Source organism: Dendrobates tinctorius, unplaced genomic scaffold (genome assembly GCF_039654945.1).
Source record: "Dendrobates tinctorius isolate UK_male_01 unplaced genomic scaffold, ASM3965494v1 ptg000173l, whole genome shotgun sequence".
In the NCBI taxonomy this organism is placed as follows: Eukaryota; Metazoa; Chordata; class Amphibia; order Anura; family Dendrobatidae; genus Dendrobates; species Dendrobates tinctorius.
Genome location: NW_027361840.1, coordinates 7,922,245 through 8,066,423, shown reverse-complemented (window position 1 = coordinate 8,066,423; position 144,179 = coordinate 7,922,245). Strand labels below are relative to the sequence as shown.

The 144,179-nt window shown below is 46.8% G+C and overlaps 1 protein-coding gene across 2 annotated transcripts; it reads right to left on the bottom strand.

Moving 5' to 3' along the window:
* Window positions 1-27,589: 27,589 nt before the first annotated feature.
* On the bottom strand, window positions 27,590-102,794 carry LOC141054009 (cathelicidin-related antimicrobial peptide Bf-CRAMP-like). Of its 2 annotated transcripts, none has more exons than XR_012221328.1 (4): window positions 102,727-102,794; window positions 74,888-74,974; window positions 51,983-52,054; window positions 27,590-27,815 (listed from the first exon to the last, which is right to left on the bottom strand). XR_012221328.1 is itself a non-coding variant. In XM_073551151.1 (4 exons), the coding sequence occupies exons 1-4, from the start codon at window positions 75,935-75,937 to the stop codon at window positions 27,723-27,725; spliced, it is 453 nt and encodes a 150-aa protein (XP_073407252.1). In that variant the 5' UTR covers window positions 75,938-75,997; the 3' UTR covers window positions 27,590-27,722. The 2 variants fall into 2 exon arrangements, 1 of the variants encoding a protein (XP_073407252.1); XM_073551151.1 differs by lacking the exon at window positions 102,727-102,794 and adding an exon at window positions 75,737-75,997.
* Window positions 102,795-144,179: the final 41,385 nt, after the last annotated feature.

Sequence of the window (144,179 nt, the reverse complement as noted above, 5' to 3'; positions counted from 1 at the left end):
TCCGGTCTGGGGTCTGTATGTTATAAATGGGTCCAGTCCGGGGTCTGTATTTTATAAATGGGTCCCGTCCGGGGTCTGTATTTTATAAATGGGTCCCGTCCGGGGCCTGTATTTTATAAATGGGTCCGGTCCGGGGTCTGTATTTTATAAATGGGTCCGGTCCGGGGTCTGTATTTTATAAATGGGTCCGGTCCGGGGTCTGTATTTTATAAATGGGTCCGGTCCGGGGTCTGTATTTTATAAATGGGTCCCGTCCGGGGTCTGTATTTTATAAATGGGTCCCGTCCGGGGTCTGTATTTTATAAATGGGTCCGGTCCGGGGTCTGTATTTTATAAATGGGTCCCATCTGGGGTCTGTATTTTATAAATGGGTCCGGTCTGGGGTCTGTATTTTATAAATGGGTCCGGTCTGGGGTCTGTATTTTATAAATGGGTCTGGTCCGGGGTCTGTATATTATAAATGGGTCCGGTCTGGGGTCTGTATTTTATAAATGGGTCCGGTCTGGGGTCTGTATTTTATAAATGGGTCCGGTCTGGGGTCTGTATTTTATAAATGGGTCCGGTCTGGGGTCTGTATTTTATAAATGGGTCTGGTCCGGGGTCTGTATATTATAAATGGATCCGGTCTGGGGTCTGTATTCTATAAATGGGTCTGGTCTGGGGTCTGTATTTTATAAATGGGTCCGGTCTGGGGTCTGTATTTTATAAATGGGTCCGGTCCGGGGTCTGTATTTTATAAATGGGTCCGGTCCGGGGTCTGTATTTTATAAATGGGTCCCGTCCGGGGTCTGTATTTTATAAATGGGTCCGGTCCGGGGTCTGTATTTTATAAATGGATCCCATCTGGGGTCTGTATTTTATAAATGGGTCCGGTCTGGGGTCTGTATTTTATAAATGGGTCCGGTCTGGGGTCTGTATTTTATAAATGGGTCTGGTCCGGGGTCTGTATATTATAAATGGGTCCGGTCTGGGGTCTGTATTTTATAAATGGGTCCGGTCTGGGGTCTGTATTTTATAAATGGGTCCGGTCTGGGGTCTGTATTTTATAAATGGGTCCGGTCTGGGGTCTGTATTTTATAAATGGGTCTGGTCCGGGGTCTGTATATTATAAATGAATCCGGTCTGGGGTCTGTATTCTATAAATGGGTCTGGTCTGGGGTCTGTATTTTATAAATGGGTCCGGTCTGGGGTCTGTATTTTATAAATGGGTCCGGTCCGGGGTCTGTATTTTATAAATGGTTTTGATTTGAAGTCTCAATATATTAAAGGGGTCTGAGTTTATTAAGGGGTCTAATTTGGGCTTCAATTATTTATGTTTCTGTTGTGTTTTTTCCTTCATCCACCCAGATTGCATATCCACGTCAGCCCCTAGGGGCAGGGTTGGACTGGGGTGTCTGGGGCCCACAGGGGAATAGACTCTAGGGGCCTCACTACATCTATTTGCAAATACCTGTTACCCCCACTATAGTGGTGCGTCGGCTGTAAGACACAGGCGACTCCTGCACATGTACTGCGCGCCCCCTTAACTAGGATGTATGATTACGGTAGTTTGTATTAAAGAAGTTCTATGGTGGAAAAATGTTATCACCGACCCATAGAATCCACAGGATCCACAGGATCGGTGATACCTTATTGACTGGTGGAATCCGACCATTGGTAATCGCACTGATTGGAGCAATGGGGAACTTTTATTCCCATTTTATAATGCAGTGGTAGGTGCGATGTCTGACCACTGCACCAATCATCATCAAAGGGTTTCAAGAAAAAGCCAAGAGCAGCTCTCGGCAGTCACTTAGGAAATGACTGGATCAGTGATCGAGTCACACATGCATCTCCAGACTAATGGGGATAAAAACTCCAGATTCTGCCAATCATCTGAGCCCCCGGAGTCGGACCCCCACCATCAATAAGATATCAGTTATCCTTTGGAGAGGTGATTAGTATTACTTGTTTTCATTGGTCACTTCCTGGAAGTGCATCTCTGCATTGCTGAATGCCTGTGACCGCCCGCCACCTTCCTCCGGCCGCAGGCATGCAGCATTCTGATGGCTCAGGTGCAAACACAGATGAGCATTGTCAGTCACACCGCTCACCCCTCTCTCTACCTGCACCTCAGACATCGTACTCATCCTGCACTCAATTACAGTATATTTATGTCTATAAGACACAAATACAATTGAGGTGAGCGCTGCCCAGAACAGCCCCTGCTCCGCCGGGATCTCCAACAGAATGCTGTCCTCTTCTGGCCTGTGCCTTATTGGAAACAACGTGCACAGGAGACATCTGACGGCACCATGACATCACTGCATTGCTCTGTCCAGCATCCACTGCAAACCAGGATAGAAATGATGTATCCGCTGAATTTAGCTATTCCCCCATATCACTTCTCCCCTAAACCTCAAAACCACTGGAACAGCATGTCCATTTCAAGCTGTCCTCCCACTTTTCCTCCTGCTCCCTCTTCGATCGTTTACAATCTGGCGTCCAACCGCGTCACTCCACTGAAACTGCTCTAATAGAAGTTACCAATGACCTACTGACTGCCAAAGCCAAGCGATACTACTCTGTCCTCCTCCTCCTGGACCTGTCCTGTGCCTTCTACATTACTCTGTCCTCCTCCTCCTGGCCCTGTCCTGCGCCTTCTACATTACTCTGTCCTCCTCCTCCTGGCCCTGTCCTGCGCCTTCTACATTACTCTGTCCTCCTCCTCCTGGCCATGTCCTCTGCATTCTATATTAATCTGTCCTTCCCCTCCTCGTCTTTTCTGGACAAGATATCACCTCCCTACTAACCAGAATCCCACAATGTCTGTCTATTTCATCCTTCTTCTCTGCTAGATTTCTAAAACTTAATATGGACAAAACAGAATTCATCCTCTTTCCCCCATCTCACATGACCCCCCAACAGACCTATCCATAGTAAACGGCTGCCCACTCTCTCCAGTCCCACAAACTCGCTGCCTCAGGGTTATCCTTGACACTGATCTCTCCTATAAACCACATATCCATGCCCTTTCCACATCCTGCCGACATCAACTCAAAAATATTTCCTGGTTCCGTACATTCCTCAACCAAGAATCTGCAAAAACCCTAGTCCATGCCCTCATCATCTTCTGCCTTGACTACTGCAACCTCCTGCTCTGTGGCCTCCCCTCTGTCAATCCCTGCAATGGCATTACCCAGAGACTCCAGTTCAAAACCCTAACCATGACATACAAAGCCATCCACAACCTGAGTCCTCCGTCCATCTGTGACCTAGTCTCCCGGTACTTTCCTGCACGCAACCTCCGATCCTCATATGATCTCCTCCTCTACTCCCCTCTTATCTCTTCTTCTAACAATCGCATACAAGATTTCTCCCGCGCATCCCCCCTACTCTGGAACTCTCTACCCCAACATATCAGACTCTCGCCTACCATGGAAACCTTCATAAAGAACCTCAAGACCGACCTCTTCCGACAAGTCTACAACCTGCAGTAACCACCGATCCACCAAACCGCTGCACGACCAGCTCTGCCCTCGCCTACTGTATCATCACCCATCCCTTGTAGACTGTGAGCCCTCGCAGGCAGGGTCCTCTCTCCTCCTGGACCAGTCGTGACATGCATTAAGATTACTGTACTTGTATTTATTATGTATACCCCCTCACATGTAAAGCGCCATGGAATAAATGGCGCATAATAATAAATAATAATAATAATAATAAAAAGGAGACAGCAGCTGCACTGGACACTGACAGTGATTAGGTGAGTATAACTTTTTTATTATTATTATTATTATTATTATTATTATTATTATTATTATTATTATTATTATTATATTATTATTTGGCCATTAAATGAGAGGCTGTAGAGATATCACATGAAGGGCTGTGTGGAGACATCATAGTATATGAGGGGCTGTGTGGGGTCATCAAATGAGCTGTGTGAGAACATCCCATGAGGGGCTGTAGAGACATCACATGAGGGGATGTGTGGAGACATCACATGAGGGGCAGTGGGGGCTGTGTTGAGACATCATAGTATATGAAGGGCTGTGAGGGGACATCAAATGAGCTGTGTGGAGACATTACATGAGGGGCTGTGTAGGGACACCACATAAGGAGCTGGGGGGGTCATCACATGATGGCCTGTCCGGGGACACAACATGAGGAGCTGGGGGGGTCATCACTTGATGGCCTGTCCGGGGACACCACATGAGGAGCTACGGGGGGCATCACATGATGGCCTGTCCAGGGACACAACATGAGGAGCTGGGGGGGTCATCACATGATGGCCTGTCCGGGGACAACACATGAGGAGCTAGGGGGGCATCACATGATGGCCTGTCCAGGGACACAACATGAGGAGCTGAGGGGGTCATCACATGATGGCCTGTCTGGGGACACAACATGAGGAGCTAGGGGGGTCATCACATGATGGCCTGTCCGGGGACACCACATAAGGAGCTGGGGGGGTCATCACATGATGGCCTGTCCGGGGACACAACATGAGGAGCTGGGGGGGTCATCACATGATGGCCTGTCCGGGGACACTGTTATGAATGAGTCACCGTAGGAGGCAAAAGCAGAAATACAAACTAAGTCCAGAAAACCAGAGAAGTTGGCAACTATCAGATTGCAGACCCCTGAACCTATCAACACAACTAGCAGGAGCCGTGGGGGGTTCCTACGATGCCCTAGACCCCTCGATCACAGCCGGAGAAATACATAGGCCTAAAGAAAGAAAGGGGAAATCTAAACTGCCCCAGAGCAGACCCCAAAGCAATAGGCAGCCCCCAACATATAATGACGGTGAAGCAAGATGAAAATACTAACACAGACAGAAAGATAGACTGAGCAAAGACGGGGCCCCAAAACTACCTAGAGAGGAAAGGACAGGAAGGCTGCTGTCTGCAATCTGCCAAAACCCTATCAAAGACATAAGCCAACCAGCTGATATGAAAAAGGCCCTGAAGCAGCTAGGCTTCAAAAACTGAATCAGCACTCAGGTATTTTCAGAAGACAGAGCTAAATGAATTCAGCACACCCCAGCAGGGAATGGCAGAAATCCAGAAAAACAAAGCAAAAACAAAATCAAAGCACAAAAGCAAAAGGCCGAGAAGCAAACTTCGCTTTGGAGGAGCAGGAATTCAGACTGGTCTCCAAGGATCCCACAGAGAAATCACCCGCAGGGCAGAAGGGCGTCGGCAGCATTATATCCAGTCCGTAACTCCACTCAGCCAGTCACAATCATCAGCCTCAGGTGTTTGACAATCAGGCTCACTACCTTTCTTTACCAGAAGAGGGAGTTCCTCGGGCCTCAGTAATGAAGGGGAAAATGAACTCACAACAGGACACCACATGAGGAGCTAGGGGGGCATCACATGATGGCCTGTCCAGGGACACCACATGAGGAGCTGGGGGTCATCACATGATGGCCTGTCCAGGGACACAACATGAGGAGCTAGGGGGGTCATCACATGATGGCCTGTCCAGGGACACAACATGAGGAGCTGAGGGGGTCATCACATGATGGCCTGTTTGGGGACACCACATGAGGAGCTGGGGATCATCACATGATGGCCTGTCCGGGGACACCACATGAGGAGCTGGGGGGGTCATCACATGATGGCCTGTCCAGGGACACAACATGAGGAGCTGGGGGGGTCATCACATGATAGTCTGTCCGAGGACACCACATGAGGAGCTGGGGGGCATCACATGATGGCCTGTCCGGGGACACAACATGAGGAGCTGGGGGTCATCACATGATGGCCTGTCCGGGGACACAACATGAGGAGCTGGGGGGTCATCACATGATGGCCTATCCGGGGACACAACATGAGGAGCTGGGGGGGCATCACATGATGGCCTGTCCGGGGACACAAAATGAGGAGCTGGGGGGGTTATCACATGATGGCCTGTTTGGGGACACAACATGAGGGGCTGTGAGGGGCCATATATCATAAGAGGCTTATATAGGGCATATTATGGATATACATTTTTGTGCTGCAGAAGAGCTTGCAAAAGAAAAGTCTGCAGAGATGGGCTGTGGATGTGAAAAGTCATCAAGGCATCTGGACAAGATGAAGATGAAAAGAAACAACTCCTATCAAGAAGATGTCACCTATAAGGTACTTAGATTTAAAAGTTTATTTGTGATACTAACTGCACCTCATCAGTACTGTGGCTCCTGTATGGTCGCAGTCTGATAATGACTGATAACAACAACTCTCATCATCTCCTTACCATTGTTAGGGACATACTGGGAGTTGTAGTTCACACAGCACAATTGTACATGGGGCTGACTTTACATCACAAATGATCATTGTACTAAACTCAGTTCTTGTATTCAAGTACTTAGAGTGGTTCTGGTGATATATCCATGTACTGATGATGGTTGAAGTGATGCAGTCAAGTACTGATGGGGTTCTGATAATGTTTTAAGGTACTTATGATGGTTCTAGTGATGCATTCATGTACTAATAGTTGTTCTGGAGATATATTAATGGTGGTTTTGATGATGTAGTCATGTTCTCATTGTGGTTTTGGTGACGTAGTTGTGTACTGATAATGGTTAAGGTAATGTATTCATGTACTAATGGTGATTGTGGCGCTGTACTTATTTACCTATGATGGTTCTGGGCCATATTCATGCACTACTGATGGCTCTGGTGTTCTTTTTATGAACTGATGATGTACTGATGATGGTTCTGGTGATGAAGATATCCTCTTTCTTAAAGGGGCCACGTGCGTTCCTCTAAAGTGTCCCCAACCAATAGCTATAGGTCACTTACTATTTAAGCAGTGCCTGTGCAATGTTGTGAGTTTGTTCCTAACACGCTTGTCAGTTCTCAGGTCTCTGTACTTGTATCTAAGTCTGCTGCACCTGCCAGTGCTTCCTTCAATGGTAGCCAAGTCTGCTGCGCCCGTCAGTGCTTTCCTCAACAGCAGCCGAGCCAGTTGCACCTGCCAGTACTTTCCTCAACAGCAGCCAAGCCTGCTGCATCCACCAGTGCTTTCCTCAATGGCAGCTGAGCCAGCTGCACTCACGAGTGCTCACCTCAACAGCTGCTGAGCCTGCTCCACCTGCCAAGGCTCACCTCAACGGCAGCCGAACCAGATGCACCTGCCAGTGCTCACCTCAATGGCAGCCGAGCCTGCTGCACCTGCCAGTGCTCTCCTCAATGGCAGCTGATTTTTCTGTACCTGCCAGTGCGCACCTCTCCATCTGACTGACCTGTCTGTACCTCCGGTTCCTGTCATCTCCGCCTGCCTGCATCTCTTGGACATTCCCCTGGGTCATTCCAGCTACCTGTTTCTAGGGGTCAGCCGCCATCTACCCAAGGTCAGTCCTGGAGTAGCACCTGGATCACCTCCCTTGTCTGTCCAAGGACTTCAGTGCCATTAGCTGCTGCGTGTCTGTGGTCAGATTGGGTGAGGCTCCTAGTCACGCCCCTCCAGGTCTTCCTTGGGCTTTGGCACAGTGGTTCCACCACCCAACCCGTTACACCATTATAGGGGGAGAAGGAGGGGGGTGTGTTAGGGGTCCTATTATTTAAATGTCTGATCCATTCCTTTGCTGCGGACTGGAGATGTGGGTGAGGGGGCACTATTGCCTTCATTTGATTAGGGCACCTAAATTCCTTGCTCCAGCCCTGGTAGAAGGGAATGGATCAATATTTTCAGATCTGTAACAAACGATTGGAATCTGTGAATTTGTGATTGAGATCTGTGAAGTTAAGGGACACCAAATTTGCTTCTGATCGAGAGGATCATTAAATATGAGTAACTGTATGAACCCTATACACTGTCAGATGAGTGTGGCCCCTCTGTTTTCCGGGCCCCTGCAGTGCATTGTACAGGCACAAGAACTGGTGTGAAGGTTCAGGCAAAAATGTATCAATTTTACAATGAATGATACAAATATTACAAATATATTTTATTTAAGGCTTTCAGCAGGATTAATATTGATAATATACTAAATATATAAAATATATGTGGGATTTCTAGTGTCCCATCCATGTCTAGAATGAAGGGGCCACAGGTACTAACACCAATCCCGTTCAGCTCAGGAGAAAGACCTGTGCTTTCCGATCTTCACTTCTTCGGCTCCCACAGATCATGCTTTCAGGATTTCTTTATTATTACACGGGTGATGAAATTGCTATTAAAGCATCAGACATTGCCACAGGTTCCTCCACCTGTGCATTACTGTGGAAATCCAGAAAAAGTGATCTGTGCAAAACTGGAGTTAAGGAAACATTGAAGAAGAATACGGAAATCCTGATGAGTCACCGAGGCATCTGGGGATATAGAAAGCACAAGTTGTAAAAATGAAATAAATGGGCAATTTACCTTTAAATATAGGTTGTTTACTGTAACGTTATTTCTGTGTTGTAATAAACAGAGCAGGAAACAATCAATAAAACAGGAAGCGACATCTTCATGTTCACCGCAGCTCACATCTAACTTTCGGAATCCGAGCTCCGGAGAATTGCATGCGACTTCCTCATCGCTCCCGGTGCTCTTGACATGAAGAAATACCGAGCTCTCCGCTGTATCTGGGGTGAGAGACGCTGTGGACTTGGGAGGAGACGCTGAGCCTTAGGCCTCATGCTCACTTCAGATCAAATCGGACAAATTCAATCCGATAAAAAATCGGATTGAATTCGGACCAATGTTAATCTTTGATGTCTTCATCTGCGTTTTTTTTTCCAGCTCGGATCGGATCAAGATCGGGTTGGAAAAAAAGTGCAGCATGCTGCGATTGTCAGCAAAAATCGGATCATATCTCGCAATAGAAGTAAATGGGTGTGATAAAACAATCGCACAGCAATTGTACCATGCGAGTGCTGTCTGATTTTTACTCACCGGTGTCCTTTGAAAATCCAGCAATTCATATGCGGCTACTGTAAAATCACACAGACAGGTTATAAAAGAATAGATAGAATACATATATACACATAGAATAGGTCTGTGTGTGTGTACACAGTTATGGCCAAAAGTATTGACACCCCTGCAATTCTGTCAGATAATACTCAGTTTCTTCCTGAAAATGATTGCAAACACAAATTCTTTGGTATTATTATCTTCATTTAATTTGTCTTAAATGAAAAAACACAAAAGAGAATGAAGCAAAAAGCAAAACATTGATCATTTCACACAAAACTCCAAAAATGGGCCAGACAAAAGTATTGGCACCCTCAGCCTAATACTTGGTTGCACAACCTTAAGCCAAAATAACTGCGACCAACCGCTTCCGGTAACCATCAATGAGTTTCTTACAATGCTCTGCTGGAATTTTAGACCATTCTTCTTTGGCAAACTGCTCCAGGTCCCTGATATTTGAAGGGTGCCTTCTCCAAACTGCCATTTTTAGATCTCTCCACAGGTGTTCTATGGGATTCAGGTCTGGACTCATTGCTGGCCACCTTAGAAGTCTCCAGTGCTTTCTCTCAAACCATTTTCTAGTGTTTTTTGAAGTGTGTTTTGGGTCTTTGTCCTGCTGGAAGACCCATGACCTCTGAGGGAGACCCAGCTTTCTCACACTGGGCCCTACATTATGCTGCAAAATTTGTTGGTAGTCTTCAGACTTCATAATGCCATGCACACGGTCAATCAGTCCAGTGCCAGAGGCAGCAAAGCAACCCCAAAACATCAGGGAACCTCTGCCATATTTGACTGTAGGGACCTTGTTTTTTCTTTGAATGCCTCTTTTTTTCTCCTGTAAACTCTATGTTGATGCCTTTGCCCAAAAAGCTCTACTTTTGTCTTATCTGACCACAGAACATTCTTCCAAAACGTTTTAGGCTTTTTCAGGTACGTTTTGGCAAACTCCAGCCTGGCTTTTTTATGTCTCGGGGTAAGAAGTGGGGTCTTCCTGGGTCTCCTACCATATAGCCCCTTTTCATTCAGACCCCGACGGATAGTACGGGTTGACCCTGTTGTACCCTCGGACTGCAGGGCAGCTTGTACTTGTTTGGATGTTAGTCGAGGTTCTTTATCCAACATCCACACAATCTTGCGTTGAAATCTCTTGTCAATTTTTCTTTTCCGTCCACATCTAGGGAGGTTATCCACAGTGCCATGGGCTTTACACTTCTTGATGACGCTGCGCACGGTAGACACAGGAACATTCAGGTCTTTTGGAGATGGACTTGTAGCCTTGCGATTGCTCATGCTTCCTCACAATTTGGTTTCTCAAGTCCTCAGACAGTTCTTTGGTCTTCTTTCTTTTCTCCATGCTCAATGTGGTACACACAAGGACACAGGACAGAGGTTGAGTCAACTTTAATCCATGTCAACTGGCTGCAAGTGTGATTTAGTTATAGCCAACACCTGTTAGGTGCCACAGGTAAGTTACAGGTGCTGTTAATTGCACAAATTAGAGAAGCATCACATGATTTTTCGAACAGTGCCAATACTTTTGTCCACCCTCTTTTTTATGTTTGGTGTGGAATTATATCCAATTTGGCTTTAGGACAATTCTTTTTGTGTTTTTTCATTTAAGACAAATTAAATGACGATAATAATAACAAAGAATTTGTGTCTGCAATCATTTTCAGGAAGAAACTAAGTATTATCTGACAAAATTGCAGGGGTGTCAATACTTTTGGCCACAACTGCATATATAAATATATTTATTTATATATTGTAAGGTAGCGTTTATTGTTCGTGTTGGGGGACACTCACTTGGCATAAATAGCCCATCCATACGGTTTATTATACAGCATAAACCATAAAAGGCAACAGTCATATCAGACAGATGAATGTTCACTGTAGAGCTCCGCTCTTTTAGCCCTGTGGTCACACAGGCTGTGCTATGTCCAGCAAACAGGCTCCATAGCCTAAACACAGTTATTTCCCCCTGTCCGGGGTTACCCCTTAGTTGCTTCTTATTTAGGACGTCCGTCCCCTCCTTGGGACCGTCCAAGACACACAGGCCTCACCAGGTCCAAACTCTCGCCATGTGCTCCAGGGATCCAATCCTCCTTCCAGGATCTCCAAGCACAGACCTTAGAGAACCTTGCTGTCTGCACCATTCAGGTACACACACTCTCTCCATGTGACCTACCCTGGTCACATTATATGGTTCATAACCACACCCACAGGTGAGGTATGGATCACATTGTCATGACCTCACTAAAGGTCCTATTCCACACAGTCACACACACATAGGTTTTTCTTTGGGCGATCAGACACACGCCCCTTGGTGGTTTTGTAGGTGACTGGTTCCACCCATCTCACCAAGTCACCTGGAAGCTTCCCTAATACACAGTAGCAAACCCTCAGCAGTAGATCTGCTGATCAATACATGTTCCAGCTTCCATCACAGGGCCACCCACCCTGTGATACATATCAGTCATTAACCATGTGACCACCAGTCACACCACAATATATTGTGGTGTGACTGGTGGTCACGTAGTTAATAGGAGGTATGTATCACGGGGATGGCAGCTCTCTGTGATGTAGCCCGGAGTGTTTTTCTTAAGTGTACGTACATTTTTAAGTAGTTGTTGCTCACATTTGGGTCCGGACTACGGGTAGCTATGACAGTTGCGAGGGTCTGGCTACCCATGCGCCTCGCGCGGGTTCATTGTACCCCGTTTTGCCTGAAGGTATGTGTGTGGTTGTGAATTTGGAGGACCTGTGATGAGGTCATGATCATGTGACTAGCCATGTGACAGGTAACTGGGAGTGGTTACAGCTATCTAAGGAAGGTGTGTTGCACATGTGGGAGAGTGTGTTAGGAGTCTGTCAGCACGGACAGAGCTCCCATGTTCCAGGCTCGGACGCCACATAGCCTGGGGAAGCCATGCTGGCGAGTCTGAGCCAAAAGGAGCGGATGGTCTTGAAAACCGTGTGATACTGACCGGGATCAGTAAGAAGGATTTACAGGATACCTCTGCCAATAAGAGGGATCTGAGAACCTGCGTGGCCAACAGGTAACGGTCTTGAAAACCGTGTGATACTGACCGGGGTCAGAAAGAGACTTTGCTTGAACTGACACTTATTGGATACCTCTGCGGATAAGAGGGATCCAAGAACCTGTGTGGCGATCCAACAGGTAACGGTCTTGACCACCGTGTGTTATACTGACCGGGGTCAGTGAGAAGTATTTCTCAGTGAGAGTCTGTATCTGTATTCATGTGTTAAAGCTGAATGTTTAATAGACAGTGTAATGGCTGCTGGAACTGTCTAAATCAGGGTTCCCCAACTCCGGTCCTCAAGGCCCACTATTCTGACTCATGGATATGTAGAACGTATGGTGCCTGGATAGACCTCTCTTTCTGGGCCCCTTCCGTATCGACCTGTACTCACGTTCATACCGATTAATCAGACAGCTTAACTCAGCCACGATCTCATGTAAGAAGACTCCAGGAAAAGAGGGATGCTTTAACTGAAATTCTTGTATTATGATGAAAGCAGCAGGTAAAAAGGAATATTCTTCAGAGGACATGTAAGAAGATGCATACAGATGGAGGGACGATCACAAAATGGAGAATGAAGGAGGGAATAAACATACATCACAGGACTACAGGGAGAGAGTTGGAAAAAAATACAGGGAAAGGCAAACTTCTGCCTAGCAACAGATGATGCAACACAAACAATGCAAATATTAAATGATTTCCCAAGTCGTGGGACATGACACTCCCCGTCTGAAATCCTTGGATTTCACGATGTCCGTAATTCTTCGAAGTCGTTCGAACCTGAAAAACAAGAGAAAAGAAAAACATGCATGCAATAATAAACATTTTTAAAGTCCAACTCGTTGTTGTTGACCCGTAGATCACACCGGAAGATAAGTCCAAGTCTATTAAACCCATCTTCGGATTGGGGAAGCCGCAAACATGCCAACTCTTCCACCAACCCAGCAATCCAATGGCAATGTTCAAAGTTCAATCCAATGAAAAATGTCAATGTTCAATAAAACTGGGGAATGAGGAGGAATGCTCCCCGCCGTGAGCAACGTCCAGGAGCAATGTTCAGTTCATGTGACGTCCTCCTTTGGCAGTAGCAGCACGAGATCGGTGACCGGACGGAGGAAGGTTCGGGTAGAGCCCCCTTTTGTCACCTTAACTTCTGTCTTACGCGTCTTTCCGTCCTCGCTGGGCATGACCTTGGTGATAAGACCCAATTGGCCAGTCGTTACGATGAGCCTCTTTGTCTTTTAAGAGAACAAGGTCTCCATAGAAGGTAAAGGAATCAATTGCAATGTCCATTTTGTCTCTTACAACTTCAGCAATTTCTACTGCCAGTACTGCAGCGCAAAGTTCGAGTCTGGGTACAGAGTGTGCAGGCTTCGGGGTTAATTTGGCCTTACCCAGAATGAAACCACAATGCACCTTATTAGCTTCTAAGGTCTTCAGATAAGCTACTGCGGCTATGGCTTCTGTAGATGCATCACAGAAAATATGAACTTCTCTTCTGATTGCAGCCAAAGATGATCTTGGAGAATAACAACGTGGGACTTGGAGTTGCTCTAAGAACTTCAATGACTTCTTCCATGTCTCCCACCTTTGCTGTTTCTGAGTCGTCAGCGGGGTGTCCCAATCGGTGTTCTCGGCAGTGAGCTGTCTTGACAGTATCTTGCCTTGAATAGTGATGGGTGCTACAAACCCGAGAGGATCGTAGATGCTGTTTATGACAGATAGGACTCCTTGTTTGGTAAAGGGTTTGTCACAGGGCGACACTTGGAAGGTGAAGGTGTCCTGTTTGATATCCCACAGTAGACCAAGGCTGCGCTGTGTGGGAGGAACATCAGAACCTAGGTTGAGGTCCTTTAGGTTCGTGGCATGGTCCTCAGATGGAAACGCGCTCATTACTTCTTGACTGTTAGAGATGATCTTGTGGAGTCTGAGGTTTGATGTGGATAGCATTTCCTGTGTCCTGGAGAGTAAGTCAATTGCCTCTTCACTTGTGGGCAAGGACTTGAGCCCGTCGTCTACGTAGAAGTTCTTCTCTACGAATTGACAAGCATCGGATCCATACTCTCTCTCACCTTCCTGGGCTGTCCGTCTCAGTCCGTAGATCGCCACAGCAGGTGAAGGACTGTTGCCGAAGACATGGACCTTCATCCGGTAGTCTATGACTTGATTGTTGACATTGTTGTCTTTGTGCCATAGGAACCTAAGATAGTTTCTGCTGTCTTCCTTCATGATGAAGCAATGAAACATCTGCTGAATGTCGGCCATTATAGCAACAGGTTCTTGTCTGAAGCGGATCAATACTCCAAGGAGGCTGTTGTTCAGGTTGGGTCCAGTTAGTAGCAGGTTGTTGAGAGAGAGGCCTTCATACTGAGCACTGGAGTCAAACACCACTGATCTGGTTAGGCTTGCGAGGATGATAGACACCAAAGGATGGAAGGTACCAACATTCTTCTCCTTCCTTCAGTGGTGGCGCAGGTTTAGCATGATCATTGTCAAAGATGTTCTGCATAAAGTCAATGAAATGCTTCTCCATTTCTGGTTTCCTCTTTAGGGTATGCTTTAAGGATGAGAACCTTGCAGTTGCTTGCTGCAGGTTGTTCGGCAACCTCGCTCTTGGGAAACGAAAGGGTAAAGGAGCTACCCAACTGTTGGAGTCATCTTGAACAAATTCTTTGTCCATAACCTTTAAGAATTCTTTATCTTCCCTTGTGGGTGCTAACTTGTTGTCTTCACTTGTGGAATCGAACACTGTTGACCCGAGGTTTTCGTCCCAGGGCTGGAGCATGTTCATGTTGTTGAAGGATTCCTGTTGCCTCTTGGTGTTGCTCACTTTCTCTTTCACCCAGTAATGATGTGGGCATGGCTGAAAATGAGTACTGCGACCATTTGGCAAGATGTGTGTTTTGTAAGAGGAGATGTTATTAGGTCTCTTCATCTTGTGTATGCAAACATCGCCTATAATTACCCAGCCTAGATCAAAGCGTTGGGCAAATGGTGCGTCGTGTGGTCCGTTAATTTGCTGACGTACCTTGTGCAGCCGGAGAATGTCTCTGCCAAGCAGAATCAGGATATCTGCGCTGTTGTTGAGGGCTGGTATCTTGTTTGCTATCCCCTTGAGATGTGGGTGATGAAGAGCAGCCTCTGGCATTGGGATCTCTTCTCGATTGGATGGAATCTGGTTACACTCGACAAGTGTGGGTAAGGGTATCTCCACGGTGTTGTCGAGGGATGTCGCTATAAGACCACTGGCCCTTCTCCCAGAGACCTCTGTAACACCGCTGCAGGTACCTAAGGTGTAAGGGTAAGCATTTCCCTTTAAGTTAAACATATCAAAGAGTTCTGACCTTGCAAGTGATCGGTTGCTCTGATCATCCAAGAGGACGTACACCTTCGCGGCTTTCTCTGGATGACCGTTGGGATATACGTTCACCAGGCAAATCTTCGCACAGGACTTGTCCCAGAGACCTTCTCCGCAGACTTCTGTGCATGAAGAAGATATTGTGGTATGACTTGCAGTTTGAGCTGCGTCCTCCCCGCCATGGCTCGTGGTGGGGGAAGGAGTACGTGTAGAGTCAGGACGGTATGGGTGGAGTGCTTGTACGTGATCCTCACTGTCACACTCCATACACTTAATTGTAGTTTTACAGTCTTTAGCAAGGTGTTCAGTAGAAGCACAACATCTGTAGCATACCCCGAACTTCTTTAGAAGTTCCTTGCGTTCTTGGAGCGGTTTCTTCCTGAAGCCGATGCACTTTTTTAAGGGATGTGGCTTCTTGTGGATGGGACACTCACGATTTGGGTTCTCTATCTTTTCACCCTTGTTGCTCTTGCCTGGGGCTGATGTTGGTAAGGGAAGAATATCCGTCTTCTTCACTGAAACTGGACTCCTGCGGTTTCTGTCATTCGAGCGTGTGCTCATGTATTTAGAATTAGGTGAAGCTGGGCCACTGGATTCTCCGTAGGAAAAGCTTGGGTCGTTCTTACGCTCTGCAATGTCTTTTATAAACTCACAGAAGTAGGAGAACGGAGGAAATGACACTTGATGGTCTTTCTTGTATTTTGACCCTATTGTAGTCCACTTCTCTTGTACATTGTATGGTAGCTTGGAGATAATGGGGTTTACTCCACGAGCAGTGTCCAGGTAGCTAAGGCCAGGTAGGTGGGTGTCTGCCTTGGCCAGCTGGAGCTCTAACAGCAGGTCACTGAGCTCTAGGAACTTTGAACTGTCCTTGCTTGATATCTTTGGAAAACTCTGTAGTCGCTTGAACAGTGCATCCTCTATGGCTTCTGGACTGCCAAAGTTTCTCTCTAGTCTTTCCCATGCAGCCATGAGACCAGCCGTTGGATTACTGATATGTACAGACCTGAGTCTCTTGACACGCTCTGTGGATTGTGGTCCTAACCATCTGATCAGCAGGTCCAGCTCTTCCGCAGCAGTGATGCCGAGGTCACTAGTTACGGTTCTAAAGGCACTTTTCCAACCTCTGTAATTTTCAGGTTGGTCGTCGAACCTTGTGAGACCGGTTTTAGTAAGTTCACGGCGAATCATGTACCTTGCGAAGTCGGACATGTCTGTTCTTTCTGACTTAGGATGCACAATTGTAGGCTGAGCGGTGTTGTACATAGGGGTGGAGACGTCTTGGCCTTGAAACATGGGGAAGTATGGAGTGGCATATGCATTTAGTCCAGCAACTGGTTTGGTGGGTATAGTTTCTGCTACCTGCGGAGGTGGCACTGTGTGGTTGTCGAGGGTATAATGACCTGCCGGCAAATTGGGTTGCATGTAGGTATTAGCCTGTGGAGTTTGGTGAGATGCAGGGTTTTGGCGCATACTGGAATATGAAGGAAGTTCAAGTTTGGGAGCATTGTACTGACCTTGAATGCAGGATTCTGTAAGTGGATCGGCATCCTGGTGCTCTGGAGAAGTGTCAACACCATCAGGAGTGTTAGTGATGATCTGCGGTTCGCCATCTTGGCTTAGCACGTAGTCTCTTGTGCGTTCAATAGGGTCTTCTGCCTCCATTTCACACAAACTGACGCTGTCTCTTTGACTCCCACTGACAGCCTGCTCGAGTACCTTTAATTCTGCCATGGCTGTTGCATACTCACATTCCTTCTCTAGAGCTTCCATGCGTGCCGCTTCAGCATCCATTTCTGCTCTCTTTTGTGCAGCAGCTGCATCCATTTCTGCTCTCTTTTGTGCAAAGGCAGCTTGTACCTTAGTAGTTTCAGCCTTAGCACGTGCTCTTATAAGCCGCTCAGTGAGAGTAGAATATTTTGATGAACTTGACCTAGATGAACGTTTTGAGTGCTTACCCGATTTGGAAGAGCGAGTTGATGCATCTGGTGTCCGTGCGATTCTAGCCTCTATCTTGGCTTTAATGTCTTGTACAGTGAAGTCTCTTTCAGAATTAAGCTGCTGGAAACCTTGCAATTCGTTTAAAGTCTCTGGGAGATTCAGTTTCTTAAGGAGAATAATGTATTGGTCACTCTTCTCCATATACATTTGGTATGCTGTGAATAATTGTTCTAGGGCTCCCTCTGGTGGTATCACATGAGAAGCAGGCCTTGATACAGTGTCTATGTGACTCAGCACTTTCTTCCATACTGAAGACACATCACTATATAATTCACATTTTGCAGTCTCTAAATTCTCCATGACTTTCCATGTGGGTTTGACTGTACGTTTTCCCCTTTCGCTAGATGGTGGATGGGGGTCTGGGTCTCTTTCCTGTGCTTGTAAGTCTGGTAGGGACATTGTATTCCTTGCTTCAGACATGATTAGATTGCAGGCAGGAAGAGTGGATGATGAGGGTTATACTTCTCACTGTTCAGCAACAGGAAATACACAGACTCTGCACAGAGTTGATACTTTGTATCTAATGCTGGAGCAGCTGCAGGGTCCTGTATAATGATGGGAGTTATATTCCTCTCTGTTCAGCTGCAGTGTGTGGCTTCTATGCACGCTGGGGTCTGGCTGGAACTGGGTTACAGACTATCTGGGAAATGTCCTTTTCCACTGAGATTCAGCACAGACCTTGAGTTACTGTCTCTGAAGGCAGGTTATTCCTTTTTACTGTTCTGACTCATGGATATGTAGAACGTATGGTGCCTGGATAGACCTCTCTTTCTGGGCCCCTTCCGTATCGACCTGTACTCACGTTCATACCGATTAATCAGACAGCTTAACTCAGCCACGATCTCATGTAAGAAGACTCCAGGAAAAGATGGATGCTTTAACTGAAATTCTTGTATTATGATGAAAGCAGCAGGTAAAAAGGAATATTCTTCAGAGGACATGTAAGAAGATGCATACAGATGGAGGGACGATCACAAAATGGAGAATGAAGGAGGGAACAAACATACAGTACATCACAGGACTACATGGAGAGAGTTGGAACAAAATACAGGGAAAGGCAAACTTCTGCCTAGCAACAGAGATGCAACACAAACAATGCAAATATTAAATGATTTCCCAAGTCGTGGGACATGACACCCACCAACACATCATGTTTTCAGGATTTCCTTAGCATTGCTCAGGTGATAATTGCTTCACCTGTGCAATACAAAGGAAATCCTGAAAACATGACCTGTTGGTGGGCCTTGAGGACTGAAGTTGGGGAACCCTGGTCTAAATAATAAACCAAATGGACTCATTTGAACCCTGAGCGTGCCAGTGTTTACCTCAAAGACCTGCAAAGTGAGTAATCCCCATCCACTCACATGGTGGAACCTTACAATATACTGTGTATATATATATTTATATATATATATGTATTTATATTGCACGGAAAGATAGATAGCAGAATAGCCGTTAATTCATTTGTTGGCTTCTGTAAAATCATTGCAGAAGCCAACAGGATAGGAGAGATGGTTTACATACAGTAAACCCATGCAGAACAGTTAGAGTTATATATTATTTCATTCACATTTGTTATATATTATAACAATATATTCATTATAACATCACTGCTCTAGAGGAGATCTGCATGGAGGAATGGGCCAACATACCACCAACTGTGTGTGCCAACCCTGTGAAGACTTACAGAAAACGTTTATATATATATATATATATCCCCCATCCAGATATATATATATGTGTATATATACACAGTATGAGGAACCAGAGAAAAAAGGAGCGAGAGATTATAAGAAGGTAAAATGGTATAAATTTTAATTCTATAGATTCACTAAAAAACATCACACACAGAAAAGGTAACAAGGAAAGTACACCAAGATTCATGCCAATAGGACGGGAAAACACCCCTACAAAAATACCACCAATATATATGTAGGGAAATCATAGTCAAGTGACCAGAAAGCATAGCAAGCGCCTTTCTAAGACAAAAAAGTCATTTTAGCTGAGTGGCTAGGGGCTTACCAGACTAGTGGGGGCATCACAGAGGTGATGCCCCCACTAGTCTGGTAAGCCCCTAGCTACTCAGCTAAAATGACTTCTTATCACCTCTCGCTCCTTTTTTCTCTGGTTCCTCATGTGTTTTGGAGTTGGTGAAGTTTATTATAGGGAGGCACATCACTGGGTGTTCCCTTCCCTTGCATTAGTATGCAACTGGGTTTTGTTGCAAACAATATATACTGCTGTATATATATATCTAGTTTGATTCACATCTACTTATTCGGACACACTCCTGTGATGTTTTCACCAATATTTATGTGCGCTCTCTACACACATTATCATGTGGTGTTTTTATCTAATCATGACACTTTATGATGTGACTGACCATATGTCTTTTGGATCATCTGCACTTAGGCAGAAAGTTCAGGCTAGGGTCAGATCATGCGCCCCTGAGGTGGATGAGGGAATGGGAAAGGATGCCTTGGCGACTTATGCATCAAATGGCCAAGTTCTCCAAAAAATATGACATAGTTGTCATGGGAGATTTCAACTATCCAGACATTTGTTGGGAATCTCTCTCAGCCAAAACTAACAGGTCAAGGAAATTCTTATCCTCTCTTGCTGACAACTTTATCTTCCAAAAGGTAGGGGAGAAAACAAGGGGAACTGCTACCTTGGATCTAATCCTTATAAACAGGGAGGAAATGGTTGAGGAGGTAAAAGTGGCTGGAACCCTAGGAGGTAGCGACCATGCTATTTTAGAATTTTGGATAACTAGAGGCGGAAGACCTGTGAAGACTCAGACGTCAAGGTTAGATTTCAGAAAGGCAGATTTTAAGGGATTCAGAAAGAGAATTGGAGGGATCCAATGGCTGGATATCCTTAAAGACAAAAATGTCCAGGAAGGATGGGAAATCTTGAAAAATGAAATTCTCAAAGCACAGTTGTTAACAATTCCGAAAAGAGGGAAGAATAGGAAGCATTTAAGGAAACCAGGATGGGTGAACACAGAACTTAAGCACATGCTAAAAAGGAAGAAAAAAATGTTTATAAAATGGAAAGAGGGAGGCATATCTAAAGAAGAATATAATGCTGTCTGCAGAATCTGCAGGGCACAAATCAGATTATCTAAAGCTGAAAATGAATTGAGGCTTGCAAGAGATGTCAAAAGCAATAATAAAGGATTTTGGGGATATGTCAAAAGTAAAAGAAAAGTCAAAGATGCTATAGGATTTTTACAGGATGAAAATGATGAAATGGTAAGACAGGATGTTGAGAAGGCTGAACTTTTAAATTCCTATTTTGCATCTGTTTTCTCTCAGAAAGGAAATGTAACACCAACTGTTATTCACTGTCCTATTGAGGGAATAGAAGAATCCAGGATATCTATAAACAGAAAGATAGTGAGGAAACACTTAGCTAACCTAAATGAATTCAAGTCTCCAGGTCCAGATGAATTACACCCCAGAGTACTGAAGGAGATAGCAGAAGAAATTTCTGAACCACTCTCCATAATCTTTGAAAATTCTTGGAGAACAGGAGAAGTGCCAGAAGACTGGAGAAGAGCAAATGTTGTTCCTATCTTCAAAAAGGGGAAGAAGGTGGACCCAGGCAACTATAGGCCGGTGAGTCTGACTTCTATACCAGGAAAGATCTTTGAACAAATTATTAAACAACATTTAAGTCAATACCTGGATAAGAATGAAGTGATCAAACAGAGTCAGCATGGGTTTGTAACTAATAAGTCATGTCAGACTAACTTAATTTCCTTCTATGACGGTATCACTGATTGGGTGGATCAAGGAAATGCTGTAGATATAGTATATCTTGACTTCAGCAAAGCATTTGACAAAGTCTCTCATACAATCCTTATTGAAAAAATGACTAAGTATGGAATGGACAAGGCAACTGTTAGGTGGATTCATAGCTGGCTTAGTGATCGGACCCAAAGAGTGGTCGTAAATGGCTGCACATCCAGTTGGAAGAATGTCTCAAGTGGGGTACCACAGGGCTCTGTCCTGGGCCCTGTATTGTTCAACATCTTTATCAACGATTTAGATGAAGGAATTGAGGGTAAACTGATTAAATTTGCTGATGACACAAAGCTAGGAGGGATAGCTAATACTAGAGAAGAGAGAGAGAGGATTCAAAAAGATTTAAATAAACTGGAGAAGTGGGCAGTAACTAACAGAATGGTTTTTAACAGGGAGAAATGCAAAGTACTACATCTGGGCAATAAAAATGAAAAAAGCATATATAGAATGGGAGGAATAGGGCTAAGTGACAGCACATGTGAAAAAGACTTGGGTATACTAATAGATCACAGACTGAATATGAGTCAACAGTGTGATGCAGCAGCAAAAAAGGCAAATGCAATTCTAGGATGTATTAACAGAAGCATACAGTCTAGATCACGTGAAGTCATTATTTCCCTCTACTCCTCTTTGGTCAGACCTCATCTGGAATATTGTGTCCAGTTTTGGGCACCACATTTTAAAAAAGACATCAACAAACTGGAGCAAGTTCAGAAAAGAGCGACCAGAATGGTGACCGGTCTGCAAACCCTGTCTTATGAGGAAAGGTTGCAGGATTTGGGAATGTTTAGTTTGCAAAAGAGAAGACTGAGAGGAGACTTAATTGCTGTCTACAAATATCTAAAGGGCTGTCACATTGTAGAAGGATCAACTTTATTCTCATTTGCACAAGGAAAGACTAGAAGCAATGGGATGAAACTGAATGGGAGGAGACACAGATTAGATATTAGAAAAAACTTTTTGACAGTTAGAGTGATCAATGAGTGGAACAGGCTGCCACGAGAAGTGGTGAGTTCTCCTTCAATGGAAGTCTTCAAACAGAGGCTGGACAGACATCTGACTGGGATGATTTAGCGAATCCTGCTTTGAGCAGGGGGTTGGACCAGATGGCCCAGGAGGTCCCTTCCAACTCTACGATTCTATGATTCTATGACTAGGTGGTTTCTAGCGCTCCTGGACTTTAGATTACGTGTGGAGCATAGGCCCGGAAAGATGCATTGTAACGCAAATGCCCTGTCCAGTCTTCCCTGTTTAGCAAGTGAGGGTGCCAAAAGGTGTCTTTGGGCGGGAGGGCATATGTGACAAAGTCACTGGCAAGGTGATGGAAGGGAGATATGGTTTGGAAAGGTTAATGGCTTCAGTGATGTAAAACTCAGAAGTTTTCCTCCAGCACATTAAGTGTTGCGAGGGGTTAACTAGACAATTTGTTTAAGGGGTGGGGTTTGTTTGGACAACTATAGTGTGGGTGAAAGGTTCTGGACCTTATCTCCACCCCAGGGCATGGTATCGGGCTTAAATAGTTGACCCCCAGAGGCATTCAATGTTCAGTAGGGCTGGAGGGAGGAACTCCAGCATTTTGTGTCCTGAGGAGGAAAAACTGAGCAAAGTGTGTGGGTATTATCCGGAGCGGGCAGACCCAGCAGATGCAGAGACTGTATATCATTGAGTTTTGATTTTACCGCTTTGCCCGATGGGCTGTTTATTTTCACTTCAAGTTGGTCCGACCCCTTGAGCTGAACCTCTAGCTATGCCTCTGTGGAGGCATACATTGTGGATGTAAGGAAAAGTTTGAGAAGGGTTCCAGTACTTTCCCGGTATGACAACTTCCTGTCATGGAATGATTGAGAATCTTGCGACAATTTCTTTCCTCTGTGTATAAATCGGATACCATACGCATGGTTTGTGTGCCGTACGATATTTTCCTTGCACATATAGACCTCCATTGAGGAGTCTCAGACAATTTGTGCATCTACTTGCACCATCAAGATTGTTGATACCTTTTCATCACCTGATTCCATGGATTTTGTCTTCAGGTAAACAGTGTCTGAAGTTGACTTTTCAGTCTTCAGGTTCAATTTGTCGCCTCTACAAGAACTTTTAGCTCGGCTATGTGCACACGCTGAGTATCTGCTTGCAGAAATTTCGGCAAGGTTTCTGTATCTCTTGGCAGGAAAAACGCTGTGGCAAAAACGTATATTTTTGCATGCATCTTTTTGCATGCCTTTTTGCAGCTACATAAATATATCTAAAAAAGTTTTGAGATGTAATTTCTTGGTTCAACACCTTTTTTTTCGTGTTGGTCCAGTGGCATCAGAGTAATGGGATTAGGGCTTGTTGGCAGCAGCTGTCATTGACATCTAGCTCTAGGCTTAGTAATGAAAAGTTGCATAGGCTGTAACCAAACAGCAACTGTTAATTTTAAAGAAAAAAAATGAAAAAAAACTGCGTGGGCTCCCGCGTAACTTTAATAACCAGCAGAGGAAAAGCTGATGGCTGAGAGCTGATGTTAATATTCTGGGAAAGAGCCAGTAGCCATAAATATTCCCAGGCTATTAATATCAGCTCACAGCTTTTTGCTTAGCCTTTACTGGCTAGTTTACAGGGAAACTCCAGAAAAAAATTGACATAAGGTCCCCCTATAAACTCTAACCAGCAAAGGCTATGCAGACAGATGTGGGCTGATATTAATAGCCTAGGAAGGGACCATGGATATTGGCCCCTCCCAGACTAAGAACATCAGTTCTCAGCCACCCCAGAAAAGGCGCATCTATATGATCCTCCAAATCTGACGCTTAGCCTTGCTCTTCCCGCTTGCCCTGTAGCAGTGGCAAGTGGGGCTCATATTTGTGGGGTTGGTGTCACCTTTGTAAAGTCCGGTGATATCAAGCTCACAGGTTAGTAATGGAGAGGTGTCTATAAGACGCACCCATTACTGACCCCATAGTGATATTGTATAAAAACCACAAGCCAGAACAAAGCCCTTTATTTGAAATAGCGACACAGACTCCTTTAGTGATCTTAATTAAACCATACTTACCAAATGCCTAATCCATCAATGCCAACGTCTCCTGCAACAAAAATAAAATAATAATCCACAATATTCCTCACCTGCCCACAGAGAAGATAATCTATAATGTCCTATGATGATCCTGATCACTTTGGGACCATTCACTGATGTGACTGCTCTCAAAGACAGCCAGCAACACAGAGTGTCACTGAGCTGCCGTGAGAATGTTCTCATGCAGCGGTGCCGTGAAGGCACCAGAGCTGATCAGCTGATGAACTCCAGTGAACTCTCACGGCAGCTCAGTGATACACTGTGGGACCGATTACCTACTGTCAGTGTATCGCCAGAGGCCGGGCAGAGCGGTCGAGATGTGACTGTTCTACACATAAGATCGCTGTGGGACACAATTTCCTTTTTTTTTTTTAACTGTGAGCGCAGGCGCCGGCTGATGAGACTACGTCTCCCATCAGTAGCTCCTGCTGTCACTGTTCTCAGTGACAACAGATGTAGCCCGATGGGAGCAGTAATCTCATCAGCCCATGCTTGGAAAGCTTTTTACCGCAGGTCACCACTGTGAGTCACAGGCACAGCTGCGAGGTCACGCTGACTTCTGACAGCGCTACCCCACAGCGCTCTGACCGACAGTCTGCGGTAGCATTACCGCGGGTGACAGTCACAGCTGCGGGAGAACAGAGAAGATACAGCCAACAGCACACAGATCAAATAAGGGGATGCATGCTCCAAAAGTCCCGGGACCCAGCAGGAACCATAACTCACAATGAATAAAAAGAAGGAACAGCATCCAATCCGGGTGAAAATAGTCAGTCCATTTATTCTGCCATCAGTACATCAGTACAACGTTTCGACCATAATCTGGTCTTACCAGTGGTAGCGTTGCCGCCGATAAGAACTACCGTGCTGGACATTCCCACGCTGTCACACAGATAACAGCGTGGGAAAAACTATAGGAAGCCGGTAAAAGAGCAAACAAAAACTCGGCAAATCTGGAAACATTTTTATACCTGCGTTTTTGCTGCGGATTTGACTGACTCAATTGAAGTCAATGGGTGAAAAATGCTGCAGAAACTTACAAAGAATAGACATGCTGCACAAAAAAAATGCACGGCAAATATGCATGGAAATTTACTGATCATGTGCACAACACTTCAGGATTGTCATTGAATTACCTTGCATAAGGATTCCATAGCATTTTTGGCCTATTTCCATGTGAAAATACGCGCAAAAACTTTCATTATCACATTAAATCTATTAATGTACATTACAGGATGACGTGGGGAAAAGGTAAGAGAGAAGTCCAAAATTTGTGCAGCCATAGACTGTGGCACCCAGGATAACTGCCCCATTAGCCACCCCCATACTCCGGCACTGGTAATAGCTGTAGTACTTCCGGGTCATTATTAGTAGCAGCAATGGAGTCTCTGAACTTTACAGCTCAGATAGATGTGAAGTAATGATAAAAAGAGTCAACAGTTGAGTCCATGTAAGATCTGCAGAGACCGGCAGCGCAGAGGTCTGACCGGCACAGCCAGCTACCCCACGTCCCCAAGCAAGTCTGTGGCTGCAGGTGAGATCCCTACAAGTCTGTGGTGTCTTACTAAAAGGTATCGGTGGTCTCCGTCTCTACTGTATGTGGCCCTAACAAAGAGAAGCATAAACCTGGGGACACATTTACTTTTAGCTATAGGACATGTCCACCAGGACCCCCATCTTACACTACAACAGCCTAACGCCTGTCCTGACTGAGGATCGGCTTGGAGTGACCCCCCCATCTGGTCAGCCATCCCCTGCAACCTCTTTGTGGAGAGGACTCTTTCCATGGACTAGAGACCAGGACCTCCAATCACCATCCTTCCTTCAGTTTTCTATTTTCATTATTATTTTCCTTTGTCGAGCAAAGAAATTTGTGATGATCCAAAGAAGTCACTGGTGAAAGTCATCGATGCGCATCTATTGGATGTGTGTGGAAAACCCTATTGATATGTGATTGCGATTGTTGAGTAATGTGCATTAGCGCTCTACTGAAACGGAGGCAAGAAAGGGGTCCTAGCAGTCAGACCCCCACCAATCTGAGATATTATCACTCAACCTGTGGATAAGCTATCACTCGTTACCAAAATCCATATCCCATTAAGGCTAAAATACCAGCACCAACGGGTTATTCTGCATTATCATCCATGTTCATCATTAATCAATGCAATCATCATTCTCCATCATTATCATCGCAATTATCTATCTGCTCCTCATCATCCCCCAATTATATCACTATCATTACTTCTCACAATGGTTATCATCATCATCATGGCGCCTTCTTCTTAGGCATCATTCGCATCATCCTCTGTAAATAATCCTCCCATCATCATCTTCTGTAAATAATCCTCCCATCATCATCCTCTGTAAATAATCCTCCCGTCATCATCCTCTGTAAATAATGCTCCCATCATCATCCTCTGTAAATAATTCTCCCATCATCATCTTCTGTAAATAATCCTCCCTTCATCATCTTCTGTAAATAATCCTCCCATCATCATTCTCTGTAAATAATTCTCCCATCATCATCCTCTGTAATTAATTCTCCCATCATCATCCTCTGTAAATAATCCTCAAATCATCATCTTCTGTAAATAATCCTCCCATCATCATCCTCTGTAAATAATTCTCCCATCATCATCCTCTGTAAATAATTCTCCCATCATCATCTTCTGTAAATAATCCTTCCATCATCATCTTCCTCTGTAAATAATCCTCCCATCATCTTCTGTAAATAATCCTCCCATCATCATTCTCTGTAAATAATTCTCCCATCATCATGCTCTGTAATTAATTCTCCCATCATCATCCTCTGTAAGTAATCCACAAATAATCATCTTCTGTAAATAATCCTCCCATCATCATCTTCTGTAAATAATCCTCAAATCATCATCCTCTGTAAATAATCCTGCCATCATCATCCTCTGTAAATAATCCTGCCATCATCATCCTCTGTAAATAATTCTCCCATCCCCATCCTCTGTAAATAATCCTCCCGTCACGATCCTCTGTAAATAATCCTCAAATCATCATCTTCTGTAAATAATCCTCCCGTCATGATCCTGTGTAAATAATCCACAAATCATCATCTTCTGTAAATAATCCTCCCATCATCATCCTCCTTCTCCTCATCCCCCATATTTCTCACTATCATTCTTCCCTCATAATGGTTGTCATCCTTCTTCTCCTGATCATCATCCTCCCATCATCATACTCCTCCTCCTCACTATTATTCTCCTCATCACCATCTATCACATTGTCATCTTCTTATTTCTCATCCATCGCCGTCATCATTTTGCTTCCATGTTTATCATCATCATCTTCCTCATCTTGGCTGTCATCTTTATCACTTATTCTTCTCTCTCATCACTACCACCCCCTGTTTGTTCTTCATAATCATCATTCATCCTCTTCCTTTCCATCATCATCACTTTCCATAAAAAAACACAAGGAATATTATATGTTGCCGAGTTTATTTGTATCTCTTGACCTTTTGGAACACTCACTTCTACACTGTGTCGCTTCACGTCTCGTAAATAAGCCAAAGTGCAGCGAGTGAAAGCCGCAATCTCAGATCCTGAAACCTAGATGAATCCGATCGGACTATTACTGCCTGGCGGCAGCCGGCAGGGCCTTCTCGGGCATCGTCTTCTACCAGTCCTGTTCGCAGTAACATCCTAAAATGGAACAGGAAAAGCATGAATAGTAACTTTTAAAGGGAACCAGTCACCTGCTTCGTGTGGTCCTCACTGGTCACGTCTCACTTTGGTCCCCGGCTCAGTGCAGGGGGTCTGATGTCTCCAGGATTTCAATGCTCCCTGACTGACAGTGCACGTTACAGGCCCTTCAGATCGTGGACCCTGCTTCTCCTAAACAAGGCCTAATACAACCATTAGAGAAATAGTAAGTCACTTTCCTTCTCCACCCTTATGTCAGTGCATGGGATCCTGTCTGTGATATAGTGCAGGTCATACAGGTAGGACATCGACAGACTCTCATGGTGTCTCAGCCAATTCCAATGCAGTATGGGTTATGTGCCTGCCTCTGGTCCTGCAGATCCCAGATTGTAGGAGAGTTGACAATGAGTCCACCACCCTTTAGCAAAATGACGGACATCTGATACCTAAACCCCACTGTTCTGTCATGGACTGTCCAGGATTGATATGTCCTTTTTCAAAGTTTTCTTCTTGCCATACAAATGTAACATATTATAGTATGTTACATCTTCTGTGAATCAACAGAAAATTGCAGTGAAACATTGCATGTGTGATGTGAATGACTTGATTTGAGATGGGCGAACCAGAACAGTAAAGTGCAGGATCTGCATCAAACACCTAGTGTCTGTGCATTGACCCCGAACACTGACTACTGTTCGGGTTCTGCAGCTCGAACAAAGCTTGTTGAAAGGATGCAGTGCAGCCAATCAACAAGCTTTACTGTGTGGGCACTTTCAGCTTATGTTAAGTATTGGCATGGCTGTGATTGGCTGGTGCACACGGTGTAAAGAAAAAAAATGTTTTTGATAACCAGTGAAGGCAAAACCGACAGCTGTGGGCTCTATCTTGGCTGGTTATCAAAAATAGAGGGGTCCACATGCCGCTTTTCTAAATTATTTAAATAAATAATTTAAAAAAACAGGGTGGGGTTTCCCATTTTTGATAACCAGTCAAGCTAAAGGAGACAGCTGGGGGCTGGTATTCTCAGGCTGGTAAGGGGCTATGGTTGCACCAATTCTGGAGCTTTGCCTGGCTCTTACCACTTGCCCTAGTGCAGTGGATCGTTGTGGGACATAGCCATTAATGCATTATAGGTGGAAAGATGAGCATAACTTTGCTTTTTATTTAAATTTTTGGTGACTAAATGGGTAGAAGAGAGTCATGGAGTTTCTAATTCAATTAAAGGAATTTACTCTCTCTCTGTCTTTATTACATTTGACTATAGGATTAGTAATGGGGGTGTGTGATTGATGCCTCTCCATTACTAACCTGTTGTCTTGATATCAGTGGCCATAAAACAACTGACATAGACCACACAAGTAATACTCCACTTGCCACTGCACAAGGGCAAGTGGGAAGAGCCGGGCAAAGTGTCAGAATTGGCGCATCTGATAGATGTGCCTTTTCTGGGGTGCTGCGGGCTGCTATTTTTAGACTGGGGAGGGCCAATATCCATGGTGCCTTACCAGTCTGAGAATACCAGCCTCCCAGCCCTCTGCTTTAGCTTGGCTGGTTGTCAAAAATGGGGGGACCCCACACCATTTTTTAAAATCATTTATTTAAATTAAAAAAAAAAATGGTGTGGTGACCCCTCTATTTTTGATAACCAGGCGCCGGCTGGTGAATACTTTCATCATCGTACTTCTGCTCTTGCTGCTGTCAGCGGGACCAGGAGTACAATGATAAAAGTAGTACTCTATCATCAGCCGATACCTGTGACCGGCGGTAACCTTTTTCCTGCCGGTCACAGCTACTGGCTTATATGCTGTCATCTGTATGACCGAGTGGGAACCATAGTGCTCTGACCGGCAGTAATGATCTTACTGCAGATCAGAGCTGGTGTTACTCGCACTGTTGTACAGACGACAGCATGGGAAACTCCGATTGTTTGGCCCCCCATTCATTTGAATGGGGTCTGGGTATGGGTCAAGTTCAGGTACCGTTCTGGTACCTGAACTAAACTTTTTTTAAATGTTTGGCCTAACCCAATGGACCCTATCTTCAAGGATCTGCCAATCACTAGACTTGATTCATTTAGCGCCAACGCCTAATATGTCAGAAACTCCCCAGGGTTAATAATGTGCCACTCAATAGCATGGCAGAGGTTTGATTGTGGGGACTATGTGTGGTTAACATTAGCAAGTCCATGTTCCAGGTAGCTTGTAGAAAGCATGTATGGTTCCTGTTTCACACCTGTAGAGGTCAAGCACCTGCAGAAAGTGCAGAAGACTGAGGAAGAAGAAGTCGTGCAACTAGAGATGAGTAAATACTTTGAAATTTAAATTTGTCAGGTTCTTTACATTTGTCAAAAATATTCGATTTTCAGCAAATTGATTTACCACGCAATGCAATATTGCAGTCTCCAACTGTCCTGAAAAGATGTGTGTAACTCTGAGATCTCCTGGGACAGTGTCCAACCCATGTCAAGCTCATTAATACAAATACAGCTTTAGAATTGTCAAATATCAAAGAGTGCTCACAATAGAAACAGATCTTAACCAGTGGTAACTAGTGTTGAGCATTCCGATACCGCAAGTATCGGGTATCGGCCGATATTAGCGGTATCGGAATTCCGATACTTAGTTCCGATACTTTTGTCATATCGGATTCCGGAATCGGAATCGGAATAGGAAGTTCCCATCATGCTATGAGCCTGCTTGCTTTGATTAAGCCAATGGGAATCCTTCGAAGTGTGGGCACATCCTGTTAGGCATGTAGGCATGTTAACTATTGGCATGGCTGTGATTGGCTGCCGAAATGATGTCATGATGCACTATAAAAGCCACCGCAGCCGCCATTTCTGGTCACTCTGCTGTGAATTCAGTTAGGGACAGGCTGCTGTAGAAGACTGTGAGGGACAGTTAGAAATAGCGATTCCACCAAACATCTAGTGCTTTACCCAGGCTACATAAACCACCACTGTAGCCTTCTTTGCCCTAGCAGCAGTGTTCACAGCTGTCTGCAAGGGCTGTGTGAGTGCAGCTCACGCTGTGGAGTGGGTCCTGCAGCCACGTCAGGCTGTAGGCCACCCAGTGTGATCACTGCTGCCTCATACATCTTTTATTTTTTGAGCTGCATTTTTTACATAATTTCAATCTAGTGTGCTTCCATCCGTATCCATATACGTTGGTTGCAAACACTAGTAGTAGACAGCGGAGCCTTTCTGCAGCCTTTCAGTGCTAGTGTCCACTTTGCTGCACTGTTCACGGCTGTCTGAGAGGTCTCTGACTGTGTGTGAGTGCAGCTCATGCTGAGTAGTGTGTCCTGCAGCTACGTCTGGCTGTAGGACGCTCAGCGTGCGTCAGTGCCTCACACATATTTTTATTTGAGTGCAGCTCATTTTTTCTTCTATTAGTGTGCATCCATCCGTCTCCATCTACGGTGGTTGCAAACACTATAAAGGAGTACACAGCGGAGCCTTTCTGCAGCCTGTCAGTGCCAGTGCCCACTTAGCTGCACTGTTGACGGCTGTCTGAGAGGCCTCTGACTGTGTGTGAGTGCAGCTCACGCTGAGTAGTCCTGCAGCTACGTCTGGTTGTAGGACGCTCAACGTGCGTCACTGCCTCACACATATTTGTCTTTGAGTGCAGCTCATTTTTTCTTCTCCTATTAGTGTGCATCCATCCGTATCCATCAACATTGGTTGGTTGCAAACACTATATAGGAGTAGATAGAGGAGCCTTTTTTTCTGGCTTGTGCCCTGCCGGCGCAGCCAGATTAGTATTACCCAATTTTTTTGGAGCCTCATCTTTTGCATTGTAGGTTACCTGCCTGCATTGTAATAGCTCCAAAAAGTTGGTGATACTATCAGTTTCAATTCTTTGTTCACATACTTTGAGTTTGTTTCCAACAAAGAAACCACTAAAAAAGTTCACCAAACACTACATTTTGAACTTGTGTAGGCCACATCAGCTCCTATTAAAGTCTAGTCCACACACACACACACTTCATAAAATTAGTGTTTCTTGTACCTGTAACCAGCTGTTCAGGAATAAGCACACTAAGGCCCCCCTTTGTACTTTTTTGCCTATCTTAATCAGTCTTGCAAGATGAAGAAGGCAGGGAGTAAGGCGCGTGGGCGTGGGCGTGGAGTTTCAGCAGGGAGAGGACGTGGGGATTCTGCAGGGAGAGGACGTGGGGATTCTACAGGTAGAGGACGTGGGGATTCTGGGCCTGCTGCGGGCACCAGTGGATCAGCATCCCCCAGTTTTAGCAGGCAACAGTCCTTTATGCGCAGCTTTGTAGGACCTCAACGTACCCCACTGCTGCGGGAGGAACAAATTGAAGCCGTTGTCGGATGGATGGCAGCTAACGCATCGACTTCAATTACTTCCGCATCCTCTCAGGGTCAGAGCACCGAAGAGCAACCATCTGTCTCTTCACCACCTGCCAAAGTGCCCAGGCAGTCAGAGAGACATGGACAGGAGCCATCACAGTCTCTACTTCTGTTCTCGGAATCTGTTGGCTTGGAAAGAGGGGGCCAGCCAAGCAGCATTCCTGAATGTGAAGAAGAGGGATTATGCAGTGATGCGCAACTTCTTTGTCCCTCTGAATCTGAAGAGGCGAGTGGGCCAGTGCCTATGGTCAGCACACCTCAGTACGCATCAGATGATGACGAGACTCAGTTGCCACTTTCTGGTGCGTACGGTGCTGGCGAGACAACCCCGGAGAAGCAGCTGTTTGAAGAGGGGAGGGAAGATGATGAGGTCCTTGACCCATCATGGCGTGAGCAACAGGAAGGTGGTGGGAGCAGCTCGGAGGAAGAGATTCCCCTACCGGCCAAAACAGGAGGCAGAGGGAGGGGGAAGACTTGGTTGCCTGTACCCTCCACTTCGGCACCCGTTAGGAGCATTCCTCCTTCCAAAGGCAAACCGGGCGCTCACAAGAGTTGCAGTGCGTGGTCCTTTTTTGACACAGTTGCAGATGACATTTGCTTTGTCAAATGCAAGCTGTGTCATCAGAGAGTCAAAAGAGGGAGAAATGTCAGCAACCTCAATACCACAAATATGTGGAAACATGTGCGCACCAAGCACGAGTTGGAGTTGCAGAGACACCCTGAAGACGTAGGCCAACGTACAGCACCACCTACCACCTCTTCAGTTCGTGTTGGGCCCTCTTCCTCCAGCTCACACACTGCTGGTTCGGCTTCCTCACAGGATCGCCAAGGAAGAACCTCTGCCACTGTTGTCCGGAGACCCTGTCAGATTACACCCATAGCAGCACGTTCCCATCCATCACAGCCATCGGTAGCACAGGCATGGGATAAAAGGCGCCCTTACTCGGCAAACCATCCCCGAGCACAGTCTCTGAATGCTGGCATTGCCAAACTTCTGGCAGTTGAAATGCTGTCATTCAGGCTGGTGGACACTGACACCTTCCGGGACTTAATGGCATTGGCAGTCCCCCAATACAATGTGCCCAGCCGCTTTTATTTCAGCAGGCGAGCCGTCCCTGCCCTGCAGAAACATGTTGAGGGCAAAATAAAACATGCGCTACTAAACGCCGTTAGTAGCAAGGTCCACCTGACCACCGATGCGTGGACCAGTAACCATGGACAGGGACGATACCTTTCCCTCACTGCCCACTGGGTCAATGTTGTGGAGCCGGGTACGGATCTGGAGAGTGGCGCTGTACGTGTTCTTCCAACGCCACGGATTGCAGGACTCCAGTCTGTACACATAGACTCCTCCTCCTACTCAAGTTCCTCAGAAACAGCAGAGCAGGAGCCTGTTACGACCGATATGAGCACAGCCGTGGCCAAACGTCAACAGGCTGTACTCAAATTAATTTCTTTGGGGAATCGAAGCCACACAGCGCAGGAGCTCTGGAATGCTATCAAGCTGGAGAGCGATGTGTGGTTTGGGCCAGCGAATCTCCAGCCGGGCTTGGTAGTGTGTGACAATGGCCGAAATCTGGTGGCAGCTCTTGGCCTAGGCAACCTCACACACATCCCATGTCTGGCACATGTTCTTAACTTGGTCGTGCAGAGCTTTCTGAGGGACTATCCGGATCTTGCTGCACTGTTGCACAAGGTCCGCATAGAGTGCGCTCACTTGCGACGTTCCAGCACGGCAAGATCGCGCCTCGCTGCTCTGCAGCGACGATTTGGCCTTCCGGAACATCGCATCATATGTGACCTACCCACCCGGTGGAATTCAACGTTACATATGTTGGAGCGGTTGTGTGAGCAGCAGGCAGCAGTCATGGAGTACCAGCTGCATCAGGCGCAAACAAGTCGCACTGTGCGCCGTTCACACTTCAGCACCATTGAGTGGGCCTCTATGAAGGACATCTGCCTCGTTTTGCGTGCCTTCGATGAATCCACGCGGATGGCGAGTGCAGATGATGCACTAGTCAGCATGACTGTCCCCATTATCTGCCTGCTTCAACAAACACTGCAAGCACTAAGGGATGAGGTTTCAGAAGAGGTGGAGGATGAGGAGTCCCAAATGCCATCTGCTTCTGGACAGTCTGCGCTACGTGTTTCCTCACAAAGGCCTAGGCAGGGGACACTTTGTGAGGAGGATGAGGAGGAGTCGATGGAGGAGGAAGACATCTCTCCAGAGGAGGGAGGTACACAAACCTCTACTCAGTATGTACAGCGAGGGTGGGGTGATGCAGAGCAGGCCGAGGTCACGCCTCAAACAGGGGACAGCGGTTCTTTGGCAGTTGGGAGTCTGCAGCACATGGTTGATTTCATGCTGCAGTGCCTGAGAAACGACCGCCGCATCGCCCACATTCTCGTCTCGGCTGATTATTGGGTGTACACCCTCCTAGATCCTCGCTACCGGGACAGCGTACAAAGGCTCATACCAACGTTGAACCGGGAGCGTAAAATGCGGGAGTACGAAGAGTCACTGGTGCAGTCCATAATGTTTTCCATTCCACCCGACAGCATTGTTGCTAGTGCTTTACAAAGCAGCTCTGTGCGTCGAGGCAGTGGAGGAAACTCTGCACAAAGAGGGAGCAGAGGCAGCGCCGCAGCACAAGGCAAGACCACTATGGCCCAAATGTGGCAAAGTTTTGTGTGTCCACCACAATTGTCTACACCATCAGCGACGCCTCGAGTCAGCAGGAGGCAACGCTTCCGTCAGATGGTGTCAGACTACATGTCTTGCCCTGTCGCTGTACTCCCAGATGGCTCTTCCCCCTTCAAGTTTTGGGTCTCTAAGCTGGATACATGGCCAGAGCTTAGCCAGTATGCATTGGAGGTGCTGGCTTGCCCTGCTGCCAGTGTATTATCGGAACGTGTCTTTAGTGCCGCAGGTGGTGTACTAACAGACCGTCGCACGCGACTATCTTCCGATAATGTTGACCGGCTGACTTTTCTGAAAATGAACAAGGCCTGGATCTCCAAAGACTTTGCCATTCCTCTTACAGACTAAATTAGTGGTTGGCAACTGTATCCAGGTCTGCTGGTGTGTTCATTTTTCTACCACCTGAACTATAATCCCTTTGCTTCAACACAGCCAGTTGTCGCTCAGATGTGTCGTCTGCACAGAGAAACACACTAGCTCCTGTGTTAGTGGGGTTCAGTAATGCCAGCTGATCCCCTGCTGTGTGGACGGCAAAGTCACCAGCTCCATCAACATTCAAACCACTACTGATTTTTAACCGTGCCCAACTTAGGTCTCTGGCTCCACTGTCTCTACTATTTCCCCTGACCTCCAACCCCGCCATCTACATCTCTGAAGTGGCGTCAGCACAATCTACACTTGTTCCTGTGTTCCTGTGGCTCAGTCCCATCAGTTTATCCCCTGATGTGTGTCCGGCAAGGTCTCCTGCTCTGTCCACATTCCCATAACCAGTAGTGGGAATGAGGACAGAGCTGGCGAACTTGCCGGACAAACATCAGGGGATCAACTGACTGGACTGAGCACCAGTAACACAGGAACAAGTGTAGATTGTGCTGACGCCACTTCAGAGATGTAGCTGGCGGGGTTGGAGGCCAGGGTAAATAGTAGAGACAGTGGAGCCAGAGGCCTAAGTGGAGCATGGTTAGAATCAGTAGTAGTCCACAACCTCCATAAAAACCGCTGCCCATTGGCCTCTGCATGCGGCATGCGTAATCCTGGGCTCCAACAGCGTCAGTTGGTGTTCAGAAGTGTCGTCTCCACAGAGCCAAACACATTCGTTCGAGTGTTAGTGGGGTTCAGCACTGCCAGCTGTTCCCCTGCTGTGGAGATGGCAAGTCTCCTGCTGCCTTCACCTGCCAAAATCCAGTAGGCCACAGCCTGCTCCTCGCCTAATCCTGGGCTCCAACAGCGTCAGTTGGTGTTCAGAAGTGTCGTCTCCACAGAGCCAAACACATTCGTTAGAGTGTTAGTGGGGTTCAGCACTGCCAGCTGTTCCCCTGCTGTGGAGATGGCAAGTCTCCTGCTGCCTTCACCTGCCAAAATCCAGTAGGCCCCAGCCTGCTCCTCGCCTAATCCTGGGCTCCAACAGCGTCAGTTGGTGTTCAGAAGTGTCGTCTCCACAGAGCCAAACACCTTCGTTAGAGTGTTAGTGGGGTTCAGCACTGCCAGCTGTTCCCCTGCTGTGGAGATGGCAAGTCTCCTGCTGCCTTCACCTGCCAAAATCCAGTAGGCCCCAGCCTGCTCCTCGCCTAATCCTGGGCTCCAACAGCGTCAGTTGGTGTTCAGAAGTGTCGTCTCCACAGAGCCAAACACATTCGTTCGAGTGTTAGTGGGGTTCAGCACTGCCAGCTGTTCCCCTGCTGTGGAGATGGCAAGTCTCCTGCTGCCTTCACCTGCCAAAATCCAGTAGGCCCCAGCCTGCTCCTCGCCTAATCCTGGGCTCCAACAGCGTCAGTTGGTGTTCAGAAGTGTCGTCTCCACAGAGCCAAACACATTCGTTCGAGTGTTAGTGGGGTTCAGCACTGCCAGCTGTTCCCCTGCTGTGGAGATGGCAAGTCTCCTGCTGCCTTCACCTGCCAAAATCCAGTAGGCCCCAGCCTGCTCCTCGCCTAATCCTTGGCTCCAACAGCGTCAGTTGGTGTTCAGAAGTGTCGTCTCCACAGAGCCAAACACATTCGTTCGAGTGTTAGTGGGGTTCAGCACTGCCAGCTGTTCCCCTGCTGTGGAGATGGCAAGTCTCCTGCTGCCTTCACCTGCCAAAATCCAGTAGGCCCCAGCCTGCTCCTCGCCTAATCCTGGGCTCCAACAGCGTCAGTTGGTGTTCAGAAGTGTCGTCTCCACAGAGCCAAACACATTCGTTCGAGTGTTAGTGGGGTTCAGCACTGCCAGCTGTTCCCCTGCTGTGGAGATGGCAAGTCTCCTGCTGCCTTCACCTGCCAAAATCCAGTAGGCCCCAGCCTGCTCCTCGCCTAATCCTGGGCTCCAACAGCGTCAGTTGGTGTTCAGAAGTGTCGTCTCCACAGAGCCAAACACCTTCGTTAGAGTGTTAGTGGGGTTCAGCACTGCCAGCTGTTCCCCTGCTGTGGAGATGGCAAGTCTCCTGCTGCCTTCACCTGCCAAAATCCAGTAGGCCACAGCCTGCTCCTCGCCTAATCCTGGGCTCCAACAGCGTCAGTTGGTGTTCAGAAGTGTCGTCTCCACAGAGCCAAACACATTCGTTCAAGTGTTAGTGGGGTTCATCATTGCCAGCTGATCCCCTGCTGTGGAGATGGCAGTCTCTCCTGCTGTCTCCGCATTACAAAGACAGTAGGCCTCTGCCTACACCCTCCTATTTCCTGGGCTTCAACACAGCCAGTTGTAGTTCGGAAGTGCCGTCCACACGGAAAGAGATACTTGCTCCCGTGTCTCAGTGGGGTTCAGTAATGTCAGCTGATCCCCTGCTGTGTGGATGGCAGTCTCTCCTGCTGTCACCTCATTCAAAATACAGTAGGCCTCTGCCTACACCCTCCTATTTCCTGGGCTTCAACACAGCCAGTTGTAGTTCGGAAGTGCCGTCCACACGGAAAGAGATACTTGCTCCCGTGTCTCAGTGGGGTTCAGTAACGTCAGCTGATCCCCTGCTGTGTGGATGGCAGTCTCTCCTGCTGTAAACTCATTCAAAATACAGTAGGCCTCTGCCTACACCCTCCTATTTCCTGGGCTTCAACACAGCCAGTTGTAGTTCGGAAGTGCCGTCCACACGGAAAGAGATACTTGCTCCCGTGTCTCAGTGGGGTTCAGTAATGTCAGCTGATCCCCTGCTGTGTGGATGGCAGTCTCTCCTGCTGTCACCTCATTCAAAATACAGTAGGCCTCTGCCTACACCGTCCTATTTCCTGGGCTTCAACACAGCCAGTTGTAGTTCGGAAGTGCCGTCCACACGGAAAGAGATACTTGCTCCCGTGTCTCAGTGGGGTTCAGTAACGTCAGCTGATCCCCTGCTGTGTGGATGGCAGTCTCTCCTGCTGTCACCTCATTCAAAATACAGTAGGCCTCTGCCTACACCCTCCTATTTCCTGGGCTTCAACACAGCCAGTTGTAGTTCGGAAGTGCCGTCCACACGGAAAGAGATACTTGCTCCCGTGTCTCAGTGGGGTTCAGTAACGTCAGCTGATCCCCTGCTGTGTGGATGGCAGTCTCTCCTGCTGTCACCTCATTCAAAATACAGTAGGCCTCTGCCTACACCCTCCTATTTCCTGGGCTTCAACACAGCCAGTTGTAGTTCGGAAGTGCCGTCCACACGGAAAGAGATACTTGCTACCGTGTCTCAGTGGGGTTCAGTAATGTCAGCTGATCCCCTGCTGTGTGGATGGCAGTCTCTCCTGCTGTCACCTCATTCAAAATACAGTAGGCCTCTGCCTACACCGTCCTATTTCCTGGGCTTCAACACAGCCAGTTGTAGTTCGGAAGTGCCGTCCACACGGAAAGAGATACTTGCTCCCGTGTCTCAGTGGGGTTCAGTAACGTCAGCTGATCCCCTGCTGTGTGGATGGCAGTCTCTCCTGCTGTAACCTCATTCAAAATACAGTAGGCCTCTGCCTACACCCTCCTATTTCCTGGGCTTCAACACAGCCAGTTGTAGTTCGGAAGTGCCGTCCACACGGAAAGAGATACTTGCTCCCGTGTCTCAGTGGGGTTCAGTAATGTCAGCTGATCCCCTGCTGTGTGGATGGCAGTCTCTTCTGCTGTCACCTCATTCAAAATACAGTAGGCCTCTGCCTACACCCTCCTATTTCCTGGGCTTCAACACAGCCAGTTGTAGTTCGGAAGTGCCATCCACACGGAAAGAGATACTTGCTCCCGTGTCTCAGTGGGGTTCAGTAATGTCAGCTGATCCCCTGCTGTGTGGATGGCAGTCTCTCCTGCTGTCACCTCATTCAAAATACAGTAGGCCTCTGCCTACACCCTCCTATTTCCTGGGCTTCAACACAGCCAGTTGTAGTTCGGAAGTGCCGTCCACACGGAAAGAGATACTTGCTCCCGTGTCTCAGTGGGGTTCAGTAACGTCAGCTGATCCCCTGCTGTGTGGATGGCAGTCTCTCCTGCTGTAACCTCATTCGAAATACAGTAGGCCTCTGCCTACACCCTCCTATTTCCTGGGCTTCAACACAGCCAGTTGTAGTTCGGAAGTGCCGTCCACACGGAAAGAGATACTTGCTCCCGTGTCTCAGTGGGGTTCAGTAATGTCAGCTGATCCCCTGCTGTGTGGATGGCAGTCTCTTCTGCTGTCACCTCATTCAAAATACAGTAGGCCTCTGCCTACACCCTCCTATTTCCTGGGCTTCAACACAGCCAGTTGTAGTTCGGAAGTGCCGTCCACACGGAAAGAGATACTTGCTCCCGTGTCTCAGTGGGGTTCAGTAATGTCAGCTGATCCCCTGCTGTGTGGATGGCAGTCTCTCCTGCTGTCACCTCATTCAAAATACAGTAGGCCTCTGCCTACACCGTCCTATTTCCTGGGCTTCAACACAGCCAGTTGTAGTTCGGAAGTGCCGTCCACACGGAAAGAGATACTTGCTCCCGTGTCTCAGTGGGGTTCAGTAACGTCAGCTGATCCCCTGCTGTGTGGATGGCAGTCTCTCCTGCTGTAACCTCATTCAAAATACAGTAGGCCTCTGCCTACACCCTCCTATTTCCTGGGCTTCAACACAGCCAGTTGTAGTTCGGAAGTGCCGTCCACACGGAAAGAGACACTTGCTCCCGTGTCTCAGTGGGGTTCAGTAACGTCAGCTGATCCCCTGCTGTGTAGATGGCAAAGTCTCCTGCTGCCTACACAGTCGTACCACTACTGATTTTTAACCGTGCTCCAATTAGGCCTGTGGCTCCACTGTCTCTCGTATTTCCCCTGTCCTCCAACCCTGCCAGTTACAGCTCCGAAGTGGCGTCTGCACAATCCACACTTGTTCCTGTGTTACAGGTGTTCAGTCCGGTCAGTTAATCCCCTGATGTGTGTCCGGCAATGTCGCCTGCATGGGAATGTGGACAGAGCAGGCGACATTGCCGGACACACATCAGGGGATTAACTGACCGGACTGAACACCTGTAACACAGGAACAAGTGTGGATTGTGCAGACGCCACTTCGCAGCTGTAACTGGCGGGGTTGGAGGACAGGGGAAATACGAAAATCAGTGAAGCCACAGGCCTAAGTGGAGCTTGGTTCAAATTAGTAGTCTACAACCGATCTTAAAATTTCTTCAATGCAGCCTCAGCCTGCTCCGTGCTTGTCCCTGGGCTTCAACACAGCCAGTTGTTGCTCGGAAGTGCCGTCTTCACAGAGTAAAACACTAGCTCCTGTGTTTGTGGGGTTCAGTAACGTCAGCTGTTCCCCTGCTGTTTTGATGGCAATCTGTCCTGCTGCCACCCAATTGACAGCACATCAGGCCTCAGCCTGCTAAGTGCTTGTCCTGGGCTCCAACATCGCCAGTTGCTGCTCATAACTGACTTTGGCACGGGTACTCCCTCCTGCCCAGCTTGGTTCCAGCCCTGCCTGCTGTTTCCGGGAAGTGTCAATGTCAGTTTGCCACCCCAAGTTGCCATGTCGTGTTGCGGTTGGGTTAGCCGAGGCTAGGGTGCCAGCAGTTTAGGTGCTTCCTATGTGGACTGCGGGTTCTGGTAAGAAAGGCTTGTTCCATAGTGCCAGTAGGACAAGCACCCCCTGTAGGACTGTGTGATTCGGTAACTGCGGCCAGCTTGCGGCATGCCAACTTTGCTTTTCAGGGGTAACTTCTGATACCCCTCCGGGTTCCAGCACCGTCAGCTGGTTCTCATCAGAGCCTTTGGCCTAGGTGCCTCCATCTCGGTATCCGAGTTCCGGCAACGTCTGCTGGTCCTTGGTAGTGCTTTGTAGCACAGGTACCTCCTGCTTAGTAACCGGGTTCCAGCACCGTCAGCTGGTCCTCGGTTGTGCCATTGGCTCTTATTCCTTCTGCTGCCCCTCCGGGTGCCAGCACTGTCAGCTGGTCCTCGCTATTTCCATTTGCTCTTGCAGCTTATGCTACCCCTCCGGGTTCCAGCACCGTCAGCTGGTTCTCGTCAGAGCCTTTGGCCTAGGTGCCTCCATCTCGGTATCCGAGTTCCGGCAACGTCTGCTGGTCCTTGGTAGTGCTTTGTAGCACAGGTACCTCCTGCTTAGTAACCGGGTTCCAGCACCGTCAGCTGGTCCTCGGTTGTGCCATTGGCTCTTATTCCTTCTGCTGCCCCTCCGGGTGCCAGCACTGTCAGCTGGTCCTCGCTATTTCCATTTGCTCTTGCAGCTTATGCTACCCCTCCGGGTTCCAGCACCGTCAGCTGGTTCTCGTCAGAGCCTTTGGCCTAGGTGCCTCCATCTCGGTATCCGAGTTCCGGCAACGTCTGCTGGTCCTTGGTAGTGCTTTGTAGCACAGGTACCTCCTGCTTAGTAACCGGGTTCCAGCACCGTCAGCTGGTCCTCGGTAGTGCCATTGGCTCTTGTTCCTTCTGCTGCCCCTCCGGGTGCCAGTACCGTCAGCTGGTTCAAGAGGACAAAGAACAGGAAGACAACCACCAAGATGCAGAACAACAAGAGAGAGAAGACAAAGAAGCATAAAAAAAACAAAGCAGAAGAACATTAAGCATAAGACTAATACTCTGAGCAAATGATATTATCTTATTTATAAGCAGAAGAAGACTAAGCAGTGTATGGGGGTGAGTCCGTTCCTCCTCGTGGTGCCCCTGGAAAAGGCCTGCTGCTGCAGGCCAAACTGAACGCGGACAAATCCTGTTGTAAATCTTTTGTGACAGGCAGAACGGAAGGTGTAAACTTCTAACTTTTCTAGATAACAACTACAGGAATGCCTGACACAAACAAGAATATGATGAAGAAGAATAGGAAGAAGATGAAGAAGCTGAATATGTAGAATAATAATTGTTGAATAAGAAGAATATGAAGAATGTAAGAAAAGGAAGAAGAAGAAGAAGAAGAAGAAGAAGAAGAAGAATGTAAAAAAAGGAAGTAGAAGAATTTAAAAAAGGAAGAAGAAGAAGAATGTAAAAAAAGGAATAAGAAGAAGAATGTAAAAAAAGGAAGAAGAAGAAGAATGTAAAAAAAGGAAGTAGAAGAATGTAAAAAAAGGAAGAAGAAGAAGAAGAATGTAAAAAAAGGAATAAGAAGAAGAAGAAGAAGGTAAAAAAAGGAAGAAGAATAAGAAAGAAGAAGAAAGAAGAAAGAAGAAGAAGACATACATGTCTGGCAAAATATAAATGAGGCTAACATAGTCAATATCTTTGTAACTCCTAACATCTTTAAAAAAAAGTTTAATTCCTGCTATTCCATTTGATTGGGCTAAACCTCTATGGCTTTAATGTCTCCTCCACCTCCCACAATACATTCTACATTATTCTTAGTTGTTTTTCTTCATGTAGAATTAACCTACAAGGAAAGAAAGGGTTTTTTTTAATTCCGATATTTTGGCCCCATTGACTTGCATTGGTTCCCGGTATCGGAATCGGCGATACCGATACTTTTTTTTAAGATCGGCCGATCCATTCCGATCCGATATTTTCAAGTATCGGCTGGTATCGCTCAACTCTAGTGGTAACCAAAAGTCCATTTAATAAACAAATATGACTTAGGCTACTTTCACACATCAGTTTTTTGCCGTCAGGCAGGATCCGGCTTTTTTTTAGAAAAAACGGATCCGGCATAAATTTTGGAGAACTGTAGAAACGGATCCGTTTTTTTGCTGGATCCGTCTCTGTTCCTGGCGGCTGGCCAATTGGATCTGAGCATGCGCAGACTTAAAAAACCGGATCCGGTGGCTGGATCCGTCTTTTTCTGGATCCGGCGCATTCCGGCGCCCATAGACTTTCATTGTAGCAAAAAGCTGGAAGCGCCGGATCCGGCGCTTCCGGCTTTTTCGCCGGAGACAAAAAACGTTACAGTAGCCATTTTTTCCAGACGCCGGAATGAGACAAGTTGCCAGATCCGGCAAAAAACGGATGAAACGCAATGCCATCCGGCACGATCCCGCGCTAATGCAAGTCAATGGGGAAAAACCGGATCCGGCATTGCATTTTGCCGGATCCGGTTTTACAAAAAAAAGCCGGATCGCGCCTGAAGGCAAAAAACTGATGTGTGAAAGAGGCCTAACAGATTTTTCATGTTTTTAAAATAAAAAAATTCCAAAAATTATCCCTTTTAGGCCTCTTTCACACATCAGTTTTTTGCCATCAGGCAGGATCCGGCTTTTTTTTGTAAAACCGGATCCGGCGAAATGCAATGCCGGATCCAGTTTTTCCCCATTGACTTGCATTAGCGCCGGATGGCATTGCGTTTCATCTGTTTTTTGCCGGATCCGGCTACTTGTCTCATTCTGGCATCTGGAAAAAACGGCTACTGTAACGTTTTTTGTCTCCGGCAAAAAAGCTGGAAGCGCCGGATCCGACGCTTCCGGCTTTTTGCTACAATGAAAGTCTATGGGCGCCGGAATGCGCCGGATCCAGAAAAAGACGGATCCAGCCACCGGATCCGTTTTTTTAAGTCTGCGCATGCTCAGATCCAATTGGCCAGCCCCCAGGAAACAGATATAACCTGCTAGACGGATCCAGCAGAAAAACGGATCCGTTTCTACAGTTCTCCAAAATTTATGCCGGATCCGTTTTTTCTAAAAATAGCCGGATCCTGCCTGACGGCAAAAAACTGATGTGTGAAAGTAGCCTTAGTCCTTTGCGATCAGGCAGACTGTTACGTGCAGAATACTGACTCAAACTGACGGTGTCGCTGTCAGAGGTAACATCATTCTGCTGTGACAAAGACAATTGAATGTAAACACATGAGCCATGCACACAGAAAAACACAGTATAACAAACGTATAAAAATACTCTGTTGTAAAAAAGTAACAGTAAACAGCAAGTCCTAATAAAAAGATGATAACAAAACAGGGTATTTGGTTGATACTTTTTTTGCAAAAAATGTAAACTAAGCCGCTCTACCAAACGTATACCCATATCAGAGCAGTCCCTAACCGATGTATTTAAAAACCCGATCATGTGTATGAGCAGGATTCAGAAAGGTGATGTCGATTGTGGATACGCTGTTGAAGACCGCTTATATGTGCATGGCCCACAAGGGAGGGGTGGAGATATAAACACATGGGCCATGCACACAGTGTACAAGTCTGTAGGACAGTGTTCACACCACCAAAAGACTGAAACACAGAAAAACACAGTATAACAAATGTTTAAAATACTTTGTTGTAAAAAAGTAACAGTAAACAGCAAGTGCTGGTAAAAAGATGATGAATCCTGCTCATATAGGTTACTATACACATGGTCAGGTTTTTATATACATCAGTTAGGGACTGCTCTGATATGGGTATACCTTGACGTTTGGTAGAGCGGCTTAATTTACATTTTTCGCAAAAAACGTATCAACCAAATACCCTGTTTATTATCATCTTTTTAATAGCACTTGCTGTTTACTGTTCCTTTTTTACAACAGAGTATTGTTATACGTTTCTTATACTGTGTTTTTCTGTGGTTGTGACAGAGACAAGCACTGTGCTATATATTCCATGACTTCGTCAGCTTCCTCTTTGCTAATACTCTTGTTAGAGGTAAATGAGTCCAATTGTGGCCTATATTTGGTAGCACCACTGCACCGAGCACTGATGCCAGTGGTGGCGGTGCTTTTGCAACTCCCTCATTCTTAGCTGTAATATGTTTTTTTCTGTTACACTACCCCAACCATTGCAATTGCCACAATAGACTTTGTACAACACAATATTTAATTTTGGCCATCTTTTCAACCTCAATTAGTCTCCCTTTAACAAAAAAAACATAATAAGAAAGCTCAGTTAGGGAGATGTACAAAAAGCACAGTATAGATGTGACATGTAAGTTGTCAGATTTGACATGCACAGATAAAAGTCTAAATTTTTTTTTTTTACAAATTTCAACCTTCTTGCCAAAAATGACAAAAGAAGAAATGCTAGCTAGGTGAGTACACAACCAAAAAGCCAGGATGTGCGTATGTTGCGTATTTGCTTGTAGAAATTTCTGCAAGGCTTCTGCATCTCTTGGCGGGAAAACGCAGTGGAAAATCCACACTTTTTATACGTTTTTGTTGCCTTTATGATGCGATTTTTTTCATGCGGCTTTGTAAGCTAAATAAGATATATTATTTAAAAAAATAATGATAATTGTGATGTCATTTCGTTGTTCAACCTCTTCTTTTTCATTCTCGATTGAAGACCATAATATCATACCATGTTTAAATTTATAATGTTTATACACACAAAATAAAACAAAAAAAAAACCTTCCTTCTCACCCCCACTGGGGGTGGCCTTTATTGTCCTTCCTCATTCTTGGGTCCTCTACCAGAGGTCTGGGAGTTTGAGGGTTCTGCGCAGGATCTTAGTTGTTCCCAGTATTGCGCTTTTCTGGACAGAGAGCTCAGAAGTTGCTCCTGGGATCTGTTGTAGCCATTTTCCCATCTTAGGGGTCACTGCTCCAAGTGCTCCTATCACCACAGGGATCACTGCTGCCTTCACCTTCCACATCTTCTCCAGTTCTCCTTTGAGGCCCTGGTATTTCTCCAGCTTCTCATATTCCCTCTTTCTGATGTTCACTTGGCACCGCCACATCTATTATCATTGCTGGCTTCTGCTCCTTGTCTATTCTCACAAATATAAGTGAATGCCTTACATGTAGATGTAATACCAAGCCCAAGGTTTAGTAATGAACAGGTGACAGCCAGATACCCTCATTAATAAAAAGACACACATCTATGTAGAAGCATAATTAACCTACATATGCTGTAACTAAATGGCAACTATCAGAAATCTACGTGAAATGCAATATCTGTTTATTTTTCAAAAAATGAAAGAAAAAATGGCGTGGTCTCCCACAAAAACTCTTACTGTTTCTCTTATTCATTCTTATCTGGACTATTGTAACTCTCTTCTAATCGGTCTCCCTCTTACCAAACTCTCCCCCCTCCAATCTGTCTTGAATGCTGCAGCCAGGATCATATTCCTCGCCAATCGTTACACCGATGCCTCTACCTTGTGACAGTCATTACACTGGCTACCCATCCACTCCAGAATTCAGTATAAACTTATTATCCTCACCCACAAAGCCCTCCATGGCTCAGCACCACCTTACATCTCCTCCCTTGTTTCAGTATACCACCCGTTCTGCTGATGACCTGAGGGTAGCATCCTCAATAATCAGAACCTCCTACTCCCGTCTCTAAGACTTTACACATGCTGCGCCAATTCTTTGGAATGCACTTCCCAGGTCAATACGATTAGTCCCCAATCCCCACAATTTTAAGCGTGCCCTAAAAACGCATTTATTCAGACTGGCCTATCGCCTCAACATATTAACCTAATCTATCCCTGTGTGGCACAGCAGGCCCAGATTGGTAATGTACCCAACCGGGCATTTTCCCGCTGGGCCGCTGCCATGTGGGCCACCAGTGGCAGCACCCGCTCATCTGGCCGCTTGCCAGCTGATGCGGCCGCTGGCCTGGCTGTTGTTCCTGTCGCCAGCGCTCTGCGGGCACGGCGGTTATAGTTTCCAACCCTCCCGGGATTTTTCTATCCGCACTGCAGGGAGATAAGCCGCCACCCCCCCAAGCACCCCATCCTTGCCATAGCATGAGACCTCCCCCGCTCCCCCCGCAGCCACTCACAGCATCACTTGCCTGCACTCTTCTCTGTTCACATGACCTGTGATGAGGTCACAGGAGGGGAGGAGTCAGGGGTCACATGTTCAGGAGCCTTTGTCCAGACCCCTGATCATGTGACCCCTGACTCCGCCCCTCCTGTGACCTCATCACAGGTCCTGTGCGCTCAGCCTTGCCTCTTGGTGTCTGTAGGACTCTGCTGTGCTGGTTGCCATGGTGCTGGATGAGGGAAGTATGTGTGGGGTCAGGAGGGGTTTACAGGGTAGATGTAGCAGAGCCGTGTGTGTATGAGGTATACGGAGCGGAGCTGTGTGTGTACAAGGTGTACGGAGCGGAGCCGGATGTGTACAAGGTGTACGGAAAGGAGCAGCGTGTGTACGAGGTGTATGGTGCGGAGTCGGGTGTGTATGAGGTGTACAGAGCGAAGCCACGTGTACGAGGTGTACGGAGCGGAGCTGCCCGTGTACGAGGTGTATGGAGAGGAGCCATGCGTGTATGAGGTGTACAGAGAGGAGCCATGTGTGTACGAGGTGTACGGAGCGGAGCCATGTGTACGAGGTGTATGGAGCGGTGCCGCGCGTGTACGAGGTGTACGGAGCTGAGCCGTGTGTGTACTTGGTGTATGGAGCAGAGCCGCGTGTGTATGGGGTACACGGAGCGGAGCCGTGTGTGTACGGAGTGGAGCCATATGTGTACGGGACGTATGCAGCGGAGCCAAGAGTGTACGAAGCATACAAAGCGGGCTTTTCCCATGGACACAGGAGTATACGGCAGAGCCCCGAGGAGCATTTTAAAACTCGCACATGACGTTCCACCTGAAGTGATGTGCTGGAAGCTGACCGGAAATTAGATAATTTCATGAGGAGATTGTGACAGAGCTAGGAATGCTTCAGATCCATCACCATGTCCTCCTCCGACAGTGCAGACAGCAGGACCGCCTTGGAATTGGTGATGCCGGCCATGTGAGCAGATCGTGATATGTCCTGCACCGGGAGGCTCAGGTGGGAATTACAATGGGAGCCGGGCTGCTATAGTATCTTTATAGAATCTTTCTTTATTTCTTTCTCTCTTTTTCTTTCTTTCTCTGTTCTTTCTTTCTCATTCTCTGTTCTGTCTTTCCCTCATTTTCTTTCTCTCTCTCTGTTCTTTCTTTCTCTCTCTCTGTTCTTTCTTTCCCCTCTTTCTTTCTTTTTCTTTCCTCTCTTTCTTTCTCTCTGTTCTTTTTTCTTTTCTTTACTTCTTTCTTTCTCTCTCTGTTCTTTCTCTGTCTGTCTCTGTTCTTTCTTTCTTCTTTCTCTCTCTGTTCTTTCTTTCTCTCTCGCTCTCCTTTCTTTCTCTGTTTTCTTTTCTCTCTCTCTGTTTTCTCTCTTCCTTAGTGCCAGTCTGTGTGCCCATAATGCCAGCCACTGTGCCCTCAGTACCAGTCAGTGTGATCAGCAGTGCTAAATGGGTGTGGTTGGGCGTGGACATGGGTGTGACTAGTTGAGAAATGGATGTGGCCAGGGCGTGGCCCAAAATTTGCAGCCTTTGTCCCTCTTTCCCTCCTTCAAAAGTTGGGAGGTATGATAGGGGCAGCTATGACCAGGGGGGTCTGGTTGCCCAATGGATAGCAATTCTGCCAGGAATTCTGTCACCATACGTACAAAAGGGGGCAGAGCTTTGGGAGGAGTACTGTACCTAAAAGCAATAAATAGGACTGAGCTGAAATACTGGGCACAGCTGTGACTACATGTTATATAGTCATGTTAATCTCCTCTCACTTCTTGTAACCTACAAGTGTACAAAGATATTCTATAGTAACCATGTGACTAGTGGGCCTGTGTAACTTCAAATGCCAGGGCTGAATTTTAGTCCCAGTCCGGCCCTGTGGCACAGCCAAAGGTTTTTACCATAACCAGGTTCCCCACATCATGTTCCCACATGCTTTATGCATCCTTTAGCCCTCTGCGTCTGTACTGTTACACACTTAACATTATGGCTGGTCCATACAATCAGGGCAACTGTTACCACCCACCTTTCGTGTCTACCTCTTTCCTCATAGACTGTAAGCTTGCGAGCAGGGCCCTCATTCCTCTTGGTATCTGTTATGATCTATGTGATTATTGTTATGCTGTAATGTCTATCGACTGTACAAGTCCCCTCTGAAATGTAAAGTGCTGTGGAATATGTTGGCGCTATAGAAATAAAATGTATTATTATTATAGAGGGAAAGCCGACGGCTGAGGTCTGATGTTAATATTCTGAGAAGGAGCCAATAGCCATAAAGGTTCCCAGGCTAATAATATCAGCTCACAGATGTTTGCTAGCCTTTACTGGCTAGTTTACAGGACCCCAGAAAAAAATTTACATGGGGTCCCCCTATAAAATTGAACCAGCAAAGGCTAGGCAGACAGCTGCAGGCTGATATTAATAGCCTGAGAAGGGGCCATGTATATTGGCACCCCCCCAGGCTAAAAACATCAGCTCTCAGCCGCCCCACAAATGGCACGTCTTATAGATGCGCCAATTCTGGCACTTAGCCTCGCTCTTCCCAGTTGCCCTGTAGCGGTGGCAAGTGGGGTTTATATTTGTGGGGTTGATGTCACCTTTGTATTGTCAGGTGACATCAAGCCCACAGATTAGTAATGGAGAAGCATCTATAAGACACCTCTCCATTACTAATCCTATAGTTACTGTACATGTAAATAAAGACAAGAATAAGGTCCTTTATTTGAAATGATCACACAGACTCCTTTATTGAATCTAACTTACTGAATGCCTAATCACCGACGCACTCCGCCACTCGTCTTCTGCAAACAATAAAAAAATAATAAACCAACATATAATACTATCCTGTCTGACGTAGTCTATTTAATACTGAGTGTCCCACGGCGATCTCACTTGTAGAACAGTAACATCGGGAGATGTGACCGCTCTACCCGGCCTCCGGCAACACACTGACAGGAGGTAATCACTCCCGCAGTGTATCACTGCGTTGCCGTGAGAGTTCTCCGGAGTTCATCAGCTCCGATACTCTCACTTACAGCACCGCTGCGTGAGAACTGGAGCTAATCAGCTGATGAACTCCGGTGAACTCTCATGGAGGATCAGCGACACACTGGGGGAGCAATCACCTCCTGTCAATGTATCGCCGGTGGCCAGGTGACATCGACGTGGGACACTTGGTATTAAATGGACTACGGCGGACAGGGAGTTTATGTTGGTTTATTATTCTTGATTGTTTGCAGGAGATGCGGGCGTCGGGGATTAGGTATTCAGTGAGACTGTATATTGTATGTGATTATGTCAATGTTTTGATTTTTTTTACAATTGAACTCAGGTGCCGGATGATGAGACTATTCTCCCGTCATCGGCTCATACTGTCTGTTATATGTGACAGCATAGTCAGATGGGAGTAGTAGTCACATCAGACGACGCCTAAGTACAATCACTATGGGCTGTTCTTCGCATGGGTACACAGACACCCACAGACAGACCCAGACATCTGCAGACAGACACATGCAGACACTCGCAAACACAGACACCCGCAGACAGACGCAGACACAGACACCCGTAGACAGATGCCGACAGGCGCAGACACACGCAGACAGACGCAGACACATGCAGACACATGCAGACACTCGCAAACACAGACACCCGTAGACAGATGCCGACAGGCGCAGCCAGACGCAGCCAGACGCAGACACATGCAGACACCCGCAGACATGCAGAAACACGCAGACTTACACAGACACACGCAGACAGACACAGACAGACACCCACATACACAGGCAAACAGATGCAGATAGTCACAGACAGACGCAGACAAATGCCGACAGACACGCACATATTCTCCGCTCACACAGATTCTCCGCCCACACACTTTTCCTCCTTCTGACATCATTTCCCTTGACAATTCTGCAGTGTTTTTGGCAGCAAATCTGCAGCAAATCTGCAAACCTTTTTACACCTGCGTTTTTGCTGCAGATTTGACTGAGTCAGTTGAAGGCAATGAGTCAAAAACGCTGTAGAAATGCAAAAAGAATTGACATGCTGCAGAAAATAAAACTCTGCAAATACGGATCGAAATTTATGGATCATGTGCACCACACGTCAGGATTGTCATTGCACTACCTTGCTTTAGTATTCCATTGCATTTTTGGAGCATTTCCGCGAGGAAAAAACGTCGCAAAAATGCATCAAAAACGCTTCGTGTGCACATAGCCCTTGTTATTCTGCTGACCTTTGTTTAGAACCGTTGCATCCTATAATTTTCTATAGAATTGAAAGATTCTGTCACCTGAAAGCTCATTGCTTATTAACCATAAATACTTCCTAAAAAGGAAAATCTTGAACAATCTCCAGAAACGGAGACTTTTTACATCTCTGGGAAATTTACAAATGAATATAGTTTATATAACAGAGATACAGAAGTGCTGGACCCCCGATGTGGACAGACAGACCTCGCTGACTATATTAAGCTATTTTGTCCAGTGTGTCTGTATGTATGTCAAGAGGACAGTAAGGGAGAAAAAGCAACACCGAGAACAAGTTCATGACTCTTCACTTAGGCCGGTTTCACACTTGCGTTAAAGGCCGCAGCGTTGGCCTGCGCACGGCCGCCGCTAAGCCCCGCCCCCTGCCGTGCTTCCTCCGGTGTCTTCGCCTCCGGGCGCATGACGCTGCATGCGTCATGCATCCCCTATCTTTATCACTGAGGACACAGGCCGTGCGCAGTATGCGTTTTGGCGGCGCCTGCATCCTTTTGACGGTGCGCCGACCAGCGCCAAATGCAACCTGTTGCAATTTGGTTGCGCTCGGCGCACTGTCAAAAGGACGCAGGCGCCGGCAAATGCATACTGCGCACGGCCTGCATCCTCAGTGATAAAGATAGGGGACGCATGACGCATGCAGCGTCATGCGCCCGGAGGCGGAGCTACCGGAGGAGGTGCTGCAGGGGGCGGGGCTTAGCTGTGGCCGTGCGCAGGCCGACGATGAGGCCTTTAACGCAAGTGTGAGAACCGGCCTTATGGAGACATTTATGGTCCCAACTTAGGATATCAAAAATTGTAGGAAAGGAATTTTCTCTCCTTAAAAGTGCATTACCGTGGGCAGGCTAATACAGATTGTATCCACAGGGTCTTCATCACCAAGATGCAGAGTACAAATCTTTACATCCTGCAAAATATTTAAAATGATTACTTATAAGGAAGAAGAAACTGATAAGAAATCAATAAAATAAGACATATAAATAATACTTTTCAGTCTGCAGAAAAAGAAAACAGTACGCAATTGTCATGATCCAGACTGAGTTTTGAGTCCTGCCTTTTCATGTTCCTGGTCTGGTCATTTCAGGGGTTAACTTTTCTCAGCCTCAGTCTGGTCTCAGGTTTGCTATTTAGCTTCGCTGCATCCTGCAGGCGAAGTCAGCTATAGTTCTGCCTTCGGGGTGTGTATCTGACTCTGGTATATCCTGATTTGTCCTGCTATGATCCCTGACTCCATGGTTTTGACTTGACTTGCATTCGGACCTGCTTCTGTCTTTGTCTTATCTGCCTCCGATCGTTGCTCATCCCCTGGCTTGTTTCTGACCAAGTGTACTGCTGTGACCTTTGGTACTTCTGCTCTTGACTCGGCTCGTCTGACCACTCTTTCGCCACCTGGTGGCATTTGTGCTGCTGCTCAGTATTGCTATGCAGATTGGGTGCTTGCTTGTCCTTTTCCTCGGCCTGCCATCCCGAGACTAACGGTCAGACGGAGAAGACCAATCAGTCACTTGAGCAGATTTTGCGATGTCTTGCTACTTCTCAGCCGGATGATTGGTGTTTTCCATTGCCAGTGGCTGAGTTTGCATTTGATAACGGGTCAATCTCCACTGGCACCTCTCCGTTCTTCTGTAACTACGGTTTTCACCCCTATTTTGGCGAATTTTACAGGCTGGATTCAGGATGTCCAGGGGCTGATTCGGCAGTTGAACTGTTGGGGGAGGTGTGGAGGGAGGTCCAGAAGAACATTGCGGAGGTTCAGGGCAAACACAAACTTTTTGCTGAGAAGCGACGGTCTGTAGGACCTATATTCTTGGTAGGAGATAAAGTGTGGATGTCTACCAAGAACATACGTCTGAAAGTTCCTTCTGCTAAGCTAGGTCCCAGGTTTATTGGTCCTTACGAGATCATTGAGGTTGTCAATCCAGTTGCTTTTTGCTTACGTCTACCTCCGCCGCTTCGGATCCCCAATGTGTTCCATAAGTCCCTTCTTAAGTCATTTGTACCATCCTCTACTGAGTCTCCATCCTCTCCGCCTCCTGTCTTGGTGGATGGTCAGACTGAGTACGAAGTGGAACGGATTGTGGATTCCCGTATGGTCCGCTGTTGTGAGTTCATTTTCCCCTTTGTCACTGAGGTCTGGTGAACTCCCTATTCTGGTAAAGGAAGGTAATGAGCCTGATTATCAGGCACCTAAGCCTAATGAGGATGACTGGCTGAGTGGAGTCACGGACTGGATATAAGGCTGCCGACGCCCTTCTGCCCTGCGGGTGATTTCTCTGTGGACTTCTAGGACACCAGTCTGATTCCTGCTCCTCTAAAGCTAAGTTTTCTGCTTTGCCTGTTAGCATTTGTGTTTTGTTTTTGTTTTCCTTGCTTTTCTGGATTCTGCCATTCCCTGCTGGGGTGAGCTGAATCTCCTTTTGCCGGTTGCTCTGTCTTCAGAATATTCCTGTGTACTGACACAGCTTTTTTGAAGCCTAGCGTCTTCAGGGCCTTTTTCACTGTCAGTCTGTTGGCTCTTATTTTCATAGGGTTTTTCACGGATTGCAGACAGCAGCTTTCCTGTCCTTTCCTATCTAGTTAGCTTGGGCCCCGTCTTTGCTCAGTCTATCTTTCTGTCTGTGTTAGTGTTTTCATCTTGCCTCACCGTCATTATATGTTGGGGGCTGCCTATTGCTTTGGGTTCTGCTCTGGGGCAGTTTAGATTTCCCCTTTCTTTCTTTAGGCCTATTTAATTCTCCGGCTGTGATCGAGGGGTCTAGGGCATCGTAGGAACCCCCCACGGCTACTGTTAGTTGTTGTGGATAGGATCAGGGGTCTGCAATCCGATAGCTGCCAACCTCTCTGGTTTTCTGGACTTAGCTAGCATTTCTGTTTTTGCCTCCTACGGTGACTCAATCATAACAGTCCGCTGTTCACTTCAGTATTTGATCCATTGAAGGGGCTACGGTCCGGAGGATCGATCTTGGGTCCTGGCGCGATCGGTTCATGCTGATCATTTGGTTCGGGCTTTTCATATGCATTATCCTGGGAAACCTGGGGGTCCAGCGGCCCCCCCCTTGAGAGGAGGATACTGTCATGATCCCCCCCTGAAATGACCAGACCGGGAACATGGAAAGACAGGACTTAAAACCCCGTCTGGTCATTTCAGGAGATATTCTTTCTCAGACTCTGTGTGGGTTCAGGTTTGCTATTTATCGCCGCTGCTTCCTGCAGGTGATGTCAGTTATAGTTCTGCCTACGGCGTGAGTAGTTGACTATGTTGCACCCTGATTTGTCCTGCTGTTATTTCTGACTCAAACCATGTCTGTGTTATTCCCTGCTCCCTATCCCGACTCTGTGTGTCCCCTTTGTGTCTGGACTTCTTGGTAATTGAACTCAGCTTGGACCCTGACCTGCTTTTGTCTCTTGTCTCTTACATATCCGCTCCTGACCATTACTGATCCCCTGGCTTGTCTCTGACCCTGAGTTTGCTTATTCCTTTGGTACTGTGTGGCGCCCCTGAGGCTCAGTTGCCACAGAGGTACTGCACCTTCTCCTAAATTGTAGTGCCCCACCATCCAGGTAAGGTGGGAACTCCTTTCCACGCTCCAACACTCGCACCCCACACAACAGGGTAGTTCTGCACAACCACATTGCGGCTCAGTGCTTAGAGAGTAGCAGAGCACCTCTGGTGGTTCCCTGCATGGAACACTGGATGTGCTGGGAGGTGGGTGGAGTTGAGATATATAAAAGAGTGGGAAAGTGTAGGATTATGGGGCAGTCTGGAGGTTCAGTCTGGAGGTTGAGTCTGACAGAAGGTCAGTGAGGAAGGAAGCCACTCGGGAGGAGTGGGGATCCCTGGAAGAAGGGATGGAGGAAGGAGTACTGCAGCTGCCTCAGTGATCTGAGCTAGCTGGCATGGGAAAGGAACAGAAGGAGAAAGACGCAGAACTGCAACCTATGCTTCCATAAGAGAGAGAAGGATTAGTATGGAACAAAGGAGTAGGAGAACAGAGAGGAGACGTGGGTTGGAAGAGGAACCCTGCCTATAGGTTCTCAGCGCAAGGCCAGGACCTTGTCCCCGAGGTTGTATGGACACTTATGGTTCTGCAGCAGACACCGGTGGAGTAGTTGGCTGTAAATGCACTACTCCCATCTAAGACTTGGGGCACAACAGCAACTGAATAGAGAGCCAAGACTCCAGAGAAGGGAGTCCCCGAGAGAGGCTACAGGTGTCTGCAATACGAGTAGAGTTGTTAGGAACATCTGACAGGAGGAACTTCAGAGTACCATGGTACTGGAGATCTTCACACTTTAAGGCGCAATAGAGGAGTCGTTCAGGAAAGGTATATGTTGGCGGAGTGTTGGAGACGAGCATTCCATCTGGCCTGGAGGTTGGCTGAGTCTCTGACCCGGAGGACACGGCCCAGAGGCAGGCACCCATGTGTACCGCAGACTGTGAGTAAAGCTTTGGAACTGCAAGCCTCGGTGTTCTCCATTCATTCCTGCGCCAACCTGCTCAGCACCGCTACATCTGGGTACCATTCTTTACACTGCCTGCGCCTTTCCAAAATAACTACACTGCCCTGGGACATCTGCCCTGCCTGTGGAGGGCTATACCATCACTGCAGCATCCTACCATCTGTCCCAGAGGATCTGTCTGCAGCGATGGCTTAACACCTCCCTTGCCGAGCAAGTGGCGTCACGAACTATTCTATTCCATTAACTACATATACATTCCGCCATTGACTTGGGCGCCCAGGGCCACGGTCCGGGTCACTGCTGCTGTGACACATTCCCCTGACACCGGCCCGGTACCGAGTACCCCACGGCTCTGGAAGGGCAACCCAACTGTGCTACAGTCTAGGATTTGACCCAGCTTGTTTCACTTCTCTGCTGCCACCTGGTGGTAGCTTTGCTGCTGCACAGCAGGTCTGCTTCATCTGTGTGCTGGACCTCTCTCCACTTTTAAGTCCCCTAGCAGAGCTAGATTCTGCCTGCATTTGCAGCATCGTAATAGGGGGCAGTATTATAGTAGCTATTGTCATGATCCATTTTTGGATTTGTGGCAGCTCTGGTTCCTCTCACATTAAAACTTTTTCCTTTCAGGCCAGCGGGGGTTAAAAGCAGTTTTCCCCACTGTCAGCTGGTGTTACTGCAGTGCTGTTGGGTCAGCTGATGTTGCTGGTGACCACTCCCACATCCTTTAAAACGTCACTTGATGCATCAGCTGACTGTTGGTGATACATTTCCTCTTTGGAGACCAACCTTTGCAGAATCAGCTCGTATTATAGTACTTATATTCTTGTACATAGGAGGCAGTATTATAGTAGTTATATTCTTGTACATAGGGAGCAGTATTATAGTAGTTATATTCTTGTACATTGGAGCAGTATTATAGTAGTTATATTCTTGTACATAGGAGGCAGTATTATAGTAGTTATATTCTTGTACATAGGGGCAGTATTATAGTAGTTATATTCTTGTACATAGGAGCAGTATTATAGTAGTTATATTCTTGTACATTGGAGCAGCATTATAGTAGTTATATTCTTGTACATAGGAGGCAGTATTATAGTAGTTATATTCTTGTACATAGGGGCAGTATTATAGTAGTTATATTCTTGTACATAGGAGGCAGTATTATAGTAGTTATATTCTTGTACATAGGAGGCAGTATTATAGTAGTTATATTCTTGTACATAGGGGCAGTATTATAGTAGTTATATTCTTGCACATAGGAGGCAGTATTATAGTAGTTATATTCTTGTACATAGGAGCAGTATTATAGTAGTTATACTCTTGTACATAGGGGCAGTATTATAGTAGTTATATTCTTGTACATAGGAGCAGTAATATAGTAGTTATATTCTTGTACATAGGGGGCAGTATTATAGGAGTTATATTCTTGTACATAGGAGCAGTATTATAGTTGTTATATTCTTGTACATAGGGGCAGTATTATAGTAGTTATATTCTTGTACATGGGAGCAGTATTATAGTTGTTATATTATTGCACATAGGGGCAGTATTATAGTAGTTATATTCTTGTACATAGAAGCAGTATTATAGTAGTTATATTCTTGCACATTGGAGCAGTATTATAGTCCTTATATTCTTGTACATAGGAGCAGTATTATAGTAGTTATATTCTTGTACATAGGGGCAGTATTATAGTAGTTATATTCTTGTACATAGGAGCAGTATTATAGTAGTTATATTCTTGTACATTGGAGCAGTATTATAGTACATATATTCTTGTACATAGGAGGCAGTATTATAGTAGTTATATTCTTGCACATTGGAGCAGTATTATAGTAGTTATATTCTTGTACATAGGAGGCAGTATTATAGTAGTTATATTCTTGTACATAGGGGCAGTATTATAGTAGTTATATTCTTGTACATAGGAGCAGTATTATAGTAGTTATATTCTTGTACATTGGAGCAGCATTATAGTAGTTATTTTCTTGTACATAGGAGGCAGTATTATAGTAGTTATATTCTTGTACATAGGAGGCAGTATTATAGTAGTTATATTCTTGTACATAGGAGGCAGTATTATAGTAGTTATATTCTTGTACATTGGAAGCAGTATTATAGTAGTTATATTCTTGTACATAGGAGCAGTATTATAGTAGTTATATTCTTGTACATAGGGGCAGTATTATAGTAGTTATATTCTTGTGCATAGGAAGCAGTATTATAGTAGTTATATTCTTGTACATAGGAGGCAGTATTATAGTAGTTATATTCTTGTACATAGGAAGCAGTATTATAGTAGTTATATTCTTGTACATAGGAGCAGTATTATAGTAGTTATATTCTTGTACATTGGAGCAGTATTATAGTACATATATTCTTGTACATAGGAGGCAGTATTATAGTGGTTATATTCTTGTACATAGGAGCAGTATTATAGTAGTTATATTCTTGTACATAGGGGACAGTATTATAGTAGTTATATTCTTGTACATAGGAGCAGTATTATAGTAGTTATATTCTTGTACATAGGAGCAGTATTATAGTAGTTATATTCCTGTACATAGGGGACAGTATTATAATAGTTATATTCTTGTACATAGGAGGCAGTATTATAGTAGTTATATTCTTGTACATAGGAAGCAGTATTATAGTAGTTATATTCTTGTACATAGGAGCAGTATTATAGTAGTTATATTCTTGTACATAGGGGCAGTATTATAGTAGTTATATTCTTGTACATAGGAAGCAGTATTATAGTAGTTATATTCTTGTACATAGGAGGCAGTATTATAGTAGTTATATTCTTGTACATAGGAAGCAGTATTATAGTAGTTATATTCTTGTACATAGGAGCAGTATTATAGTAGTTATATTCTTGTACATAGGGGCAGTATTATAGTAGTTATATTCTTGTACATAGGAGCAGTATTATAGTAGTTATATTCTTGTACATTGGAGCAGTATTATAGTACATATATTCTTGTACATAGGAGGCAGTATTATAGTGGTTATATTCTTGTACATAGGAGCAGTATTATAGTAGTTATATTCCTGTACATAGGGGACAGTATTATAGTAGTTATATTCTTGTTCATAGCAGCAGTATTATAGTAGTTATATTCTTGTCCATAGGGGGCAGTATTATAGTAGTTATATTCTTGTACATAGGAGCAGTATTATAGTAGTTATATTCTTGTACATAGGGAGCATTATTATAGTAGTTATATTCTTGTATATAGGGGCAGTATTATAGTAGATATAGTCTTGTACATAGGGAGCATTATTATAGTAGTTATATTCTTGTATATAGGGGCAGTAATATAGTAGTTATAGTCTTGTACAGTTGTGGACAAAAATATTGACACCCGAGCAATTCTGTCAGATAATACTCAGTTTCTTCCTGAAAATGATTGCAAACACAAATTCTTTGGTATTATCTTCATTTAATATGTCTTAAATGAAAAAACACAAAAGAGAATGAAGCAAAAAGCAAAACATGGATCATTTCACACAAAACTCTAAAAATGGGCCAGACAAACTTGGTTGCACAACCTTTAGCCAAAATAACTGCGACCAACCGCTTCCGGTAACCATCAATGAGTTTCTTACAATGCTCTACTGGAATTTTAGACCATTCTTCTTTGGCAAACTGCTCCAGGTCCCTGATATTTGAAGGGTGCCTTCTCCAAACTGCCATTTTTAGATCTCTCCACAGGTGTTCTATGGGATTCAGGTCTGGACTCATTGCTGTCCACCTTAGTAGTCTCCAGTGCTTTCTCTCAAACCAATTTCTAGTGCTTTTTGAAGTGTGTTTTGGGTCATTGTCCTGCTGGAAGACCCATGACCTCTGAGGGAGACCCAGCTTTCTCACACTGGGCCCTACATTATGCTGCAAAATTTGTTGGTAGTCTTCTGACTTCATAATGCCATGCACACGGACAAGCAGTCCAGTGCCAGAGGCAGCAAAGCAACCCCAAAACATCAGGGAACCTCCGCCATGTTTGACTGTAGGGACTGTGTTCTTTTCTTTGAATGCCTCTTTTTTTCTCCTGTAAACTCTATGTTGATGCCTTTGCCCAAAAAGCTCTACTTTTTTCTCATCTGACCAGAGAACATTCTTCCAAAACGTTTTAGGCTTTTTCAGGTAAGTTTTGGCAAACTCCAGCGTGGCTTTTTTAGTTCTCGGGTAAGAAGTGGGGTCTTCCTGGGTCTCCTACCATACAGTCCCTTTTCATTCAGACGATGACAGATAGTACGGGTTGACACTGTTGTACCCTCGGACTGCAGGGCAGCTTGAACTTGTTTGTATGTTAGTCGAGGTTCTTTATCCAACATCCGCACAATCTTGCGTTGAAACTTCTTGTCAATTTTTCTTTTCTGTCCACATCTAGGGAGGTTGTCATGATCCAGGACGGGGTTTCGCTTTGGCCCGTCCTGGTCAGACAGGGGGTTAATTGTTTCTGCCTTTCTCTGGCAGAGGGTGGCTATTTAATGTTCACTGGACCGAAGTCCGGTGTCAGTTATACTCCTGCCCTTGGCTGAGTTAGTTGAGCTCTTGTGTACGTGTGCCTTGTGCCTGATAACTTGTTGCTTGTTTGGTTTTGATCCGGTTCTGTCCCTGTTACGAGTTCTGCCTGTCCCTCTTGTACCGCACTGCCCTCTTGTGTATGACTCTCTGCTTGTGATTTGACTATTCTCTGCTCATCCCTTTGGTACCACACCGCCCTCTCGTGTTTGACCTCTGCTTGTCTGACCTGCATTTTCCTCTCCTCTACTACAGTATTCCTGCAGTAGGTACATTACATCATCTGCAGCAGTAGGACGCTAAGCTCTGCCCCCTGCAGTCACATGATCGTAGGTCCTGGTACGCCTTACTATTTTCCGTGCCTCAGGTCCTGTCTGCTTAAACCTTCACTACCGTATTGGGCCCCGTGCTCTCCCGCAGTGTGGCTAAGTCACCCTGCTCAGCCGTGGCAGTTGCCGACGCTGACAGGATCCTGACATTATAACTGACCGTTACCATTTTTTTCTCTGCTCTCCTTCTCCTGTGTGTGTGATGGATCCTATGCACGCTCTTTCTGAGCAGGTAAAGCACCTGACTCAGATGTCTCAGAGACTCCTGGGGGAACAACTAGCCCTTGCTCAGGCTCAGCAGCTGATCGCTGACACTGTGCAGGGGGTTTTATCATCAGGGGCTCGGGAGGTTACAGTAATTTCCCCTGAATCTCCAGTTAAGTTACCGGATACTTTTTCGGGAGATAGAAGGAAATTCAAAGTGTTCAAGGAGGGCTGTAAGCTTTTTTTTTCATTGAGACTACACTCTTCGGGGGATGAAAGTCAGAGAGTAGGGATCATTGTCTCTGTTAAGGGGAGCTCCCCAGGCTTGGGCTTTCTCCCTTCCTACCACTGCCCCTGAGCGTATGACTGTGGATGTATTTTTTGAGGCCTTGGGGCATATTTATGATGAGCCTGATTGGATGCATATGGCTGAGGATGTCAGGGGAAGCACTCAGCCGAGTAGTTCTGCTCAGAGTTCAGACGCTGGGCTGCTGAGGTCTGCTGGAATGATGCCGCCCTCCAGGGTTTGTTCCGTAGAGGTCTGTCTGAACATCTGAAAGATGCCTTGGCTCTCCACCCTAAGCTTGATTCACTGGAGGAGGCTATGACACAAGCCATCCGAATGGATCGCAGGCTACAGGCCAGGGGAGTGATGCAGGTTGAAACCCCATTATTTTCTCAAGGAAGGGGAGCCAGTCTTACATTGGAAACCATGGAGATGGGAACCATCGACTTCAAGGAGAAAGGAAAGAGACAATGGCGCTTGGGAAAGTGCTGTTTTTCCTGTGGGGATTGCGGACATTGGAAAAAGGAGTGCCCTTCTTATCCACCAACCTGCAAGCGACTGAGCCCGGGTGATTGTCGTGGAGGTCACGCAGGCTCTCAGGTACCCTTTTCTAAAATGTTGTTACAAGTCGAACTTTGTTGTGGGAGTGTCCCCACAACCACTTCTGCTTTCGTGGATTGTGGATCGTCGTTGAACTTTATTGACTCTGACTTGGTGTCCAGGTGTAAGAGACATTTAGGTTGGAGACTCCTATTCACGTTGTAGCAATTGACAAAACACCACTGGCTAAGAATAATGTCATATTTCGTACAGAAGGTTTTCTCCTTAAAGTGAGTTCCTTGCACCAGGAACATATTTCATGTTTTGTTATGGACAACCTGCCTGCGGGACTGGTGTTGGTGTTCCCCTGGTTACAATTACATAATCCTGTGATTAACTGGGAATCTCGGGACATTGTTAAATGGGGTCCCTATTGTTCTGAAAAATGTCTTGTTACTGTGTCTGTGTCATCCGTGGGTCTGAAAGGTATTCCGGAGTACCTAAAAGACTATACGGACGTTTTCTCCGAAAACGAGGCTGAGGTTTTACCACCACACCTTTGATGATGCCATTGACCTGGTTCCAGGTGCTAAATTGCCCAAGGCCCGCTTGTATAACCTTTCAGGTCCAGAACGGGATGCGATGAAGGAATAGATTTACGAGAGTCTCCGTAAGGGACACATTCGTCCTTCTGTTTTTCCCGTGGTGGCGGGGTTCTTTTTCGTAAAGAAAAAAGACGGTGGTTTACGCCCATGCCTCGATTTTCGTGAGTTAAATAAGATAACTGTGAGAATTACGTATCCCCTCCCACTTATTCCTGAATTATACAACCAGTTGTCCGGAGCTAAGTGGTTTTCGAAATTAGATCTACGGGGAGCGTATAACCTTATCCGAGTCCGGGAAGGAGATGAGTGGAAAACTGCTTTTCTCACTTCTGAAGGGTTGTTTGAAAATTTGGTCATGCCTTTCGGTCTGACCAATGCTCCAGCGGTCTTCCAAAATTTCATAAATCATGTGTTCTCTGATTTTATTGGACGTTTTATGGTGGTGTATTTGGATGACATATTGATCTACTCTCCTGATAAACAGGCTCATATTGGTCATATTCGGGCAGTTCTCCAAAGGCTTCGGGAGAACTGTCTCTTTGCTAAACTAGAGAAATGTTTATTTTTTGTTCAGGAACTGTCTTTTCTGGGGTTCATTGTGTCTGCTGAAGGGTATCGCATGGATCCTAATAAGGTGAAGGCCATTGTCGAGTGGGTTCAACCTTGTGATTTGAAGGCTCTGCAGCGTTTCCTAGGATTCGCCAATTATTATCGCAAATTTATAAGGGGGTTCTCACAGGTGGTTAAACCCCTCACAGACATGACTCAAAAGGGGGCCGATATCAAGATAGCGATAGCGGCGTTTCAATTTATAAAAAAAAATGTTTCATGTCTGCTCCGGTTCTTATTCAACCGGACCCGTCTGAACCATTTATTGTTGAGGTGGACACCTGTTGTGAGTTCATTTTCCCCTTCATTACTGAGGCCCGAGGAACTCCCTCTTCTGGTAAAGAAAGGTAGTGAGCCTGATTGTCAAACACCTGAGGCTGATGATTGTGACTGGCTGAGTGGAGTTACGGACTGGATATAATGCTGCCGACGCCCTTCTACCATGCGGGTGATTTCTCTGTGGGATCCTTGGAGACCAGTCTGAATTCCTGCTCCTCCAAAGCTGTTTGCGTTCTCGGCTTTTTGCTTTTGTGCTTTGACTTTGTTTTTGCTTTGTTTTTCTGGATTTCTGCCATTCCCTGCTGGAGTGTGCTGAATTCATTTAGCTCTGTCTTCTGAAAATACCTGAGTGCTGATTCAGTTTTTGAAGCCTAGCTGCTTCAGGGCCTTTTTCATATCAGCTTGTTGGCTTATGTCTTTGATAGGGTTTTGGCAGATTGCAGACAGCAGCCTTCCTGTCCTTTCCTATCTAGGTAGTTTTGGGGCCCCATCTTTGCTCAGTCTATCTTTCTGTCTGTGTTAGTATTTTCATCCTGCTTCACCGTCATTATATGTTGGGGGCTGCCTATTGCTTTGGGGTCTGCTCTGGGGCAGTTTAGATTTCCCCTTTTCTTTCTTTAGGCCTATGTATTTCTCCAGCTGTGATCGAGGGGTCTAGGGCATCGTAGGAACCCCCACGGCTACTGCTAGTTGTGTTGATAGGTTCAGGGGTCTGCAATCTGATAGTTGCCAACTTCTCTGGTTTTCTGGACTTAGCTTGTATTTCTGCTTTTGCCTCCTACGGTGACTCATTCATAACAGAATCACCCGCCATACCGCAGATTCTAGGGTACTCAATAGCAGGAAAGAATTGTAAAAAAAAAAAAAAAGTGTACTTACTACCTGGAATGATAATGCCTTGGCTGCTCTCTTTCGGAAGGGGTTGTCAGAAGCCGTAAAAGATACTATGGTGGGATTTCCTGTTCCCTCTGGTCTTGACGATTCTATGTCAGCCATTCAGGTTGATCGGCGTTTGCGTGAACGCAAAGCTGCACGAGAGGTGTTGCCACCTGTTGAACAAATGTCTGAACCTATGCAATGTGATAGAGTTTTTTCCAGAGAGCAGCGTCAGGAGTTCAGAAGGCGTAATAAGTTGTGTTTTTTCTGTGGAGATGCCTCGCATATTATTTCTGTCTGTCCCAAACGAGAGAAACGCTTTGCACACACGTTTTCTGTTGGGGGTGTTCAACCTAAGTTTCTTCTGGCTATTACTCTGATCTGCTCCCTGTCCACATTTTCCGCCAAGGCGTTTGTGGATTCGGGAGCAGCCCTAAACCTAATGGACTTGGATTTTGCTAAACGTTGTGGATTTCCGATGACACCTCTGCAGACGCCTATCTCTTTGAGGGGAATTGATGCTACTCCTTTGGCTAAAAATAAACCCCAGTTTTGGACCCAGGTGGTAATGCGGGTCGCCCCAGACTATCAAGAAAATTGCAGATTTCTGGTGTTGCATAATCTGCATGATACTGTTGTTCTGGGGTTTCCCTGGTTACAGATTCATAATCCAGTTTTGGATTGGAAATCTGTGTCTGTTGTGAGTTGGGGTTGTCGGTGTGCCTTTAGTGAGGCTCCGGTGTTTTCCACCTCTCCTCAGTCACATGATGTTCCTGATTATTTGGCGGACTTTTATGATGTATTTAGTGAGAATGAGTCTGCGTCTCTGCCTCCTCATAGGAGTTATGACTGTGCAATTGAACTGAGCCCGGGGTGTAAATTTCCCAAGGGTCGGCTCTTCAATTTATCTGTACCCGAGCACGAGGCTATGCGATCTTATATTAAGGAGGCGTTGGAGAAGGGTCATATTAGACCATCCTCGTCACCCTTGGGTGCCGGTTTTTTTTTTGTAGCCAAAAAGGATGGATCATTAAGACCTTGTATCGATTATCGTGCCCTTAACAAAATTACTGTTAAATATCAGCATCCGTTACCCCTGATTTCTGATCTATTCTCCAGAGTGAAAGGTGCTTGCTGGTTTACCAAGCTTGACCTCAGGGGGGCGTATAATCTTATTCGCATTAAGCATGGGGATGAATGGAAGATGGCGTTTAATACTCCGGAGGGACATTTTGAGTACCTGGTGATGCCTTTTGGGCTCACTAATGCCCCTTCTGTCTTCCAGTGCTTCATGAAAGATATTTTCCGAGATTTTGTCGATAAATTTTTGATTATCTATCTGGATGATATTTTGATCTTCTCCAAGGATTGGGATTCTCATGTGGAACATATTCGGACTGTGTTCCGGACCTTGAGGGAGAATTCCCTGTATGTCAAGGGATCTAAATGCCTTTTTGGAGTACAGAGGATTTCTTTTTTGGGATTTATTTTGTCCCCGTCAACTATTGAAATGGACCCGGCCAAGGTACAGGCCATTCACGATTGGGTTCAGCCCACTTATTTGAAGGCCCTCCAGAAGTTTTTGGGTTTTGCTAATTTTTATCGGAAATTTATAGCAAAATTTTCTAGTATTGCCAAGCCATTGACTGATTTGACTAAAAAGGGTGCTGATGTGTTAAATTGGTCTTCGGAGGCTGTTTCTTCCTTTCAGGAGTTGAAGCGAAGATTCACCTCCGCCCCGGTTTTGCGGCAACCTGATGTCTCACTTCCATTCCAGGTAGAGGTGGATGCTTCTGAGATTGGTGCAGGAGCTGTTTTGTCCCAAAAGGATCCTGTAACATCTAAAATGAATCCCTGTGCTTTCTTTTCCCGAAAGTTCTCTCCATCTGAACGTAACTATGATGTGGGGAATAGGGAACTGTTGGCCATGAAATGGGCATTTGAGGAGTGGAGACATTGGTTGGAGGGAGCTAAGCAAGAATTTGATTTACCTAGAGTCGGCTAAGCGCTTGAACCCTAGACAGGCTAGGTGGGCCTTGTTTTTTACACGTTTTGATTTTGTGGTTTCTTTTCTTCCTGGAACAAAGAATGTCAAGGCAGACGCCCTCTCTAGGAGCTTCCTTGCTGATTCTCCTGTGGTGACCAAGCCTGCTACCATCTTAGGCGAAGGGGTAGTTCTTTCTGCCATCTCGCCCGATTTGAGACGTGCTCTGGAAGAGTTCCAGGAGGACAAACCTGAGTGTTGTCCCAGTGGAAAGTTGTATGTTCCTGACCAGTGGAAGAAGAGAGTGATGTCTGAAGTTCATTGCTCTGCTTTGGCTGGTCATCCAGGTATTTTTGGTACTAGAGATCTGGTGAGTCGGTTTTTTTGGTGGCCCTCCTTGTCTCGTGATGTCAGGAATTTTGTGCAGTCCTGTGGGACGTGCTCCCGGTCTAAATCGTGTTCTCGCTCTAGTGGGTTGTTGATGCCTTTGCCTGTCCCCAAGAGGCCATGGACCCATATTTCAATGGATTTCATCTCTGATATGCCTGTCTCTCAGAGGATGACTGTTATTTGGGTGATTTGTGATAGGTTCTCTAAGATGGTTCATCTTGTACCACTCCCTAAGTTGCTGTCTTCCTCTGAGTTGGTGCCCCTGTTTTTACAACAGGTGGTTCGTTTGCATGGGATTCCTGAGAACATTGTATCTGACAGAGGAGTGCAGTTTGTGTCTAGATTTTGGAGAACTTTCTGTTCCAGGCTGGGAATTCAGTTGTCCTTCTCCTCTGCTTTTCACCCTCAGACCAATGGGCAGACAGAGAGAACAAACCAGACCTTGGAGTCATATTTGAGATGTTTTATTTCTGCTGATCAGGATGATTGGGTTTCATTTTTGCCCTTGGCCGAATTTGCTTTGAATAATAGAGCTAGTTCTGCCACTTTGATGTCACCTTTTTTTTGTAACTTTGGGTTTCATCCTCGATTTTCTTCAGGGCAGATGGAGCCCTCTGCCTGCCCAGGTGTTGACACTGTGGTGGAGAGAATGCACCAGATCTGGGACCAAGTGGTGGATAAGTTATCTCTCTCCCAGGAGAAGGCCCAGCGGTTTTCCAACCGACATAGGACCATTGGTCCCCAGTTTAAGGTTGGTGATATGGTGTGGTTATCATCAAAAAATATTGCTATGAAGGTGGCTTCTCCTAAGTTTAAGCCTAGATTTATTGGACCTTACAAGATTGTGGAGATTATTAATCCGGTCTCTTTTCGTTTGGCTCTTCCTGTCACATTTAAAATCCATAATGTGTTCCATAAATCTTTGTTGAAGAGGTTTGTTGAACCTGTTGTTCCGGGGGTGGCACCTCCAGACCCTGTATTGGTTGAAGGTAACATGGAGTATGAGGTAGAGAAAGTACTGGATTCCCGTCTGGCTAGACGGAGACTCCAGTATTTGGTTAAGTGGAAGGGTTATGGTCAGGAGGATAATTCCTGGGTCTCCGCCTCTGATATTCATGCCAAACTATTGGTGCGTGCCTTTCATCGGGCGCACCCTGATCGCCCTGGTGGCATAGTTGAGGGTTCGGTGACCCCTCCTCAAGGGGGAGGTACTGTTGTGGGTTCATTTTCCCCTTCATTACTGAGGCCCGAGGAACTCCCTCTTCTGGTAAAGAAAGGTAGTGAGCCTGATTGTCAAACACCTGAGGCTGATGATTGTGACTGGCTGAGTGGAGTTACGGACTGGATATAATGCTGCCGACGCCCTTCTGCCCTGCGGGTGATTTCTCTGTGGGATCCTTGGAGACCAGTCTGAATTCCTGCTCCTCCAAAGCTAAGTTTGCTGCTCGGCCTTTTGCTTTTGTGCTTTGACTTTGTTTTTGCTTTGTTTTTCTGGATTTCTGCCATTCCCTGCTGGGGTGTGCTGAATTCATTTAGCTCTGTCTTCTGAAAATACCTGAGTGCTGATTCAGTTTTTGAAGCCTAGCTGCTTCAGGGCCTTTTTCATATCAGCTTGTTGGCTTATGTCTTTGATAGGGTTTTGGCAGATTGCAGATAGCAGCCTTCCTGTCCTTTCCTATCTAGGTAGTTTTGGGGCCCCATCTTTGCTCAGTCTATCTTTCTGTCTGTGTTAGTATTTTCATCTTGCTTCACCGTCATTATATGTTGGGGGCTGCCTATTGCTTTGGGGTCTGCTCTGGGGCAGTTTAGATTTCCCCTTTTCTTTCTTTAGGCCTATGTATTTCTCTGGCTGTGATCGAGGGGTCTAGGGCATCGTAGGAACCCCCCACGGCTACTGCTAGTTGTGTTGATAGGTTCAGGGGTCTGCAATCTGATAGTTGCAAATTTCTCTGGTTTTCTGGACTTAGCTTGTATTTCTGCTTTTGCCTCCTACGGTGACTCATTCATAACAGACACCTCAGAGGTGGGGGTGGGGGCGGTATTGTCCCAGCGACCCACCACTTTGACCAATTTGAGACCTTGCGCCTTTTTCTCAAAGAAATTCTCCCCTGCGGAGAGAAACTATGATGTTGGGAATCGAGAACTTCTGGCCGTAAAGTTGGCCTTTGAAGAATGGAGGCATTTTTTGGAGAGGGCTGTCCATCCTATAATCGTAATTACGGACCACAAAAACCTAGCTTACATTGAGTCAGCTAAAAGGTTGACTCCCAGACAGGCTAGATGGTCACTTTTTTTTCCCGATTCAACTTCTCGATCACTTTTTGGCCAGGATCCAAACATGTCAGAGCTGATGCCTTGTCACACAGTCTAGATCCGGTGTCCCCCCCCGAACCTCCATCCTCCATTCTTCAGCCTGGGGTGGTGGTGGCAGGTGTTTCTAATATGTTGGAACGGGAGATTCGGGAAGGCCAGTCTCTTGCACCTCCGGCTAAGCTGGTGGATAAACTTTTCGTGCCAGCTCAGTTTCGTTTCAAGGTCCTCCGGGAGTTCCATGACTCAGTTTTGGGTGGACATCCAGGGATCTCGGCTATCCAGAAGGCCATTGCTAGAGTATTCTGATGGTCTTCTTTAGCCTCTGATGTTGGGGAATATGTGTCCGCATGTGATGTTTGTGCCCGTGCAAAAACCCCCCATAACCGGCCGGCCGGGGAATTGGTACCACTGCCAATTCCTGAGAGACCATGGACTCATTTGTCCATGGATTTCATCACCAACCTTCCCCCCTCCAAGGGTAATACCGTCGTTTGGGTTGTGGTGGACAGGTTTAGTAAGCAGGCACATTTTGTACCTTTGTCAGCTCTACCTAATGCGGAAACATTGTCCAGATTGCTTGTTGAGCATGTTGTGCGGTTGCATGGGGTACCCTTGAATGTGGTGTTTGATAGAGGAGTGCAATTTGTTTCCAGATTTTGGAGGGCTTTTTGTAAGAGGTTGGGTATTGGTCTGTCCTTTTCATCCACTTATCATTCAGAGACTAATGGGCAGACCGAGCGGACCAATCAGTCTCTGGAGCAAAGTCTGCATTGCTTGACCTCAGCCCGACAGGATGATTGGTGTTCTGTGTTACCGTTGGCCGAGTTTGCATTTAACAACCGCATTAACCAGTCTACGGGTTCATCTCCCTTTTTCTGCAACTATGGGTTTCATCCTCATTTTGGAGAATTTTCCCGTTTGAACTCTGGGTGTCCTGGGGCAGATGAGATTATCCAGTGGTTGGGGGAGGTATGGCGGGAGGTCCAGAGTAACATTACGAAGGCCCAGGATAAATTTAAAGTTTTCACAGGCAAAACACGATCCGCGGGACCGGTGTTTCAGATTGGGGATAAGGTATGGTTATCTACCAAGAATATAAGGCTCAAGGTCCCCTCTGCGAAGCTTGGACCTAAGTTTATAGGTCCCTATGAAATTACCGAAGCGGTTAACTCGGTGGCTTTTCGGTTGCGTCTCCCGCCATCTCTGCGGATCCCCAATGTTTTCCATAGGGCCCTTTTGAAACCTGAGAGGTCCGGTGGGGATAGATCATCAGCTTCCCCGCCACCAGTTTTGGTAGACGGGCAGTCTGAGTACGAGGTGGAACGAATTGTCAACTCTAGGTTGGTCTGTCGTGCCCTTCAATATCTGGTACATTGGAAAGGCTACGGTCCTGAAGAACGGTCGTGGGTTCCTGCTCGATCGGTTCATGCGGATCGGTTGGTCCGGGCCTTTCACGCCAAGTATCCTGAGAGACCTGGGGGTCCAGTGGCCACCCTTTGAGGAGGAGGGTACTGTCATGATCCAGGATGGGGTTTCACTTTGGCCCGTCCTGGTCAGACAGGGGGTTAATTGTTTCTGCCTTTCTCTGGCAGAGGGTGGCTATTTAATGCTCACTGGACCTAGGTCCGGTGTCAGTTATACTCCTGCCCTCGGCTGAGTTAGTTGACCTCTTGTGTACGTGTGCCTTGTGCCTGATAACTTGTTGCTTGTTTGGTTTTGATCCGGTTATGTCCCTGTTACGAGTTCTGCCTGTCTCTCTTGTACCGCACCGCCCTCTCATGTATGACTCTCTGCTTGTGACTTGACTATTCTCTGCTTGCCCCTTTGGTACTGTACCGCCCTCTCGTGTGTGACCTCTGCTTGTCTGACCTGCGTTTTCTTCTCCTCTACTACAGTATTCCTGCAGTAGGTACATTACATCATCTGCAGTAGTAGGACGCTAAGCTCCGCCCCCTGCAGTCACGTGATCATAGATCCTGGTACGCCTTACTATTTTCCGTGTCTCAGGTCCTGTCTGCTTAAACCTTCACTACCGTATTGGGCCCCGTGCTCTCCCGCAGTGTGGGTAAGTCACCCTGCTCAGCCGTGGCAGTTGCCGACGCTCTCAGGATCCTGATAGAGGTTAGCCACAGTGCCATGGGCTTTACACTTCTTGATGACACTGCGCACGGTAGACACAGGGACATTCAGGTCTTTGGAGATGGACTTGTAGCCTTGAGATTGCTCATGCTTCCTCACAATTTGGTTTCTCAAGTCCTCAGACAGTTCTTTGGTCTTCTTTCTTTTCTCCATGCTCAATGTGGTACACACAAGGACACAGGACAGAGGTGGAGTCAACTTTAATCCATGTCACCTGGCTGCAAGTGTGATTTAGTTATTGCCAACACCTGTTAGGTGCCACAGGTAAGTTACAGGTGCTGTTAATTACACAAATTAGAGAAGCATCACATGATTTTTCGAACAGTGCCAATACTTTTGTCCACCCTCTTTTTTATGTTTGGTGTGGAATTATATCCAATTTGGCTTTAGGACAATTCTTTTTGTGTTTTTTCATTTAAGACAAATTAAATGAAGATAATAATAACAAAGAATTTGTGTTTGCAATCATTTTCAGGAAGAAACTGAGTATTTGACAGAATTGCAGGGGTGTCAATACTTTTGGCCACAACTGTACATAGGGAGCAGTATTATAGTAGTTATATTCTTGTACATAGGGGCAGTATTATAGTAGTTATATTCTTGTACATAGGGGCAGTATTATAGCAGCTATATTCTTGTACATAAGGGACAGTATTATAGTAGTTATATTCGTGTACATAGGGGCAGTATTATAGTAGTTATATGCTTGTATATAGGGAGCAGTATTATAGTAGTTATATTCTTGTACATAGGAGCAGTATTATAGTAGTTATATTCTTGTACATAGGAGCAGTATTATAGTAGTTATATTCTTGTACATAGGAGCAGTATTATAGTAGTTATATTCTTATACATAGGGGCAGTATTATAGTAGTTACATTCTTGTACATAGGAGCAGTATTATAGTAGTTATATTCTTGTACATAGGGGCAGTATTATAGCAGCTATATTCTTGTACATAGGGGACAGTATTATAGTAGTTATATTCTTGTACATAGGGGCAGTATTATAGTAGTTATATGCTTGTATATAGGGATCAGTATTATAGTAGTTATATTCTTGTACATAGGAGCAGTATTATAGTAGTTATATTCTTTTATATAGGAGCAGTATTATAGTAGTTATATCCTTGTACATAGGGGGCAGTAGTATAGTAGTTATATTCTTGCACATAGGGGCAGTATTATAGTAGTTATATTCTTGCACATAGGAGCAGTAGTTATATATAGTAGTTATATTCTTGTACATAGGGGACAGTATTATAGTAGTTATATTCTTGTACATAGGAGCAGTATTATAGTAGTTATATTCTTGTACATAGGAGCAGTAGTATAGTAGCTATATTCTTGTACACAGGGGACAGTATTATAGTAGTTATATTCTTGTACATAGGGGACAGTATTATAGTAGTTATATTTTTGTACATAGGGGGCAGTATTTTAGTAGTTATATTCTTGTACATAGGAGCAATATTATAGTAGTTATACTCTTGTACATAGGGGCAGTATTATAGTAGTTATATTCTTGTACACAGGGGACGGTATTATAGTAGTTATATTCTTGTACACAGGGGACGGTATTATAGTAGTTATATTCTTGTACATAGGGAGCAGTATTATAGTAGTTATATTCTTGTACATAGGGGGCAGTATTATAGTAGTTATATTCTTGTACATAGGAGCAGTATTATAGTAGTTATATTCTTGTACATAGGGGACAGTATTATAGTAGATATATTCTTGTACATAGGGGCAGTATTATAGCAGTTATATTCTTGTACATAGGAGCAGTATTATAGTAGTTATATTCTTGTACATAGGAGTAGTATTATAGTAGTTATATTCTTGTATATAGGAGCAGTATTATAGTAGTTATATTCTTGTACATAGGGGCAGTATTATGGTAGTTCTATTCTTGTCCATAGGGGCAGTATTATAGTAGTTATATTCATGTATATAGGAGCAGTATTATAGTAGTTATATTCTTGTACATAGAGGCAATTATTATTATAAAACCAAACACACACTGTTCACAGTCGGCTGCCTCAGCCTCATCAGCACAAACAGTCTCACATACACTGTCCTGCTCCTGTGTGGGGCACTCTGGGACCTGTGGTGCCTCTGCTGGAGTCTGCAGTGTGTGCTCCTGTTCACACTGAGCTGCCTCAGCCTCATCAGCACAAACAGTCTCACATACACTGTCCTGCTCCTGTGTGGGGCATTCTGGGACCTGTGGTGCCTCTGCTGGAGTCTGCAGTGTGTGCTCCTGTTCACACTGAGCTGCCTCAGCCTCATCAGCACAAACAGTCTCACATACACTGTCCTGCTCCTGTGTGGGGCATTCTGGGACCAGTGGTGCCTCTGCTGGAGTCTGCAGTGTGTGCTCCTGTTCACACTGAGCTGCCTCAGCCTCATCAGCACAAACAGTCTCACATACACTGTCCTGCTCCTGTGTGGGGCATTCTGGGACCTGTGGTGCCTCTGCTGGAGTCTGCAGTGTGTGCTCCTGTTCACACTGAGCTGCCTGCTGCTGCAGTTGTTTTCCCTCCTGGAAGCAGAAGCGGGCAGCCTGTAACACTGGCCGTGTCCGCTGCTGGGGGGTCCCGTCCTGAACATCAGGGGTCCTGGCCTCTACAGCACAGTCCTGCTTATAGGAGGCGAACCGCTCCCGGTTCCTGTAGGTCTCTGCCAGGGGCCCCATGCTCTCCAGCACAGATTCAGTGTCCTGCACAACACTCGCCAGCTGTACACCCAGTGTGTTCAGTCTCAGGTCATACACATCATTACTGGCAGGATTAGTGGTCTTTAGACTATAGATGAAGTCTACCTCCATTTGCAGCGCTTTTTTTTGCTGTTGTTACTCACCCAGTTTTCGGACAAGTCCCGGTATCTCATCCGCTAGCTGCAGCTCGGGTGCACGCGCCGGCCCCACAGGTTTAGTCTTGACCACTGGTACAGGGGTTTTGAAGACAGTCTTGTGCGGTTCCACCACGGATGGTTTTGTGGCCCCTTGGCTGGATGCAGGCTCCGCAGCAGGTTTATCGCTGCCACCTGACTGTGACCGTGTGCGTCCTGACCGCGCCATACTGCCATGTGCTGTAGGTTCTCCTGCATTGTCTGTCTTTCCAAAGACGTCCGTCTCTGCCTGGAAGCAGGAGAGGTGATCTGCACAGCTGGGGCCGATCTCACCTGTGCACCTGGCAGAAGCTGCTTACTGACTGGGGAGCTACAAGACTTCACATTCAGCTGGGTTCCATCACTCACAGAGACTTTTCCTTCTGGCTTCTTTGCTGGAACTGGAGCAGGTTTTCCTCCCAAAACTTTACTCACAGCTTTTTACTCCATCACCGAACTGCTGCAGCTTTGACTCGCTGCATTCACTGGACTCACAGTGGCTTTGGGATTAACATTCCCATTGGTAGAAGCCTGAGAGGCTAGTCCCAGTGTAGGCCGGGAAGCCTGGGCCTTGCCTGGGGAGCTTCCCCGCCCAGGGAGGCGCCTCCCTGGGCTTGCTCCAGACATGAGGAGATCCACAAGACACAACCTCACAGCTAGGAGGCAGTATTATAGTAGTTATATTCTTGTACATAGGAACAGTATTATAATAGTTATATTCTTGTACATAGGGGCAGTATTATAGTATTTATATTCTTGTATATGGGAGCAGTATTATAGTAGTTATATTCTTGTACATAGGAGCAGTATTATAGTAGTTATATTCCTGTACATAGGGGCAGTATTATAGTAGTTATATTCTTGTACATAGGGGCAGTATTATAGTAGTGATATTCTTGGATATAGGAGCAGGATAGCAGTATTGTAGTAGTTATATTCTTGTACATAGGAGCAGTATTACAGTAGTTATATTCTTGTACATAGGAGCAGTATTATAGTAATTATATTCTTGTACATAGGAGCAGTATTATAGTAGTTATATTCTTGTACATAGGAGCAGTATTATAGTAATTATTTTCTTTACATAGGAGCATTAGTATAGTAGTTATATTCTTGTACATAGGAGCAGTATTATAGTAGTTATATTCTTGTACATAGGAGCAGTATTATACATAGGAGCAGTATTATAGTAGTTATATTCTTGTACATAGGAGCAGTATTATTGCTGGGTTTTTTTCTCCTGATGTATATATACTGCTCAAAAATTAAAGGGAACACTAAACCAAATGTTTCTGTTACTTACTCCGTCCGTCTTGAAATCACATTGAGATAAAGCGGGATTCTCAGATTTCAGGCACACCGTCTCTTTAATGAGGAATGATTTTGTATCCTGTGAGAAGGAAAGTGATGAACAGATAAATATTTGTCTTTACACTGATTCATTTTTCTTACCATCATAATCTCTTTTCTTATTATCTCTTTTACTTTTAGCAGCACCTTGTATATGATAAGGCTTCTATGTGAATCCTTCCTTCTACTTTTGGTTTTGTGTCTTAAGGCCCTTTTACATTTAGCGATGCACCAGCGATCCCGACAATGATACGACCCGGTCAGGATCGCTGGTGCATCGCTAAATGATCGCTCGTGAGCTGCCACACAGGAAGGTCTCACAGCGATGCAGCAGCGATACAGCGGTCGTTACTTAACTTTCAGACGAGGCGATCCTGACGTCCTCCCGCCCGCGTCCACACGTCGCTCGTCAGCGCCAGCAGGAAGCGCCCGACGAGAAATGGAGCTGCGCGATCAGCAACAGACAGCGGGGGAGCCAGTCAGAGGTAAGTATCACACATGGCGATATCGCTGCTGCGTCACAAAATCGGTGACGCTTTAGCGATATTGCTAGCGATATCGCTATGTAAAGTCCCCTTTACTCTCCAGTCAGTCATATAAAAAGCTGCAGAGACAGAGCCTCTGGATTCCTTGTACATTGTGGGTGCTTAGGTGAGTTACACATCCAGAGCTCGACTGTCACATGACTTCCCATCAGGCTCAGCTTTGGATGTGAATGGAGCTTTATATGCAAATATCTAATGTAAATAACAAGCTGTAAATGAAATGCATTCTGGGTAAGTCTCCATAATCAGTGCTCTACCTTCGATGGAGAAATGTGGATCTGGTCCAGGGATTTGTATAAGTATGTGACCCCCTCCTTCTGGTTGTAGAGGTCGGTGATGTCTCCTATAGATCTTCCATCTTTGATCCCCGGCTCTGCAGTGTCAGAGAGACAGCCGTGTAATGTGACAGCAGAGACAAGCAGCAGAGACAGCAGAGACAGCCTCCAGCTCCTCATCATGGCCTCTGTCAGGGGTAATGTCCGCGCCCTGCTCGGCTATTCTCTGTTATTTTTTCTTTATTTCCTCATATTCCTGGATGATGGTGAAATCCTCATTGTCACCGGTCTTTTGATGAGACGGTGTACTTTGGGCACAATCATCATCTGAGCTGCTAAAAGATGCCTGTTGTGGGGCAAAACTCATTTATAAGGGATGTAGTGTCAGTTGTAGCTTTGTCTAAGCTAGTTCTGTTTGCTTAGCTCTGTATCTCATAATCAGTAGAATGCTGTAATCAAAAAGCATGCAGAAATAGTTGTAGGCTAGATTAATGTCCAGAAAAAACACCAGACAGTATAGATGAAATATATTCATGCACATAATGCCCCCCCCTCCCGCCGGAAAACACAACACACGAAACGCGCGTTGGGGCTCATCACTGCACTAACAGGTAATATGCCTCATTCAGCCTAATATGCACTATAGAAACTTTACTTTGTTGCTGCTATATCTTGTTACCAATATACTGGACTTATCTGTTGCACTTTATAGGAGTCTGTATTATCCATCTGACAGCTTTATGATGCATGGCCACTAGAGTTGAGCGACTTTTGCTTTTTTAGGGTCGAGTTTCGTTTCATGAAACCCGACTTTTCCAAACGTCGGGTCGAGCAAAATCGGCCGACTATAGGGAAAAGTCGGGGGTCCGACCGAAACACGAAACCCAATGTAAGTCAATGGGGAATTAAAGTCGGCAGTGAGAGGAGGACAGGAAACACACCTACAGTGCTCATTTGAATGCCAAAAGCATAAATTCTTCTTACTTAAGCTTGTCAACCTTAATTAACTTCATAATACTAGTTACGCACTGAAAAATGGGGGTTATTTGGCTAAAGTTGTGGGGGGGGGGTAGGGCTGGCTCCAGGTTTTCATGTGCCCTGGGCAAAACAGCGCCCCTTTAACAGATACCACAACTCATCATGCTCCGATACGGCAGATAAATAGCGGTATAGTACAATGAAAAATACTTCATTTTTTACATCTCATGACGAGGCCCATCTATTTCTCCATACAGAATCATTGGTCCCATATAATGTTTGAAACAGTATATGATGAGCTCCACATAATGCTACAGTATATGTTGGTCCCCATGGATGAAGCTCCACTGTCTTATGGGCCCAAATAATGCTCCAAACATAATGGGCCCCATTTCTAATGCTCTAGTGTATAATGGGCCCTGTAAATGCTGCTCCAGTGTCTGATGTCCACCTTTGGAATGTTCCAGTGTATGGTGGGCCCCATCTATCATTCTCCAGAGTATAGAGCTCCCCAAGAATTGCTGTCCCAACATTGAAAACAATCAAATAAGTCTCCTCACTAGGGAATCCCTGTACTAGTCTGGACTCCTCGTCATCCCCATCTTCCATCTCACTGCACAGTATTTCAACTTTGCAAGTGCTGTGATCCTGAGCAAGCAGGGGGGGCCCACTCGTTGGCAACGGCACTGGCACAGGGCCCCTGATAGTACGGTGGTGTGTCTGATGGTGGGTGGGCCGAACCTGCACTTTCATCTGCAGCTTCCTCTTTGTCACCGTGTAAGATGGAACTGTATATGGGAAGGGTAACCTGAGTTTCATCAGGGTCAGATTCAGGCCGTGTAGCGTGCGAGGGGAATGTAGTGGTCTGGGTCATTGTACCAGCAGATTCATCGAGCAGTGGCTGGGCATCAGTGCACTTGTGTCGCCCCCAGGAGTACGGTCGCCACAGTGGCATTACCTTCCTCCTAGGGAGTGTGATGTCATGCTTGGGAGCAACGAAGGATCTCTCTAGCAGGTTAACTTATTGGGCGGCGTTATTCCCACGAGTCATGACCCTCCAAACAGCGTTCATGAAGGCAAAGTGTTTATTTAAGTGGGCAGCATGGTTGCAAAGCTGAACTTTAAAGGAATGTCCAGAAGGGCACCACCAGGAGTGGAGCCTGCGGCGTAATTTGACTCAACACGGGCAACCTCAACCATGCCAGCTACAGAACAGATGCACACATTGCAAGCTTAATTCCGTTAACGAACGAGACTCCGTCATGCCCCGCGGTCCGAGTCCGGCTTACTAGAGGGACACGTGAGGCTCTGGAACATGAGATTGGCCAATAACTGGTTTGTCATGCCCTTACATGTCCGTGGCTGCATGTGCGCTACACTGAAAAGGCCAGCGTTTGTCGCTTACAGGTGCAGATAACCCGCTGAACAACGTTAGTGATGGGGATCACTGATTACAATTATTACTCGCGAACGATGATTTCCCAGTAAGTGCAGGTCAACCGCAGTTCCGGAATTAGGCCTAACCGTCATTCCTGAAAAAATGAAAAACTTATGTGTGCAAACCACAGGTGCTGTAGCTTGCTTAACAGCTCGCCAGCCATTCTCAGGCCCAGTATGGATTACACGTGATTGCACAAAGGTGAGAAAGGGTACCGTATCCCCGGATAACATGTATGGATAGCGTACACATTCAAAATATATGTCTATACAGCATGAGGCAGGCTCAGACGGTGTTAGGCCCAGTATGGCTTGCACGTGATTGCACAAAGGTGAGAAAGGGTACCGTATCCCCGGATAACATGTATGGATAGCGTACACATTCAAAATATATGTCTATAGATCAGGAGGCAGGCTCAGACGGTGTCAGGCCCAGTATGGATTTGACGGCCCAGACTACACAGCGGAGGAGCAGGGAGAGGTAAAGATTGCAAATGCTGGGGCCCTGCCCAAGCAAGGGGGGCCCACTCGTGGGTGTCGATACTGGCACTGGGCCCCTCATAGTACGGCGGTGCGTCTGACGGCGGGTGTGCACCACCACCGTCAGAGACACTTGATGGCACTATGAGGGACCCTGTGCCAGTGCCCGCGCCCAAGAGTCGGCCTACCCACCTGTCCAGGGCAACGGCAGTCGCACGGTTTCGTGCGCTAGGTGGTGACCCCGGCCATGGGGGGGGGCAGCACAGTTAGGGAGTTTTAGAAAGTGGCATATGTTGATGTTGGACATTCAGCTGATGCAAAAGGCGAAATAAGTGAAGTAGCAGGAAGAGGTGGACCAAAGCAAGCCATTTTTCTGTCGCCCTATGTGTCATCAGGGGAAGGTGGGACAAAATCCTTGGAAACCCATGCGTGGTTCATTTTAATGAAGGTTAGATCATCCACATTTTGGGTTGACAGACGGGTCCTTTTTTCTGTCAGGATTGATCCAGCTGCACTGAAGACTCTTTCCGATAGGACACTTGCAGCTGGGCAAGCGAGCTCCTGTAAGGCATATTGTGCCAATTCAGGCCAGGTGTCCAGTTTAGCGGCCCAATAGTCAAAGGGGAATGACCTGTGTGGGAGAACATCGATATGGGAGGAAAAGTAGTTTGTAACCATAGTTGACAACTGCTCTCTCCTGTCACTTTCCATCGATGCAGTATTACCAGTTGTGTGAGCGGTATTTGAAAAATCAGTCCACAACATTGTCATGAAACCCCTGTCTCCAACACCACTTCTCCTGTGTGCACCACGAACACCTCTGCCAGCTGCCCCCGGCCCGTACGGCTCGTGTGAGAAGCATCACCGCTGCTGTGTGCTGGGAATGCCTCAAGCAACCGATTTACCAGAGTTGCTTGTTTATTAGCCAATATTAGGTCAAGGTTCTCCTGTGGCATGATGTTTTGTAATTTGCCTTTATAGCGTGGATCCAGGATGCTGGCCAACCAGTAGTCGTCATCGTTCATCATTTTGGCAATGCGGGGGTCCCTTTTTAGGATCTGCAAGGCATAATCTGACATGTGGGCCAATGTTCCCGGTGTCAATGATGCATTGCGAGTGCTGGTTGGAGGAGCACTTTCTGGCAAATCCACATCTCTCCAGTCACGCACAAACCCTGTACCAGACCTTGCCACGCCAACATTTTCACTTGCCCCACGAGATGCATCCTCCTCCCCTAAGTAATCATCCCCATCATCATCCTCCTCCTCCTCTTCTTCCTCCACCTCGTCCAGGAGAGGTCCCTGAGCAGACAATGGCTGAATGTCATCAAGGATTCCCTCCTCCTCTTCCTCCTCATCAACATTGACTGCAGACGCCTGCTCCTTAAGGTGCGTCAAAGTTTGCATGAGCAGACGCATAAGTGGGATGCTCATGCTTAGGATGGCGTCGTCTGCGCTTACCAGCCGTGTGCATTCCTCAAAACACTGAAGGACTTTACAGAGGTCTTTCAGCTTCGACCACTGCACACCTGTCAACTCCATGTCTGCTCTCAAAGTGCCTGGCCGTGTATCCTCCCACAAATGCATTATGGCTTGCCTCTGTTCGCACAGCCTCTCAACCATGTGCAGGGTGGAGTTCCACCTTGTTGCAATGTCGATAATGAGGCGGTGGTTGGGAAGGTGGAGCAATCGCTGCAGCTTCTGCATACGAACGGAGTGTACAGGCGACCGGCGGATGTGCGTGCACAGTCTTCGCACCTTCTGGAGCAGGGCTGTTAACTCCGGATAATTTTTGAGGAAGCACTGCACCACCAGGTTCAAGGTGTGAGCCAAGCAAGGTATGTGGCTGAGTTTTGAAAGGGCTATGGCTGCCACAAAATTACGGCCGTTATCACTAACTACCTTGCCTGCCTCAAGATGTACACTGCCCAGCCATGACTCAGTTTGTCGCTGAAAGTACTCGGCCAGCACCTCCGCGGTGTGTCTGTCGCCTAAACACATCATCTGCAACACAGCCTGCTGACGCTTTCCACTAGCTGCTCGATAAGGGGACACCTCGTGTGCAACAGTGGCAGCTGCAGATGGAGTGCTCGTACGACTGTGCACTGTGGACGAGCTTTCGCTTCTGGAGGAGGAGGAGGGTCGAACGCCTACAGCCAACTGTTTCCTATACCGTGGGCTAGGCAGCACTGTCCCACCACCGCTGTCCCCTGTGGACCCTGCATCCACCACATTAACCCAGTGCGCAGTGATGGACACGTAACGGCCCTGGCCATGCCGACTGGACCATGCATCAGTTGTGAGGTGCACCTTTCCACTCACTGACTGCTTGAGTGCATGGACAATGCGCTCTTTCACATGAAGGTGGAGGGCTTGGATGGCTTTGCGAGAGAAGAAGTGGCGACTGGGTAGGTCATAGCGTGGTACTGCATAGGCCATGAGTTCGCGGAAAGCTGCGCTTTCCACCAACCGATAGGGCATCATCTCTAAGGAGATTAGTTTGGCAATGTGGGCGTTCAAACCCAGTGTACGCGGATAAGAGACTTAGTACTTTCTTGACCTACTCATAGTGTCTGGGAGGGTGAGCTGGACTTGAGAGCTGCATATGGTGGAACTAGCGGTGGACAGGGCGGACTGAGAGAGGGTTGATGATGGTGATGGAGTTGGTGCTCTTTCTGATGGCCTAGATTCAGTCTTTCGTTGATATAACAGTGGGATTCCCTGACTGCTTTGGCCTTGCAACAACACCTCAACATTTGCTGCTGTGCTAACCTGTGGGCTTACAGTGGGGGAAACAATGTAGCGTTGCTGACTACCTTCGTTTTGATCAGTTGCACATGTGGTACTTGAGGTTTGGTGTTGTGTCCACGCTTGCAAGTGCATGCTGGTTAAATGTCTAAGCATGCAACTGGTATTCAAATTTTTCAGATTTTTCCCTCGGCTAAAGGTCTTTGCGCACTTCTTACAGATAACCTTGGCCTGATCATGAGGATTTTGTTCAAAAAAGTGCCACACTGCACTCTTCCTACTTTGGAAGACATTTTGCGGCCTAGCACGCTGTGCTATTTTGACCGTCTGGACAAGCTGTCCAGCAACTCTTTTGATTTTTGGAACCTGTCTTTGGAGTGCTCCGGGCCTACCAGATAACAGCTTTTGCGATGTCGATGTCTTCTGTGGATGCTCCTCCTCCTCATCTGAGCTATTGGAAGCAGCACCCTCTTCCCCCAATGGATGCCAATCTGGGTCAACAACTGGGTCATCCATCACCTCCTCTTCAATGTCATGTGCACCTTCCTCTGTGTCACCGTGTATGGTGGTATAGTATGCGGGAAGGGGCACCTGAGTCTCATCAGGGTCAGAATCTGGCTCTGTACACTGCGAGGACAATGTAGTGCTCTGAGTGAATGTACCAGCAGAATCATCCATCAGCGGCTGTGCATCAGTGCACTCCATGTCAGATTCATCTTTGCCTGGGTAATTCACCATTTCACTTGATAACCCAGGCATGGTATGTGAAAACAGCTCCATGGAGTAATCAGTTGTATGGCCTGTGTCATCCTTCAATCTTGGTTGGGGTGAAGGACACAAGGAAAGGTGTGGTTCATGAACATGACCCTCCAATGACGACTCCGTGCTTTTATTTTTTACAACTTCAGAAGAGGAGGCGATAGAGCTGGAGGCTGAGTCAGCAATGTAAGACAAAACTTTTTCCTGATGCTCTGGCTTTAAAAGCGGTTTGCCAACTCCTAGAAAACTAAGCCTTCAAGGCCTTGTGGAGCCAGACGATGACGCAGGCTCAACACCTCCTGCATTCAGTCCTATTTTGCTTTTGCCACTACCATCAGATCCACCACCAACACCATCATTACCAGCTGGCAACCCCCGCCCAATTCCACGGCCTCTTCCACCAGCCTTCCTCATTTTTGGTAAAAATGTACACAAAATCCCACAAACTATATAGTAATGTAAAACAAGGTACAAGGTGTATATAGGACAGGGGAGACGTCGAATTTCTGAACACACTTGTGGACACTGTTGGATTGTGTGAGGCCCAGTTAATATCATACCGCTATGTCACAGGCTCAATGGCGCAGGTGTGAAAAATGTCACTATAGGACAGGGGAGATGTAGAATTTCTGAACACACTTGTGGACACTGTTGTGTGAGGCCCAGTTAATATCACACCGCTATGTCACAGGCTCAATGTCGCAGGTGTGAAAAATGTCACTATAGGACAGGGGAGATGTAGAATTTCTGAACACACTTTTGGACACTGTTGTGTGAGGCCCAGTTAATATCACACCGCTATGTCACAGGCTCAAAAAATGAAAAATGTCACTATAGGACAGGGGAGATGTAGAATTTCTGAACACACTTGTGGACACTGTTGGATTGTGTGAGGCCCAGTTAATATCACACCGCTATGTCACAGGCTCAATGTCGTAGGTGTGAAAAATGTCACTATAGGACAGGGGAGATGTAGAATTTCTGAACACACTTGTGGACACTGTTGGACTGTGTGAGGCCCAGTTAATATCACACCGCTATGTCACAGGCTCAATGTCGCAGGTGTGAAAAATGTCACTATAGGACAGGGGAGATGTAGAATTTCTGAACACACTTGTGGACACTGTTGGATTGTGTGAGGCCCAGTTAATATCACACCGCTATGTCACAGGCTCAATGTCGTAGGTGTGAAAAATGTCACTATAGGACAGGGGAGATGTAGAATTTCTGAACACACTTGTGGACACTGTTGGACTGTGTGAGGCCCAGTTAATATCACACCGCTATGTCACAGGCTCAATGTCGCAGGTGTGAAAAATGTCACTATAGGACAGGGGAGATGTAGAATTTCTGAACACACTTGTGGACACTGTTGGATTGTGTGAGGCCCAGTGAATATCACACCGCTATGTCACAGACAGAAATTGGCTAGTGTATGACAAACTACAAGGTGTATATAGAATTGGGCAGAATAGGAATCTCCCTAGAGTGTAGGTCTTTAAGAACGGAACATGTCCTCGACTTATTCTTACAGAGTGACACACAGATAGCTTCGCTGTGGCCGTGATAACAGCCGTTACACGGTACTGAGAGAGGAGCGTGCACGTACACCGCTGTCCGGTGTCCGTAAAATTGTCAAGCTCCGTGTTTTTTAAGTATACGGACTGACACACGCTGTCTCTCTATAGTTTTGAATGTGATCAAACAGCAAATATACTTAATTGTTTGAAAAGCAGACAAAACTAGAAGGTGGAGGTCTGTAAGAACGGAACATGTCCTCGACTTATTCTTACAGAGTGACACACAGATAGCTTCACTGTGGCCGTGATAACAGCCGTTACACGGTACTGAGAGAGGAGCGTGCACGTACACCGCTCTCCGATGTCCGTAAAATTGTCAAGCTCCGTGTTTTTTAAGTATACGGACTGACACACGCTGTCTCTCTATAGTTTTGAATGTGATCAAACAGCAAATATACTTAACTGTTTGAAAAGCAGACAAAACTAGAAGGTGGAGGTCTGTAAGAACAGAACATGTCCTCGACTTATTCTTACAGAGTCACACACAGATAGCTTCACTGTGGCCGTGATAACAGCCGTTACACGGTACTGTGTGAGGAGCGTACACCGCTGTATGGTGTGAAAAAATGCACGCTCAGTACCTCACCAGGACAAAAAAAAAAATTTGGATTGCTTTTAAAAAAGCAGTTTGCAGAGCAGTGGGGAAACAGAAATGCAGCTATCAGGAAGCCTTATAAGGCAGCCTAACAACCAACACAGCTGATCCAGCAAAATATAACCTCCACTTGCACTGCACACACAGTGACTGGTGTGTTGTACAGGCAAAATCGCTAGCAGCAGAAGCAGTTTTTGGTGTCTTCTTCCCTGCCTAACGCTCTCCCTACAGAATCAGCAGCAGCTCTCCCTATTCTGAGATCAGCATGAGTAACATGGCGGTCGGCGTGCACGCCCTTTTATACCCCCTGTGACGCCTACCAAAGCAAGTCAATCACTTGCATGCCCTTCTCAAAGATGGTGGTGACCCCTGCCTATGTCATCACGTTGCCCACAGTGTCCGTGGATCCTGATTGGCTGAAAAAGGGCGGAAACAAACTTTTGAAACGCGACTTTGGCGCTAAAGTCGCCGAGCTCGTGGCCGACCTCACCCTAGGGTCGGGTTTCGTTTCATGAAACTCGACTTTACCAAAAGTCGGCGACTTTTGAAATTTTTCGACCTGTTTTGCTCAACTCTAATGGCCACTGTGCCTTACAATATGCATGAATATATTTTATCTATACTGTCTAGTGTTTTTTCTGGACATTAATCTAGCCTAAAACTATTTGTGCATGCTTTTAGATTACAGCATTCTAATAATAATAATAATTTAATTTCTATAGCGCCGACATATTCCACAGCACTTTACATTTCAGAGGGGACTTGTACAGACAATAGACATTACAGCATAACAATAAACAAATACATCCAACAGATACCAAGAGGAATGAGGGCCCTGCTCACAAGCTTACAGTCTATAAGGAAAAGGGGAGACATGAAAGGTGGGTGGTAACAATTGCTTTTATTGTATGGACCAGTCATAATGCAAGAATCGGGTGTTCCTGTAATTCTGCATGAGTCAGTTAACAGCCAAAGTATGTAACAGTACAGACACAAAGGGCTATTAAATGCATAAAGCGGGAGAGAACATGATGCGAGGAACCTGGTTATGGTAAAAGATTTTGACTGGGCCACACAGGGATAGTTAGGTTAATGCGTTGAGGCGGTAGGCCAGTCTGAACAAATGCGTTTTTAGGGCACACTGAAAACTGTGGGTATTGGGGATTAATCATTTTAACCTGGGAAGTGCATTCCAAAGAACTGGCGCAGCATGTGAAAAGTCTTGGAGACGGGAGTTGGAGGTTATGATTATTGAGGATGTTAACCTCAGGTCATTAGCAGAACGGAGGGTGCGGGTAGGGTGGTAGGCTGAGACGAGGGAGGAGATGTAGGGTGGTGCTGAGCCATGGAGAGTTTTGTGGGTGAGGATAATAAGTTTATACTGAATTCTGGAGTGGATGGGTAACCAGTGTAAGGACTGGCACAAGGTAGAGGCGTCGGTATAACGATTGGTGAGTGTGATGGTGTGATAGGCTATGTGGATATAATTTTGTGTATATTTCTATTTCACTTATTTTCATAGTTTTTTCTTGTATGTCTATAGCCTGACTGTATCTGTCTCTTGATGACCCCCTGTAGTTCTTTAATCTCCAAGGCTCCTTGGTTCTCCTCTGGGAGGCCTGGAAACTGCCCCAACCTGTTTGACTACCCCTGGACACAAGGAAGGGGGTGGGGAGGACAGGAGCTGGTCAAGTTAGTTCTTGTGTGGAGAGGATCGTGTAAAGAATGCACTTCAGAGAGAAGGACCCATTTTATCCTCTGGATGCTAGAGTTTTGGAATCTCGTCTCCCTGGACATTTTATCCTGTTTCTGGATTACATTCTTGCTCTGGACTATTGTATCCTCAATGTGGTGGATTGTTTATGGACCTTCTAATTTTGCCTGTAATAAAGGTCTTGGGATTGGTCACCCTTCCCTCGCTATGTTGATTGTGTGGTATCGGAGAAGGACCCCATGACAACTGGTGGCAGCAGTGGGTTCAACAGAGCGTGACCCAATGGAGAACCACCAACAGAGTGAGTACAGAAATTGGACTGTATCCAGTTTACAGGAGAGAGCCAGAGACCTGGGCCTGAACTACCAGGGACTTACTAAAGAGGCCTTAATCGATCTACTGGTGGGCGCTAGCCTGGCCACCTCCTCCCAGATGTCTGAAGGACGAGCACTGGAGACAGGGATCCCCATCCATAAAAGCCAGTGGTTGGTGTGGTACGAAGAAGAGATGGTGGTTCTGGGCCCCGGCATCTCTCAGGAGTACAAGGAGGAGGCTGCCCGCCGGGCACAGCGGAGACAGGAAGCAATGGAGCTTGAAAGAGGGAGTAACGCAATGTGGAGTGTAACCCCAACGATCCGGGAGCCTGTATGGATCACCCGGACAGAGTTTAAGCCATTTGATAAGGCTTCCGGAGATGTGGAGGGGTTCTTCAAGGACTTTGAGCAGCAGTGTGCTGTGATGGAGGTGCCACACTCTAGCTAGATGCGTTTGTTAGTGGGGCTCCTGAACGGAAGCATGGCGGAGGCTTACCGAACCATTGACGCACCTCGGAATCGGGATTATAACATTGTAAAGCGGACTATCCTAGATTACCATGCTATCATCCCAGACTCATATAGGGCCAAGTTCCGAGACCTCCCATGCACCACGGGGGGATTGTTTAGGATGTATGCACATAAGATGTCCCAGGCATGTCGGAGATGGCTGGAAGCAGAAAACGCCTTTACTGTGGAAGAGGTTATACAGGCGTTCCATATTGAACAATTTCTTGCCAAGTGCCCTGCAGAGGTATGGGAATGGGTCCGGGAGTGCATGCCGTGTACCGTGGATAGAGCTGCAGCCCTGGCCGATGAAGCCCTTACTATCCGGCCGCAATGGAGGAGGCTTCTGGACAATGAACCACGGCCTGCTCCCGCGCCCCGTCCCCCTCCAATTATATCTGCCACTGTACAAGGAACTATAAATGGTTGAGCAATGTGAGCAGGCCAGAGGTCTGTGTAGACCTCATAGCGTGCTCTGCTCACTTTGTCATGGTCACTGTGTGTCTGGACGCAGGTGTTACCGCAAGGCGAACCCATAACACACGTGACCCTGGATACAGCGCCTCCAGTGGGGCGAATTTAAATAAATAATACGTGCAGATGGATACACCGCCTCCACCTGGCGAATTTAGGTATTACACGTTATACAATAAACATTCTGGAAACCCCGCCTCCAGTACGGCGAATTTAAATAATAAGGGGGACCTGGGAAACATAAACAGTGGTGGGCCCTGCAATAGGGAAAAGGGAATTGGAGGCCTCCTGAGCTCCCCTGAGCCAGTGTCCCTGCACTCCTAACGTTCCCTATGCCGGTTTCACACCGGGCGCCGCACGCGTACCTCAACGCCCTAGCTCGCCCTGACCCTAAACCCTCACTAGGGAATAGGTCGGTGCGGAAACTAATCCCACCTCTGCACTAATAACACACATGAGGGAAAGAGACAATACAGGGGGACACCACTTAGCTTTATGCTCTGTGCTTACGCTCCTGCAACAGAGCCCTCCACCTGCGTGCGTCTTCTCCTCCACCCGGATCCATCACCATAACAGGATCCTGCACCATAGTGCTGCCTAGGAGCCGAGTCCACCACCAGTTGCTGCAGCTTAATAACAGAGTCCCAAGGATAAGTTCAGCTTCTGCCACGAAGTCAAGCATGCTTGAGTCCAGCTCAGCAGCCAAGTCCCACATGGTGAGTGCCACTCTCCATAGTAGCCACTCCACCAGACCATGCAGACACTTCCCGCTGACACCATCACTGCGACTCCACCACGCCATGCCAGCCCTTCGTCCAGACACCATCGCTGAGACACGTCCCCCCTGGCTAAGCTGCGCAGGACTCCTCCTCAGCTCCATCCTTTCACCAGGCTCTCACAAACTCAGAATAAATGAATCAGTATCACCAGCCATGATTACACACCCTGAGACTCCTTTATAGAGCCCCACACCTGATTCCTAATTACGTGCACATTAAACTGAAACCTAAGGTGCGATACCACTAACCACCACCGGGGACAGTCAAGTCACCTTGGCAACTTGCCAAAAAGAAAAAAGTTCACACAGTGCTTTTAAAACTGTCAGATCACTTCAGATCATGACACACTTATTATGGGGGGAGAGGCTGTGATGGTGTGATAGGCTATGTGGATATCATTTTGTGCATATTTCTATTTCACTTATTTTCATAGTGTTTTTCTTGTATGTCTATAGCCTGACTGTATCTGTCTCTTGATGACCCCCTGTAGTTCTTTAATCCCCAAGGCTCCTTGGTTCTCCTTTGGGAGGCCTGGAAACTGCCCCAACCTGTTTGACTACCACTGGACACAAGGAAGGGGGTGGGGAGGACAGGAGCAGGTCAAGTTAAGGCCCCTTTACATTTAGCGATGCACCAGCGATCCCGATTAGCTAAATGGTCGCTAGTGAGCTGTCACACAGGCAGATCTCACAGCGATGTAGCAACGCAGCAGCGGTCGTTACTTACCTTTCAGACGCGGCAATCCTGACGTCCTCCTGCCCGCATCCATGCGTCGCTCGTCGGCGCCAGCAGGAAGGTCAGCAGGAAGCGCCCGACGAGAAATGGAACTGGACGATATCATGCGATCAGCGACAGACATCGGGGAGCCAGTTGGAGGTAAGTATCACACATAGCGATATCGCTGCTGCGTCACAAAATCGGTGACGCTTTAGCGATATCGCTAGCGATATCACTATGTGTAAAGGCCCCTTTAGTTCTTGTGTGGAGCAGATCGTGTAAAGACTGCACTTCAGATAGAGGGACCCATTTTATCCTCTGGATGCTAGAGTTTTGGAATCTCGACGCCCTGGACATTTTATCCTGCCTCTGGACTACATTCTTATTCTGGACTATTGCATCCTCAGTGTGGTGGATTGTTTATGGACCTTCTAATTTTGCCTGTAGTAAAGGTCATGGGATTGGTCACCCTTTCCTTGCTCTGTTGATTGTGTGGTATCAGAGAAGGACCCCATGACAGTGAGGAATATGATCCTGGATGCAGCATTCAAGACAGATTGGAGAGGGGAGAGTTTGTTATGAGGGAGACCGATTAGAAGAGAGATACAATAGTCCAGATGAGAGTGAATAAGAGAAATAGTCAGAGATTTTGCAGAGTCGAAAGTAAGAAAAGGTCAAATTCTAGAAATGTTTTTGAGGTGCAGATAACAAGGGCAAGCCAGTGATCGGATGTGGGGGGCAAAGGAAAGCTCAGAGTCAAGTATGACCCCAAGACAGCGGGCCTGTTGCTGGGGAATAATGGTGGAACCACACACGGAGATGGCAATGTCGGGCATAGGTACATTAGTAGAGGGAGGAAACGAGGAGTTCCGTTTTTGACAGGTTTAGTTTCAGATAGACGGAGGACATGATGTTGGAGAGAGCGGTAAGACAATCACTGGTGTTTTCTAAAAAGGCAGGCGTGATATCAGGAGAAGAAGCATATAATTGGGTGTCATCAGCATAGAGATGGTACTGGAAACCAAATCTACTGATTGTTTGACCAATAGGGGCAGTGTACAAAGAGAAGAGGAGGGGGCCTAGGACTGATCCTTGAGGAACCCCAACAGTAAGGGGAAGGTGAGAGGAGGAGGAACCGGCAAAAGATATAGTAAAGGAGCGGTCAGAGAGATAGGAGGTGAACCAGGAGAGAACGGTGTCCTTGAGGCCGATGGAGCAGAGCATAGTGAGGAGGAGCTGATGATCCACAGTGTCGAATGCTGCAGAGAGGTCCAAGAGAATTAGCATGGAGTAGTGATCATTTGATTTAGCTGTTAGTAGATCATTAGAGACTTTAGTGAGGGCAGTTTCAGTAGAGTGTAAAGAGTGGAAACCGGATTGGAGAGGATCGAGAAGAGACTTATCTGAGAGATAGCGCATAAGACGGGGGTGGACCAGGTCTTCCAGGAGTTTAGAGATGAAGGGAAGATTAGAGACAGGTCTATAGTTAGCGGCACAGTTTTGGTTGAGGGATGGTTTTTTAAGTAATGGCTGTATGATGGCATGCTTAAATGAGGAGGGAAAGATACCAGAAGATAGAGGTTGAATATTTTTGATCGGTGAGTGGTGACAGCAGGGGAAAGGGACTGGAAGAGATGTGACGGAATAGGGTCACTGGTGCAAGTGGTAGGGCGAGAAGACGAAAGGAGCCTGATTACTTCTTCTGTTACTCGTTCAAAATCAGAGAGTGAGCTAGATGCAGTGGGGGAGGGAGGACAGTGCATGGTATGAGGGGCTTGGGAGATAATTTCCTGTCAGATGTGGTCAATTTTTTCTTTGAAATAATTGGCCAGATCGTCAGTGTGGAGATCTGTGGTTGCGGCCTGCACTTTTGGGTTGAGTAGGGAATGAAAAGTGTCAAAGAGACGTTTAGGGTTATTGGATAGTGAGGTGATGAGAGTGTTGAAATAGGTTTGTTCGGAGAGGTGAAGGGCATTGTTGTGTGTTTTAAGCATAAACTTGTAATGGATGAAATCTTCGGGTAGATTGAATTTTCTCCACAGACGTTCGGCGCACCTGGAGCACCGCTGCAGGAAGCATGTTTGCAGCGTAACGCGTTTGCAGCGTGTGCCACAGTTGTCGCCGTCTGTGTCGTATTGTCCTATGTATAGGAGGTGCAATATCATTCAGGGCACTTTGCAGGGTTTCGTTGTAATGCTTCAATACAGAATCAGGACATGAGAGGGAGGAGATAGGGGCAAATGAAAACTGCAAGTTCTTCATAAGTTTTAGGGTGGTAATGGCCTGTATGTTTCTATAAGTATGGACAGTGGGGGTCACCTGAGCAGCCTGACAATTCTTGATAGAGAATGAAAGAAGGTTGTGGTCAGAGAGCGGGAGAGTGGAGTTTGTGAAATCATCCACTGAGCAAAGCCGCGAGAAGACCAAGTTGAGCGAGTTTCCGTCTTCATGCGTGGGGGAGTTAGTATGCTGCGAGAGGCTGAAAGAGGAGGTTAGAGATAAAAGGTGAGAAGCAGATGGTGAGAGGGGAAGGGCAATGGGGATGTTGAAATCATGCATGATGAGGGTGGAGATGTCACAGGAGAGAAAATGTGGAAGCCAAGTGGCAAAATGATCCAGAAACTGATGGGAGGGGCCCGGAGGATGATACACCACCGCCACTCGCACGAAGAAGGGGATGTAGAGTCTGTCAGCATGGACCTCAAAAGAAGGTAAGATGTTGTGAGTTCATTCTCTGGTTCACCAATTGTGAGTTCCCTTTCTGGACTCCCTCTGGTGGTGACGGGAGGTGGTGTGGCTGGTTTGATCGGAGGAGATCTGCCATCTGAGAATGAGGATGACGATTGGATCTCAAGATTCTCAGATTGGATTTAAGACAGCCAACGCCCTATTCAGTTGCTGGTGATTCCTTCTGGCTTGTCAGCTCTTGGTTTTCAGCTCTCTTCCAGTCATCTAAAGCTAAGTTTTTCTGCTAATGTTCAAACTTGATTTTGTTGGTCTATTCTGTTTTTTGTGTGGTCTGCCAGCCCCGGTTGGGGGCTGAGCTGAATTTCCACTCTTATTTATCAGTATTTTGCCAATTGGCTTTTTGTCCCTTACTAGTTCGGTCTCTTTTTGCTCTGTCTCAGAATATTTCAGAGTGCTGATATAGTGGGAGAAGTCTAGTGACTTCAGGGTTAATTTTGCTATCAGAAGTGTTGGATATTATTTTTGTAGGGTTTTTTGCAGGTTGCAGACAGTGACTTCCCTTTCCTTTCCTTTCTAGTTAGTTTGGGCCCCATCATTTGCTCAGCCTATTTTCCTGCCTGTGTTTGTCCCTTCATCTTGTTTCACCGTCAATACATGTGTGGGGGCTATCTATTCCTTTGGGGTCTGCTCTGGGGCAGTTAGTTTTTCCTTTTCTTGCCTTAAGCTTATGTAGTCCTCCGGCCGTGACGAGGCGTCTAGGTTCATCGTAGGCACGCTCCACAGCTACTGCTAGTTGTGTGGTAAGATCAGGGATCTGCAATCTGCATAGTTACCAACCACTCTGGTTTTCTGTGGCTTAGTTTGTTTTGCTTTTTTCTCCTCGGTGACCCATTCATAACAGGAAAACAAGTGAGGGTACTTGTGGGATAACCTGAAAAGTACAATTGGGTGATAGGAGCAGAACAACGCCTCCACCTGCTCTGCTGTCCGATCTTGGGGTATGAGAAAAGTGTAGTCCACCATATGAGAGAGCAGCAGCAGCGGTAGTGTCTGACTGCTGGATCCAGGTTTCAGTAAGCGCCAAAAGGTTAAAAGAATTTGAAAGGAAGAAGTCATGGATGAAGGAGAGTTTATTACACACTGAGCGACAATTCCAAAGGACACAATTAAAAGAGACAGAAGGCATGCAGGGAATATTAATAAGATTAGAGGGGTTTCTGAGTGTAGCAGTTGTAAGGATTGACTTGCTATAACATGGAGGGCCGGGGTTTGGAGAAATATGTCCTGCTACTAGAATAAGGAGGATAGAAAGAGTGATCAGATGGTTAAGTGATTTGCGAGAGCATCTGTTGTGTTGGATGGTGGGACTGAGTGGATTTGTGCTGCTTAGCAATGTGAAAAGAGCGTGAGTGCTGTACATAGCAGAGGAAAGGACAGAGGGGCCGATATGGAGTTTAAAGAGTTAATGCAAGGGTGATGTGAGTGAATGCAGCAGGTAGGATATACATTATACAAATGCATATGGTGAATATGTGTTATGATCCAAATGTAGAGGGAATAGATTTTTTTATTTGTCTTATCGGCCTCCTGCCCTGTCTAACTACCATGTTATAACTGCCACATACTTTGATATATGTACTTCGATTAAATGTACATAAATGCTACCCCTGCATACAGTACCTTGTGAAAGTATTCGGCCCCCTGGAACTTCAACCTTTTCCCACATATCATGCTTCAAACATAAATATACCAAATGTAAATTTTTGGTGAAGAATCAACAAGTGGGACACAATTGTGAAGTTGAACGAAATTTATTGGTTATTTTATTTTTTTGTGGAAATTCAAAAACTGAAAAGTGGGGCGTGCAATATTATTCGGCCCCTTTAACTTAATACTTTGTTGCACCACCTTTTACTGTGATTACAGTTTTCTAAAAAGGCAGGTGTGATATCGGGAGAAGAAGTGTATAATTGGGTGTCATCAGCATAGAGATGGTACTGGAAACCAAATCTACTGATTGTTTGACCAATAGGGGCAGTGTACAAAGAAAAGAGGAGGGGGCCTAGAACCGATCCTTGAGGAACCCCAACAGTAAGTGGAAGATGAGAGGAGGAGGAACCAGCAAAAGATTCAGTGAAGGAGCGGTCAGAGAGATAGGAGAACCAGGAGAGAACGGTGTCCTTGAGGCCGATGGAGCGGAGCATAGTGAGGAGGAGCTGATGATCCACAGTGTTGAATGCTGCAGAGAGATCCAAGAGAATTAGCATGGAGTAGTGACCACTAGATTTAGCTGTTAGTAGATCATTAGAGACTTTAGTGAGGGCAGTTTCAGTAGAGTGTAAAGAGTGGAAACCGGATTGGAGAGGGTCAAGAAGAGACTTATCTGAGAGATAGCGCATAAGACGGGAGTGGACCAGGCATTCCAGGAGTTTAGAGATGAAGGGAAGATTAGAGACAGGTCTATAGTTAGCGGCACAGTTTTGGTCCAGGGATGGTTTTTTAAGTAATGGCTGTATGATAGCATGCTTAAAGGAGGAGGGAAAGATACCGGAAGAGAGAGTTTGAATATTTTTGTTCGGTGAGTGGTGACAGCAGGGGAAAGGAACTGGAGGAGATGTGACGGAATAGGGTCACTGGTGCAAGTGGTAGGGCGAGAAGACGAAAGGAGCCTGATTACTTCTTCTGTTACTCGTTCAAAATCAGAGAGTGAGCTAGATGCAGTGGGGGAGGGAGGACAGTGCATGGTATGAGGGGCTTGGGAGATAATTTCCTGTCAGATGTGGTCAATATTTTCTTTGAAATAATTGGCCAGATCGTCAGCTCGGAGATCTGTGGTTACGGCCTGCACTTTTGGGTTGAGAAGGAAATGAAAAGTGTCAAAGAGACGTTTAGGGTTATTGGATAGTGAGGTGATGAGAGTGTTGAAATAGGTTTGTTTGGAGAGGTGAAGGGCAGTGTTGTATGTTTTAAGCATAAACTTTTAATGGATGAAATATTCGGGTAGATTGAATTTTCTCCACAGACGTTCGGTGCACCTGTAGCACCGCTGCAGGAAATGCATTTGCAGCGTAACGTGTTTGCAGCGTGTGCCACAGTTGTCGCCGTCTGTGTCGTATTGCCCTATGTATAGGAGGTGCAATATCATTCAGGGCACTTTGCAGGGTTTCGCTGTAATGCTTCAATACAGAATCAGGACATGAGAGGGAGGAGATAGGGGCCAATGAAGACTGCAAGTTGTAGCAGTTGTAAGGATTGACTTGCTACAACATGGAGGGCCGGGGTTTGGAGCAATATGTCCTGCTACTAGAATAAGGAGGATAGAAAGAGTGAGCAGATGGTTAAGTGATTTGTGAGAGCATCTCTTGTGCTGGATGGTGGGACTGAGCGGATTTGTGCTGTTTAGCAATGTGAAAAGAGCGTGAGTGCTGTACATAGCAGAGGAAAGGACAGAGGGGCCAATATGGATGGAGTTTAAAGAGTTAATGCAAGGGCAATGGATGTGAGTGAATGCAGCAGCTAGGATATACATTATACAAATGCATATGGTGAATATGTGTTGTGATCCAAATGTAGAGGCAATAGATTTTTTTATTTGTCTTATCGGTCTCCTGCCCTGTCTAACTACCATGTTTTAACTGCCACATACTTTGATATATGCACTTCGATTTAATGTACATAAATGCTACCCCTGCATACAGTACCTTGCGAAAGTATTCAGCCCCCTGGAACTTCAACCTTTTCCCACATATCATGCTTCAAACATAAAGATACCAAATGTAAATTTTTGGTGAAGAATCAACAACAAGTGGGACACAATTGTGAAGTTGAACCGAATTTATTGGTTATTTTATTATTTTGTGGAAATTCAAAAACTGAAAAGTGGGGCATGCAATACTATTCGGCCTCTTTAACTTAATACTTTGTTGCGCCCCCTTTTGCTGCGATTACAGCTGCAGGTCGCTTGGGGTGTGTCCCTATCAGTTTTGTACATCGAGAGACTGAAATTCTTGCCCATTCTTCACTGGCAAACAGCTCGAGCTCAGTGAGGTTTGAAGGAGATCTGTAAATGCTTCCCCAGACTTCATCTCAATATCTAGGAGGCTAGTTCTAAGATCTCTTCCTTTTTTTTCTCTCATTAGCAATCAAACTAAGTTGACACAGCAGGACACAATAAATGCATTAAGCAGATAAACAAATGTTCAGCCCAACATGGATCATAAACCACTTTGAAAAAGTTACTTGGCCTCACAGCATAAGGGGACAAGCAGAGTAAGTTGAAATAGCTATATACCATTCAATATGCTGGCTAAAATGAAAAGCTGTGGCTACTGATTATGCTTAGCTATATATACAGTATATTTGAATATATGCATATTTTGCTGCTAGACTGTCTATGGTGCACTCAAAAAATATTGTTGTTCAATGTGGAACCACCACATGCCAGTGGTGATATATATATGACCCTATGGGACTGGTTGTTTATTGAATGCACACTGGCATATGTGGATCTCTAGTGTTACAAATTGTTATTTCATGCTTGAGAGATTTACCTTGATTGGGTTCCGTGTATCAATTTATGGGCTTTGAATGAATACCTATTATGACACTGAGCATTTAGGCGTTGGTATGTTGTCTGTGTAGTAAGTTTATTCTTGCATCTGTATCTCCTTTAAAAAATGATTTTATGTAAGGTTTTTTTATCACTTTTTTTATTCAATAAAATATATTTATTTTACTTGGCATATGCTTCCATATCTTTTGTAGGATTTTGTATTGATGAAAGTGCCTTAATTCGAGGCCTGTAAGTAGGTGTATTGTGTATCCCTTGGTTGGCTGTGATTGAGGAATGATGTACCCATTATTTGGCGGTGATTGAGACATGTAATACCCCTTGGTTGGCAGTGATTGAGACATGTAATACCCCTTGGTTGGTGGTGATTGAGACATGTAATACCCCTTGGTTGGTGGTGATTGAGACATGTAATACCCCTTGGTTGGTGGTGATTGAGACATGTAATACCCCTTGGTTGGCAGTGATTGAGACATGTAATACCCCTTGGTTGGCAGTGATTGAGACATGTAATACCCCTTGGTTGGTGGTGATTGAGACATGTAATACCCCTTGGTTGGTGGTGATTGAGACATGTAATACCCCTTGGTTGGCGGTGATTGAGACATGTAATACCCCTTGGTTGGTGGTGATTGAGACATGTAATACCCCTTGGTTGGTGGTGATTGAGACATGTAATACCCCTTGGTTGGCGGTGATTGAGACATGTAATACCCCTTGGTTGGCAGTGATTGAGACATGTAATACCCCTTGGTTGGCAGTGATTGAGACATGTAATACCCCTTGGTTGGTGGTGATTGAGACATGTAATACCCCTTGGTTGGTGGTGATTGAGACATGTAATACCCCTTGGTTGGCAGTGATTGAGACATGTAATACCCCTTGGTTGGCGGTGATTGAGACATGTAATACCACTTGGTTGGTGGTGATTGAGACATGTAATACCCCTTGGTTGGCGGTGATTGAGACAAGTAATACCCCTTGGTTGGTGGTGATTAAGACATGTAATACCCCTTGGTTGGTGGTGATTGAGACATGTAATACCCCTTGGTTGGTGGTGATTGAGACATGTAATACCCCTTGGTTGGCGGTGATTGAGACATGTAATACCCCTTGGTTGGCGGTGATTGAGACATGTAATACCCCTTGGTTGGCGGTGATTGAGACATGTAATACCCCTTGGTTGGCGGTGATTGAGACATGTAATACCCCTTGGTTGGTGGTGATTAAGACATGTAATACCCCTTGGTTGTCAGTGATTAAGACACTGCGTTAGTAAAAGTCCAATCTATCAAATAAAATAATAATAATAATAATAATAATAATAATAATAATTCTAGAAATGAAATCATACATTTCATGGTAAATGGTGTAATGAGATAAAACATCAAATCCCAGGATTGTTTTTTTTCTGCCACTGATTCAGCGCAATTAAATTGTCATAAAAGGAGATCAAAACGTTGTAACCCCAAAGTGATATCGAGAAAAACATTGGATTTTGAAAACTGCTTCGCAAATATTTTTTATTTTTTGGAAATTTTTTTATTTTTATTTCAGTACAACTCGTCCTGCAAAAAGCAAGCCCTCGTACAGCTATGGGGATGGAACAATGAGGCCGGAGTCACACTGGCGATTAAATTGGACGAATGCAATGCGATAAAAAATCGCATTGCATTCGTCCCAATGTTATTCTATGGTGCTGCTCCCATCATGCGTTTTTTTGTCGGTTCCATTCCTCGGACCGAGACAATCGCAGCATGCTACGATTGTCACCGATTTTCAGATCGGATTCGCCAATGCAAGTCTATGGGGGCGAGAAAAAATCGCATTGAAAACGCACCACACGTCTGACTTGCGATAAAATCGCACCCGGTGTCCTTTACCAAAAGCCGGCAATTCTTTTTACAATACAGTAAAATCACAGTGACTGGTTAAATAAAGAAACGAATGAATAGATCTAGACACATATATATATTATACATGTCATAGAGACACATTTATATATATATTTCTAGTTCATACAGTTCATCATAGCAGAATAGCCGCAGAAACATTTGCCGGCTTTTGGAAAATCATTCTCCTGCCCGACATGAAATGACACATGGTTTACATATAGTTAACCATTTCATTTCATGTTTTTTTTTTAGATGTCTATCACTAGTAATTAGATGATGGTTTTGTGGGTAAAATTTTGGAGTTGTAGGGGTTAATTTAAGGGGTTAATTCGTTGTATTAAATTGCAGGGACTCCTGCTGACGTCACTGAGGCTACAGGGAGTCCCCGTAATTTTATACAACGAATTAACCCCTTAAATTAACCCCTACAACTCCAAAATTTTACCCACAAAACCCTCATCTAATTACTAGTGATAGACATCTAAAAAAAAACATGAAATGAAATGGTTAACTATATGTAAACCATGTGTCATTTCATGTCGGGCAGGAGAATGATTTTCCAAAAGCCGGCAAATGTTTCTGCGGCTATTCTGCTATGAAGAACTGTATGAATTAGAAATATATATATATAAATGTGTCTCTATGACATGTGTGTGTGTATATATGTGTTTCTTTAGTTTGTGTTGGAAAACCTGTCATTGGGCTCCATTATATGTCCATTTTGCTAGCCTGCGAGAAAATCTCACCAGACGGATGTCAAATGGATGCTTAGATGCGAGTAAAATCGCATCATCACATGAAATTCGTCTGACAGACAGATCCCTGGTGAAGAAACCTTTGTGCGATTTCGGTCCGTCAAAATTGGACCGATTTTTTTATCGTTTAGTGTGACTTCAGCCTGAGGAAGAAATATGGCTTGTGGAAGAAGAGGAAGAAACAGGAGTGCAAAAATGGAAAATCACTGGGAAGGGGTCAATATAATACGTGTCAAAACGTAAGGCTCCGATATTCAGGGGGCGGCAGACAAGACCCCGCCTGTATGAAGGAGCCATGCTGTATTCTCCCCATATATCAGTATATTATCAGCAATCACAGGGTTACAGCCCCTAGGAGCTGGAATAATTGACCTTCCGCTCGTATAATTGTGCAGTGACTTTACTGCCAGTTTGGAGTGTCCTTGTTTACCTCTTCTGGGTAATGGAGGTCAATGAGAACAACATTATAATCCATTTATTTGCTTTCCTGTGTATATTTAGCCACTGATCAATCTCTGAGTCATTCACCTCCTGAGACCTCCAGACTCCCCACATTCATTAATCCTCAGGTTAATGGAAAAGTTGCAGCTCCGCTGGTGGCCACAAGATGTCACTGCACTGCAGATAATCAGATGATCAGGGCTCGCTGGTGGCTTGCAGCGCATCATCCATTGCCGCCATATGCAGAAGCTCAGGCGGCCCATAAACCTGCACTACATGACAGCACATAGAAATAGAGATCTGCACCTGAGACCAATAAAGATCATAGCAAAATGGAAAACTGATCTCTTCATAAACACAAAGCTCTGGAAAGTCATCGCTGTGTCGATAGGAGGCAATAAATGTGTTCCCAGAAAGCTGGAGCTTCGCAGATAAGAAATAAAATCATAAAAGTCCTGGATCATCTCTGTATTTATGTGAAGGGAATTGCTGCTCTGGAGCGCGGTGGAAAGTCCGTACAAGGTACAAATACTGCGCCGCGGCCTGTAGAGCAGACGTGTTGCCACGTGCGGAGAATCCTGGGTGCCAGGTGACACGTCCTCAGTCCTCTCTGCCTCGGTCAGGGGATTTGGGTACAGGGATGAGCTGACAAATTGAACCTTTGGAAGGACGATGGCACCATTACTGTAGTTAGTTGATTATTCGATAAATTTCAATATGTAATTAAGCATATTGCTGCGCAACATTAAAGGCGCTGCAGGAATTTCTGGACATTTCTGGTCTTGTCCTGCATATGTCAGCAATCTCCTGTATACTTCATATGTCTGGCCTGTGGAGTCAGGGGGCAACGTGAAAGTGTTTTCCCACAAAGAAAAACATCCAAGCCCGGCTATATTATGCCAAAACCTTCATGAAGTCTGCTGAAAGTATGTGGGGAACGTGTTTAGTCCAATGAGCCTAACGGGGAACTTTCTGGCTACAAAATCGAAAAGGTACAAAACAGACTTTAGCAGAAGATCACCATCCCCACAGTGAGGCATGCTGGAGGCAGCTTTGTGCTCTGGGAATGTTTTTCTGCTTTAGTGAAGGTGAAGGGGAATTGTGAACAGTCCAAATAATAATTTTTCATCAAAACTTTAAGGCCCGTGCTGAAAAGCTGACGATGAAGATTAATTTCACCATTCAGTATGACGAAACTAAGCATCCTCCAAATCACTGTAAGAATGGCTTCACCAGGAGAAGATGGAAGTTCTGGAATGATCCAGCCCGAACCCAGACCTGAGTCCAAGGAAAGAAAGGAAATTCTCCAGCGATGACACAAATTGTGGATTCAAAACTTCACATTTATTTCAGCATTGAAAAAATAGTCAGTGCCTCCATCATGAGAGCAAACCTACGCGTATCAGCTACAAAGCCTTAATCCGTGGTGACCTGAAGAGGGCGCCGTACACAGGAGATGTCCCCACAATCTGTGGTGTCCTGAAGAGGGCGCCGTACACAGGAGATGTCCCCGCAATCTGTGGTGTCCTGAAGAGGACGCAGTACACAGGAGATGTCCCCGCAATCTGTGGTGTCCTGAAGAGGACGCAGTACACAGGAGATGTCCCCGCAATCTGTGGTGTCCTGAAGAGGGCGCCATACACAGGAGATGTCCCCGCAATCTGTGGTGTCCTGAAGAGGGCGCCGTACACAGGACATGTCCCCGCAATCTGTGGTGTCCTGAAGAGGGCGCCGTACACAGGAGATGTCCCCGCAATCTGTGGTGTCCTGAAGAGGACGCCGTACACAGGAGATGTCCCCGCAATCTGTGATGACCTGAAGAGGACGCCGTACTGTGGTGTCCTGAAGAGGACGCCGTACACAGGAGATGTCCCCGCAATCTGTGGTGTCCTGAAGAGGACGCCGTACACAGGAGATGTCCCCGCAATCTGTGGTGACCTGAAGAGGACGCCGTACACAGGAGATGTCCCCGTAATCTGTGGTGACCTGAAGAGGACGCCGTACACAGGAGATGTCCCCGCAATCTGTGGTGTCCTGAAGAGGGCACCGTACACAGGAGATGTCCCCGCAATCTGTGGTGTCCTGAAGAGGGCGCCGTACACAGGAGATGTCCCCGCAATCTGTGGTGTCCTGAAGAGGGCACCGTACACAGGAGATGTCCCTGTAATCTGTAGTGACCTGAAGAGGACGCCGTACACAGGAGATGTCCCCGCAATCTGTGGTGTCCTGAAGAGGGCGCCGTACACAGGAGATGTCCCCGCAATCTGTGGTGTCCTGAAGAGGGCACCGTACACAGGAGATGTCCCCGCAATCTGTGGTGTCCTGAAGAGGGCGCCGTACACAGGAGATGTCCCCGCAATCTGTGGTGTCCTGAAGAGGGCGCCGTACACAGGAGATGTCCCCGTAATCTGTAGTGACCTGAAGAGGACGCCGTACACAGGAGATGTCCCCGCAATCTGTGGTGTCCTGAAGAGGGCGCCGTACACAGGAGATGTCCCCGCAATCTGTGGTGTCCTGAAGAGGGCGCCGTACACAGGAGATGTCCCCGCAATCTGTGGTGTCCTGAAGAGGGCGCCGTACACAGGAGATGTCCCCGCAATCTGTGGTGTCCTGAAGAGGGCGCCGTACACAGGAGATGTCCCCGCAATCTGTGGTGTCCTGAAGAGGACGCCGTACACAGGAGATGTCCCCACAATCTGTGGTGTCCTGAAGAGGACGCCGTACTGTGGTGTCCTGAAGAGGACGCCGTACTGTGGTGTCCTGAAGAGGGCGCTGTACACAGGAGATGTCCCCGCAATCTGTGGTGTCCTGAAGAGGACGCTGTACACAAGAGATGTCCCTCAATCTGTGGTGACCTGAAGAGGACGCCGTACACAGGAGATGTCCCCGCAATCTGTTGTGTCCTGAAGAGGGCGCCGTACACAGGAGATGTCACCGCAAACTGTGGTGACCTTGAAGGTAACAGCAGGTTCACAGGATGCAGTGACGAGAAGCGAGACTGGTTGAATTTTGAAAAGCAAACTTTTTATAATTTAAAGCCGCTAGGGCTATACTAAGCAACCAAAAAGGGGAAACAACAGTTGTCCTCGCAGGGACTCAGTGCAACCAAACACTATTTGGAAAGAACAAGGCTAACCCGGCTGAGGCTGGTTACTATGGGCCCATGGTATGGCCGTCTACGGGTCCTCATACTCTATATTGTCACTTATCCGTCCTGACATCCATCGGCGCCTCTGTGGAAGCTGCGTTGTTGATGAACCTGCTTTGGCGTCTTTGATGAGGCTGCTGTGGAGTCTTTGATGAGGCTGCCTTGGCGTAGCAGCCGCTGGGCCCAGCTGCAGAAAATTTGGAGTAGTCTTCGGGCGCCCCAGCGCCCAGGAGGAGTTGGGGCACAACATGCCCTGTTGGAGTCCTGAGATGGAGTAACTGTCACGTCCGCCATGTCTGCCATGTCTGTTTGTCTCAAGAACTCCTGGAGCAATGTGCATGCGCATGCTTTGTCTGCTGTCCTGCATGTCCCTTAGAGCTGTGTGCACACTCACCTCATGTCTGAGCTACAGGATGCCTGCGTTTCTGCTCTGCCTTCTGTGATCTTCTCGTCATGTCTGGAGTCCTTGATCATGTGACATTTCTTAAGATCCTGCACTGTCTGGTTCTGCAATCATCTCGTCATGTCTAGATTCCCGGATCATGTGTTCTTCCTAGGATCCTGCACTGGTTGGTTCGGTGATCATCTCGTCATGTCTGAAACCCTGATCATGTGACGTTTCCTAAGATCCTGCACTGTCTGGTTCTGCTATCATCTCGTCATGTCTAGAATCCCGGAAGTGCTCCCCTGGTCCTGACCTGGAGGAGGAGGTGCTATGCCCTATATCAGGCCGCCTCTTCCTATGCTCAGGGCCTGATTATTGTGTTGCTTCCCTGCAAGGCTCTGGGTCTGTGGGGTTGCTCCCTCTATTCTGTGCCCTTGCACTTTGCTCTGTAGTGCGTCTCTGCACACGCTCCGTGCTCGTATTCCGCCTCTTGTCTTGTGCCATGTCTTGTGTTGTCTCTCGTGCCATGTTTGTCTTTGCATTGCTTTGCCTTGTAGTCCTTCTGCTGTTCTTTGTCTTAGTCTGTTTTGCTATGTCTCGCCTTAGCTATGCTTTGACTTGTAGTCCTTCCTGTGTTCTCTGCCTCGCCTGTTTTGCCATGTCTTGCTTTTGCTATGCTTTGACTTGTAGTCCTCCCTGTGTTCTCTGCCTTGCTATTCCTTGCTTTGTGTTCCTCCCTATGGTCTCAGTCTTTGCTTGCTCTGCCTCGCTCTCTCCTATGGTGCTCTGTAGTGCTCCCTGGCACACGCACCATTTCTCCTCTCCTTAGTGCTCGTTTCTTTGTCTAGTCCCAAGGTCTTCCCTTGGCCCGGCTCTGGGCTTCTGCCTACGCTCCGCTGCTAGACTCTGTCCTCGCTCTGACCTGGCTCTGTTTCTGCCTGTATTCCTTGCCTTGTTCCCTGCCTTGTCCTTGCATTGAACCCCGGCGTGGGTTCCCCTTGGCCGTCTCCTGTGCCGTGGTAAGTGCCACGTGTTTGTGTTCAGCCGTGTGTACTGGCCAGTGTGGCGTGCCCCCTGCGTGGCTCCTAGCACGCAGCCCTTCCTTGTGCCCTGGCGTGGCTCCTAGCACGCACCCTGCCTTGAACCCTGGCGTGGCTCCTAGCACGCACCCTGCCTTGAACCCTGGCGTGGCTCCTTGCACGCACCCTGCCCTGAACCTGGCGTGGCTCCTAGCACGAAGGTTCCTTTGCCCCCTCCTGTGCCTTAGTCGTGCCTTGTGCTGGCGTTACAGCCGTGTGCATTGGCCAGTGAGGTGTGCGTCCCTGCGTAGCTCCAAGCACGCAGCCCTGCTCTGAACCCTGGCGTGTCTCTACATGCACTCTGTCTTGTACCTTGGCGTGTCTCTACACGCACTCTGTCTTGTACCTTGGCGTGTCTCTACATGCACTCTGTCTTGTACCTTGGCGTGTCTCTACATGCACTCTGTCTTGTACCTTGGCGTGTCTCTACATGCACTCTGTCTTGTACCTTGGCGTGTCTCTACATGCACTCTGTCTTGTACCTTGGCGTGTCTCTACATGCACTCTGTCTTGTACCTTGGCGTGTCTCTACATGCACTCTGTCTTGTACCTTGGCGTGTCTCTACATGCACTCTGTCTTGTACCTTGGCGTGTCTCTACATGCACTCTGTCTTGTACCTTGGCGTGTCTCTACATGCACTCTGTCTTGTACCTTGTGCCTTGGCGTGTCTCTACACGCACTCTGTCTTATCCTATGCTTTGGCGTGGCTCTACACACGCACCCTGTCTCGTTTGTGAACCTTGGCGTGTCCCCTACACACGCACCTCGCTTTGAACCCTGGCGTGTCCCTTACACACGCACCTAGCCTTGAACCCTGGCGTGTCCCCTACACACGCACCTAGCCTTGGACCTTGGCGTGTTCCCTAAACACGCACCCTGCTTGGATATCTGTCGTGCCTCCTTGCCTGAACCCTGGTTTGCCTGCCGGATGCCCGGAACCTGCCGACCGTTGCCAGAGGTCCGGAACCAGATGACTGCGGCCTGATGTCCGGAGCTGACGTCCGCAGCCTGATCCCTGGACCCTGTCGGTTTGCCAGCAGTCCGGAGTCCGATGCCATCATGCCATTACCTGTGCCTAGGCGTGCAATCTGGCACGTACCATGTTATGGACCTTGGCGTGCCCACGCGCGCACCTTGCACGTTTTGCTTGTTTTCTCTGTATGTGATCTTGTGTTATTCTAATGAAGATACCTTGCACCTACGTCTAGTCTCGTCTTGCTTCCTGCTCGTCCTTGTCGTCAGACACTCGTCTAGTGTCCCCTGAGCCGGCCGTCTGGTCCCAGCAGTCGTGGTGGCTCACCCCCTTGGTCTTGCCCCTGACACTCCCTGTATAGGGGGTGGATTCTCACAAGGTCAGCTCGCCCTCGGTGGGTGGGTGCCACGACCCAGAGGGTCCACTCAAAAAATGGGCTCAGCAGGTGCTGAGTCCGTCACAGTAACCCCCTGTTGTAACAGCGGGGTTGCGCTTTTTAGCGAGTTCAATGGGACTGTTCTGTCTCCGACATAAGCAATGACTCATAACTGCCTGTTCTGATAACATATAATCATTGCTGTTTGTTTAGAATGTTCAGTTTTCCGTAGTTTAATGTTTATTGTTCTCTTAGCTCCATGTAGTGGCCAAAAGATATAACTGCAGTGTTATCTTAGTTTCATTTTCGTTCCTGTATTTTCCCTCCAGTACCTAATGTATTCTGGGTAACTTTGCAAGGGATCATGATCTATCCCTTCCCCCTTCTTTCCTTCAGTCGGCCATTTCATTCAAGTCTGCATATTGGAAGCACCTCATCGCTTGTTTCCCCTTGTGTTAGCATCGTTGTTTTATCACATGCACAACTATATCTACATTCAATAAACCACAGATTCAACTACAGTTTCCCTTATTGGAACCCGGTATAGCAGTTTAGCTGCTTGTTAAGCTATAGGAATCCCGTTCATTTAGTGAGGACATGACAGTAAAACACCGGCTCTCCAGCTAGTGGAATACAGAGAACAGCTTTCCATCCTGCAGAGGCCAGTTACACAGCGCTATCCAGTTACTGCAATCCAGGGAAAAGACACCCCTTCATCCAGCTTGCAGAAACTAGTGATGCTGCAGAAATTCATCTAGGGAGATTCAAGTCACCAGCTACACAGAGACTAACACAGCTACAGCAATCTCTACACAGCCAAACATCCCTCTACGACACCATGTCCCACAAATCGCACAGGACAAAATCTGCTACATCCGTCTCCTCAAAGACTGTATCTATCAGCAGGGCAGTTGCCATTGCCTGCGCAAACGCTGAAGCTGCCAAAATGCGAGCAAGCTCTGCTGTAGAAGAGATGGAACTTAAAGAAAGCACGCCTAGAAGACCAAGAGAGAAAATCACGCATAGAAAGAGATGAGTGAGAGAGAAAGACGCAGTTAGAGAAGGCACGTGTGGATGCCGCCTTAGAGAGCCTAGCAGTAAAAAGAGAGGCTGCTGCAGCACTGGCAGAGGCAGAAGCACTGGAAGCCGCACACCACCCTGAGCTGCATAGTCGCAGCAGTACGTCAAGTCTGAAGTTGCCGCTGCAAGATTCACCACAACGCACATCTCAATATGTTAATGAACTTCCTGATCCAAACTATAACCAAGATCACGACACATCCAGTGAAACGAGTGAGAGTCATCATGAGGCTCAACTCCAGGAAAACGTGAAGCAAAGCAACTCTCCTGTCTTCCTTGCCCCTCACCAGGTAACCAACATGAATCACCTTGCTGTCACACCGCATGTCAGACCGAAGCAATATGACACCGGCTGGCGCCACCCTGAGGATACTAACAGGTGATGCACCTCGCATCACTATCAGGGTGACCCATCACCGGTATACTCTGCTGACAACTGGTTCACATCAGAACTTGCTAGGATCTTCACACGACGTGATCTAGTTGCCAAGGGACTCATGAGATTCACTGACCACGCTGAAGGTTACAGAGCTTGGAAAGCTTCCTTCCAAAATGTTACCAGAGACTTGGGGCTAAAAAACAGGGAAGAGATAAACCTCTTAGTCAAATACCTGGGAGAAGAGTCAGTCAAACACGCAGTAAGGATCAGAGACATTAATATAAACCACCCTCAAATCGGCCTTAAAGAGACCTGGAAGAGGCTAGATGAGTGTTACGGCTCTGCAGAGGTAATAGAGAGAGCCTTGTTCAAAAGAATCGATGACTTTCCTTAAATATCTAACAAAGGTCTCCCAAAACTTAGAGAGCTAGGTGACCTGCTACAAGAGGTCCTAGTTGCCAAATGGGAAGGTGACCTACCAGGACTTGCATACCTCGACACAGCCAAAGGTGTTAACCCTATAGTCCAAAAGTTGCCCTACAATCTACAGGAGAGGTGGCTCACACGTGGCTCCACGTACAAACACAGTGTTTCATTCCCTCCCTTTCCGTTTTTGTAGACTTTATACACGAATAAGCGGCAATCAGTAATGATCCCAGCTTTGACTTTACAATGTCATATGCCGCACCACCACCAGCTGCAAACCCACGCAGAACATCTGTGGCAGTGCACAAGACTAATGTTTCTTCTCCAAGTTCCGATTACTGGTCTGCTGGCTGCTCCCAATCAGAGACAAAGGTACAAGAACCTGACAATCAGTGCCTGCTTCATCAGAAGCCTCATCCTCTCCTGAAATGCAGAGCCTTCAGGGGAAAATCTATGCCGGATCGCAGAAGCTTCCTGAAAGAGAACGGTATCTGCTACAAGTGTTGCTCATCTACCACTCATCTCGCCAAGGATTGTAAGGTCAGTGTAAAATGCACAGAATGCGGTACCACAGATCATAACACTGCTCTATACCCTGGCCCAGCTCCATGGAGTGTGCAAAATACGCCAGCTGACAGTAAGCATGGCGGGGAGGAAAGGAGCACTGATGCAGCTATGCCAGCGATCACATCACAATGTACTGAAGTCTGTAAAGGGACAATAGACAGTAGGTCTTGTTCAAAAATATGCCTCGTCAGAGTGTACCAAAAGGGCCATAGAGACAAAGCTGTGAGGCTGTATGCTATCTTGGATGATCAAAGTAATCGATCCCTGGCCAGATCAACATTCTTTGACCTATTTAACATTAAAGGACCAAGCACTCCTTACTCATTAAAAATGTGCAGGTACTGTGACAACAGCAGGCAGGAAAGCCACTGACTACCAAATTGAGTCCTTAGATGGACAATTCTGCCTGCCACAAACTACAATCATCAAGTGTAATCAGATCCCAGACAACAGATCTGAAATCCCTACACCAGATGTGGCAATCCATCATGCTTACTTAAAACGCATAGCACACCTTATATCGGAACTCGACCCTCAGGCACAGATAATACTGCTGTTGGGAAGAGACATCCTGCAGGTTAATAAAGTGAGAAGTCATATCAATGGACTCAACAATGCTCCCTATGCCCAAAAGCTAGACCTAGGATGGGTCATAACAGGAAACGTATGCTTGGGACACATGCACGCCCCATCTTCAGTGACAAGCATGCTAACAAGTACACTGGAGAAAGGGCACCCATCTCTGTTTCAACCTTACAACAACGAGTTCCATGTCAAAGAACTACCACACAGCATCCAACTACCCAATCACCTAATAGACTTTACTCATGACAGCAGTATGGTGTCAGGAAGCTATGAGGATCAGCGGGGGTGCACAGTCTTCCAGAGAACTAAGCAAGACAACCAAGTAGCAATGTCGGTAGAGGATAAGCTGTTCTTAGAGGTAATGGACAAAGGGCTCATAAAAGATGAGACCAACAGCTGGGTCGCACCTCTTCCCTTCAGAACCCACAGACCATGTCTACCAAACAACAGAGATCAGGCATTCAAACATTTCTCCTCTCTCAAATACAATCTGCAAAAGAAGCCAGAGATGAGAGATCACTTCTTCTCCTTCATGTCAAAGATATTTGAGAACTGCCAAGCAGAACTATCTCCCACTCTCAAAGACTCTGAAGAATGCTGGCTCCTACCCATGTTTGGAGCATACCATCCTAAGAAACCAGGCCAGATTAGAGTGGTGTTCGACTCCAGTGCTAAGTTTGATGATGTCTCCCTGAATGATGTTCTACTGACAGGACCAGATCTCAATAACAAACTGCTGGGAGTACTTATGCGCTTCCGTAAGGATTCCATTGCCTTTATCGCTGACATCCAGCAAATGTTCCATTGTTTCCTTGTGAGAGAGAGAGACAGGAACTTCCTAAGATTCTTCTGGTACAGAGACAATGATCCTACTAAAGAAGTCACAGAGTACCGCATGAGAGTGCACATTAGGGTGACCGGATCTCATATGGGGGGGAAAAAAATGTCAGAATCTTGTTCGTCTGGACCCCACAAAACGATTCCCCTTTCCAGATATTGAGATAGCCAAAATTTGAGCTCGAGCAAACGACGTTAACCCGTGCCGCTCGTCGCTCAAAGTTTGAAAAAATCCAAATTGAGGTATTTTAAGATTTAGGTATTTTGCATAGTCTGTTAGACTATAAAGAATGTGACAACAACATTGCAGAAATAGCCCTGACCAAATTTTCGAACCATTTGTGGTATTTGAATGCAGAGTTGGTGGGATTATCGTTTTTTGATCAATGAAAGTTGTTAATGGCTAATAAATTGCTCAGCAGCAGATGAACCATCAGAGCATGCTAACCTACATGAGTTGATAATTTTACATAGTTATCTAATCTATTCTAGAGCTTTTGTTAAAGTAGTTTTTGAAATGTCAGAATATAATGCTCGGCATTTGCTTACAACTTGCAGGACATATTGCTTTTGTTCTTCATCTTTTGTCAGAAGGTCGTTAAAGTCGGTTACTTCCTACCTCTTTTAATTTTTCTTTCCTAACTTTTGGATTTACAACCCTAGCGTGCTCTGATCTGTGCTACTGAGCAATTTATTAGCCATTAACAACTTTCATTGTCTGTAATGGTGGGATCAAAAAACGATAATCCCACCAACTCTGCATTCAAATACCACAAATGGTTTGAAAATTTGGTCAGGGCTATTTCTGCAATGTTGTTGTCACATTCTTTATAGCCTAACAGACTATGCAAAATACCTAAATCTTAAAATACCTCAATTTGGATTTTTTCAAACTTTGAGCGACGAGCGGCACGGGTTAACGTCGTTTGCTCGAGCTCAAATTTTGGCTATCTCAATATCTGGAAAGGGGAATCGTTTTGTGGGGTCCAGACGGACAAAATTCCGACATCGATTTTTTGCGGTCACCCTAGTGCACACCTTTGGCAATAGCCCTTCTCCTGCAGTCGCCATCTATGGACTCAAAAGGTCAGCTCTAGAAGGAGAAACAGAATACAGGTCAGATGTCAGATAATTTATAGAAAAAGTCTTTTATGTTGATGACTGTCTGAAAGCCATGCCTTCAAATGAGACTGCCATCAGTCTTCTCAAAAGAGCCCAAGAGATGATTGCTTGCTCTAACCTCAGGCTTCACAAAATAGCCTCAAACAGCCAAGAACTCATGAAATCATTCCCTTCACAAGATTTGTGTAATGGTCTCAGAGACCTGGACCTAGGTCAAACCCCACACCAATGCAACGCAGCCTCGGGCTTCTCTGGAATCTACAGTCAGATGCCTTTACCTTTCAGGTCAACCAGGAAGAAAAGCCTTTCACACGCAGAGGTGTCCTGTCTACCATCAACAGCCTGTACAATCCCTTAGGTTTTGCAGCTCCTGTTACTATCCAAGGCAAAGCCATACTAAGAAACTTAGCCAAGTAGTCTTCTGACTGGGATGCACCTCTACCACCTGATAAGAGAACCCAGTGAGAAGCATGGAAGAACTCTTTAGCAGCTCTCTCCAACCTGAATGTGCCAAGGCCATACACCCCTGTGTCGTCTACAGAGATACAGAGACAAAGACTGTACGTATTTGCAGATGCTTCTGTCAAAGCAATTGCTGCTGTTGCTTATCTCAAAACTGTGGACTCCAAATGTCAAAGCCACATTGGATTCGTCATGGGGAAAACCAAACCTGCTCCACAACCAGAGAACACCATACCAAGGTTAGAACTTTGTGCTGCTGTCTTAGCCGTCGAGTTAGCAGAGTTCATCACATCCGAGATGGATATCGACCTGTCACAAGCCAAGTTCTACTCAGACAGCAAGGTAGTCCTGGGATACATCCACAATGAAACCAGGTGATTCTATGCTTATGTCAACAACAGAGTGCTACGAATTAGGAGATCAGTTCATCCAAAACAGTGGCATTACGTCCCCACGGACCAAAACCCTGCAGATCATGCAACTAGAGCAGTTGACGCAAGTTGACTAGAGAGCACAACATGGCTCTCTACCAAAACTACTGTACACTGAGGAGCGTTGCCCAGACACCTTTGAACTGATCGGAGAGTACTCAGGTGCTGAAATCTGCCCCAGGTGTCCACACTTCATACAATGGCTTCTGATATTCAGCTTGGATCCCACAGATTTGACACATTTTCAAGTTGGAAGTCACTTACTCAAGCCATTACCTGCCTGACTCGTATAGCTCGCTCATTCAAGACCACCAGAGCTTGTGACACAGAAAAATGTAAAGGTTGGCATCTCTGTAAAAGCACCTATTTTACCTCCGACTTGGAATCTTCCAGAAAACACATCATCTCTACAGTTCAGAGAGAAACCTACTCTGTGGAAATCCAATGTCTCATTAACAAAGCTCCAATACCAGCGAGCAGCTCATTGAGAAAACTCGACCCATTCATCGACAACAACGGCCTGCTGAGAGTAGTAGGTCGCCTCAAAGAAGCTAAAATGGAGTTTGAAGAGAAATTCCCTCTTATCATTCCTGGAAAATATCATGTTGCTTACCTAATTGTGCAACACTACCACAATCTGGTCAAACACCAAGGAAGACTATTTACAGAAGGAACCATCAAAACTGCCAGCCTGTGGATTGTCGGTGCAAAGAAACTCATCTGTAGTGTCATCTACAAATGTATTACCTGCTGTAAGCTTTGTGGTTCCACTCAAACCCAAAAGATGGCTGACCTACCAGCAGATAGACTCAGCCCAGACCCTCCTTTTGCCAACGTTGGTCTCGATGTGTTTGGACCTTGGTCAGTTGTTACTCGTCACACGAGAGGCGGACAAGCCAATCGTAAACGTTGGGCCGTCATGTTTACCTGTCTGTCAATCAGAGCCGTCCACATAGAGCTGATTGAGTCACTTGACACCTCAAGCTTCATCAACGTTTCATTGCCATCCGTGGTCCTATCAAACATATACGTTCAGACAGAGGTACCAACTTCATTGGTGCAGCGAAGGAATTGGGCATATACTCAAATCTAGACCATAAGACTCTTGAGAGGTTTCTCAGTGACCAAAGTTGCACCTGGTCATTCAACCCACCTCACTCCTCACACATGGGTGGGTCTTGGGAACGAATGATTGGTGTAGTACGAAGAATTCTTGACTCTACTCTTCTTCAGGAAGGAGCAGCGAGACTTACCCAGGAACGTCTAACCACCTTCATGACAGAAGCCGCAGCTATAATCAACGCAAGGCCCTTGGTTCCAGTTCCTAATGACCCTGAGGAACCCTTGTTATTGACTCCAGCTACTCTTCTAACCCAGAAAACAGGACTATCCAGTGCCCCTCCAGGAGGATTCGATGCTAAGGACCTCTACAAGCGCCAATGGAGGCAGGTACAAAGTCTTGCCAATACATTCTGGGACAGGTGGCGCAAACAATATTTGTCTACCTTGCAGCCACAGACAAAGTGGCAATCTACCAGGCCTAATCTTCGGATTGGTGACCTCGTCCTTGTTAAAGACTGCCAGGCCCATCGAAACCAGTGGCCACTTGGACTTGTTACTGCTATGTTCCTGAGTAAAGATGGCCATGTCCGCAAAGTCGAACTCAGGATGGCTAAAGGAGATGGACCTAAGAAACTCTCCAGACCAGTGACTGAGTTGGTCCTATTGTTGTCTTCAGAGGACAGTAATGGTGGCATCTGTTCAAAGCCAGATGGGGAGTGTTCTGTCTCCGACATAATCAATGACTCGTAACTGCCTGTTCTGGTAACATATAATCATTGCTGTATGTTTAGAATGCTCAGTTTTCCATACAGTTTAATGTTTATTGTTCTCTTCGCTCCATCTAGTGGCCAAAAGATATAACTGCAGTGTTATCTTAGTTTCATTTTCATTCCTGTATTTGCCCTCCAATACCTAATGTATTCTGGGTAACTTTGCAAGGGATGATGGTCTATCCCATCCCCTTCTTTCCTTCAGTCGGCCATTTCTTTCAGGTCTGCATATTGGAAGCACCTCATCGCTTGTTTCCCCTTGTGTTAGCATCGGTGTTTTATCACATACACAACTATATCTACATTCAATAAACCACAGATTCAATTGCAGTCTCCCTTATTGGACCCCGGTATAGCAGTTTAGCTGCTTGTTAAGCTATATGAATCCCGTTCATTTAGTGAGGACATGACAGGGACTCCTGTCCCCAAGCGAGGTTTTGTCGCAGTGCTTAAGAGTGGCGGTTTACTGGCCGCGCGCACAGCCTGAGGCTCTGCTCAGAGTGTCTCTGTTGACGAGGAACAGCCACCAACTGCCGACTGCAGCGGGGTGAAGGCGGCTGTGTGCAGTGATGGACAGGCCGCAACCACGGGCTGACGTGAACCGGAAGCGTCCGCGGGTGGCAGCGAGCAGGCTGAAGGGGAATGGCAGCAGCCGGGAGAGGGAGCGGACAGGCCGCGGAGGGCTCGAGCTTAGCGGTAACGGCCGAAGATGACCGGGGGCAGATCGTAACTTGGGATTGGGGTGAAGAAGCAGTCCCCTGTCGGTAAGCTTGGCGCCTCTTTCCTGAGGGCCACTGCGTATCTACCCTCTGCTGCTGGTCTCTTCTCTGAACTGTCAGTGTCCTTCCCGTTCTCTCACGCCTCCTCCGTCTGCTGCTCCGTGTATGACGTATCACCAACTGACTCCTCTGTGCACTCCCTGCCCCTTTTATACTCGCCCCTCCCCTTGCTGTCCTGTCACTCTCAACAGTCCAGTCTCCTCCTCTGTTCCCCGGGCACTGTTTCCTTAGGAACTCAGACGGCGATCCCCTTGGTTCCGGCCCGGACTCTCTGTGGGGGTTCTCCTCCCTACAACCTGAAGAGGGCGCCGTACACAGGAGATGTCCCCGCAATCTGTGGTGACCTGAAGAGGGCGCCGTACACAGGAGATGTCCCCGCAATCTGTTGTGTCCTGAAGAGGGAGCCGTACACAGGAGATGTCCCCGCAATCTGTGGTGTTATGAATGAGTCACCGTAGGAGGCAAAAACAGAAATGCTAGCTAAGTCCAGAAAACCAGAGAAGTTGGCAGCTATCGGATTGCAGACCCCTGAACCTATCAATGCAACTAGCAGTAGCCGTGGGGGGTTCCTACGATGCCCTAGACCCCTCGATCACAGCCGGAGAATTAAATAGGCCTAAAGAAAGAAAGGGGAAATCTAAACTGCCCCAGAGCAGACCCCAAAGCAATAGGCAGCCCCCAACATATAATGACGGTGAAGCAAGATGAAAATACTAACACAGACAGAAAGATAGACTGAGCAAAGACGGGGCCCGAGCTAACTAGATAGAAAAGGACAGGAAGGCTGCTGTCTGCAATCCATGAAAAACCCTATGAAAATAAGAGCCAACAGACTGACAGTGAAAAAGGCCCTGAAGACGCTAGGCTTCAAAAAGCTATGTCAGTACTCAGGAATATTCTGAAGACAGAGCTACAGGCAAAAGGAGATTCAGCTCACCCCAGAAGGGAATGGCAGAATACAGAAAAGCAAGGACAACAAAAACAAAACACAAATGCTAACAGGCAAAGCAGAAAACTTAGCTTTAGAGGAGCAGGAATCAGACTGGTGTCCTAGAAGTCCACAGAGAAATCACCCGCAGGGCAGAAGGGCGTCGGCAGCCTTATATCCAGTCCGTGACTCCACTCAGCCAGTCATCCTCATTAGACTCAGGTGCCTGATAATCAGGCTCATTACCTTCCTTTACCAGAATAGGCAGTTCACCAGACCTCAGTGACGAAGGGGAAAATGAACTCACAACACTGTGGTGTCCTGAAGAGGACGCTGTACACAGGAGATGTCCCCACAATCTGTGGTGACCTGAAGAGGACGCCGTACACAGGAGATGTCCCCGCAATCTGTGGTGTCCTGAAGAGGACACTGTACACAGGAGATGTCCCCGCAATCTGTGGTGTCCTGAAGAGGACACTGTACACAGGAGATGTCCCCGCAATCTGTGGTGTCCTGAAGAGGGCGCCGTACACAGGAGATGTCCCCGCAATCTGTGGTGTCCTGAAGAGGGCGCCGTACACAGGAGATGTCCCCGCAATCTGTGGTGTCCTGAAGAGGGCGCCGTACACAGGAGATGTCCCCGCAATCTGTGGTGTCCTGAAGAGGGCGCCGTACACAGGAGATGTCCCCGCAATCTGTGGTGTCCTGAAGAGGAAGCCGTACACAGGAGATGTCCCCGCAATCTGTGGTGTCCTGAAGAGGAAGCCGTACACAGGAGATGTCCCCGCAATCTGTGGTGTCCTGAAGAGGGCGCTGTACACAGGAGATGTCCCCGCAATCTGTGTAGTCCTGAAGAAGACGCCATACACAGATGTCCCCGCAATCTGTGGTTACCTGAAGAAGACGCCGCACACAGGGGATGTCCCCGCAATCTGTGGTGTCCTGAAGAGGACGCCGTACACAGATGTCCCCGCAATCTGTGATGACCTGAAGAGGGCGCCGTACACAGGAGATGTCCCCGCAATCTGTGGTGTCCTGAAGAGGGCGCTGTACACAGGAGATGTCCCCACAATCTGTGGTGTCCTGAAGAGGACGCTGTACACAGGAGATGTCCCCGCAATCTGTGGTGTCCTGAAGAGGGCGCCGTACACAGATGTCCCCGCAATCTGTGATGACCTGAAGAGGGCGACGTACACAGGAGATGTCCCCGCAATCTGTGGTGTCCTGAAGAGGGCGCCGTACACAGGGGATGACCCCGCAATCTGTGATGACCTGAAGAGGGCGCCGTACACAGGAGATGTCCCCGCAATCTGTGGTGACCTGAAGAGGGCGCCATACACAGGAGATGTCCCCGCAATCTGTGGTGACCTGAAGAGGGCGCTGTACACAGGGGATGTCCCCGCAATCTGTGGTGTCCTGAAGAGGGCGCTGTACACAGGGGATGTCCCTGCAATCTGTGGTGTCCTGAAGAGGGCGCTGTACACAGGAGATGTCCTCACAATCTGTGGTGACCTGAAGAGGGCGCTGTACACAGGGGATGTCCCCGCAATCTGTGGTGTCCTGAAGAGGACACTGTACACAGGAGATGTCCCCGCAATCTGTGGTGACCTGAAGAGGGCGCTGTACACAGGGGATGTCCCCGCAATCTGTGGTGTCCTGAAGAGGGCGCCGTACACGGGAGATGTCCCCGCAATCTGTGGTGTCCTGAAGAGGGCGCTGTACACAGGGGATGTCCCCGCAATCTGTGGTGTCCTGAAGAGGGCGCTGTACACAGGAGATGTCCCCGCAATCTGTGGTGTCCTGAAGAGGACGCCGTACACAGGAGATGCCCCGCAATCTGTGGTGTCCTGAAGAGGGCGCTGTACACAGGGGATGTCCCGTAATCTGACAGATGTGGAGCTGCTGCACGGAGGAGCCGGCAAAGATCGCCAATTCTAGATGTGACAGACCCCGACCCAAATCACTGTACACTGCCAGAAACTCACAGGGCTGCAACAAAGTATTGGTGTAAGGGTGTGCAGATTTATGCAACAAGGTATTAATGTAGGGGTGTGCAGATATATGCAATAACACTGTTTTATTTTTCCACCCAAAAATCTTTGTTTGTTTCTCAATGTACTTGTACAGATTATGGGTGAAATTAGAAAAGGAAAAAGTTCTGGAATGATTCTTCTTGTGTAATTTATTTTACCTGACCAAATCCTGGGATTTTTCCAGGGGTGTGTAGACTTTTTATATTATATGGCACTATGCCATATGTTATATCATGGCTTCTACTCCAGTCACATCCAGAGCTGCAGTCACACTTTTTGTCAGTGTCCTGAGACCTAGCAGAGCTCATCCCGATGGGATCTTAATAATAATAATAATAATAATCTTTATTTATATAGCGCCAACATATTCCGCAGCGCTTTACAGTTTAACAGTTTCAAAACACAAGTCATAAGTAACAACGCTAACAATACAATAATTAAAGCAAAATAAGACGAAATAAGACGACCCTGCTCGTGAGAGCGTACAATCTACAATGAGGTGAGGGAGATACAGAGTACAGGTGTGTATTTACAATGGTGTATTTATAATGAAGGTCCAGCCATCTTGAGGGAGTGAAGGATGGATGGAGATAGTGAATGGGCTACACACGCACACTTACACAGAGAATGACTTTGATTAGTGAACGTGATAAGCCGCACTGAACAAATTTGTTTTGTGGGAGCGCCTAAAACTATGCAAATTGTGGTTAGTCCTAATTTCTTGGGGTAGAGCATTCCAGAGGATTGGCACAGCGTGGGAGAAGTCTTGGATTTGGGAGTGGGAGGAACGGATTAGTGCAGAGGTTAGTCGAAAGTCGTTTGCAGAGCGCAGCGATTGCCTAGGCCGATAGACAGAAATGAGGGAGGAGATGTAAGGGGGTGCCGCACTGTGGAGAGCTTTGTGGGAGAGAACAAGTACTTTGAATTGGATCCTATGATGAATGGGCAGCCAGTGTAATGACTGACGAAGAGCGGACGCCTCTGAGTACCGATTAGCCAGATGGACGACCCTGGCTGCTGCATTAAGTATGGACTGGAGAGGGGATAGTCGAGTGACGGGGAGGCCAATTAATAGAGCGTTGCAGTAATCCAGGTGGGAGTGGATCAAGGCGACAGTGATGGTTTTTGTCGTTTCCATGGTGAGAAAAGGGTGGATTCTAGAGATGTTCTTTAGGTGTAAGCGGCAAGAGCGGGCAAGAGATTGTATATTGGAGGTGAAGGAGGGATTGGAGTCAAACTTAACACCCAGACAGTGCGCCTGCTGCCGGGGAGTTATTGTGGTACCATTCACGGAGAGGGAAATGTCAGATTTAGGGAGGTTAGTAGACGGCGGGAGCAGAAGAAGTTCAGTTTTGGAGAGGTTGAGTTTCAAATAGAGAGCGGACATGATATTGGAGACTGCGGACAGAGAGTCACTGGCGTTCTGTAGTACAGCGGGGGTAAGGTCGGGGTGAGACGTGTATAGTTGTGTGTCATCAGCATAAAGATGGTACTGAAAGCCAAATCTGCTGATGGTCTGTGCAATTGGGGCCGTGTAGAGAGAGGAAAGAAGGGGGCCAAGGACTGAGCCCTGAGGTACCCCGACAGCAAGAGGAAGAGGAGATGACGTGGAGCCAGAGAACAAAACACTGAAGGAGCGGTCAGAAAGATAGGAAGAGAACCAGGAAAGAGCAGTGTCCTTAATGCCTAGTGACTGGAGTCTAGAAAGTAGGAGACGGTGGTCAACAGTGTCGAAAGCTGCAGATAGGTCAAGAAGAATGAGCAGAGAGTGGTCACCATTACGTTTTGCTGTCAGAATGTCATTGGTCACTTTGATGAGTGCAGTTTCAGTCGAATGTAGGGGGCAGAAGCCGGACTGTGAAGGGTCTAGAAGGGAGTGAGTGGAGAGGTAACGGGTAAGGCGGGAGTAAACTAGGCGCTCAAAAAGTTTAGAGATGAAGGGAAGATTGGAGACTGGTCTGTAGTTGTTTGTGCAGGATGGGTCGAGAGCAGGTTTCTTTAGTAATGGAGTAACGATGGCGTGTTTGAAGGAGGATGGGAAAATGCCCAAGGAGAGGGAGAGATTAAAGATTGCAGTTAGGTGGGTTGTGACGGCTGGAGAGAGAGACTGGAGGAGATGTGAGGGAATGGGGTCGGTAGTGCATGTAGTCGGACAAGAAGAAGAGAGGAGTCTGGAGACTTCTTCTTCTGTGATGGGATAAAATGTGGAAAGTGAGCCAGGGGAGATGCAGGAAGGGATGGGAGTCACAGCACTTGGTGGTTGGGAGCAGATTTCTTGACGGATATTATCTATTTTTTCTGTAAAGTGGGAGGCCAGGTCATCAGCACAAATGTCTGTGCTAGGGGCTTGTGCTTTTGGCCTGAGGAGGGAGTGAAAAGTGTCAAAAAGTTTCTTGGGGTTGTTGGCTAGTGAGGAGATCAGGGTGGTGAAGTAGGTCTGTTTGGCAAGGTGAAGGGCAGCGTAATAGGTTCTTAACATAAATTTGAAGTGGATGAAGTCTTCTGGTGTGCGGGTTTTTCTCCATCGGCGTTCAGCAATCCTAGAGCATCGCTGGAGCAATCGAGTTTGCGATGTGAACCAGGGCTGTTTTACTCTGTGCTTGGAGGTTCTGAGGGTGAGGGGAGCTACTTGGTCAAGGGTGCTTCTAAGAGTGTCATTGTAGTGATGAACAGCCAGATTAGGACAGGAAAGAGAGGAGATTGGGGAAAGTGATGAGTGTAGGGAGTCTGAAAGTGTCTGTCTTATATTTTAGGGGATTTCTTGCTCTCCGCAGAGCACGGGATCAGTGGGATACGAGCCCCAGTCACATCTCCACCTCCCGCTGTGCTCCCTGGAAGTGATGGGGATCCGAGCCCCAGTCGCATTTCCACCTCCCCTGGAAATTATCGGGATCCAAGCCCCAGTCAAGTTTCCATCTCCCGCTGTGCTCCCTGGAAGTGATGGGGATCCGAGCCCCAGTCACGTTTCCACCTCTCGCTATGCTCACTGAAAGTTATCGGGATCTGAGCGCCAGTCACGCTTCCATCTCCTGCTGTGCTCCCTGGAAGTGATGGGGATCCGAGCCCCAGTCACGTTTCCATCTCCTGCTGTGCTCCCTGGAAGTGATGGGGATCTGAGCCCCAGTCACATTTTCATCTCCCGCTGTGCTCCCTGGAAGTGATGGGGATGCGAGCCCCAGTCACATTTCCACCTCCCGCTGTGCTCCCCTGGAAGTTATCGGGATCCGAGCCCCAGTCATGTTTCCATCTCCCGCTGTGCTCTCTGGAAGTGATGGGGATCCGAGCCCCAGTCACGTTTCAACCTCCCGCTGTGCTCCCTGGAAGTTATCGATATCCAGGCCCCAGCCACATTTCCACTTCCCACTGTGCTCCCTGGAAGTTATCGGGATCCGAGCCCCAGTCACATTTCCACCTCCCGCTGTGCTCTCTGGAAGTTATCGGGATCCAAGCCCCAGTCACATATCCACCTCCCACTGTGCTCCCTGGAAGTGATGGGGATCCAAGCCCCAGTCACATTTCCATCTCCTGCTGTGCTCCCTGTAAGTGATGAGGAGCCGAGCCCCAGTCACGCTTTCACCTCCTGCTGTGCTCCCTGGAAGTTATCGGGATACGAGCCCCAGTCAAGTTTCCACCTCCCGCTGTGCTCCCTGGAAGTGATGGGGTTCTGAGCCCCAGTCACCTTTCCACCTCTCGCCATGCTCCCTGAAAGTTATCGGGATTCGAGACCCAGTCACGTTTCCATCTCCCGCTGTGCTCCCTGGAAGTGATGGGGATCTGAGCCCCAGTCACATTTTCATCTCCTGCTGTGCTCCCTGGAAGTGATGGGGATCCGAGCCCCAGTCACAATCCACCTCCCGCTGTGCTCCCTGGAAGTTATCGGGATCTGAGCCCCAGCCACATTTCCACCTCTCGCTGTGCTCCCTGGAAGTGATGGGGATCCGAGCCCCAGTCACGTTTCCACCTCTCGTTGTGCTCCCTGTAAGTGATGGGGATCTGAGCCCCAGTCACATTTCCACCTCCCGCTGTGCTCCCTGGAAGTTATCGGGATCCAGGCCCCAGCCACATTTCCACCTCCCGCTGTGTTCTCTTGAAGTTATTGGGATTCGAGCCCCAGTCACGTTTCCACATCCCGCCGTGCTCCCTGGAAGTGATGGGGATCTGAGCCCCAGTCACATTTCCACCTCCCGCTTTGCTCCCTGGAAGTTATCGGGATCTGAGCCCCAGTCATGTTTCCACCTGTCGTTGTGCTCCCTGGAAGTGATGGGGATCCGAGCCCCAGCCACATTTCCACCTCCCGCTGTGCACCCTTGAAGTTATCGGGATCAGAGTCCCAGTCAAGTTTCCACCTCCCGCTTTGCTCCCTGGAAGTTATTGGGATCCAGGCCCAACCACATTTCCACCTCCCGCTGTGCTCCCTTGAAGTTATTGGGATTCGAGCCCCAGTCACGTTTCCACATCCTGCCGTGCTCCCTGGAAGTGATGGGGATCTGAGCCCCAGTCACGTTTCCACCTCCCACTGTGCTCCCTGTAAGTGATGGGGATCCGAGCCCCAGTCACGTTTCTACCTCTCGTTGTGCTCCCTGGAAGTGATGGGGATCCGAGCCCCAGTCACATTTCCACCTCCCGCTGTGCTCCCTGGAAATTATCGGGATCCAGGCCCCAGCCACATTTCCACCTCCCGCTGTGCTCCCTTGAAGTTATTGGGATCCGAGCCCCAGTCACGTTTCCACCTCTCATTGTGCTCCCTGGAAGTTATCGGGATCCGAGCCCCAGTCACGTTTCCACCTCTCGTTGTGCTCCTTGGAATTGATGGGGATCCGAGCCCCAGTCACGTTTCCACCTCTCGTTGTGCTCCCTGGAAGTGATGGGGATCCGAGCCCCAGTCACATTTCCACTTCCCGCTGTGCTCCCTGGAAATTATCGGGATCCAAGCCCCAGTCACATTTCCACCTCCTGCTGTGCTCCCTTGAAGTTATTGGGATCCGAGCCCCAGTCACGTTTCCACCTCTCGTTGTGCTCCCTGGAAGTGATGGGGATCCGAGCCCCAGTCACGTTTCCACCTCTCATTGTGCTCCCTGTAAGTTATCGGGATCCGAGCCCCAGTCACATTTCCACCTCCCGCTGTGCTCCCTGGAAGTGATGAGGATCCGGAGCCGCAGACGGTGGAGCAGATGTGTCTGACAGCTCTGCAGTTGCCTGTAGTTGGGCTTGTTAACCTAATTATTGGTCTGTTTTATCTCTCTCCGCCCCAGATTCCCCGGCAGTGGCAGACAGGCCTCCAGCTCAGGCTTCGATGATAATTTCACATTTAGCAGCTGTAGGTTTTGGAGATTTAATTTCTGATCAGAGACTCAAAATGTGAAAAATAATTACAGGACAGAAGTTCTGCTGCGTTTCTCCTTGTGTGAATAATATTCTCATGCAGGCAGGCTCCTGGGCATGCAGTGCAGCTCTCTACCACTAGGGGGCGACATAACCACAGGTGATCGCCATTCATTGCTCTATGTACATAAAGTACAGGAGCTGTGTCTGGCAGAGTTGAGCGAAACGGGTCTGTCAAATTCATAAGTCGCCGACTTTCACTGAAGTTGGGTTTCATGAAACGAAACCCGACCATAGCGTGAGGTCGGCCACGAGGTCGGCGACCAGAGCGCCAAAGTCATGTTTCAAATGATGCTTCCAGAGCCCTTTTTCAGCCAATGATGGAGGACGCACACTGTGGGCAACGCGATGACATAGGCAGCGGTCACCACCATCTTTGAGAAGGGCATGCAAGTGATTGGCTGGCTTTGTGTGGCGTCACAGGGGCTATAAAAGGGCGTGCACGCCGACCGCCATCTTACTTCTGGTGATCTTAGCATTAGGGAGAGCTGCTGCTGATTCTGAATGAGGGAGAGCGTTAGGCAGGGAAGAAGAACCAAAAAAACTGCTTCTGCTGGTAGCGATTTCCACTTACAACACTTTGTGTGCGGTGACAGGGGAGGATATATTTGTGTACATCAGCTCTGGTGGTTATTAGGCTGCCTTATAAGGCTCCCTGATAGCTGCATTGCTGTTCGCACACTGCTGAGAAAACTGCATAGCAAAAATACTTTTCTTCCTCTTTTCTGCACAGTTACCAAGCGTTCATTTTTTCACCCTTTTGTGTGCAGCAGTCCTGCTTATTAGGCTGCCTGCGTCCATACTTGGACTGAGAGCATCATTGTCAGCCTCCTCAAATCTCTAGGGAGCTTCCAATTCTCCCCAATACTATAGACACACCTTGTGCCTGGTCATACACCAGCCAATTTCAGCCTGTTACATTGAGGTATAATCTATAGTGGGCCTGAGATAATAGTTCAGCCTCCTCAAATCTCTAGGGAGATTCCAATTCTCCCCAATACTATATACACCTTGTGTAATATCCACACGTTATGAAGAATTCAAGGTATTAAACTTTAGATATGTTTTATTCTTCGTCCTCCAGCACACAGCATAACAGTTGCATTCCCATGCTACCCAGAAGTGAAACGGAAACTTCCCTTCTCATCCCTCTTGTCTCCACCCCCCAAGTCCCATAAGTCTGGCTTGCTTAAAGAGACAGATCTAATTATTATATACTAGATTATGGCCCGGGAGGATGCGACAGCATCACACCTCTTGCCATGTTAACCCTCAACACACACACTCCTCAACACACACTCCTCTCACCTTTCACCATCTCCACTCACTCTTTCACTCCACATACGACCCCTTCTCTCACTCCGTCTCTCATACTCACGCCGTCATCGCCGCTGCTCCACGATCCCCGACATCTTCTTCTGCCGGCGCCATCCTGGATCCAGACGTTGTCCACGCCGGCGACATGTTCTTGCGGCGACGCCATCTTGAGTATCGTGAAATCCCGCGATAGTCAAGATGGCGTCGCCGGAAGAACATATCGCCGGCGTGGACGACATCGGGATCCAAAATGGCGTCGGCGTAATCTCGCGAGATTTCGCCGACGCCATCTTTTTGGATCCCGAGTCGTCCACGCCAGCGACATGTTCTTGCGGCGACGCCATCTTGAATCTCGCGGGATTTCACGAAATCCAAGATGGCGTCGCCGCAAGAGCATGTCGGCGGCCTGGAGAACGTCTGGATCCAGGATCGCGGCGGCGGAGGAAGATGTCGGGGCAGCGACGATGACGGTGTGAGTATGAGAAACGGAGTGAGAGAAAGGAACGTATGTGGAGTGAAAGAGTGAGTGGACGTGAGTGGAGGTGAAAGGTGAGAGGAGTGTGTGTTGAGGCGGTGTGGTGTGTTGAGGGTTAACATGTGCGTGTGTGTGGTGACGTCACCGGTTACAACTGGACGGAAGTTGTTACAACCGGAAGCTGCTTAGGGCATTTATTATTATAGATGATGAGGAAGAAGCCGTCTGTTGTTGGCGGTGATGGCGTGTAGAGGCTTCTTCAGCCAATGTAATAGATTTAGAGTTAGGGGATTCGTGTGTGAGACCACGGCGTTTATAAGCCTTAATCTTGTCAAGTCGATGCTGTTTTTCCTCAGGATTCTCATTAGCACGGCGTTGTTTTTGTCGTAGTGCTAAAGCTGCTTTCCTTTCACTGGCATTGGCATACTGTGCATCAGTATTGAATGGTGGTATTGATAGGGCAGAAACAGATTGCTGATTAGTTATGTCAGTGAACGGCATATGGGATGAAGTGTAGCAGTAAATTGTTCCACATGCTGATGTGGAAGCATCCTGTTGTGAGTCTAATAATAATGATGAGGAAGAGGCCGTCTGTTGTCGGCGGTGACGGCGTGCAGAGGCTTCTTCAGCCAATCTTATGGATTTAGAGTTAGGGGATTCGTGTGTGAGGCAACGGCGTTCATAAGCCTTAATCTTCTCAAGGCGATGGTGTTTTTCCTCAGGAGTCTCATTAGCACGGCGTTGTTTTTGTCATAGTGCTAAAGCTGCTTTCCTTTCACTGGCATTGGCATACTTTTTGTTATGACTCATGTTGGCACAGGTAAAGGAGTCTATTTGGCAGTTATCTGGCAGTGAAGAAGGCGTCCTGGAGTATTGTAGAGTAAACAGATACTAATTGACCCTGTAATTGCCCAGCAGTAGTTATGAAGTGGTAGTGGCAAATTGGCCCTGTAGTTAGACACCGGCAGAGGAGCAAGGCAGCAGTAGTTATGGCGGTAGAGGCAAATTGGCCCTGTAATTAGACACCGGCAGAGGAGCAAGGCAGCAGTAGTTATGGCGGTAGAGGCAAATTGGCCCTGTAATTAGACACCGGCAGAGGAGCAAGGCAGCAGTAGTTATGGCGGTAGAGGCAAATTGGCAATGTAATTAGACACCAGCAGAGGAGCAATGCAGCAGTAGTTATGGCGGTAGAGGCAAATTAGCCCTGTAATTAGACACCGGCAGAGGAGCAAGGCAGCAGTAGTTATGGCGGTAGAGGCAAATTGGCCCTGTAATTAGACACCGGCAGAGGAGCAATGCAGCAGTAGTTATGGCGGTATAGGCAAATTGGCCCTGTAATTAGACACCGGCAGAGGAGCAAGGCAGCAGTAGTTATGGCGGTATAGGCAAATTGGCCCTGTAATTAGACACCGGCAGAGGAGCAAGGCAGCAGTACTTATGGCGGTAGAGGCAAATTAGCCCTGTAATTAGACACCGTCAGAGGAGCAATGCAGCAGTAGTTATGGCGGTATAGGCAAATTGGCCCTGTAATTAGACACCGGCAGAGGAGCAAGGCAGCAGTAGTTATGGCGGTATAGGCAAATTGATCCTGTAATTAGACACCGGCAGAGGAGCAAGGCAGCAGTAGTTATGGCGGTACAGGCAAATTGGCCCTGTAATTAGACACCGGCAGAGGAGCAAGGCAGCAGTAGTTATGGCGGTAGAGGCAAATTAGCCCTGTAATTAGACACCGGCAGAGGAGCAAGGCAGCAGTAGTTATGGCGGTAGAGGCAAATTAGCCCTGTAATTAGACACCGGCAGAGGAGCAAGGCAGCAGTAGTTATGGCGGTAGAGGCAAATTAGCCCTGTAATTAGACACCGTCAGAGGAGCAATGCAGCAGTAGTTATGGCGGTATAGGCAAATTGGCCCTGTAATTAGACACCGGCAGAGGAGCAAGGCAGCAGTAGTTATGGCGGTATAGGCAAATTGATCCTGTAATTAGACACCGGCAGAGGAGCAAGGCAGCAGTAGTTATGGCGGTAGAGGCAAATTAGCCCTGTAATTAGACACCGGCAGAGGAGCAAGGCAGCAGTAGTTATGGCGGTAGAGGCAAATTGGCCCTGTAATTAGACACCGGCAGTAAACAGGCATAGGACCAAGGCAGCAGTAGTTATGGTGGTACAGGACAAGCGTCCGCACAGCAAGTCGGCGTGAGGTAAATGACGCAATTTCACGAATGCAAGATGGCGTCGGCGAAATCTCGCGAGATTTCGCCGACGTCGTTAAGGCTGTGTGCACACGCTGCGGATTAGGTGCGGATTCATCCGCGCGGATTTTGTAAAATCCGCAGGTGAAACCGCAGGTCAAAAGACCTGCGGTTTTACCTGCGGATTGCTCTGCGGTTTTGCCCTGCGGTTTTTCATCTCCTCAATAGAGGAGATGGCAAACCGCAGGAGAATCCGCAGAAAGAATTGACATGTCAATTCTTTCTGCGGATTGAAAACCGCAGATAATCCGCGCGGAAAATTCCGCACCGTCTGCACTGCGGTTTTTGATTCCCATAGGGAATCATGGTACTGTACACCGCAGCAAAATCCGCAGCGTGTGCACACAGCCTCACACCTCTTGCCATGTTAACCCTCAACACACCACACCGCCTCAACACACACTCCTCTCACCTTTCACCTCCACTCATGTCCACTCACTCTTTCACTCCACATACGTTTCTTTCTCTCACTCCGTTTCTCATACTCACACCGTCATCGTCGCTGCCCCGACATCTTCCTCCGCCGCCGCGATCCAGACGTTCTCCAGGCCGCCGACATGTTCTTGCGGGACGCCATCTTGGATTTCGTGAAGTCCCGCGATATTCAAGATGGCGTCGCCGCAACAACATGTCGCTGGCGTGGGCGACATCGGGATCCAAAATGGCGTCGGCGTAATCTCGCGAGATTTCGCCGACGCCATCTTTTTGGATCCCGATGTCGTCCACGCCAGCGACATGTTGTTGCGGCGACGCCATCTTAAATATCGCGGGATTTCACGAAATCCAAGATGGCGTCCCGCAAGAACATGTCGGCGGCCTGGAGAACGTCTGGATCCTGGATCGCGGCGGCGGAGGAAGATGTTGGGGCAGCGACGATGACGGTGTGAGTATGAGAAACGGAGTGAGAGAAAGGAACGTATGTGGAGTGAAAGAGTGAGTGGACATGAGTGGAGGTGAAAGGTGAGAGGAGTGTGTGTTGAGGCGGTGTGGTGTGTTGAGGGTTAACGTGCGTGTGTGTGTGGTGACTTCACCGGTTACAACTGGACGGAAGTTGTTACAACCGGAAGCTGGTTAGGGCATTTATTATTATACATTACATCATCCCCTTTTTTTTTTTTTTTTTTTTTTCTATAAATAACCCATATTACTGATAAATGCAACAACATGAAAACGTCCAAAGAAATCATATGTCCGTTTTGTCTTATTTGTTCAATTCCAAAACCAGAGAAACAAACAAAACTGTAATTACACTTCTTCAATAAGCCTCGATGGAGCTCTTCTCTCTCGTGTAGGATAACGTCTGGGCTCATTGAGAGGGTTCATTATTGATGGACCAGCTACCTCTTGTTGGTCCTCTCCACCATCGGATACCAAATCTTCCACCAAAGAGAGTTCATTGTCATCATTCTGCGGTATGACTTTAAAATATGAAGAATTTCGCGTTATGGAGTGTCCATCTCGTTCAGCTGTGATCATGCTGCCTTTCCTTTTAGTAACATAATATTTTGCAGGACCATATACAGGTGAGGTCTTGTTGGTTGGTCTTTGACGTACCACCACGACATCCCCTCTTTCGATGGCACTTGACTGTGTCCTTCGCCTTCTGTCTGCATAACGTTTCATGGCTTGTTTGTTGGAGAAATCTGTGGATCTCACTGAGGAGTCACTCGGTCGGGGATGGCTGGTCACATCAGGGAGACGTATACGCAGGGTTCTGCTGAACATTAAATGAGCTGGAGCAGCATTAGTAGTGGAGTGTGGCGTATTGCGGTAATTACGCATGAATTTGTATAATGACTGTTTCAGTGGGATGTGCTCCAGACTCGCTGCCTTGATACGTTTCCCCAGAGTGCGCATAAAACGTTCCACAATTCCATTGGCTTGCGGCCAGCAAGGTGTGATTTTCCTGTGATTGAATCCCAAGTATTCAGAAAATTGTGTAAACACATGTCCATTGAATGGAGGTCCATTGTCTGTTTTGACCACTCTTGGAATACCATATGCCGAGAAAATGTCGTCCAGCTCTGGTATGACATTATTGGCAGATGTTGAAGAGATAAATGAAATGACAGGGTATCGAGAATATTCATCAATTGTTACGAGAATGTATTGGCCATTTGGAAATGGTCCATATATATCGACTGCCACTTCCTCCCAGACAGCAGTGGGTAACGGAGACATTTGTAATGGCTCTAAGGTTGATGATGGAGTGATTAATTGACAAGTAGAACAGCGTCTAATCTTTTCTTCCACCAAGTGATCCATATTTGGGAACCACACTTTTTCTCTGAGTAACTTCTTTGTGCCAACAATTCCTAAATGACCTTCATGTGCTATCTGTATGACTAAATTACGCAAAGTTTTAGGTACAACTAGTTTGGTACCTCGAAGAATGAGGTGTTCTTCAGTGACTGATAATTCCTCACGTACATTTGAGAATAGTTTTAACTCTTTCAGATCAATCTCAGAATCAGGAAATTTTTCCTTTTGAATTTCATGCCACCTTCGATTTTGGATGATTTGTATTAGGGCACAGAGTGTCTTGTCTTTTGTTGTTTCATTTATAAATTGATCAAGAGAAAGTGCTTTTGGCACGGCATGATCTGTAACAAAACGTAGGTATTCTTCAATGGAAGAATGCACAGGTATATCATCATTAGTAGGATGTCTTGAAAGATAATCAGCCGGATTGCTGTATTTTCCAGGTTTGTGAACAATTTTATAGTTGTAGTCCTGTAGACGTAGGCCCCATCGTTCAATTCGTGCAGGCATTTTAGCTCTGGGATTTCCAAAAATTGTAAGAAGTGCTTGATGATCTGTGACAATGGTGAAGGGAGCTCCATAGAGAAATAAGTGAAAGTGTTCACATCCCCAGACAACTGCCAAGCTTTCTTTTTCAGGTTGAGAATATTTTCTTTCAGTGTTTGTTAAGCTCTTACTTGCATAAGAAATGATGTGAGGATTTTGATTGTTATCCTTGTACTGCGCTAGAATAGCACCCAGTCCCACGGGACTGGCGTCCACAATCAGTTCAGTTCGAAGGGCTGGATCAAAATAAGCCATAGTGGTTGTCGAGCAGAGTTCATTTTTAATTGTTTCAAAAGAGGCCTGACAGTCTTGAGACCATTGAAAAATACAACTTTGTTTTGTAAGTTCCCGTAGTGTATTGCTGATTGTTGAAAAATTCGGAATATATCTAGCACAGTAACTTGCCATTCCAAGGAAAGAACGCACTTCACTGGCATCCTGTGGAATTGAGGCTGTTCTGATAGCTTCCACTTTCTTGGGGTCTGGTTGTACTCCTTTTGCCGAGAAGATGTGACCATAGAATTCTAATGAACCCTTGTCAAACTCGCACTTCTCTTTGTTTAAAGTGAGTCCAGCAGAAAGCAGACATTCGAAGATAGCATATAGAGCACGATTATGCTCAGCTTGAGTTTTACCAAAAACCAATATGTCATCACTGTAATTAAAGGCATTTGGGATGTGTTGAATGACACTCATTGCATCCTGAAAAATTTCTGCTGCTGAGCAGACTCCAAAAGTCAATCTTTTGTATCTTCTGAGGCCCAAATGGGTGGAAAATGTGGTCAAGTATCGGGACTCTGGACTCAGTTCTAATTGATGATATCCCTTATTGAGGTCGAGCTTTGAGAAGACGGTGGCTCCATTTAATAAATGAATGATGTCATCAATCGTAGGTGAGATATGTCTTTCCCTCTGGATAGCGGTGTTGGGCAGGCGCATGTCAACACACAGTCTCACTTGATCAGGAGTCTTTGGTTTTGGAACTACCACAAGTGGAGAGACCCACGGAGTGGGACCAGTAACAGTTTCAATAACGTCCTCATCCATGAGCAATTGAAGTTCCTTTACTACCTTCTGTCTCAGGTGAAATGGAATACGCCTATGAGGCTGGGCTACTGGATGAACATTGTCATCCACATGAAGGTGTACTTGAGAGTCCTTTAGTTTTCCCAAACCACTAAATAGGGAGGGAAAGCTGTTCACCATAGTTTGTACATCCATATCCGCAGGGTCAGTTATGGTATGAATAATCTGGATGAGCCCTAGCTCCAAGGCAGTGTGATAGCTGAGAAGACAGCCTCCCGATCCTTGTAATGTGTGGAAAGTGGTTTTCTGCCTGTTTTCTTTATATCTAATTTCAGCATCAAATTGTCCCATTATAGCTAGAGGTGTTTTAGATCCATAAGGAAAGATTTTAGTCTGCACTTGTTGTAAGACTGGCCTCGTTTTCAATTGTTCATATGTAGTGCCATCTATGATATCCACTGAAGCTCCTGTATCTATTGTAAAGGTAATGTCAGTGTTGCAGATTGAGAGTGTAACACAGGGAGACTGTACTGAACCAGTGACAGAGGTAGTGAACACATAGTTCTCAGTCGCAGACATTTCTTCTGTGTCCTGATTTATCACTTTTACATCTGCAGATTTTGTCATAGGCAGCGGAGGCTTGTAGTGCGCTGATTTGCAGACAGCTGCAAAATGATTCCCTTTTCCACATTTACTGCAGGTTTGTCCCATAGCTGGACATTTGTTCTGGTGGTGAGGGAAATCCTGTCCACATCTATAACATTTCTTCTGTTTCTGGGCTTGTTTGTCTGGTAAATTTTTCTGTTTGAGATTATGCACATGTAATTTATCCCCATTCTCCATTACGGTAGCCTGATGATCTGCTATTTCTATAGCACGGGCCATTTTGAGCAAATCATGTAGAGAGATATCCTGCCGCAGAGCCTTACGCCTTAGGTTATTAGACGAGCAGGTGACAATTATTTGAGTTAGGATTTCATCATCTACATCTGTAAAGGCACATCCATGTGCTAACTCTTTCAGCCGTGTGACATAAGTGTCTATGGACTCTTCTGGAAGCTGCTTGGCAATCCTGAATTTATATCTTTCATATCTGATGTTCTGTTTGGGGTTGAAGTAGCCAGTGAGAGCTTTAGTGCAGTTGCTGTATGTGTCTGTTTCTGCTGCAGGTAACGTACTGTATATGTCATAGACTCCTGTGCCTGCACAATGCAGGAGCAAAGCTCTCTTTCTTTTCTCCTCCTTTATGTCCATGCCTTCTAGGAAATTCTCATATCTGTTTAGCCATTTTCTCCAGTTATGGGAGAGATTAATGACATCAGTCATATCAAACTGTGGGAATGTGTGCAAGTAGTCAGCCATGATAGAGTCTCTCAGTGGTGCTGGCGTGTGAAGCGGTAAAATATATTCCGTACTCACAGCAGTAGGTGATTATATCCCATCCTCGTCGCCAGTTGTAATATCCACACGTTATGAAGAATTCAAGGTATTAAACTTTAGATATGTTTTATTCTTCGTCCTCCAGCACACAGCATAACAGTTGCATTCCCATGCTACCCAGAAGTGAAACCGAAACTTCCCTTCTCATCCCTCTTGTCTCCACCCCCCCCAAGTCCCATAAGTCTGGCTTGCTTAAAGAGACAGATCTAATTATTATACATTACACCTTGTACCTTGTTTTACAGTACCATATAGCTGGTGGTATTTTGGGTACATTTTTCCAAAAATGAGGAAGTATGGTGGAAGAGACCGTGGAAGTGGGCGGGGGTTGCCAGCTGGTACTGATGGTGGTGGGGGTGGTGGTGCATCTGCTGGTAGTGGCAAAAGCACAATTGCACCTAAGGCAGGAGGTGTTGAGCCTGCGTCATTGTCTGGCTCCACAAGGCCTCGAAGGCTCCCTTTTCTGGGAGTTGGTAAACCGCTTTTAAAGCCGGAGCTTCAGGAACAAGTTTTGGCTTACATTGCTGACACAGCCTCCAGCTCTATCGCCTCCTCTTCTGAAGTTTCAAAAAATAAAAGCACTGAGTCGTCAGTGGAGGCTCATGGTCATGAACCACACCTTTCCTTGTGTCCTTCACCCCTACCAAAAGTGAAGGATGCGGCAGGCCACACTACAGATTACTCCATGGAGCTCTTTTCACATACCATGCCTGGGTTATCAAGTCAAATCATGAATTCCCCAGTCCAAGATGAATCGGACATGGAGTGCACTGATGCACAGTCCCTGCTAGATTTATCTGCTGGTACATTCACTCAGAGCACTACATTGTCCTCGCAGTGTACTGAGCCAGAATCTGACCCTGATGAGACTCAGGTGCCCCTTCCCACATACTATACCATCTTACACGGTGACACAGAGGAAGGTGCACATGAAATTGAAGAGGAGGTGATGGATGACCCAGTTGTTGACCCAGATTGGCATCCATTGGGGGAAGAGGGTGCCGCTGCCAATAGCTCAGAAGAGGAGGAGGAGGATCCGCAGCAGGCAACGACATCACAACAGCTGTTATCTGGCAGGACTGTAGCAGTCCAAAAACGGTTTACAAAAACCCAAAGAGTTCCAGTACAGCTTGGCCAGACTTTCAAATTAACACAGCGTGCAAGGCCTCAAAATGTCTTCCATAGTAGGAAGAGTGCAGTGTGGCACTTTTTTGAACAAAATCCTAATGATCAGGCAAAGGTAATCTGTAAGAAGTGCGCAAAGACCTTTAGCCGAGGGAAAAATCTGAGAAATTTGAATACCAGTTGCATGCTTAGACATATAACCACCATGCACTTGCAAGCGTGGACGGACTACCAAACCTTATGTACCTCATGTGCACCTGCTCCGAAAGAAGGTAGTCAGCAACGCTACATCGCTTCCCCCACTGTAAGCCCACCGGTTAGCACACCACGGTTAGCAGCAAATGTCAAGGTGTCGTCGCAAGGCCAAAGCAGTCAGGGAATCACAATGTTATTGCTACGAAAGACTGAATCTAGGCCATCAGCAAGACCACCAACACCATCATCATCACCAACCCTCTCTCAGTCCGCCATGTCCACCACTAGATCCACCATATGCAGCCCTCAAGTTCAGCTCACCCTACCAGAGACTCTCAGTAGGACCAGAAAGTACTCATCCTCTCATCCACGTACACAGTGTTTGAACGCCCACATTGCCAAACTAATCTCGTTAGAGATGATGCCCTACCGGTTGGTTGAAAGCGAAGCTTTCCGCAAGCTCATGGCCTACGCAGTACCACGCTATGACCTACCCAGTCGGCACTTGTTTTCTCGAAAAGCCATCCAAGCCCTCCACCTGCATGTGAAAGACCGCATTGTCCATGCACTCAAGCAATCAGTGAGTGGAAAGGTGTACCTCACAACAGATGCATGGTCCAATAGGCATGGCCAGGGCCGTTACGTGTCCATCACTGCGCACTGGGTTAATGTGGTGGATGCAGGGTCCACAGGGGACAGCGGCGGTGGGACAGTGCTGCTTAGCCCATGGTATAGGAAACAATTGGCTGTAGGCGTTCGACCCTCCTCCTCCTCCTCCAGAAGGGAAAGCTCGTTCACAGAGGGCAGTCGCACGAGCCCTCCATCCGCAGCTGCCAGTGTTGCACACAAAGTGTCCCACTATCGAACAGCTAGTGGTAAGCGTCAGCAGGCTGTGTTGAAGATGATGTGTTTGGGCGACAACAGAAACACTGCGGAGGTACTGGCCGACTACTTTCAGCGACAAACTGAGTCATGGCTGGGCAGTCTACATCTTAAGGCAGGCAAGGTAATTATTGATAACGGCTGGAATTTTGTGGCAGCCATAGCCCTTTCAAAACTCAGACACATACCTTGCTTGGCTCACACCTTGAACCTGGTAGTGCAGTGCTTCCTCAATAATTATCCGGAGTTAACAGCCCTGCTCCAGAAGGTGCGAAGACTGTGCTCGCACATCTGCCGGTCGCCCGTATGTGGCGTCCCTGAAGCTCAGTCTCCACAGACGTACTGCACCTCCTCCTGAGGTGTGGTGCCCCACCATCAAGGTAGGTTGGAGGCTCCTGACCACGCTCCAACACTCGCATCCCACACAACACAGTAGTTCAGCAAAGCCACATTGCGGCTTCCTGCTTGGAGTGTAGCAGAGCACCTTTGGTGGCTCCCTGCTTGGAACACTAAACGTGTTTGGAGGCGGGTGGAGTTAGAATACATAAAAGAGGGGGAAGGTTTAGAATTGCAGTCAGCCAGTGAGAGGGAGCAGGAGAAGATCCCTGAGAGAGGGATGGAGGAAGGACCGGGCGCAGTTGCACAGGCCTCCACCGACGGCCCAGGCAGAAACCGGACCTGCCCCCGCCCGAATCCAGCTGCGATCGACCCCATCGGCAGCCCCGGGAGTTGCGGCTGCCGCCATTCACTACCAGGTATCGGGACTGTAACCTCGCCTGGGAGCGCAAGGTATGACCACCTCCCCCGACCTGACCCTAGTCCTGGGAGCAGAACCGACAAATAGGAACGGCCCAATTGACCTCCGCCGGCAACCCCAGGCTGCGGTACTGCTAGCCGAGATCCCGATGGACACTGAAGAATTGGATTCCGAGGAACCAGCGACAGCGCCGGCTGAATCACCGACAGCAGCAGAAGTGCCCTCGGTGGTGGCGGATATGCCGTCTCCACAGGCAGTTGACGTTTCCATGGCCCTTTCCATTACCCCGACCAGTCCCTATGTCACCCTTTGGGAGGCAGAGTACATGCCCTATGGCAAGCAGCCAGCAACAAGACGAAGACACCCAAAATTTCACCCCTGGAAGCAGTTCCAGTCCAGAAACCCCAGGAGGGGACAACAACTAGTCAAGATGCTTCTTTAAAGTAACTCTCGTTACCTAGGAGGGTATTTGCACCGTTGTGCCTTTTGTTTCCTAGTTCTTGTACCAGTTTTCTATTTTTGACCATCATGGTTTAGTTTTGTTTTCCAGTTGTTGCCCAGTTGTATTGGCAGCCTTCACACTTGAACTGCAGAGATCATGAACGCTGAATGGTCCAGAACTGTCATTGTATATAGTTTGCACCTTTTTAGGTGCTCTCTCTTGGTTTTACATAGGACTCTCTCTTCTTGAAGGAAGAATTACCTCAGCATAAGGACATTTCCAGACATGTTGGCCGGACCCGTGTCTATTATTTGCACTTATTGATAATGGTTAATATATTCTTGAAGCAGAAAGCTAGAAAGTGATAATGCTTAATGACAAATTATATAGGATATAGTTGCGAAAGGAATATAGTGAATGTTTTACAAATGTAGAAATTTAGTAAACGGTATACTAAAGAAATTTTGAAGTGCAGATGCCTTGAATGTGAATAAAGAATTGAAGTACAGGTGAGGAACCGGACACCAGCGGTTGTAATATCGGAAAGTAAGAAAATGTGAAAAGTAATAGAACAGAGATGTGTTACTAGAAAATGTGAATTGATAGTGAGTTGCTTCTATAGCACTTTAAATTAGGTAGCATAATGTTGAATTTAGATAGCTAGTTAAAACTGTTTGCAACGTTCAAGAAACCGTGCCTCCCACATTGGGAAGTTTAGTATAAGAAATGTTTATTCAGCATTACAAAATTTTGTATGTTCCTGTGTTGTCAACTTTGTTTGACTTGCAGCCCGCAGACGTGCTGTGTTTAACGGGGGGTACGTGGCGCCCCTGAGGCTCACTCACCACAGAGGTACTGAACCTCCTCCTGAGGTGTGTGCCCCACCATCCAGGTAGGTTTGAGGCTCCTGACCACACTCCAACACTCACATCCCACACAACACAGTAGTTCAGCAAAGCCACATTGAGGCTCCCTGCTTGGAGTGTAGCAGAGCACCTTTGGTGGCTCCCTGCTTGGAACACTAAACGTGCTGTGAGGCGGGTGGAGTTAGAAAACATAAAAGAGCGGGAAGGTTTATAATTGCAGTCAGTCAGTGAGAGAGAGAAGATCCCTGAGAGAGGGATGGAGGAAGGAGGTGCTGCAGCAGATCTCAGTGACCTGGGTCTGCTGGCACAGGAAAGGAAAGAAGGAGAAAGACATTAGACTGAAACCTGATCTTCCATAAGAAGGAAATGTAGGAGTAAAAGGGAACAGAGGACGTGGGTTAGAGGAAGAACCCTGCCTAGAAGCGCAAGGCCGGGGCCCGGTCCCCGAGGTTGTATGGACACTAATGGTTCTGCAGCAGACACCGGTGGAGTAGTGGGCTGTAAATGCACTACTCCCATCTAAGACTTGGGGGCACAACAGCAACTTGGATAGTGAGCCGGGACTCAGGAACACGGAGTCCCCGAAGCAGGCTACAGCTGTCTGCCGTACAAGTAGAGTTCTTGGGAACATCTGTCAGGAGGCACTCCAGTGTAACTCAGTACTAGGAGTACTTCACACTTAAAGGCGCTATGAGAGGAGACGTTCAGAGAGGCACATGTTGGCGGAGTGTTGGAAGGGAGCATCCTATCTTGCCTGGAGGTTGACTGGGTCCCTGACCCGGAGGACACAGCAAGGAGGCGGGCACCTGTGTGTACTTCAGACTGTGAGTAAAGCTTTGGAACTACAAGCCCTGGTGTCCTCCATTCCTGTGCCAACACACCGGGTACCGCTACATCTGGGTACCAGCTTCTACACTGCCCATGTCTCTCCTCCACCCCTACATCAAACAAGCAACTCTGGTAAACCGTTTGTTTGAGGCATTCCCAGCACACAGCGGCAGTGATGGTTCTCCCGTAGGGGGCAACATGGAAGAGGTGTTCGTGGTGCACACAGCCGAAGTGGCGTTGGAGACAGGGGTTTATGACCATGTTGTCATAGAATCATAGAATCATAGAATCGTAGAGTTGGAAGGGACCTCCTGGGCCATCTGGTCCAACCCCCTGCTCAAAGCAGGATTCGCTAAATCATTCCAGTCAGATGTCTGTCCAGCCTCTGTTTGAAGACTTCCATTGAAGGAGAACTCACCACTTCTCGTGGCAGCCTGTTCCACTCATTGATCACTCTAACAGTCAAAAAGTTTTTTCTAATATCTAATCTGTGTCTCCTCCCATTCAGTTTCATCCCATTGCTTCTAGTCTTTCCTTGTGCAAATGAGAATAAAGTTGATCCTTCTACAATGTGACAGCCCTTTAGATATTTGTAGACAGCTATTAAGTCTCCTCTCAGTCTTCTCTTTTGCAAACTAAACATTCCCAAATCCTGCAACCTTTCCTCATAAGACAGGGTTTGCAGACCGGTCACCATTCTGGTCGCTCTTTTCTGAACTTGCTCCAGTTTGTTGATGTCTTTTTTAAAATGTGGTGCCCAAAACTGGACACAATATTCCAGATGAGGTCTGACCAAAGACGAGTAGAGGGAAATAATGACTTCACGTGATCTAGACTGTATGCTTCTGTTAATACATCCTAGAATTGCATTTGCCTTTTTTGCTGCTGCATCACACTGTTGACTCATATTCAGTCTGTGATCTATTAGTATACCCAAGTCTTTTTCACATGTGCTGTCACTTAGCCCTATTCCTCCCATTCTATATATGCTTTTGTTCATTTTTATTGCCCAGATGTAGTACTTTGCATTTCTCCCTGTTAAAAACCATTCTGTTAGTTGCTGCCCACTTCTCCAGTTTATTTAAATCTTTTTGAATCCTCTCTCTCTCTTCTCTAGTATTAGCTATCCCTCCTAGCTTTGTGTCATCAGCAAATTTAATCAGTTTACCCTCAATTCCTTCATCTAAATCGTTGATAAAGATGTTGAACAATACAGGGCCCAGGACAGAGCCCTGTGGTACCCCACTTGAGACATTCTTCCAACTGGATGTGCAGCCATTTACGACCACTCTTTGGGTCCGATCACTAAGCCAGTTATGAATCCACCTAACAGTTGCCTTGTCCATTCCATACTTAATCATTTTTTCAATAAGGATTGTATGAGAGACTTTGTCAAATGCTTTGCTGAAGTCAAGATATACTATATCTACAGCATTTCCTTGATCCACCCAATCAGTGATACCGTCATAGAAGGAAATTAAGTTAGTCTGACATGACTTATTAGTTACAAACCCATGCTGACTGTTTAATCACTTCATTCTTATCCAGGTATTGACATACATGTTGTTTAATAATTTGTTCAAAGATCTTTCCTGGTATAGAAGTCAGACTCACCGGCCTATAGTTACCTGGGTCCACCTTCTTCCCCTTTTTGAAGATAGGAACAACATTTGCTCTTCTCCAGTCTTCTGGCACTTCTCCTGTTCTCCAAGAATTTTCAAAGATTATAGAGAGGGGTTCAAAAATTTCTTCTGCTATCTCCTTCAGTACTCTGGGGTGTAATTCATCTGGACCTGGAGACTTGAATTCATTTAGGTTAGCTAAGTGTTTCCTCACTATCTTTCTGTTTATAGATATCCTGGATTCTTCTATTCCCTTAATAGGACAGTGAATAACAGTTGATGTTACATTTCCTTTCTGAGAGAAAACAGATGCAAAATAGGAATTTAAAAGTTCAGCCTTCTCAACATCCTGTCTTACCATTTCATCATTTTCATCCTGTAAAAATCCTATAGCATCTTTGACTTTTCTTTTACTTTTGACATATCCCCAAAATCCTTTATTATTGCTTTTGACATCTCTTGCAAGCCTCAATTCATTTTCAGCTTTAGATAATCTGATTTGTGCCCTGCAGGTTCTGCAGACAGCATTATATTCTTCTTTAGATATGCCTCCCTCTTTCCATTTTATAAACATTTTTTTCTTCCTTTTTAGCATGTGCTTAAGTTCTGTGTTCATCCATCCTGGTTTCCTTAAATGCTTCCTATTCTTCCCTCTTTTCGGAATTGTTAACAACTGTGCTTTGAGAATTTCATTTTTCAAGATTTCCCATCCTTCCTGGACATTTTTGTCTTTAAGGATATCCAGCCATTGGATCCCTCCAATTCTCTTTCTGAATCCCTTAAAATCTGCCTTTCTGAAATCTAACCTTGACGTCTGAGTCTTCACAGGTCTTCCGCCTCTAGTTATCCAAAATTCTAAAATAGCATGGTCGCTACCTCCTAGGGTCCCAGCCACTTTTACCTCCTCAACCATTTCCTCCCTGTTTATAAGGATTAGATCCAAGGTAGCAGTTCCCCTTGTTTTCTCCCTTACCTTTTGGAAGATAAAGTTGTCAGCAAGAGAGGATAAGAATTTCCTTGACCTGTTAGTTTTGCCTGAGAGAGATTCCCAACAAATGTCTGGATAGTTGAAATCTCCCATGACAACTATGTCATATTTTTTGGAGAACTTGGCCATTTGATGCATAAAGAGTTCATCCATATCTTCAGCTTGCACAGGCGGCCTGTAGTAAATGCCTACAATGGTGTCCTTTCCATTGTTCTGTCCTTGTATTCTTACCCAAACAGTTTCCACAGAACTCCCAGTCTCTGAAGCTTCAATCTCTGTGCAGATATACGCGTTTCTAACATACAATGCGACACCCCCACCACGTTTATCAAGTCTGTTTCTTGCAAATAAGTTGTATCCTTCTAGTCTTGTATTCCAGTCATGTGTATTGTCCCACCAAGTTTCAGTGATTCCAATGACATCATATTTCTTTTCCTGTGTTAGTAGTTCCAATTCTCCTTGTTTGTTGCCCATGCTTTGTGCATTAGTATAGAAACATTTTAGTTTGTGATTGGTTTCTCTTTCTCCAATATTTTTATTAATTAGATTCTTTCGTCTTTGTTCTTCCTTTCCACTTCTAATAGCATAGTTCTCAATAGCATTTGTCAGGTGTATGGCTTTTTCTGGTCTTTTGCTTCCCTTCCCATGTTGTTCTAGTTTAAAGCTCTCCTTACAAGTGTAGCAAGGCGACTTCCAAATACCTGCTTTCCAGTCTTCGTAAGGTGCACCCCATCTCTAGCAAGTAGTCCATCGTATAAGTAGTTCACTCCGTGATCCAGAAATCCAAATCGTTGCTGACGGCACCATCGACGTAGCCAGTTGTTCACCTGCAGAATCTTATTCCACCTCCTTGTTCCATGGCCATCCACTGGGAGGATGGAAGAGAAGACCACCTGCGCTCCCAGTTCTTTCACTTTCTTGCCTAAGTCTTCAAAGTCTCTGCAGATGGTTTCCAGGTCGTTTCTTGCGGTGTCATTTGTCCCCACATGTAGTAGCAGGAATGGGTAGTCATCTGTAGGTCTGAAGAGTCCTGATATCCTGTCAGACACATCTTTAATTTTTGCACCTGGAAGACAACACATTTCTCTTGAAGTTATATCCGGTCTGCAGATAGCGGCCTCAGTTCCTCTCAACAGGGAATCCCCCATGACCACCACTCTCCGTTTCTTCTTCACATTTTTCTTTCTCCATCCAGGAGGACTCTGAAGGCGTACAAGGTTGCTGCTTGTTGGCAAAGTCTTATCCTGATGGACTGATTTCTCAAGTAGCACTCATACGACAGGTAATACTGCATCAATTGAAAGTGACAGGAGACAGCAGTTGTCAACTATGGTTACAAACTACTTCTCATCCCATATCGATGTTCTCCCTCACAGGTCATTCCCCTTTGACTATTGGGCCGCTAAACTGGACACCTGGCCTGAATTGGCACAATATGCCTTACAGGAGCTCGCTTGCCTTCAACTCTCTCCATAGTCATCACTCCACCAAGCCATGCAAGCACTTCCTGCCAACACCATAAACTGTGACTCCACCATGCCATGCCAGCCCTTCTCGCAGACCACCTAGCTGCCACTCGTCCCCTCTGGCTGGGCTGCACCGGACTCATGTTCAGCTCCTTCAATCACCCAGGCTTGCTTGTGAATGACTAACACACAATATCACCAACAGTGATTGAACCCACCTGGCTCCCTTTTATAGAGCCTAACACCTGATTTGTAATTAAGTGCACATTAAACCAAAGACTAAGGTGCGATACCACTCACCACCACCGGGCAACTTAGAATGAAACACCACGTGTAATAATTCTAATGGCCACCGGGGGCAATCACATCTATTTGGCACCTAGCCAAAGGAAAAAAAAGTTCACTTATCCATTTAAACTGTCCGATCCAAACTGGATCATGACAAATGGTTTTCAATGTTAATAGACAGTTTCATGGCATAGTAGCGGTGTCTGGTAGCCAGCGGTTTAGTGCACCTGTCTAGAAGCTACACCGTGTGTGTTTCTAATAATTTTTTACCGCATCTTGTCCAGAAAATACTTTTGGGCCTTATAGCACTGTCTGCTACTCAGCAGAGGAGCCCACCCGTGAACCAAGCTGTGCCGCCTGTTTATGTAAGAACCATTTTTTAACTCCATTTAGCCCAGTGAATACTTTGGGCCTAGTACCTGTGTCTACTGCTCAGCAGAGGAGCCCACTAGTGAACCTAGCTATGCCGCCTGTTTGTGTAAGCACTGTCTGCTACTAAGCAGAGTTACCCACCGTGAACCAAGCTATGCCGCCTGTTTATGTAAGAACTGCGTGCTACTCAGCAGAGGAGCCCAGCTGTTAAGCAAGCTACAGCACCTGTGGTTTGGACAATTAATTTTTTCTCATTCTTTCTGGAATGGCTGTTAGGCCTAATTCCGGAAATACGGTTGACCTGCACTTACTGGGAAATCCTCGTTCACAGGGAAGAATTGGAATCCCAGATCACCATCACTAACGCGGTTCAGCGGGTTATCCGCACCTGTAAGCGACACACACTGGTCCTTTCAGTGTAGCGCGCATGCAGCCCCGCACATGTAAGGGCATGACAGACCTGTTATTGCTCGATCTCGCGTGCCAGAGCCTCGCGTATCCCTCTAGTAAGCTAGACGTGGACTGCAGGGTCATGCCGGAGTCTCGTTCGTTAACGGAATTAAGCCAACAAATCGCTAGCACAACTAAAAACGGCCATGCACCACCACCCACAGAATCGACAAAGCTTGCAACCTGTCCATCTTTTCCGTAGCTGGCATAGTTGAGGTTTCCCGGGTGGAGTCCAATTAAGCCGCAGGCTCCACTCCTGGTGGTGCCCTTCTGGACATTCCTTTAAAGTTCAGCTTTGCATCCATACTGCCCCCGGAAACCAAACACTTTGTCTTCATGGACGCTGTTCAGAGGGTCGTGGGAGTAACGCCGCCCGATCGGCAGTTGGCATAATTAATGGTGGGAAGTCCAACGGTATATGATCGTCTTCGATTTTAGAATTTTAGATTTTTTTTTTATTTTAGATTTTTAGTCCAGCCTTTCTTGACTTTATAAGGGCATAACATGCCTATATCTGTGTCTCCTCCACCTCCTCCTTTTACTCCTCCACCTCTTTTCTATATGTAGTTGCCCTTTTCCATATGTTATTTTTGTCTTCTGAGCATTGTGTCTGCTTTGGGACACCTTTTAAGGTGTTTTGTAATTGTTTTCTATGTGTTTGTATGTATTTGTGTTTGCCTGACATTGTTTTCAATGGGGCTCGACGGTGTTCGTCGAATGTTAAACGAACATTCGACGAACTTGCCTCCTGTTCAACGAACCGAACCGAACTCGAACACTAGCGGGGTGGCTCAACACTACTCCTGATATATAGACCATAACCATAGTAAGGATAACAATCCCATTCACGTAGATATGAGTATACCAATCCTTTGCTATAAATGAAAAAATGGGATAAAATGGAGGATATCTATACAAGGATAATCGCAATATTAATTTTAAATCACGGAGAAAACAAGCGATCAGAGAAATCCAAACAACTACATATGTATGAAACATATAAAAGTTTATTCAGAAAAAACAGGGAAACAGGGCAGGAAGTGGAGTCAAAGATTAACCATGGCAGCGTGCAAGCAACCAAATGGGGTACATGGAGTAAAAAGACCTAATAGGAACATCAATACAAGGCATGTAAATAGATGACATAATTGAAAACAAAAAATGCCGGTTCCTAGAAGAATTAGTAGTGTAGCAAAACAGGACAAATACATAGATATAGTTAATAATCAAATGTCCAATGACAAGCTTAATACCTGTTTTAGTTGTATGTAGCGGTCCTCTCCAGCATACCCCCCCCAACGCACGTTTCGGCAGATGGCCTTTCTCAAGGGGTACAAGGGAAGGAGGAAGTAGGGGATATTTAAGACAGAGTCAACCAATCAATCCAAAGGTCATACCCATGTGATCAATCACCAATGGTTCAAGTGTATCAAGGTTCCACCCAATCGTAGCATCCATTGTCATGGCTACAAACCGCCAATCCACTAAAACAGACTCTTCATGTGGGTGTTAATAAACAGGCTAACTGGAATAAGAAGCCAGCAAATAAGTAGACACCTCCAAATTAGATCTCTTTAATAGAAATCGCTACTGACTTAAATAGAAACTACCGTTTATGTATTTATCAACGTGTCATGATCTATGCGTCGTCCAATAGAGATGACATCATCATTGGTGGAATCACGTGAGTCACCTTAGCTCACTATTTGCACCCAATACGGTGCGGGTGACGATATCAGCAGCGCTGGTCACATGACCATGATCTCGCTGCCGGGGCTCCTCCCCTATTGACATCACCACGCCGACGTGTCCACCAATGATGACGCGAGCGTTGCCCCGACAACCGAAACAATGGGCGGCGGCGGCAGCGGCGGCGTCATCGTTGTAACTGCCCACAATGAGGAGGAGTCAAAGAGCCCTACCTAACTACATCAGCCATGACAACGCGTCCTCCCATAATGATGCATGCGTCACCCCGGCAACCAAGACAGCGGGCGACGGCAGCATCAATGTGACGTCACCGAAGCGACTGGCCACAGTGGGAGATGCCGAAAGGCGTCCGATGTGAAGGAGACAGCGGCGCGCATGCGTACAGGGAGAGCGTCCGTCAATGGCACAGAGCGTCCACCAATGATGACGCGAGCGTTGCCCCGACAACCGAAACAATGGGCGGCGGCGGCAGCGGCGGCGTCATCGTTGTAACTGCCCACAATGAGGAGGAGTCAAAGAGCCCTACCTAACTACATCAGCCATGACGACGCGTCCTCCCATAATGATGCATGCGTCACCCCGGCAACCAAGACAGCGGGCGACGGCGGCATCAATGTGACGTCACCGAAGCGACTGGCCACAGTGGGAGATGCCGAAAGGCGTCCGATGTGAAGGAGACAGCGGCGCGCATGCGTACAGGGAGAGCGTCCGTCAATGGCACAGAGGTGTAGCAGACATAGTCCTAAAAGGGCAGTATGGAAACTCGAACTCGAACACTAGCGGGGTGGCTCAACACTACTCCTGATATATAGACGTACATTTTTAATGTTTAAACTATGCTATATATACCTGGCATCTGGTGATACTGTACCCTTTCTGCCAGGAAG

Bases quoted from the DNA above. Each gene is read 5' to 3' on its own strand.
- LOC141054009 (XM_073551151.1), bottom strand. From the start codon at position 75,937: ATGATGAGGAGCTGGAGGCTGTCTCTGCTGTCTCTGCTGCTTGTCTCT. The intron at 74,975-75,736 runs GTAGAGCACTGA...TCCTTCTCACAG, and splicing joins TCCACATTTCTCCATCGAAG to GATACAAAATCATTCCTCAT. The intron at 52,055-74,887 runs GTAAGTAACAGA...AATATTTTGCAG, and splicing joins GTGATTTCAAGACGGACGGA to GATGTAAAGATTTGTACTCT.